Source organism: Eupeodes corollae, chromosome 3 (genome assembly GCF_945859685.1).
Source record: "Eupeodes corollae chromosome 3, idEupCoro1.1, whole genome shotgun sequence".
Classification (NCBI taxonomy): Eukaryota; Metazoa; Arthropoda; class Insecta; order Diptera; family Syrphidae; genus Eupeodes; species Eupeodes corollae.
Window position 1 is genome coordinate 80,165,298 of NC_079149.1, and position 140,102 is coordinate 80,305,399.

Here is a 140,102-nt window from a genome sequence, read left to right on the forward strand (position 1 = left end):
TATTGAATAAAACAGTTCTCCATTACTTGAAAACTAAATGAGATAGAATAAAACCGTTTGCGCCAATCAAAATAGCACGCGGATTATAAAAACTGCATTTCTAACTCAATTTCAAAAATGGTCTATTGAAGAAGATAGAACTCAGTTGAAGATTTTTATTAATATGAAAAGTAAAGTCAATATAAAAAACCTTGTAAAAACCTTTTCAAGTGTATGAATTCCAATGTTATAATTGTAGTCAATCAAATTTTTAAGAAGAGATGATTTAAGCGAAAAAAAACTCTTTGCGAAGATCGTTTACACTCAAAACAAGATGATTCAAATTATTGAGAAATTGAGAAATGTTTATATTAGAACATGAATTGCACTTCCAAAATAATTTTTTACAAGAAATTGTCTCGAATTCGTTATCACTTAATTCAATACAATCTTTGTGGAAAAATCGACCGCTAACATATTCACATTTGATGAATTTAATATCTTTGGATCGTTTTTTTGGTTGATCGTAATTGGTGCAAGCTTTAGACATTTTAGCAAAACACTGACCGGTAGAAAGATTAGTCAAAGACTGACTTAAGTTAAAACTCAAAATACCCCTTAACAGTATATTGCATGATGATTTTGTAAAGTACTAGAATCTTAATAATCTCCAAATTCTCATTAGTTATGAATGAGCCTTTGCTTGACTCTATATGAAGTTTTGAGCAAACCTTCAACTTAATACATTCATAGTTTTGATAAACACGTTTTGGACTTAATTTCTAGTGCTGATTTCGAATTCAAGCTATAATCTTAATTATTTGCTAAAATTTCAAAAATACCCATTTACAACATTTCTTCAATACATTTCAAAAACTTGTTATAATAGAATTGTTTAGACAACAGATTCGTTACAAGAACAAAACTTACTTTTAAATCGGTTTGCCTTTCTCTGTCGAAAAGCGTTTCAGCATAAATGGTTAAGCTTTTCTTTTAGATTTTTTTAAGACAGGTTAAATCTTTCAACTTATGAAAATTTATTACGGCATTTTCGTTATTATCCATGGCAAACGACCATAGTTTTTGTAGTAATAATAATCATATCCTAATTTAAACAATACAAATAAAATTAAGCTTGTTAAGACACAATTTAATATATCCAAAGCGAAAATGCTATTATTTGTAGGAAGCTTGCAAACATCAATGTGCTGTAGAGAAAGAATTGTAGTTTCAACACTTTGATTTTCTTCGTTCGTCAGATTACAAGTCACATTCCAAGAGTCTCTGATTATTGTATTGTACTTCATTAGGATCTCTCGAAAACGCATCACAAATTTACAATCACAAGCCCATGGATTCAGGCTGAGCTGTAACTTAACAGCGTTTAGATTATTTTCTAAAGCATTATCGATGGCATGTACCGGAAGCTAAGGATGAAACAAAAAACATTTATTATTATATTTGGTAGCGACCATTGCGTTTTCTAAAATATATAAATTCTTGAAAAATATAGAAAAAATTACAATATAAAAATCTTAAACGACAAAAATCTCAAATGAACACACATCTAAAAAATTCCGGATTAGTTCTAATAATTGCTGTTATACTCGTAGTAGAGACATTGAACATAAAATATACACGCAATGACGGCTCCAGGGGAACTCAAAACTAATGGTATTGCATTAATCGATATGACCCCCATACATTTGTAATTATTTATTTTTAATATGTATATACCTAAAAGTAATATTTGTATTTTGTTGCTTTACACTTTGTTGCAAAAAGTCCTTCTTTTATTTGAGGACTGGACCAAGACCACAACATGAATCCGGAAATACAGCCCTATTTCAATCGCGCCACACAAATTCATTAACGTTTAAGAAATAGACGATCCAGGGGAGTCATATAAGCCATAATGCTCAAACAAAAAAACCTTGAATAAAAGACCGAAAATTTAATAATAAGTTACCTTCAGGTTCCTGAATCTCGTCTGCAATTACATCTAATTTTAAAGCATTTTTTCTTTTAAAATTGTTCATCTTTTAAATACAAACACTTTTAAGATCTCAATGAATGGAACAAATCCAATTTTTGAGGTGAATTTGCTTGGGGTTTTCTAGAACTGAGATTTAAAAACGAAATTCAAGAAATAACTGTCCCAAGAGCAGTCAAAGTGACACTTTTTCTAAACTAACACAAACGAAAATAAAATCGACGTTTAATGTATATCTATCAGTTGAATATAAAAGCTTTGAACCTTTAGTTTCATGTAATAGTTACAGCTTTAGGGACTTTAAAAATATAAATTACTACCGTTAAGAACACGGCTTAATGTCAATTGATTGGTCTCTAATTTTTAGAATGTTATCTGTTGACGATCAACTAGTATTTATTCAGGAAAATTTAAACTTCCTTTTTAATGTTCAATGCCCAATTAAAACAAAAATCTTGAGATGCTAGGACTCTCATTGGTTTACCAATAATATAAAAACACTAATCAATAAACGCAATACGGCATATAAAACATGAAAACGTTTTCGACTTGAAGTGTTTCGGAGAGCTTATAACGACTTGAGAAACAAAGTTGTGCTTAAAATCAGGGAATCAAAAAAATGTTATTATTCTTCTCCACTAAATCCTTCTCTGGCTGGTCATAAGCTTTGGAAAAATCTTAAGGATAAAGGTGTTGGTAAACGTAAAAATAATACAGGGGTGGAATCGGCTAAGGTGATTGTTGATAAATGACAATCAAAATGATAGAATTTGATCTACATAAGGTGATAGTCAAATTGATACCTAAAAAGCTATCACAAAAAAATGTGATAGTCGTTTTCAAACAAATTTGTTTATTCCGAATAGAGCTACCAGACGCTTACACAAACGACTGGAAAATTTTCTTAGTTCACTTTGTTTCTTTTAAAAAACACATTCCTGTGACCGACAAAGCTTACGACATTCGAAAAAAGTAAGAAAAGTAACAATTTTATTCAAAATCAGCCAATTTGAAACATTTATTTAGATATTTTATAAGAATCAATTTAAAATTTCACCAAGGCAACAACGAATTTTGACAATTTGAATCTGAAATTGTTCAATCGAATTGAATTGAGTTGAATCATCTTACGCAGACGGAATGAAAATGATAGTCAATTTGACTATCAAAAAATTGATAGTCAACAATCACCTTAGCAGATTCCACCCCAGATAATGCTATTAACTGTGATGAATTGAATGCAAAATTTACATCTCTTTCATCTTTTGAACATCATGATAACTCCATTACTTTAAATTTGGAAGCTTACAGCCTAGGCTTTAGCTTTTCCAATGTGAATAAAGATGTTCTTAAATCTATAAAATATCAGCTCTCATAAATGTAGTCGAAGAAATTAGAGAAAGTCTTGATAAGAACTATGTGACTTTCCCCACACTTTTAGACTTCTCAAAAGCATTTGAAAATGTTCATATTTTATGCACCAAACTACGAGATAAATTCCAGTTCGTGTCATCATCAGTGAAACTAGTTTTTTCATATTTATCTTCAAGGTATCAAGCAGTCTTTACTAATAATCAAACGTCTACCTTCCTTCCGCTAAGTTGAGGTGTCCCCGAAGAATCAATTTTGGGACCTCTTCTATTTACCATGTATGTATATAAATGAACTGCCGTCTCTAGGATTTAACTCGTAGTTTCATTATGTATGCTGACGACCTTCAACTTCGATATAGCTGTTCTCTATGTTTAATTGAAAATGGAGCTTATGAGATAAATAAAGACCTACACTGGTCTCAATCTAATGGGCTCTGTTTAAACCCAACCAAATCAAAAAGTCTTATTATTTCCAGAAACCCATTAAAAACGACATATTTTCCTCCAATACTGCTTGACAATATTCCAGTTTGGTTGTGTACTTCGCAACTTATCAATAATTTCGGAAACTGAATAAGTGTGTCCAAAAATGCTGCGGAAATCAGAATAGGTACTTGATTTGTCAATTTGTAAGAATATTTCGGCAGCGGAGTCGGGCTTCATCAATAGGCGAATACTTTTTAATTTGAACACACTATCACCGTGAACGAAATCACATGCTCGCTTAAAAGTGCTGATCCATTTCTTAGCATCGTAAGTATCATCAACAGAAAACAATGTTAAGGAATATTGAATGTCCTTAAACTAAGGTTGATACGAAGGCGACGACGAACTTGTAAAATTTTCTTCTTGTCGAGCTAGTTCACGACGCAATTCAATAAGCTTAAGTTTCTTTTCAATCATCTGAATTTATTTATCCATTTCCAGGAACGGATTCTTGAATCTGTTGTGACAAATCAGAATTTAGAATAATGAGATGTCAAAAAAGGAATCCAAAGGTATCCAAGAATTTCTGGGGTATTTTCGTATTTTACAGAACAGCTGATTCAACACATGGTTGAATTTCAAGAAACTTGAAAATTGATTTCAGCTTTTTGTATTTTTGGTAAACAAAAAGATACAAAATGTTAGTTGAAGTTGTATTGGAGGATGTTCTGTACATAATAGACAGTGAAGAAACTATTTGCCTCCCAATTTTAGAAGGTAATTATGATCTATTTTTTTAAACTCTAAAATTGACTTATTTTGTTCTCGTTTTGTAGATGACCAATTTGCTAGGTCTATATCTAAATATTGTCACTTCATAATAGTCCTCGTTTCTGTTAGGATAGTTTTCTGTTAAACGTAAATCGTTTAAAACCAGAGATTTCACAAGGTAATTATTGATTGTATACATAGGATTCCAATTGAGCTAAGAGGAAATTTAACATAGATTACAAATTAAGGTTATATCTTATTTTTTAAATTGTTACGCACCTATCAATTCTTCATCGTCCGACGAATCAATTGAATTATTCATTAAATGTTTTATCTTTCAACAATTTTGTTGAGCCGAAAGTTGTTTTTATTTTTTGACAGCTATCTCAACACAGCTATTCAACTCGTTCAAGAAGGTATCTAAAAATCCACCTATATAAGATACCCTATCGAACACGAGATTGAACGCAGCCATTATGTAATTGAAATTTTGTCAGCCTCCATGACAGAATATTTAAGAACATTTTAACGGTGTTCAATAACTCCTTATGTTAAGTGTGGGACCCTCCTGATTAAAAGTCTGGATCCACCCTTGCGTGAATTGATTACAAATTTCGTAATGGTACAGTAAAAGTACCTTATCTTAAAAGATTTTGAAAAACTTTTTGCTAAAGTTTTTGGAGATTTTGTTTTTTTCTAGATGTCTGTCGTAGGAACTTTTGACATTTTAGGTTTTGTCTTTTAAGATTTTTGTTTTCATACATATAAATTCATATTTTTTTTAAGATTATAAAATAGTAATAAGTGTATATGTATGTTGTTATAAAAGTTACCTTATGTAATAGATTTTTTTTCAGGCTTAGCACACGAAAATGTCTAAGCCAATAGCCAGCTTCCAGGACATCAATTGACCGTATATTGTTGTTGTCCAAATAAACATCAACCACATCTCTGTAACATGCGTTGTCTAGCAAAGGCCTTATATCTGAAATCTTTAAATAAAATTGTAAATTTAAGTTTTAATAGTAGTTTTATGTGGAGTTTGAAGAACACAAAATCTGACCTTATTATTTGTTGCATACAAAATTGTTGTATTTTTTGGTAGATATGACGGAAGATTGTAAAAATTTAAACTCGAACAGTTTATTGCATAGATTGGAGTTAAAGACTTCCCGTCTTCACTTTTCATTATATAATGAACTGAACAGCTGCAGTTTCTTAATTCCAAATGAGACTGGCATTCTTTCTTAGATACCTGTAAGTTTATTTGGTTAAAACGACGTTTAAAGTGTTTTGTATTAAGTTATTGAACAGGGGTTTATGTAAATATACTCTACATTAAGTACGAAATATTGCAGCGGAGTTAAGATTTAAATGTGAAGGGGAGGACTAATAATGCGTGACATTTGGGCAGGTTCAGACGACATAAGGGACTTGAAAGGAAGGCAAGTTTCTAGTATCTGATTGGCCAGCAGCCAAAAAATTGCCTTCCAATGAAGGCAACTTTATTGGAAGTTCGACTGGAAAGTTAGTCAAGAAAAATCACTAACTATCAAGTCAAGTCTACTTCTGCCAAAGTGAAGTTTTTTTCATTGAACGGAAAGCTGAACTTTATTTCTCTATGATTTATTTATTTTCTGCATAGCTTTATTTAATGTGTTGTGTAAAAGGGGTTCCTTTGCAATTTGTAAAAGAAATATAAATAAAAAGAAATAAAAAATATTTCTTTACAGTACAAAATACAAATCGTGATTGACTTGTACCTTGTCTGAAGAGTGTTTTGTAGGCAGTAATGTTTTTGATTGAGTTTATTTGTTGACCAGTTTGTGTAATAATTGTGATTTGTGAAGAAGGCAGCAACCCCTGCCGAAACGTTGGGAAAGTTAATGTAACTTAATTGTTTCATTGCGAAAATTATAAGAACCAAAAAAGCCGACGGGAAACTATACTTCCACTAATCACAAGTAATGTTTTTGGTAGTTTTTGTACCATGAACTTAAAGTAGAGGTTTGTGAAGTAAAGTTCTGAATTTTAAATTTATGACACTTGGAAAATTAACTTGTTGCCTTGGTTAAAATTTACGTTCAAAGAATGAAGTTGACTGCAAGTTAACTCCCTTATGTTGTCTGAACCTGCCCATTATTAATTTGATTCTTGTTCTTGAAAAATAGGGAAAAAACGCGACAAAGTCAAAAAGGGTTGTTGTTTTTGTTTTAAACTATTCTTGTGTCACAATTCAATTAAATTAATTTACAGGTAAAACTAACATAAATGAACCGAGCAATTTGTCGGTGTTTTGATATTTATTTATTTTTTTTAAATGTGTCATAAGTGGCCGTGAGATCGTTTTAAAAACGAGTACAACAAGGTCATGGCGAAAGAGAGCATCTCTGTGTCAACAGTAATACTTAGCTACATACAAACAGTTTAAAACCCTTCATCTTCAACCTCAGTGTTGGAAAATAACAATACTAAACATTTTAATTGTTAGTATGAATCAAAACAAGAAACAAATTTTCTTTCTCTACCAAAAAATACAGAAATGTATTGTTCTGATTTAGAGTGTTTGTGTTTTGTGCACAATTTATATCACCGTAGCAAATTTATTAAAATTTTTCGTTTAAAAGAGTTTGAGAATTGAGTTGAAAATTAATTTTCTACCATTCCTGTTTTTTTTCTTTTGAACAATAATGGTTATTTGATATTCTTAAAACCAGAAATGTAAAGTCTTAATGTCTTTTAATATTAACAAGAGTCTATTATAAGAAAATACATACTTTTTAAAGTATGTCATTTGCTATTTGAAATTCGCTCACAAAACACCACGAGGAATACATTGACGGATTAGTAGAAGAGGAGGGATTAAATAGAGAAAGTTTTTGTAAATAGCATGTTAAACCGTCCAACCCTACTATTTCCTTTCAGTCTTCTGAACAATTTCCCGAATTTTCTCCGCATATAATTACTATTCTTTTTTCACGAAATGCATTGATCCCTCATTGTTCATTTCGTTTCTAAATACCACTTCCTACTTCCAATTCTAGTATCGTGACGAAAACAGTTCTTATATAGCTTGTATACAAACCCTTTTATAGTATGCCACAATTGCTAGATTTCTCCCCTGATACTTTGGATCGGAGCATATCATATTATTTCTGTCAATTAGATTGGATTCTTTCTCTAGATTTAAAAGCCATCGTAAGCTGCGTGAGCAGTTCCAATTATTTCCTGTAAAGCTATGAGGATAATATATTCCAATCTTGTATAAAGTCAATTAATTCTATATCTTACCACTAAAATAGAGCTGTTCAAAGTGATTTGGAAGATTAATTGGTCCTTCCATGTACTTTAGTTTGTTGAATCTTAAATCAAGTATTTTGAGATTTCGAACATATTTTACAAGGTTAACATTTATGGTTGATAAGGCAGTGAATGAAATATTTATAACCTAAAATTAAAAAGAAGTATATACAAATTAAATAGGGAAATATAAATTAAAATGTGGTATTGATAGAAATAATAAATACATATTCTAAAAGGCTAATTTTTGGCGTGGAAGGAAACTAGTTGATATAAAAGTTGTAGGTAGTCTTAGCAAAGGTGATAACAAAAACGTTCGTCTGTCGGCACGTAGGGTTTCTGGGACAGAGTGCATCAAAAGTACAATTTTTCCGAAAATTGAAATAATGAGGGAAAATACTTCAAATGCATTGCATCGGGGTCGTAGGGGCCATGACACAGTCCCCCCCCCCTGGGAGATAATTTTTTATTTTTGTAGAAACTCCCTTGAATATAAAACTATCGAATTGCGCAAATGGATATGACTCCCGCTATATTTTTAATTATTTATTTTTATATATGAAAACAACATTTTTATTTTACTTCCTTAAAGTTTGTTTCCTTAAAGTACTACTTCTAACTGAGGACTGGACCGAAAACATAATATAAATGGAAAATTCAGCCTTTTTCCAATAACGCATCACAAATTTATCAACTTTTGACCAATGGATTTGTTAGTTTTTTATAGACATTTTCCAAAATGTGTTTTGTTGTCAAAAACAACAAAAAATTTTGGTTCACGCTATTTAGAATTTGGAAAAAATTTAGTAATGCTTTAAATTATTTTCATAATTTTTTTTTTCTTAAAAAAGAGCAAATATTTAGGTTCTTAAAAAGAAACCTTGAATAAGAGATCTTCAAATTGATATTAAGTTTAATTCCTGAAACTCGCCTTCAAATACATCTAAAAAATTCGTAATTCGTAAAAATGTCGAACTCGAACTTTTAATCAAACATGACGAAATTAAAAAAGTGTGACCTTCGATTCCGTCCGTCTTTCTGTCTGTCTCTCCCTTTTTTAAAAATGAACATATAGATATTTTTCAAACTTTCTCTAAATTTTTACGAAACTCAATATCTCAGAAAGGGTTCACCATGTATGTTTAAAACAAAATTTAAAAATTTATTTGTAAAAGTTATTTAAAAAAAAGTCTCTTGGTTTATTTTGAGAAATAAAGTGCATTTAAAATTGTTGAAAAAAACTTTTTTTGCTAATCTTAAAATTTAATAAATATTTTTAAACAGACTTTTTGGAAGACATAAGCAAGTTTTAGCAACCCAGGCCTGCATTTGATTTCTTTCAAAATTGATTTTCTGTTGAATACAAAAACTTTTAAGATATTAAAAATTGATTTATTAAATCTACTAAGATTTATATTAACTTCAATAATATAAATGTCCCAAAAATAGCAAAAGTGACACTTTTGTTAAAACACTTTATTTTCATTTTCTGGGTTTTTGATTTGTTTGTAGCGTTTTTTGCATTAATAGAAATGGAAATAATGGAATATCCAAGTGCTCAGCGGAAATATTTGAAGAACATACAAATTCCAAGACTGACTAGTAACTAGTTAAAGTTACTTACTTTAACTAGTCTTTATTTCTTCACGTGGAAGTAAGGTGGCTTTCTCGCGGAAAAACACTGACGCGGCTTTTCAAAATGAGAGCTGAAGTTAGAACCTTCCCCATTGGCGACAACTTTACTTTGTATTGGGAACATGTTGTGTTAAGATATATTTAAAAAATAAATGATTTGAGTGTATCACTTCAGGGAAAGGTAATTTATTTCGATGCCAGTGACAAAATAGAAGCATTTAAAAATAAAATCCAGTTTTGGGCTGAATCTATACAAAATCGAAACCTAGTCAGCTTCCCAATGCTCAAAGACTTTAAAGAAGAAATCGATTTGGACATTCCCGATGCCATTTTAAATGAGGTTCATAACATTGCTGGATAGCTTCCCCCACTACTTTCCAGAGGAATTTCACTTGAACATTATGGAAAATATAATAAACCCGTACTCTACTGCGTTGGAAAAACCACCTTAACTGACATCGCTGCAGTTTGAGTACTTGATTGACCTGGCATAAGATTGTTCGATAAATAGAACTTTTTGCAACAGAGAAGTCCTTATCAGAATTCTGGTGTATGTTGAAAGACGATTTCAGTTAACTGTGAGAGAAAGCTAAAATAATTCTTCTGCCGTTTGCAACAACATACATATGCGAATCAGGGTTCTCTGCATATGTTGGAACAACAAAATTCCATCTTGATGCAGAGCCTGATATACACTTGTCCCAAATTCAACCAGATTTCAGATTTCAGCTTTATGCAAAAATAAGCAGGAAAATTATTCCCACTAAAAAGAAACTCCATATAATTATAGTACATTTAATATTATTATGTAGTTCCTTATTAAGTTAAGTTAACATTGTTCTTGTTTTTTCGTTGTATAAATTATTTCCTGAAATCAATAAAACAAACGAAATAAACAATAAAAACTTATTTGATTTGCTAAATGTAACTGTGAAAAATGACATATATGCGCAGCGAAGTGCTCCGCGTGAATTTTCTTATGCCAAAAGTTCTCCGCGGCTAAAGAAAGATAGGAAACCGCTGATCTAAACTATTGTGTTCTAGCTCTTGTCACTTTAGCCCTTGAAATGTGTAAATGTAAGGTTAAGATTCACATTATGTTATTTAAATTTGGTCAGCCTCCTTTAAGAGCGTTGCACATGAGAGCGAACAACGAATGAACGAATAGACGAACAAACGTGATTTTACACATTTCAAAAAGTCAATTTCAAACAAAAACACAATTAAATTATAAAAAACCAATTGACACTTATGTTGGGATAATAAAATTTGCATTTTGTTCTCTAAAACAAGACAATTTTGTAAAAACAATTTGTTAGCAACGAATTGCAATTTGGTTGCTACGAACTGTCAAACTCTATTAGCGTTCCACATACAATCCACTGCAACGAATAAATTGTTCGCGCTCAACTTAACCTTAAAATTATATCTCTTATTTTGTTTGTTGAAAAGGGTAATTATAAATTGACAGTTCGTCGCTGTCTGCGAATAGAAACAAAGCTCATGTGAAAAAAGTCGTAGCTCATGTGCAAGGTACATTAGAGAACATTAAATAACATTTTTAAGCGGTGAGTAAAAACTCGTCTACATGTTAAGTGTGTGACCCGCCCTGATTGATAAAATACTATGAAGCACTCGCGAGCATATCGATGAAAATAACTCATCGTAGAAAAAAGTGTACTTAAGTTATTATTTGGCGGTACACCTCATGATAATAATGAACTAGCAGTCCATGTGTAAAATGTCATTTGGTCCTATAATTGTTGTACGCATATTCTGGAGTGCTTTTAAGCAAAACTTACCTGCAAAAATGGGCTATCTGGAAAATTAGTCACGATATTTGTAAGGTTACCGTAAGAAATGTCCAGATGTGTTACTTCTGGAAAATGTTTCATTATATTCACTGGATCAAATGTTTGGTTTGGCCATCCACAAAAGTAAACTTTCCTTGCATTATTTAAAGTTGTGCTAAATATAAAAGAGTTTTTAGAAAAACATGTACCTTTACTTGCCTTTAGTTTAAAATGTATTACTTTTTTAATAAAAAAGCATTAACGTTGCCAGCACATTTAAGGATTGAACTTTCCAAGTTCAGTTCACAGTTTCGCTGTATTATCTTTTTGTCGGTTGTTGTATTCCAATCTTTGCAGGTATTTTCGTCATGAATTCCAGGAAATTCTATAAAATACGCATACTCGTATGTAAATGCAGAACTGCAAGAAATGCCAATGTTAAACATTAAACAAAATAAGAAAAACAATCAAGTTAAGGCCAACATAAATAATATCTAGGTTGTTCAGAATTCAATAATTCTTAAATATAGGTACACATGACCGACAAAATGATATTCTTATAACCAAAATAGCACAAATATAATTTGTTTGTAATATATTTATATAAATTACGTATATTTTAAATTGTAAGTCCTATAATCCTTACTTACTTACTTAAGGTGGCGCTACAACCCGGGGCGGACCTGGGCCTCAACAACATGCGTCTCCAGCCAGCTCGGTCCCTAGCTAGCTGTCTCCAGTTTCACACGCCAAGTTGGTTGAGGTCCTCTCCCACCTGGGTCCGCCACCTGAGTCGCGGTCTTCCTCTACTGCGCCATCCCTCGGGATTGGATTCGAAGACCTTCCGGGCTAGAGCGTTGATGTCCATCCGCTCTACATGACCTAGCCATCTAAGCCGTTGGACTTTAATTCTGCTAACCAGGTCAGGGTCGCTTTACAGACCGTACAGTTCGTCGTTATATCTTCTCCTCCATTCTCCATCTATGCGTACGGGACCAAAAATCACCCGAATAATTTTGCTCTCGAAGCATCCTTAGACGAGTCCAGGCCTCAGCGACATAAACGAGAACCGGGATGATAAGTGTCTCAAGATGGTGATTTTAGATGCTCGAGAGAGGACTTTACTTCTCAATTTCCATTTAAGTCTAAAAAAGCAGCGATTTGCAAGAGTTATTCTTCGTTTGATTTCAGCGCTGGTGTCGTTGTCTGTATTAATAGCGGTGCTTAGGTAGACAAACTCCTTAACTACCTCAAAGTTATAGCTGTCTATGGTGATGTTTTGTCCAAGACGTCGTCGTTCAGTGTCCTTTTTTGATAACAGCATATGCTTGGTCTTGCCTTCATTGGCCACTAAACCCATCTTCTTTGATTCTTTCGCAATGTTCAAAAACGCTCCACTGACGCTTTTATCTTCCAATTATGTCAATATCATCTGCGTTTCCGAGTAATTGGATGGACCTTTGGAAGATTGTGCCTCTAGTGTTGACGGTTGATTTTTGCACAGTTCTTTTCAGAACGATGTTGAAGAAGTCGCATGACAGTGTATCGCCTTGTCTAAAACCTTTTTTGACATCAAATGAATCGGTAAGATCTTTTCCGACTTTGATAGTGCAGCGTGCATTCTCCATCGTCATTCTGCACAAACGGATAAGTTTGACAGGGATGCCAAAACAAGACATTGCTCGGTAGAGCTCTTCCCTAAAGATGCTGTCATACGCGGGTTTAAAATCGATAAAGAGATGGTGGGTATCGATTTGAAGCTCCTGGGTTTTTTCCAAGACCTGCAGTAGTGTGAATATTTGATCGATAGTGGACTTTCCTGGTCTGAAGCCACACTGATAAGGACCAATCAGGTTGTTGACGAATGGCTTCAGACGGCAGAGAGAATCTTATACGCAATGCTAAGGAGACTGATGCCTCTGTAGTTGGCGCAGTTAAGAGGATCTCCTTTCTTATGTATCGGGCACACTAAGCTGAGATTCCACTCATCGGGCATGCTTTCTTCCGACCATATTTGCAGAAGAGTTGGTGCATGCTCCCTACCATGTCATCGCCTGCTGCTTTAAATAGTTCGGCAGCGATGCCGTCAGCTCCAGCTGCTTTGTTTGACTTTAGCTTAGACATAGCTTTCTTCACTTCGTCGAGGTCGGGTAGGAGGAATTGTTGATCTGCGTTGCCTATATTATTTAATATATAATTTGGAGAAGTGGTCTTTCCATATTCTCAATATAGACTGCGGTTGTACGACGATGTTCCCCTGATCGTCCTTACAGGCTTCGGTTGGTGGCTGGTACCCTTGGGAGTTTTTTTGTACCTTTTGCTATCTTTTTTCCATCTAAGAAGCCGGTGTTCCTCTCTTCTCTTTTACTTGTAGAGCTCGCGAGCAGCTCTGGTCCGTCTATGCAGCGCCATTTTGTATGCCTCTTGTTTCGATGCGTACGCATGCGGGCATTCGTCGTCAAACCAGGGGTTTCGCTGTGGTGGCCGTGTGAAACCTAGCACTTCAAAGGCGGCATCTCTGATGGCTGCGAGGCAATGTTGCCACTGATTTTCAATGCTTAATGCAGGCAGCATAGGACTCCTTAAGAGGTTATTAGAGACTCGATCGGAAAAGGACATATCAGTCTCTTGCGATTGTAGCCATCTAACGTCGAATCTTCTCAAAGTACATCCTTGTTTTGACTTGGATCGGGATATCCGTAGCCGTACCTTGGTTACAACGAGGTAGTGGTCCGAGTCAATGTTGGCCTCTCGGAATGTTCGGATATCCTGTATACTGGAGAAGTGTTGTGCGTCGATCGCAATGTGGTCAATCTGGTTGACGGTTGATTGATCAGGAGATTTCCATGTCCCCTTGTGGATATTAATCGACCAGCCTGAATCCGTTGTCGGAGGTGGTGTCGTGCAGGCTGTATCTCCAGATTATGCCACCAAAGATATCTTTTCTTCCTAGCTTGGCATTAAAATCTCCTAAGACAATTTTAATGTCATAGCCAGGGCACAGCTCATATGTCTTGTCCAAGAGCTCGAAGAATATGTCTTTGGTGTCTTCATCTTTCTCCTCTGTTGGGCATGAGCGCATATTAGGCTTATGTTGGCGAATTTAGCCTTGATGCGGATTGTCGTGATGCGCTCGCTCACACTGTTGAAACTCAAGACTTATTGCCTGAGTCTAGTTCCAACAACAAATCCACACCCAAATAGACGCTGCCTTTGTTCTCGGTAGCAGAAGCCGTAGTATACATCGCAGTCTTTTAGTTTGCCTTTGCCCGGTCCATCCCATCACACTTTTTGGATGGCGGTAATATCTGCCTTGCAGCAGTTTAGGGCTTCCGCTAATTGTTCGTCTGCACGTGGTCTGTTAAGGGACCTTACATTGCACGTACAGATCAGAAGTTCATTGTCCTTTTTTCGTTTGCGTGGGTTGTCAAAAGTAAATCCGTCCATATCCGAGGCTTGTTGGTGCTTCGCAACTAAGGTATTTTTTACGTGGCCAGGAAGTCACCCCGACGGCACAACCCCCAACCTGGAGGGCCAGATCCTTAGTATAACTCCAAGGAAGGGGAGCCGGATAAACCGCTCCTTGCAGGCCTGTACTCCGAATATGTCGAAGAAGCCCTATAAGGTGTTCACTAAGTAGTTTAACCTTACTGGAGCTCTCTTGAATGCACATGTCTACCATTTGAACATCCTATAGTCCATTTAACTACAATAATAACTTTCATATACACAACTTTCAACTTTCCAAAAAAAATAACTGTAAGACTAAATATAGAATAAGAATATGTAGACAAGTTCTTAATAATTTAAGATTTGCAGACAAAATAGTTCTTATTTCCACAAAAGCTTCACACATTCAAGACATGTTGATGCAACTAACTACCTTGTGGAAAATAATGGACTTCAAATAAACAAATCAAAAACTAAACAAACCAATCAAATAAAAGACGATACTTTGAACGTAGAAAAAATTCAGTTAAGACAAAAATTGAATTAAAATCATTTAAGGACATATTTAACAATTGGACCAAAGTGCAGAGGCCACACATTTTGGAATATATTTTTTCATTATTACAAATTCACAAAATAAAAGGAAACATTAGAAAATTTACCAATATTACTTAATTTGAAACACACATGGGCTCTGGAACGACTTTGACAACTACAGAGAGAACAAAAAAAGATGCTCTGAAGGATTTACTACTTAACAAAAAATATGGGAACAATCAAAAAGGGTACAAGGCAGCTTCATCATGAGAAAAGCAGTATTAGCCAGAATAACAACGGTTCAAAAGATAACATAAAAAAGTGACACTGTTCTGAAAAAAAAAACTTTAAAATAAACCTGCTTTGAGGCAAGTACACAAAGAGCATCGGATGCATTTTGCAAGAGAGTGTGTTACTTGGAGCAGTGAATGAAATGGAGTTGTCTTTGCGGGTTAAATAAATTTTAACCTTTTGATTGTAATAAATACATATGATTTAAAATCAAACCAGCATAAAACTGTTCATATATGTGTTTCGCCCCGATATAATGGTTGGGCTCATCAGAAGATGACCATTACACCTTGTCTTGACGCATATTTTATCGAATAAATCGACATTCCATATAATCCGAACTACATAGAGCAACTGCGAATTATATACATTCTACAAGTCTTCAAAGAAAATAAATTGTAGTTATTTTTATTGCTATGGGCGTTTGAAGAAGAAATATTTGACTGTTAACATTCCATTACATCGAGGCGAAACGCATATATGAACACTTTTATGCTGGTTTGATTTTAAACCATATTTATTAAATAAACGATGTTCAGGAAAAAAACAATTTGACTGTTAACAGTCAAATATTTCTTAACCTTGATGGCGCGTTGGTTATAACTTATATTTCCATGATTTGAGAAAGAATAAGCTTATTTTAGAAAGACATCATAGCCGTACATCAGGTGTAACGGTGTGAGGGGCTATTTGTTTGTGTCCACAATAATGAAATGAAATAAAAAGTTTGCTTGGATTTTTCAAAATGCATGGCCTTATCCTGGTGGCTATCAGTGCATCTTCGAATCTGCTTTTCTACCGATCCTCACTTACGGACTACAAACAATACAATGAACTTGATGATATTGGCAATAGAACCGGAATTATTGAGCTTTGCAGGTCATGTACCTAGGCTTCATAACCAAAGATGGACAAAAATGACAACGAAATGGAGACCAGAAAACAAGAGAACAGCATTAAGACCCAATAAATGATGGAGTGACGATATATCACAAATAATAGAGACACAAGGATAGCCTTGGGAAAGCCTTTTTACACTTCAGAATTTTCAAAAAGAGGCTCATCATAGTACACGCACGAAATACAAAACATAATTAACATTTAACTATTACAGAACAAAAAAATAATAAAAAAGAGGCTGGAATGCGACACACACTGATAACTTCCCATCCCGTCTGACGATTTGTCTTGCTTAAAAGTTGGTAGGTTTTCGTGTTGGGTTAAAAAAGTTGTTACTTGAATTATTCTTAAAATTTTAAAATTATGAACAATATTTTTCATATAAAGAAATAGTTTAGTTTAAAAATCTAGTTTTGTTAAATAGATTTTTAGTTGAAAACCAATTTAAGTAGCATTTCTTAAATTTTTACAAAATGGATGAATGAAATTAATTTGACAGATATCAAGAACCGAACATCAATTTTTACCAAATTTGCGTACTATTTCTTGTAGATTTTATTTTTTTATGAAAAAACGGACTTTTGGATTTTTATTGGATTTTTATAAAAAAAACTATTGAATATCGAAAGCAATATTTTCTGTGAAATAAAAAAAGTTTACAGACAATTTGTTTAATTTTTGAAAAGCTCGAAAGTAAATTTTTACCAAGTTTTAGTATTAGGCTTTTATTTTTCGTAAAAAAAAACTGTCAATTCGATTTTTTCAAAATTTTACTGAATGTTGAAAATAATATTTTTAAAAAGATGAAAGTAGTTTAAAGCCATTTAATTTAAGTTCTTAGCGTTTTTGGTTCATAAAATATTTAGGGTTAACCAAAATGTTCACCTTTTTCTTAAACTGCTATGGTAAAAAAATGACCCACGCAATTTTCTTGAGAGCCTTTCTGCATCTTCCTGCCTTATTATCTGTTTAAAAAAATGTATTTTAAGTCGATATCTCTTCTGGTTCTTGAGCTTTGGACGACGGAAAAACGTCGCGAACGTACGGATGTACGGACGTACGAAGGTACATACACACGCACGCACACACAACTTTCTAAAAATATTTATTTCTACTCTGGACCTTGAAACGTCGAGAAATGTACAAGTTTTCAATTTGACAAGTCGGACCCATTACAATAACTTCCTCTGGAAGTTAATAAGGACGTTTACGATAGTGGAGCACATGTTCTAAATAGTGATTCCCACCTTATTTAAATTTAAATCTAACGATGAACTGTTTAAGTTATATAAAATGATCATTAGAACTTAAAGCTACATATATTCTTTCCATAGTTAAATGAAATGAACGCAGGTGATGAGTTCCGTCTCGTCATATTGAGCAACAAAAGGTTCTGAATGACAATGTCTTAATTTTACTTCATAGGATCCGTTTTCAAGGTATGATTTGATCCAAGCCTAGAAAAATGGTGGAAAACCAAAAATTTCAAGTTTAAAATAAAATATTTTCGTGGCTAAGTTGGTGAAAAGCTTTCGAAAACTCAGTGTATCCACAGTGAACTTCATAACCTTGTTCTAAGGTGTTTGAACATATGTTTGAGATTGTGAAGAGATTTGTAACGGTTTATTTTTTTTCACAATACCATGTTTCTATTCATAAACGAGATTCTAACTAAAAAAATGCGCTTCACTTTCAGAACCAACTTGTTCCAACAATGTTTGCAATGGGCCAGTAGTTGATAAATCTGCCTTGTTACCTTTCTTGAAAATTGGTGTTTGAAATGACTTCTTCCATACACTGGGAAATTCACCTGTTTTTAGAGAAAGTTTTAATATGAACGTAAGGGGTTGTACAAGGATGTGACTTCAGCTAGTTTGCGAAAAGGCAAATAATAGTTATTGGCTTATGGCAATAACCATTACTGATAACTTTTAAAATTATAACAAGAAAATATGTTGTTTTTTTTAAAGCTTTGAACTGTGAAACAATAAATAGATAGACATTACTTTTTGTTTATATATAACATCACATTTACTTGTTTAATAAAGTGTTAAAATAGTGCATATTTAATGCGATTTTATTGAATTTTTGTTTTTGGAAATAAAATCAAAATATTTTAGTTTGAAAGTACTGCCAAAGTAAACTGATCGACATCTAATTGAAAATGAAATCGATTAAACAATTCCTTAGATTCAATTCAACTTTTTGGGAAATTGAAATTATTTGTATCTTCCGAGCAAAAAGAAAAAAAGTGATACAAAGGTAAAACATCACACTGGAATCGAAAATCTTCTTTCTATGTATGTACATATGTATGTCTTTAAAAACTTTTATTGTCTTTTTTTATAGTTGTTTATAAAAAAGAATTTAACATGTTTCAAATGATTTCACATTGAAAATTATTTCGGTGCCATATAAACAATTTTTTTAAATTTGTGTACCTTTCCGCAATAAATTGTGATTTGGGGATGGCGTGTGTTTTTGTTATTTTGATACAAGATTGAGAAATATGTATAACTAACATAAAGTACCGTATATATGTATATTCGTACACTTAATGATGATCTACTAATGTTGGAATCATTCTCAAAGCACTTGTATATGTATGCACTCTATTTACCAAATTTGGCGACATAAAACAAATATTGAATATAGTCAGTTAATTTTAATTAACACATTTATGACACTGTTTGAACGTTTCTTTTGAATTTCTATAAAGTACAAACATTATACGCCATACGGCTTAAGCAAATAAATAAAAGTGAAACATTTACCTTACGAAAAAAATAAAAAAGATGACAAGTGATAAGAAGAAACTTATCCCAAACATTTTTCCAAAAAAATCTCACAAACTTATCTTTAAAATAAACAAACTAAACTAGTTCGCGAATCCCTTATCTGCTGCAAGATCGGCTGAAAATTGGTAATCAACTGATCTTCGTTATTAGTTAGCTGAGATGTATTTGTAAAATTTTCTATGGATGGTTTTTTTTGTAGATATCTACAAAAAAAGCTCTAACTACCTTAAGAAGCCCAAAAGTATATAACAAACTAATAATTTTCAAGAAATTTTAGGAACTAGCTAAGTTACAATATTTTCGTTTATTTATTTTTTTTTTAAGAACCCCTTGATAGACTTTCGTGTTTTTTGTAGATATCTACAAAAAAGGCTCTAGATACTTTAAGAAGCCCAAAAGTATAAAACAAACTAATTATTTTCAAAAAAGTTCAGGAATTACGTTTATTTTTATATATATATTTTTAAACTCATACAATATTTTCGTTCATCTGTTTCCTTTTTTTAGGAATTTTGTTTCAATGGGATACAAAACCCATTGATAGATCCTCGTTATAATTTAGCTGAGAAGTATTTGGAAAATTTTCTATGGATGTTTTTTTTTTTAGATATCTATCTAGATACTTTAAGAAGCCCAAAAGTGTAAAACAAACTAATAATTTTTAAGAAAGTTCAGGAATTGTTTTTTTTTTTATATGTATTTTTAAACTTATCGATATTTTCGTTTATTTTTCAATGGTTTACCAAACCCATTGATAGTAAAAGTACCAAATATTTTATTAAGGTAAATTGAATTTGAAATGTTTACATTCAGTATTTAATAAAATCAACTGATTTACATTCTATCAATTATTTTTTTAAATAATTATTTTTAAGATTTTGTATAAATAAATGAATCGGGTAGAAAAAGAAAAATATTCTGCAATTTGGAGAAATTGAACTGAAAATACAAAAGAGGGTAGATATTTCTATAGTGAATTTAATGAGGCTATAGACGAATACATTCTGATAAAACCTATCCTTTAACTGAGCAAACAGAATTTCACTGAGTGGAAAAAAAGAAAACATTCAAGGAAGATTTTTATTAAGTCAATGTTTGAAATTTTCTGTTTAAATCTTCAAATTATTACGGATAATATTTTTAGAATCAAACTTTTTAGTAATAAAGCCAGTTGTCTGTAAGTAAGATCGGATCTGTACGCCAGATTATTTCTACTGCGAAAAAGCGTTATTTTTTTTTTATGTGGGTTCACTTACTTAAGTTTTAGTTTTATTGCCTCATTAAAATAATATATAAATCTGACTGACATACTTTGTATTAACACGTTCGTTGCCATGTGACCCGCCGGCGGTCACAATTTTTAACTCCTGAGAAGCCATGTGACCCGCCGTCGGCCACAAGCTGTACATTTTTAAATATTTATTTCTGAAGTGGCCTGTTAAAGAAACACTTACTTTTCAATGTTGGCACCCAGATAAAGGTCTAAATTATATAACAAAGAATCCCAGGTTAATCCGTCCAATAATAGTTCACTATATTGACAAAACATTTGTATGAAAGTTTATGTAAGTATTGTTCACTTTATTGACATAAAAAAATTCAAAAATTAGATAATACGAAAAATAGATATAATTTTTTTACTTTTGATGCTTATTGAAACACTCCAAACATAGAGAAGGTCACCTTTTTTACTGCAGCTTCTCGACCCTCATTTTTACTCATCGCATCATAACAATCTCTGCACCTTTTTCTAATTTTTCTGTTTCTTGAGTCCTTATTTTCAGTTTCTTTCATTTGATGTTTGACATTAGATGTTTGTGCATGATGTTCAGAAGTGAGTTCACATAATGCCTTGCAAACATCCTCTCTAAATTCAAAAATTGTGCACTTTTTGTTGTTTTTTTGTAAAGAACCATTTGGTCTGAAATATCGATTCCTTGCTCAGCATGGTTGTAGTTTACGATCATACGTAACTTTTTTATTTCCTGACCATCTCTATTTCTTTTTCCTGTCCCTACTTCCTCCAAGCCATGTTTAGTGGATAGCATGAGAACGTCCGTTTATCTTTCCACTTAGCAACTACAATGCCCGAGTCTTCCATGCCTTTTACTTCATGTTTTTTTAGCTTAGCATTAGCAACCTCTTTTGGATTTCCTGTCCTATTACTCCGAAGGGTACCAAAAACATGAGTTTGATGATCAAGGGGATGTTTGGCTAGAGACACTGATGTGTAAAAGTTATCGTTTGCAATAGTTCTTCCTTGATCTAAATATTTTTCGGCCAGTTCTAAGACAATTTGCGTCGAGTGTGAGGTTGTTGGGGTTGGTCTACCTCTTTGGATGTTGCTTTCTGTTTTTCCTGCATATATTGAGCTGGTGTAGGTGTAACCGTATGGATCACAAAGCTTGTAAACTTTCACACCATATTTGTGTGATTTTCCGGGGTTATACTGGCGAAATTGGAGTCTACCACGCCATGGAATCATAGATTCGTCAACAGCCAAGATTTCGTTCGGAGTTCGCGCGTTTACAAAGTTACTTTCCAGAAGCTCAAGGAGTGTACTCACCTTTCCTAATCGGTTACCTCTAAAAGCCGAGTTGTCTGCAAAGTGGATGAACTTTAGAATCAGCTGAAATCTGTTGCGTGACATCACTTTGGGCACGAAAGAGTTCTTGAAAAAGTTGCCAGTGTTCCAATAGTGAGCAATCGAGGGATATTTTACAATTGCCATATACATTACAAGTCCCAAAAATTGTTTGATCTCCGGTATGTTCGTACCTTCCCACCGCTTTGACGAGAATTACGTGTTATAGTGTTATTTTGCAAGAATTTGTTGGCATTTTTATTGGTCTCGATAACGAGAAAGTGAAAAATGTCTTCAGTAAAAATAAGATTATATACATCAATTGGCCGCATTGCTGATGTCACTGGCGAAATATCAGTTGTTCTTGCTGTGTTTTGTTCAAAAACAAAAGCTTTTAGAGACTGGCAAGTAACTGTTGTCTTAGATGATCCAGGTATTTGTTCAGGAGGCTCAATTTCCTCGTTTTCTTCTCCAGATGATTCAGTAGAATCTGGGAGATCCGAATCACTACTATTTCCATCAGAAGGTATGTACTCATCGGAATCAGAAGCTCCGATGTCCAATTCATCGTCATCGGAATCTTCACCACGATTACGATTTCCGTAAAATATATTACTACTTATAGGAAAATTATTAGCTGCCATCTGGAAACGTTTATTTGAACTGATTTCTGTAAACGATAAAGCGAGATGTTCAACAGATAATAGATATTTAAATTCTGTAACGGTGAAATTATAAAGCACTGTCCAGTCACGAGGTCCATTTAAGATTTGTCGGTTTTTTTCTAAATCCAATGACTGACGGTGTACCATCATCCATTTTAAAGAAATATGCTGCGTATTTAGCACACCTGTTATGTGTTCTTTTCAACACGTCGCGTCCTCAAGTAACTCGCTGTTTCCTTTTATATATATGTTGTAATAACCAGAATGGTTTTGTTAAAAAGGCGTTCAACGGTTACTAATCTCTTTCACTTTAGGTCATTTTGTTTCGATGTTTTTGAAAAACTTGAACAAGTAGATTTTATATTTACTGATTTCAGCAAGGCTTTTGACAAATTGTGTGTTTAACGACTGTTTCATAAACTGCATATCCTCATATTTGCAAGATAGACGTTATAGTGTTAAATTTAGTAATCAGTGTTTAAGGTCATTTGTTGTGAATTCTGGTGTCCCCCAGGGTAGTCACCTTGTTCCTATTCTATTTTGTTTTATTTATAAATGACTTGGTTTCGATCATACAAAATTCGTCTGTCTGCTATGACATTAAAATAAATAAATTGGGTGGCGCAAAAGTCCCTTTGATAACTAGGACCTAGTGACTGACAACTCTTAACCATTCCTGTGTGCCAATACTGTTGTCAGAGAGGGATAGAAGGGACCAACAGTTTTGAGCCGAATCCGAACGGCAAATTTGAGAAAGCACTTTTCATGACAAGAATTACTCTTGGAGAATTTGTCAATTCCTCGCAAGAGGCAGTACCCGTGAAAAAAACTTTAGGTGGCATAGGCAGGGATTGAACCCAAGACCTCTCGCATGACAGTCCAACGCACTTACCATCATTCCACGGGTACTACGGCTGATGACATTAAAATTAAAACAAAAATTAACTCTACATCGGATTGTCTTCTCTTGCAAGAAGACTAAATATTATTCAGGGAATGGTGCAATAATAATCGTCTTGTTTTAAATGTTGACAAATGTAAACACGCAAAAAAGTTCCAATCGTTTTTAGGGGCCAGTTATAGCTATCAGTAAAATGCATCAGTAAAATTTGAAACAGGAGGAATTTGAAATGTTTTACTGATGAGCGATCATAGCAATCAGTAAATTTACGTCATTAAATTAAATGTCACTTTGAAGTTTCTATTTGAAGAGTTCGTTTTGTTATTCATTTGTTTGTTATCGTTTGTGCTTCTGTGAAATTAAGTTGATCTTATCATGGGTTGTGCAAAAAATAAACAAAATTTATTGATTGCAACAGCTTTGTGTATAATAAATAAAAGATCTTCTCAAAAAATACGAAGCTTTCAAGTACACCCGCTTTTCCATGCTCGGAAGATACATGGCGAATATTTTTCACTTATTGAGAGACTCGAGTTGTCCTTCCCATTTTCAAGATGAATTTTCAGCGCAGTTGGTGGATCAGGATGCAAGAAATGCCGAACCAGCATCGATGGCTGTTAATATCAGAAACGCATTTTCTGACTGGCTTGTGACGGAGGGAAACCTTGATTACCAGTGGGAGAGAATTTAAAGCAAAATTATTTAAGTTTTTTATTCAAAATTTTATTTAATAAATAAATATGAAAATATTCTTCCTTAAAACTTAATCTAATTTCCATTTCCCAGCAACTTAGAGCTACTTTTAACTTAACATAAATCCATACAAAAAAAACAAAACATCACTTCAGTAAAAAAAAAAACAGTAAATAACAAACGTAAATCATACAAAAAAAAAAACAAAACATTACTTCAATATAAAAAATATCACATTCATTCAGAAAAAAAAAAAAGAAATTCAAACTTATGTTTGAGCACCAGCCAAGTGCTCGGCCATTTCTTCGCCCAAAATGGAAAGTATCCTCGATTGGAACCGAACAATTCTTTGCGGACTAAAATCCGATACCTGGAGTGCGACGTTCTCCATGAACAGCTCCATCGGGCTCCTCACCTCCTTGTTTTCTATTGCTTTGAGCACTCTGTCCAGAGGCTCTTCAATATGCCTTTTTTGTGCTTTGTTCTTTCGAATATGCGGCTCAGTACCCACGTCAATGACTTCCAAATTCGATGAATTGTGTTGTTTTTGGCTATAATTACCACAATCACTAAAAGTAAAAAAAATTATTATCTCCCCTATTTTATCAGATTCCGATTATACTTACTCGTCTGGAATCCTCACATAGGGTATTCAAAATTTAAGTGATTCAAAATGAATCCATCGTACCGGAGTTGTAGCTCCAGAGCCACTCGGCACACTATTTTCGGCACGAAAATAAGACCGAAAAGAGTTTCGGAGCGTGGTCCATTTACTTTGGCACTCTTCGACTGAAAATAACAAATTTTATTGTCAACAATTCAGGTTTAATCATTCCATAACTATAAACTTACCAGGCCTTCCCAAGACAAGGGATATATCCCCCCAAGCATTTATTCGTGCCATTTTGTCTGAATACTTTTGGTCGTCTTTGGCATAAAGACACATATGGTTTTTCACTTCAAGTATTAATTTGGTTTCAAACTCTTTTTTTGAAGTCATTTTTGTTATTTTTTTAATTTGTTTTGCTAGGAAAATGTTGTTTACTGTCGATCATAACATCGAGCTTCGCGCCTCAGACAATTTTTTTGCTGTTGCTTTCATCAGTAAAATTTTTAATGATGTGATCGGAACAGCAAAAAATTGAAACACGAACAATAAAACGAAATGGAATTTCTTTTGACTTTTGGCAGTCAGCTGTTCAGTAAAATGAAATTTCATCATTAAAAAAATTAAAATGGATTTATAAATTAAATGAAACTTTAAATGCATTGTTTCTTTTTGAAAAAAATACTTCAATATAGGATTCATCTTATTGCATCAATCTTTTGTTAGAAATAAATCTATAACACGCTCAAAAACTAAAAACAAAAATTTTACTGATGGATTTTACTGATAGCTATAACCGGCCCCTTAGTTACATGTTTGGTTCTTGTCCTTTAAGTAGAGTTTATGTGTTTTTTGACTTGGGTGTTGTCTTAGTTCCTAAACTAACATTTAGTGAACATATTAACTTCATAGTTAAAAAAGCAAATAGAGTTCTGGGTTATTAAGAGATTCGGCTGTGATTTCCGTGATCCATATATTTTTCAATAACTTTTTGTTTCACCTTGCTACGCCGTACACGTCACAAGGCTCGAAGCCATTCAGAAAAGATTTTTGCGTTTTTGTCTACGATCCCTTCCGTGGTTTCATGATATTCAAACATTACCGCCTTATTTTAAAAGACTTTCTCTCACAAATCTTCCTTATTTGACAAATCATAGGATGTATTTGCAGTTTTGATTTATTGTTGGAATAATAAACGGGCAAATTTCATCACCATCAGTTCCTGGTAGTTTATACTTTAGTTTTAGTCGTTCAAGTACAAGACTTCAGAAACCATTGGATACTAATTTTAGCAGATCAAACTATGGTGTACATAGCCAGTTAAATCAATTAATTGCAATCTATAAATTTTACTCTTGTATTTATTCACCAAATGATAATATAAAAATTATAAATTGCAAATTAAAATTTTCCAACAGTCTAGTTTAAGTTTTTAAATTTTAAGTATATATTAAGAATTGTTTACGTTAGTATTTAACGAATTATAAATAAATCTAAATCTAAAATCAAAATAATGAACTAGAAATTCTTTAAAACGGGACGGACAGCTATAAAATAAAACACATCTTCTCTTTCATCAAGGATACATAAATAAAATAGATAACTTAGGACAGTGTTATATAAGATAAAGGTTTATTGGTTCTCATTTTAATCGGTAGATTATGCTTATTAATTCTGTAATGTTCTTCCAAAAAATAAGTTTTTTCGTTTAAGTAGTGATTCAATTTGCTGTATTACAGTCTGTATTCCGAATTCTGAGCTTCCTCCATGAAGTTTTAGTACATTCTGCACGTTTTCTTCAGCAATTCTTCCAGTTTGGGTTTCAGGATTAAACGTGCTTTACAGCTGTAACGAAATAGTTAACTCCAAATTCCGATGTAAGTTTCTTCCATTTTTCAATTCCTAGTTCCATATTCGTACCAAAATGACACTCATCCAGAACGATCACTGAAGCTATTATGATGGGCTGCAAATTCTCCATTACTATATCTTTCCTTTCTTCCTTTAAGGACTCGTCTGGCTTGTCCAAAGGACTGAGGATCTTCTTGATGTTGCCATATCGCTGTCCAAGGGGCGTGACACACTGTTGTGGTTTTATTTACTTGAACAACGATTCCCACTTTGTGGAATGTTTTGGCGCAAATTTTCCTAGCCCGTTACGACATAGCCTCTTCGTTCTTGGGATCGTCACGCCAGTAGCAGGGCTTTTATTCTCGACTTTCTTTGTTGTCACGCAGCTCTCCCAAAGTCCAAAAATTGCGATCACTTAAAAATGAACAATTACCTAACTTCAAGGGACCGAGCGTGACGCAAAAGAACCAGTTTTGATGGCTTCAATCGGCGCTTGAAACATACTTGTTTTATAGTTTAGTTTTAAGTAGAATAGGCATGGTGGCACAAAAAATATAAGAACCAAAAAAATTAAAAACAAACAAAATTAGATAGTTAGATTTGCTGCTGCGGTTGTTCTAGTTTTAAGTAGTTTATAAGTAGAATAGGTAGATTAAGTTAGTTTTATGTTTTATATTAAGGACCTTATTTTTTTGTTTCTTTTTAAATTTGTATTTAAGATAGTTTTAATAATAAAAATTAATTTTAAAAAAAGTGCGCACAACTGTCATGACATAGGTCTTAGGTCTTATACGGCTTCTTGCGAAGAATCGGCAATCAATTCCAAGAGTAATTATTGACATGAAGAGCGCTTTCTTAAGTTGGCCATTCAGGTATGGCATAAACACTGTAGGTCCCCTCTATCACTGAAATGAATCACATACAGGAATGGTCGAGATTTGAAAGTCGCTAGACCCTTAATCTCTACGGAATGTTGAACCACCCAAATAATTTTATTTTATGATGATAGTCACATTGATAGCAAATAGCTGTCACAACAAAAATGGGCAGGTTCAGACGACATAAGGGACTTGAAAGTTAGGCAAGTTTCTAGTATCTGATTGGCCAGCTGCCAAAAAACGACCTTCCAATTAAGGAAACTTTAATTTTGACTGGTCAGTTAGTCAAGAAAAATCTCCCTAACTATCAAGTCAAGTCTACTTCTATCAAAATGACAGTTTATAATGTTTTCTCATTCAACTGAAAACTGAACTTTATTACTCTATGATTTATTTATTTTCTGCACAACTTTATTTGATGCTTTTTGTAAAGAGGTTCCTTGTCAATTTGGAAAAGAAATAACTAATATTGCTTGACAATACAAAATACAAATCGTTGCCTGAAGAGTGTTTTTAAGATAGTAATTTGTTGGTACTTTTTGTACTATGAACTTAAAGTAGAGAACTGCGAAGTAAAGTTCTGAATTTAAAATTCATGACGCTTGAAAAACTAACTAGTGGCCTTGGTCAAAATTAACGTTCAAAGAATGAAGTTGACTGTAAATCAAGTCCCTTATGTTACTCGACATTCGAACTAAAAATAAAAGCAGGAATATTATCAAAAGGTACATAACTAATTTGTTAATTTTATTTAGATATGTTATAAAAACCAATTCTATAATAAAAAATCTTACACAGACAGAAAGCTTGATAGTAGTTAATTTGACTATATTAAAATATGACAAATATGACGAGGTTTAATCAAGTTTTCGATATACATACATATCACCTGACTTCGAAATAAAACGCATGCATAGTACTATTCTTTTATAGTCATAACATTGATACCTGTTATGCCGTTATTTGGAAGACGGTTTTTCACGCCGCCGAACAATTAGCGGATGCCCTAGACTGCTATAAAGCAGATATCAGCCGGGCAAAAAGAGGATGAAAAAGTGTGCTATTTACTAGAGTGACTGCTACTGAGAAAATCAACAACGCTTATTTGGACTCGGATTTGGCATTGGAGCCAGACTTAGACAACAAATCTTGAAAAAAAACTGTCTCACTTTACTTTTAATTTAGGTGGCGCTTCAGTCCTGTGTGAACTAGGGCCTCATCCAACAAACTTCTCCATCTAGCTCGGTCCCCCACCTAGATGTCTCCAGTTTCGCGGTCCAAGTTGGGTGAGGTCACTTTCCACTTGTGCTCGCCACCTTATTCGCATTCTTTCTTTGCTGCGCTGTAATGTGGATTCGAAGACTTTCCGGCCGGAGAATTGGTTACCATACGCTCTACGTGACCCAGCTATCTAAGTCTTTGGACTTTTACCCTCGTCGTTCCATCCTCTATTCCACTCCCCTTCGATGCATACATGGCCGTAGATCACACGAAAAACTTTTCTCTCGAAACGGTGCTTGCATCCGCTTTTGTCATAGTCCATGCTTTTGCACAGTATAGCAGGACGAGGAAGATGGGGCTCTTATATAGTGAAACTATGGTCCCTCGTGCGAGGGCTTTGTTACCCAATTGATTTCTTAGCCCAAAGAAACAGTGGTTAGTAAGAGTTATTCTTCGTTCGATCTCTACGCTGGTGTTGTTTTCTGCGTTTATAGCTAAGCCTATCTAGACGAAGTCCTTGACTACCTTAAAGATACGTCTGTCGATGGTGACGTTTTGACAGACACAGGGAGATGCTGGGAGAAGATCCAATATCGAACGGCTTCACTCGCAAGAGATTGACAAATAATTCTCTGACCGAGTCACTAATAACTGCCAAAAACACAATGTATTGAGAACCAGATGCAAGATTGCCAAGATGCAATGCAACCAAACAACATGCACGCAAAGCGGCGCAGCATCATCTTCTGGACGAGAGTTGCTCACGAGCTCTAATCGTCTGTTTGGGCAGGATGACCATAAAGGCTGGAAACAATTTTACCGAACCTTTCGATGTTGAAAAGTCGTTAACATAACATAGTCCTTAAAAGTAAGTTTAATAAAGTTCTTAAAAACTTTGGTACACTTCCCTTTCACATTTTTAAAAATAGAGGAGACATACTGTTGGTGTCATGTTTATTGCTATCAAGAGATGAAAACTCTTTCAAAATATAACTTTTTGAAATGGACGCGATTTATTTATCTTCTTTTAAATAAGTTCATAATTAGGAAAGAATGATCTAGTATTGTATTTAGTTATTTATTAGGTTATAATTTGCTTTTTTTCTTTTATTTTTATTTTTGAATTATTTCTCTTTATCTACACTATCATGAAGAAAATTTGTAGTAAGGTTTTCAATGTTTTTGCAATAATGAGGTTGTGATCAGTAATGTTCCATAAAAAGCAGCATGGTCCTAAAATGTTTGCCTTGATTCAATGCAGTTAAATTTTAGTAAAACCCAGCCAAAACTAATCTAATGTGCATTTTACTTGTTTTCTCTAAAAATATTGTATTATTTAGCTGGATACAACTTTTATAGCCATTATCTAGCAGTGGAGAAAGTTTAACTCTAGAAATCGGTTATCACTAAATATTTAACAGATGAAGAAATCCATACAGGCGTTGCCCTTTAACCTGAAACAAATTGGGAATGCTTTATTTTATTGTTTTCAATTATTTTTTAAGACTTACATAGGCAGATGAAATTAGATCTCCATTCTTTTCCTAACTCCAAATCCGGATTGGCGCGAGGTATACAAATTCAACCACACATTTGTCTTAACATAGCTCCAGCTCTTTGTTCTATAATTTTAAATGTATGTAGTATCATTTGAAATGTATTGATCTTGAATTAATTTTTAATATTTATTAACTTTTTTCCATCATACTTAATCTTTCCATTTATAATTCTTAATTGAAATGCATTTTCTTCGGCGGTAAGTAAAACGAGCTTAATGCAAAAAAATTGTTCTCTTTCGTTTAAAAAACTGCTAATAGGGCCCATACACTACACATGCCTGCATGCGCATACAGTGCTTGCGCATGCAAACTGCCAGTGTATGGTGTGAACTGTGTGTTTGTGCAAGCGGCATGAGCAATATCAAAAAATTTTGATATTTTCTTGCTTGTGCATGCAAGCATGAGTGGTGTGTGTGCTACATTTGCTCAGTCAAGGGCTAAAGCAATCAAAATTGCCGCAGCAGCGGAGTCGGAGCTTGACATTTTTTAAAGTTTTCTGTTCAGCGGTGAACACAAAACTGAATTTTGTACAGTTTGCATGCGTAGTGTATGGGGAAAGAGTGTTTGCGCATTTTTGTGCTTGCGCATGCAAGCATGTGTAGTGTATGGGGCCTATAAGTATCAATTGTATTAATTTAGCCTTTAGACAACAAGACAGAAATATTTATATTTGTGATATTTTGTCTTAAATGTATTTAGCCTGTTACCAATTTCTGACTTAAGTCTTTTTTGCCTAACATCAAACATTTAACCTCAAGGCAGTCGTAGCTTATATGATAGTATTAGGTCTTTTTTCATTACAAGGTGTTTACGTTGAAATTAAATAAGTTTAAATCATATTTTTTCGTTTGGTTCCACATCCGAAGAAGAGGGATGACTTGCACTTGCAGATAGGAGATCATTTTTAAAACTGAAAAAGTGCGTGGGAATAGAACGAAGCACTGGGGCAAACCAGCATTTCGGACTTCAAAAGAAAATACAGTGGATACGTTTATGTGTAGGCCATTTGGGAGAGCTGCACACAAAACTATTTCAAATATCCTTAAATTTTGAATTTAAGCACTGTCTGAAGATTGAAGGGCCTTTAAATTGTCTTTGACTGAAATTAGTGGTTTTGTTTATAATTATTGATTTTTGTTTGAAGGCATCGTGAAGAAAACAATAAAAATGACTTTAAGTTTTTCAAATTTATGAGGTTTAAATGCCGAGAGAAAAAAGAAATAATTGAGGTAGATTACTTTTCTATCCGAAATATATGTATGGCATAATTGAAACAGAAAACAAGGCAGAAAAGCCTTTAGGAAGTCATTTATTATTTATTTGCACAATGCCAGATAAAAGTTAAGAAATGTACGGGATTAAGCCGTTTAATTGTATATAAAAAAAAAGAAAATAAAGATAATTGTTACTTACTTTGCTTTGACGTAGATACTTTGTTTTTGTTTAATATTTTCCATTTTTTCATAATGAATGTTTCTTCTTTTTTTCGTTGCTGTTGTTTTTGACTGTTTTTTTTTATTAGCTGGGCGGAATCGGCTAAGGTGATAGTTGACTATTATCCTCTTCTATTCTTATAGTCAAATTTGGTCATCACCTTGTTTTCTATATGTGTAAACTCAATTCAATTCGATTGAACGAATTCAGACTACAATCGTCACAATTGCTATGGTGAAATTTAAAAATGGTTCATATAAAATATCTAAATAAAAGTATTTAATTGGCTGTTAATAATATTCTTAACTTTCTTAAGTTTTTCTAGTGTCGTAAGCTTTGCCGGTCACATGAATGTGTTTTTTTTACCTAAAAAAGGTAACCGACAAAATGTTCCATTCATTTTTTGTAAGCCCTATTTAGACCCTAACGACATATTTGTAGGAAAATGACTGTTGAGAATGACTGTTAAGTAGTAGTAGTAAATTGTATATTTAGTGTAAGATCGTTTGTATTTTTTTAATAAGTTAATTATAGGGCGCAAGAGGAAAAATGCAAGCTTTGAAAAAAGAAACCTTGTTATTTTTCACCATAATAATGTTGAAATATACAAACAAAATTGTTGATATTTTAGACATGAAGCCACTGTTGGTAATGTTGTGTGGAGGTATAAAAGGGAAGGATCGAACCAAAGAAGCAGATGGGTCAACCAAAGAAATGCTCGTTTAAGTGCACTCACAATTGTGCAAGAAGTAATACTGGATTGCAAAAAGAAAATGTCTGCATCAACGGTACCTACGCCGAACCATAAAGACAATGGTTGTGTTGCCTGAAAAAAAGCCATTTATCAATATGCACAACATGCAAATTCGGATCAAATTTGCGAGGTAACACAAAAATAAGGATGTAACTTGGTGGGATGATGTAATATTTGCTGACGAGAGTAAGTAAAACATCTTTGGATCGGATGGAAGGTTTATGGTGTGGCGCAAGCCAAATGAAATGGGGTCCATTTCGGCAAGAGGCATGGGAAATTTAGTATTCATCGACGGTATATTGAAAAAGGAATACTATTTGAGGATCCTAAAAGAAAATTTGAGGCAAAGAGCTGAGAAAATGGGCATTTTAATACCAGGACAACGACCCGAAGCACAAGCCATATATTGTAAGGAAATGGCTTCTGTATAACTCTCCAATCGAGAATTTGTGGGATAAATTGGACGGTCGAGTTCGCGAGAACCCTGTCTCTTCAATAAGTGCAATAAAACAACGGCTTCAAGAAGAATGAAGCAAAATAGACATTGAATACATTCAAACAATTATAAAAAATATGCCCAAGCGACTGGACGGAGTTTCCAATCAATGGTATCAAAAAAAATATTAAATAAATGGTAAGAAAGATTAATTAAAAAGTTAATATAAGTATGTAAAAAAAAAAAATATTAATGAAGTGTAATTTTTGAGTTGTCGTATTCTTTAATTATATAATTATAATTTAAAATGTATGTATATATATTGAAATTCTTAAATACAAAATATTTTAAAGAAAAAGTGGTTTTTAACTTTTTAAAGTCTAAAATGAAAAGTAAAGTGTTTTTATGGAAAGAAACAAAAAAAACGAATATTAATGCCACTCACTGTACATCAAATTCGATTGTTTTGAATCTCATTTATTAACAACCACCTTAGCCGATTCCACCCCTGACTCATTATTTTTGTATTAAATTTTATTGATATTCACAATTTTTATATTTGTTTAATATACATATTTGTGTATATTTATACAGAGGTATTTTTTCTGTTTGATACTATTTATAATCATCAGTTAATAATAATAAAAATAAGTTTTTTCTTTTTTGACTGTGACGTACGATATACAAAAAACAAAACATTACACCAAAAACACTCTGTTTGAAGATATCAATCTTCCACATCCATTTTGTTTTGCATTAAAACTATGTCCATAAACAGCTGATTATGGAGTTGATTCTATGGGTGCGTGTCACATCCCGAAAGCTGTTCCTTAATTATTACCCTGTTTAAAGCACTCCATACACAGTTCAACTTGTCTTTCAATTTAATGTCAATTTCATCAAATCAACTCGTGTGTGGGCTTGAATTTGATTTTTTTGAAGGTTGACGATTGAGTTGGAAGAAAATCAAAAGATTTTGAATTTGTTCAAGTTGATATGAATGTTTTCAACTTAGTTGAGGTGTGTGTAGGCAAGTCATTTGATTTACTGTCAAACCAAACGCATTCCATCTCTTTCTTAGCAAGAAATTAAATTAGATAAAAAAAAACAGAGACGTGAATAATCTCAATAGAATTATCTCTGTGGTCATATCTGATGTCTCGTCTCTCTAATTTCGGTGTGGTTTTGGTTTTGTATTTGTTCTTAAATGATGTTTTGACAGTTGAAGCAGAAGTCTTTCAACAACGTTTATGTAGTGTGTGTCGAAGCATCAATTTAGTTGACAACTAAATTGAATCGTGTATGGAGTGCATAAAAAGGTGACTGAGGAATCGAATCGAAATTGAATTGAGATTTCTATTCAGGTATATGTCAAACACGCAAATAGCAAAACGTCACACACCAACAACCCTATTCCAAGATTCAATTTTACAAAACAAATTTCGATTCACTTCGTTTTGTGAGATCGGATCGAGTAATCCTATTTCGATTCGATCGAAATATATGCTGCGCTAAATTCCAATTGCTACTCAATTCTCCTTATAAACCGGGCATATATCTTCTATATTTTAATAGTTGAAATCCATCTTGGAACTTTATTTTCACAAAATATTTTTGTTTTGTTTATTTAACTTATGTCAATTAAGTGCTGTCTTTTTGACAGGGAAAATGGAAGATATTGTAAAAGGAGGCTAATTAGTAAGCAACGTGTTCATTTTTATCAAATTTAATAAAACGATACCCAAACGTGAGTTTATTGATTTATTATTGGTAAAGCCTTTTATATTAACGTAAAAGCACTCCAAAAAATGTATTGCAATTCACATCTTGTCATTCACATTGTAAAGAATAACATTTATGTGGTTTGACGAATGGAACACTAAGTTTGTAAAACCAAAAAATGCTAGTGGAGAGTAGTGCGGTGAAGTGCATGTTCATAAAACTATCAGAACAGGTTCAAGTAAAAATTGCCCCATTATTCTAAATGTTCTACACAAGTGTTTACTACTACAAATAAACGAGTTGTACCGTGATTTATAAATTGTTTGTGCCCTTGTTGTATCGAAACTTTATATGTTAACTGAATGTAAGTCATTGAAAAATGAAAAACATTAAAGTCAGTTTTAACGACAGAAGGAAAACAATTCATTTTAAAATGACTTTAAATGCTGTGAGTTAGAAGTCCTTTCCGTAATATTACTTAAATGTGTAAACTGGTTAAAAATTCGGATTTCGCAATTGAAATGTATTTATTTGAAAATTTGCTTGAAAAATCAACTATATATCTGTCTTTATCCTATTTTGCGTTTAATGCGAATGCAACCCAACCTGATAACTTCCCATTTTGTCTGCCGATTTGTCTTTTTATAGTTTCGTAGATTTTCGTGTTTTGAAAAAAAGCTGTCACTTGAATTATTCTTAAAAATAATCAACAATATTTTGTATATATTGATTTCAGAATCTATTTTTGTTAACGAGATTTTTTAGTCGGTTACCAATTTTTAATAATTTAAGTAGCATTTGTTAAAAGTTTTTATTTCTTATATAAAAAAAACACAAATTGAATGAAATTAATTTGAAGTAAATGTCTTCTATTGTTTACGTGTTATCGTGAACCGAACAACATTTTTACCAAATTTTTAGTGTTTTTTGTACATGTTTGTATTTTTTTGTATGAAAAAAAGCCTGTTGGATTTTTATTAAAAATTAAATTAAGTTTAAAACCAATATTAGTAGAAAATCAATTTTTACCAACTTTTGGAAATGCTTTGTTTAGGTTTCAATTTTTTTTTAAAATATCAATTCGATTTAAAAAAAAAAAGTTATCGAATGAAAGCCATAATCTCAAATTTGTAAAAGATATTTGTGTCAAAAATCATCTTTTACCTATTAAATATGTTTTAGGTTTTTAATTTTTTTTTGTAAAAAAATTATCAATTCGATTGTTCTCAAAATGATACTCAATTTTGACAAATTAAAAAATAAAATTAGTTTAAGCCAATGTCTCAAAGTTTTGAAAAGTTATTTGAGTCGAAAATCAATTTTTATTTAATTTTTGTAAAAAAAACTGTCAAACTTATCAAAATTTTACCAAATGTTACAAAACGATATTTTTCGTTGCACAAAATTGTTGTGGAGATAAAATCATTTATATTCGTAAAATTTTCAAGACAATTTTTTCAGTTTTTTGATTTATAACAAAAACCGTTGATTGGATATTTTTCAAAAATCATACTTGTTTTGTATCGCGTTACAATATATAATATAAAATTTAATTTAAGTCTCTATCGTTATTGGTTCGCGAGATGTTTAGGGTTAGACAAAATATTCACCTATTTTTTAAACTGCTATGATAAAAATCTACCCACGCAATTTTCCTGAGAGCCCTTTCTTCATCTTTCTGCATTATTATCCGTATAACAAAATTTATTTAAAGTCGATATCTCTGCTGGTTCTTGAGCTATGGACGACAAAAAACGACGTGAACGTACGGACGTACGAACGTACACGCACGCACAGACATCTTTCTAAAAATCTTTTTTTCCCCTATAGGGACCATGAAACGTCGAGAAATTTCAAAATTTTCAATTTGACAAATCTGCTATGGTGATCGGAACAGTACAAAATTGGAACAGTAAACAATAAAACGATATGGAATTTTGTTGACATTCTGCAAACAGCTTTTTAGTACAAAATAATTTCATCATTAAAATGTATTAATACAATAAATTTAGCTACAAATGCATCGGTTCTTTGTGAAAAAATTATACTTGACATAAAATTTCGTCTTAATGTATTTATATATTTTTGAAAATAAGGATCTAACATGTTAAAAACTTTAAAACAAAAATGTGATTGATAGCATTCAACTGAATTCAGTTGTTTCTTTCTCCAAAGTAACAACTTGACGTTTCCGAACAAACAAAAGGTATACTGCAATTTGCTTAAATTCCCCTTTCGTAAATAGTTTTATTGGAAATGGAAATTGAACGCCTACCGAACACTGGAATTTCTAAATATCTGTTCTATTCTATATTTCATTCATTGGTTGTTATATTTATTTCAAATGTCATGTCTTTTTTTAATTAAATTACTTAAAGCCGATTTATGCATTATAATTGTTCGTTCACTAGAAAAGCCAATATGTACCTTATAACTTTGTTTGTAATTCTCTGTGCAAGTTTTGCTAATTTAGAATTAATCGAATTAAACGAAAATAATTGGAAATTAATGCTAAAAGGAGAATGGATGGTTGAATTGTAAGTAGAATAGAAAAAAAATATATTTCGGTGCATTGACTTCAGCATTTTATTTCAGTTTTGCACCATGGTGTCCGGCTTGTAAAAGTCTCTCACCTATTTGGAATCGTTTTGCAAATAGTGCAGACCAGATTGGCTTGAAGGTTGCACATGTTGATGTCACCAAATCACCATCTTTAAGTGGACGCTTCTTAGTCACTGCACTACCCACTATTTACCAGTAAGTGCTTAGAGTTCGTTTACCTCAATAGAATAGAATAATTTTTTTTTGTTTTTTTTTTTAAAGTATTAAAGATGGAGAGTTCCGGCAGTATCGTGGCTCCCGCGATGGTGATGCTTTCATGTTTTATGTGAAGCAGAAGGAATGGCAAAAATCTGAACCTATATCTTCATGGAAAAATCCAGACAGTATTCACATGTCCATATTGTCTTATTTCTTCAAGCTATCGCATTTGTTGAAGGTATGTTAAATTATCTGAATTCGTCAAAATAATATTTCGTGTCTAGGTACATATTTTAATACTAACTCGTTGCGCAATATTGAACACAATACCTGCCTTTGAATTTGAGTAGAGGGACAGTCTTTTTGTACTGCTATTAATTATTATATATGCCAAAGAAGGCATAACAGTTAAGGCTAAGTGTCCAGTAGAACCATTACCTACAACAAAGTTCATAATGATAAATTTCACATTTTAAATTAAATTTTTTCTTTCGTGTAATTTTAAATTTGTTTTTACTTTTGCTGCCAAATGCCAAATCAAAGTCAGAAAAACGTCTGAGTTTATCGGGTTTACCATTTACTGACAAAAATTCACATACAAATGTTGACCATTTGATTCTGCAGAGATATTTTGCTCAGGTTTACCATCGTTACATTATAATTATATTGTATAATGTGGTGGACAAGAATCTAGCACACTTGTTAAAGAAAATGAAATTCATTTAATTTTCAATTTGTTTTCTTATTATGAAATTTCTTGATAAAATTTTACTTACCATTATCAATTCTAAGTTTTTCTTAGTATTTGGTAGGGAACCCTTTATTTTGCAGTACTGAAGCAATTCTTCTTGGCAAACTTTCAACCAAAGCCTCACATCGTGGAATTGCATACCAAGCATTTTGAATCTCCTGCCACAATTGTGTTAAATTGGTTGTTTTTTTTTTTGCTCAATGTGATGTTCAACATCATTTCGCAAATTCTCGATCGGGTTAAGATCGGGTGATTGTGTTGGCCACTAAGATCAAGTGATTGTGCTGGCCACTAAGGCACACTTCACTAACTTTGAAGTGTGTTTAGGATCGTTGTCGTGCATGAAGCTCCATAATAACGGCAAATTGTCTTCTGCGTAGGCTATCATATGATCCAACAGGATATCTCTGTACACGTTCTGGTGCATTTTTGTTGCCTCCACCGTGTTTCACCGTCTTAATGGTTTACCTTGATTTATATTCCCTGTTTTTTGGACGCCATACATATTTTTTCCCATCCGATCCGAACCGGTAGAATTTGTATTCATCGCTCCAGAACACGTTTTTCTAAAAACTTATTGGTTTGTCTAGGTGAGCTTTGGCAAACTGTAACCTAGATTTCAGATTTCTGTTTTGATACAAGCGGTTTTCTCTGAGCAACGCTTCCACGTAGTTTGTTTTCATTTAATCGGCGTCTTATGGTCCTTGAGGAAACATTTACTCCATAGTTCGTTGAAAGTTCGCTTCGAATGGCACTTGAGGTCTTAAACGGATCCTTGGCCGATAACCTATAATTAATTCTATCTTTATTTGTAGTTGTCTTTCTGGCCCGGGGGTTTTGTTTAGCGTTTCAATCACCCCAAACCCTTTTTAAAATGACGAAGGGCATTATAAACCAGTTTCCTGGAGCATTCTAACAACTTGAAATGTCTGTTACCGTCCGCCCTTTTGACTTCATTTTCAAGATCAGACTTCTTTTTTCCTTTGAGCAGTATTTTCCTTTTGCCATGACTAATTAATTTTGTTTAATATATGTAGATCGTCAAAGGAATATTTAATTACCAAAAATTATTATTCTCTTAAAAAAAACACAAAGATTAAAAATACACCTTTGATTGCAAAACGGACTACATTAATGTCCAGCTAAAAACAACGCAAATCACAAACAATCTTCATTTTTCGCAAAACGGTATTTTACTTTTCAATCATTGACACATTTTTATTACCATATAAGGTAGTGATAGTAACAACATACAAAAGAACCGTTACTTGCAAGTAATAAAGAATTGAAAGTAGAAAAATACTTGTGCTCTTTTCAATGTGCTAACTTCGTGTCCAACACTGTATATTATATTAATTCTGAGAATGTAACAAACTTTAATTTTGTCATCATTTTAAAACTTGGTTTAAAATGCTCCATTTTGTATGACTTAACTTCTTATTTGTTTTCCGTTTTGAAGGGATTAATTCGATTGACCGTAATATTTGAAAATATACAATTTATTTAAGGTATTTTAATTTTTTAATGGATCGGCTTCCATATGTAGAAAAACTACAAAACATTTGGTACTATGTGTAAAAGACGAGATGCCATATAACTCTAGAAGAAAAGACAACTTATAGATTGGATATAAGAAAATTGATCTTAATGAGTGGAATATTCAATCTTATGACTTGTGGAAAACCTGTTGACATATAAGCATATCCACAGGATCTTTCATTTTCAACAATTGAATTTTTTTTTTATTTTGAGGCACATCTATAAACAAACATTTTGTTAATTGTTTATCATCTAAATAACAAGAAAATACTTGCGTGATTCATTTTGAAATATCGTTAATATCCGTCACGTAATATCCGGTACGTTAGATCAATGAAAAGCATTAAATGAAAAACCCTCATTTCATAATAAATTTTGATTTTGTACTCTCAAACTTTTAAATTTCAAAATTTAGATCAACAGCTTTTTTTTACTTTTGATTATTCGTAAAATTATCATTCACAATCAGTTATTTAGCTGTAAGATCTTATCGATAGGTGTGCCGCTAAAAAAATCACATATTTTATATCAATCACGTTTTCAATTTTAAACTTTAAAATGGCATTATATATTTTTAAATAAAGGCACATGATCCAATTAAATTTTAATTGATTTATTGATTGATAGAGAATAGTTTAAGCCTATAAAATAATACCAGAATCGATCGTTGAGAAAGTTATATAGAGAAAAAGATCAGATTTTAATATTTGTAAAAACGGAGGTACTCTAATTTAATTGCTTTGTACCTCTTTCGAGGTTTTTCTATTAGTGTATATTATAAATAATTATAAATTAATGATGTTTAGTTGTTTCAAAGGTCGTTGAAAAGTTTTTTGTTTATAAAACTTAAAAATTTGAATCTGGTACGCTTGAAATTTGCAATATTTAAGCCTATTTTTTATTAATTTTAATTAAAAATTTTAATCCAATCAAGTCACAAGTAGGTTACATAATTGAAATAAGTCATGATACGAAAATCTATCCACTTAGAAAGTGTCAATTTCATTTCTAAGGCTTAATATACTGCGGTAACATGAAAGTTAAAAATACTGTGGAAATGCCCATATGTGAAACAGAAGATTTTTCAATTGATTATTAGATGCTGTTTGACAAAAACTCAAGACACAATTTTAATTTTTAAAATTGTTACATGTGACTTGTTCAGATCGCGAACGGTCGGACGGCAATTGAATTGAATTGATAAATTTACTTACTTAAGGTGGCGCTACAGTCTGGGGCGGACCTGGGCCTCAACCAACATGAGTCTCCAGCCAGCTCGGTTCCTAGCTAGCTGTCTCCAGTTTCGCACGCCAAGTTGATTGAGATCCTCTCCCACCACACTTGCACAATTCTTTCCAGAACGATATTGAAGAAGTCGCATGACAGTGCATCGCCTTGTCTAAGACCTTTTTTGACATCAAATACATCGGTAAGATCTTTTCGGACCTTCATAGAGCAGCGTACATTCTCCATCGTCATTCTGCACAAGCGGATAAGTTTGACAGGGATGCCAAAACTAGATATTGGTTGGTAAAGCTCTTCCCTATAGATGCCATGCTGTCATACGCGGCTTTAAAATCGATAAAGAGATGGTGGGTAATTTGAAGCTCCTGGGTTTTTCCAAGATCTGCCGTAGTGTGAATATTTGGTCGATAGTGGACTTTCCTGGTCTGAAGCCACACTGATAAGGACCAATCAGGTTGTTGACGAATGGCTTCAGACGTTCACATAATACGGCATAGAGGATCTTATACGCAATGTTAAGGAGACTGATGCCTCTGTAGTAGACGCAGTTTAGAGGGTCTCCATTCTTATGTATCGGGCATACTATGCTAAGATTCCACTCATCGGTTCATCTTTACATATTCTCAGCATCGACTGCGGTTCTACTACTATGTTCCCCTGATCGTTTTTACAGGCTTCGGTTCGTGGCTGGTACCCTTGGGAGGTTTTTTTACCTTTTGGTAAAATTTACGAAGTTTCCATCTAAGAAGTCGGTGTTCCTCTCTCCTCTTCTGCTCGTAGAGCTCTAGTCCTTTTGTGCAGCGCAGTTTTGTATGCCTCTTGTTTCGCTGCGTGCGCTTGCCGGCATTCGTCGTCAAACCAGGGGTTTCGCTGTGGTGGCCGTGTGAAACCTAGCACTTCAGAGGCGGCATCTTCTGATGGCTGCAAGGCAATGTTGCCACTGGTTTTCAATGCTTAATGCAGGTACCATAGGACTCCTTAAGAGGTTATTAGAGACTCGATCGGAAAAAGACATGGTAGTCTCTTGCGATTGTAGCTGTCTAACGTCGAAACTTCTCACAGTACTTCCTTGTTTTGGCTTGGATCGGGGTATCCGTAGACGTACCTTGGCAACAACGAGGTAGTGGTCCGAGTCAATGTTGGCCTTTCAGAGTGTTCGGATATCCTGTATACTGGAGAAGTGTCGTGCGTCGATCGCAATGTGGTCAATCTGGTTGACAGTTGATTGATCAGGAGATGTGTGAACTGCGTACCAGAACGTCTCGCCCTGCAGCGAAATCGACCAGCCTGAATCCATTGTCGGAGGTGGTGTCGTGCAGGCTGTATCTGCCGATTATGCCACCAAAGATGTCTTCTTTTCCTAGCTTGGCATTAAAATCTCCTAAGACAATTTTAATGCCATAGCCAGGGCACTGCTCATATGTCTTGTCCAAGAGCTCGAAGAATATGTCTTTGGTGTCTTCATCTTTCTCCTCTGTTGGGGCATGCACGCATATTAGGCTTATGTTAGCGAATTTAGCCTTGATGCGGATTGTCGTGATGCGCTCGCTCACACTGTTGAAACTCAAGACTTTTTGCCTGAGCCTAGTTCCAACTACAAATCCACACCCAAATAGACGCTGTCTTTGTTCTCGGTAGCAGTCGCCGTAGTAGATATCGCAGTCTTTTATTTTGCGTTTGCCCGGTCCATCCCATCGCACTTCTTGGATGGCTGTAATATCTGCCTTGCAGCAGTTTAGGGCTTCCGCTAATTGTTCGGCTGCACGTGGTCTGTTAAGGGACCTAACATTCCACGTACATATCCGAAGTTCGTTGTCCTTATTTCGTTTGCGTGGGTTGTCAACAGTGAATCCGTCCGTATCCGAGGCTTGTTGATGCTTCGAAACTAAAGGTATTTTTACGTGGCCAGGAAGTCACTCCGACGGCACAACCCCCAACCTGAAGAGCCAGATCCTTAGTATAACTCCAAGGAAGGGGAGCCGGATAAACCGCTCCTTACAGGCCTGGGCTCTGAATATGTCGAAGAAGCCCTATAAGGTGTCCACTAAGTAGTTCAACCTTACTGGAACTGTAGACGCCACCGTTGATTCCATCTCGAGAATTCGTTCGCTGCCGCCTGTAGAAGGAAAGGCGCCTTAGTGAAAACACCTCCCCCCCCCTCTCGTTTGCTGACCCAACAACTTTCCACTGGGGTTGGATTCATTTCTTAGAATTAAAAGATTCATTTTTTAGAATTGAAGATAATGCTTCCTGCAAATACTTTATATTCTTGTAAAAAATAGAGAAAATATGAAATACGATGCATACTTTATATGCATAATGATATGACACTGTGGAAGGCCAATTTATCTTAAGTATAAATGATACTGAATAAAAAAAAAAACTAAATGTGCTGAAATAAAAAATATGAAAAAGGCTAAATAGTTAAACTGATGCTTAACCAAAAATATCAACGAGCTTTGAGCTGATGTTGAAAATCATGAAAGCTAATTCTTAACATAATTAAAACAGTTTATTTTAAATTTAATATAAAGTGAAAACAAATGTTTTTTAATTCACTTTCTTTTGTTTTGAATCCTTTGAAGATAGAAAGCTTTTAATTTGGATTTATGTATTAAAAAATCAAAATTATAGTTCAAAATTGAGAAATATGCTCAATTTTGCAAAAACTGTGTCAGGAAAGTCGGTTCTAATATTTGTCGATTATAGTATTAATATCTTCGAAAATATAAGTTCAATAAATAAATGTTTACTGCTTCAAAAAGCCACATAAGGTTTATGAAATGGTGCAATAATGACTGTGGGTGAATATTTACAAATGTTATTTATTATTCTCTGCTCAGGGTATTATTTACACCTATTTAAAAAGACAATTAAACTCTCATGTTTCATAGATAGATATTCTAGTGGTTTACTTGACTATTACGCCCTTAAATTTCTTTATGTATCTTTTATAAGGCAAATACTTAAATACTACTGCATATTATGTGTACCATACTATACAATTCATATAAATTGATTTGAAAGTATTTAGGGAAGGTTCCCGTTGTTGTCTTCGTTTTCTTCTGTGGTCCTAAAGATTTTTGCACTTAGTGCTATACTTGTAGATTCATGCTAATATATCGTCCCTCAATGTTAAAATACAGAATTTATAAAGCGCTTGATAGGATTCGAATGCTGGAGAGAGATCTTTACTTCTTAATTGCTTTCTTAGCACAAAAAAACAGCGCCTGTCGTTAACAAGAATAATTCTTCTTTTGGTCTCAGCGCTGGTGTTGTTTTTTGCATTCATAGTTGAACATAGGTAGACAAAGTCCTTAACTAACTCAAAGTAAGTTTTTGCAGCCTCTTTCTCAATATTCACCAAAGCCTTGACATAATGCTGAGTTCTTCTGTTTATGCCAATGTAATAGCTTAGTTATTTTATGTATTTACACTTAAAGTAATGTTTAATTAACTAAAATCGTATTTAAATAGTTAAAAAGTCCCGTGGCATGATGGTAAGTGCGTTGGACTGAATCATCAATAGGGCTCTGACTAAGTGGGCTGCGGACAACAAAATAATTCCGGATAAACAGTTTGGGTTCAAGGCGGGTCTTGACACAATTCATGCTTCGTCTAAACTCGTTTCTGATATCCAATGGAATAAATCAAAACAAAAATGCACAGGTGCTGTTCTGGATGATTTGGAAAAGGCCTTTGACACCGTATGGTTAGAGGGTCTTTACCTAAAACTGAGTAGGCTTGGTAAAAGCAAACCATTGTTGTATGTACTATATGATATGCTTAACGGTAGAAAGTTTGTTGTCAAAAGTGGCAATGTAACTTCTACCACAACATTCTTAATTAAAAATGGTCTTCAACAGGGAGCGGTGAATTTGTCGATTCTCTTCAGCATTTACACCAGCGATCTGATAGGTAGTCTTACAAAGGCAATTGCGTACGCCGACGATCTAATTGCGTACAGAACTGCCCAAAAAGTTGAGGTTATAAGAATTCTCTTACAGCGTGATTTCGACAAGATTCAGCGATATTGCGACGACCTAAAACTGAAAATAAATGTCCAGAAGTCGGAAACAATTCCGTTCCGGACTCCGTTGGCTGGGGCCACGAGGGATACGTGCAAGAATTGGCGCAAGATGGTCATCGTTGAACTTCAAGGGCAGCCATTAGCGAGCAAAAGTGTAGTGAAGTACCTCGGTATCTGGTTAAATCAATATTTGTATTTCGACAGACATAAATGCTGCTCTGACCAGGGCCAGAGGAGCCTTCGCTCTGACGAAACGGCTGTTTTACAACAGTCGGCTTGAACCCAGAGTGAAGGTAATTTGCGGCCCTCATATGGCCGATGATCGTTTATGGTTGTCCTGTGTGGTTCAACGTTGCCCCTTCCCAGATGGAGAAGTTTCGGGTGTTCGAGCGGCAGTGTTTAAGACGCTGTACCGGCTTATATCAAACAGCTAAATCTTCTTTCGTGCATTAAAATTTCAACTAGGTCCTATACAACGGGGCTCGAATCAACAGAATTGACAATTTCGTAATAAAACTCATTCGAGATCACATTGCAAGAGCTATATCTTCGACCAAAAATTTAATTTCCGGGGCGTTCTATCCGAACCACGAGTATTTAGAGAGTGCACGCTTGAGCGGTTTCATTCCACCAGAGGCATTCCTCTTTTTAGATAGATGCGGTCTGATACAGAATAGATTGGCAGTTCCGCTAATCTACCACGCCAGACGAGGAACCAGACGAACCATGGATAGGCGACTCTTGTACAATCGGGACGTCATGGCACAAGGCGGAGCAGAGTACCGAACTGATAGGGTGAAGCAGGAGATCCAGTTTTGGTAGTCCGGGTGGGGTTTTAAGCCTTGGCCGGCTTACATACTTGTTTTTTGGTTTTAGGGTTTACTTTTCGGTAGAAAAGGCAGCTTTAAGATAGTTTAAGAATATATTATTAAAAATAAATTTAAAAAAAAAATGGGTTGGGCTGTCATGCCAAAGGTCTTGTGTTCGGTCCCTGCCCAAGACATCTAAAGTTATTTTACGGCTACCGTCGCTTGCGAAGAATTGAAAAATTCTCCAAGAGTAATTATTGTCATGAAAAGTGCTTTCTCAAATTAGACATTCCGATTGGGCTTTAAAACTCTAGGTCCCCTCCATCCCTGGCAACAGTACTCGCACACAGGAATGGTTGAGAGTCACTAGGACCTAGTTGCGCCTCCCAATTTGTTTATTTATAGGTCCAAAGGCTTCCGAAACTTTAGTAAAAGCCCTTGTGTAACTGTTTGCAGTCATTTTGGTCTAAGCAAACTCAAATTAAAAGGTTCCGTAATAAGAAATAAACCCCGATACAATAACACCGCCGATTCGACTATGGCTTCGTTTTAAATACGCTCACTTTTTATCAAATCATAAAAATATAGGCTTTGGATTAGATGGATATACCAGCAGGACAACGCTTATATGCATACTGTCCCGGTTTAAATTTGAATTGAACAGCAAAATGTGGGAATTTTAGAGTTGCCACCTTACTCTCCTGATTTAAATATTATTGAAAACGATGAAGAGAAAAGTTTATGAATCCGGGAGTTTTTGGACAGAAAATCTTTGATTAATGCGACTCAGACAGCTTGGAACGAATTTCCCAAAACTTCGTCAAGGAATTATATGATTCAATGTCGCGCAGAATTTATGAAGTAAATTTAAAAAAAGTTGCAAATATACCATCAATCGATTTAAACCTGTAATTAAACTAATTTAAGTTGAACGGAATGTAACGGCATAATTGAGTTTGTGTTTCTATTATTTTCTTTTAGTTTTAATGTCTCTAATTTATGAGTAATTTCTATAAAACACTCACAAATTCTTTACCTATTTAATTGAACGGGAGTGTTTTTCGGTGACTTTCAATTAGGAAGTTTTTTTCATTGACAGACATTTTTAATGAAAGCTATAAACGACCTGCCAAAAAAATTCCAATGTTTGTTTTCGATGATGATAACCAATGATAGCTATAACTGGCGCCTAACATTATATTTTTGTCTACGTTTAATAACAACAGATGCATACAATTATAACTTATGAGCAGTTTGTCTTTTACATGCTTCGTACACTCCATATTTGCATATTTTCGTATTTTGGGCATAAGGTAGACGAAGGTTTTACCCATACTCCCTCGAACCGTTAACAAAATCTTTTTTGTGCTTAATGGAAAGAAAGGACCAGAAGATAAATTAATTTGGACATTAAGAATATTGAATTTTCAAAACAATTCTTTTCTTTGCTCTAATTTTTATACACAGAATTTTTAAACCAATTTGCATCGGTATCTGCTCTTAAATTCTTCCTTATTTTCCTAACGCTCGCTTTGTGTTTAAGTTCAATATCTCTTAAAGTTGTGCACATCTATGTACCTTGCTGATAAAAATTATCTGCTCAAACTTGCTCTACTAGAAGCTTTAATAAAAATGTTCGTTTTTTTTCCAGGATTTCAACACTAGTTTGCAGGAAGAGTACGGCCTTCCAACATGGGGTTCATATGCCATGCTTGCAGCTGCTACAATAATCGTTGGTGCTGCTTTGGGCCTGCTTTTAGTGTGTATAGTTGACTTCTTATACCCGGCAAAGAAATCTCAAAGACAAAGTTTCTTGCTCTCCGAAGAAAAATCTGGAAGTGCTGTTGATGATGAGATCGTCGATGATATAGAATATAATGATGATGATGATGAGGCAGAAGACGATGAAGAGGCAGATAGTTCTCCGGAAGTTTCTGAAGCTGAAGATGAAGAAGTCAAACCCAATTCATGCAGCGAATCAGATGATGATAAAAATGACGACGCTGAAATGGATTCTGACTCCAAAAACAAACACCCTAACAAATCTAGTTCTTCTGAAGTTCGAAGAAGAAACAATCCCAAAGAAACTAAGTAAAATCTAATTTTACTTATGCACTTTAGACAACATAATCTATATAATCTCGGATTGTTAGTAAAGTTTCATCACAATCATGATCTTAATAAGTCGCACAAACACATTCGTAAATTTGAAGCAACAACCATGTGGGCAAGATCAAGTATTTGCTTATAATACAAATATATATAAACTCGTAAATTTTTGTAATACTTAAATCAAAATACTTTACAAGTAAAAAATAAAATAAAAAATACATTTATTCTATTTAAAAATTCTTTATTAATTCAAGCATTTTTCTTTAAATTATATAACTATATAAAGAATATTTTGCCATACTATTTAAATAAAGGTGCTTATAATCTAATATGTTTTTCTTACAATATGTAGTTATTTTGTTGTCTCATTAATTGATTTCTTATAGTAATAACAATGCTACCTATAAATATATATTCTTACTTTTCAGAATAGGAAAGTGTTTTAAGTTCTATTTTATTAAATAAGTAATTTCTAATTTTTGTAAAACTGTATATAAACAATTATGCAAAATTAAATATTACTTTTAGTATTGAACATTCTGTGTCGGCCAAAACTAAAGCAACATCTTAATTTATTGTTTTTGGTGTATAATTACTTAGCTTAAAATATTTTATAATATCTTTATATATATATTGCTAATATCCCTACAAAATTAAAAATAAAAACAGTAAAAAAACAACAATATTTTATAGTTAAAGTTCTACAATATCTCTTTGGATCAAGAATATCTTTAACAGATTTTGCACTTGGTTCAAATCGAAATACTATGCTGGCAATTTTATAATGTCAATATTTTTCAGCTTATACCGTATTTTGACCATTACCAGTAAATTAGCGATAACCGAATCAATCATTTGACTTTGCATCACCATTACTGGTGTGACTTCTGTAAGGAAAAGACGAACAAATGCTTTCGCTGGTGCGAACGATTAGCTTCATGTAACTAAAAACGAATTCGATCACACACAATACAGTTTATTTCTTTTTTTGAATTGAACTAGGCCCCCGATCTTGATCATTTAACGTTTTAGGTTACAAAGTTGAATTAAAAAAACATATTTAATTTTTTAAACGTTAAGTTAATTTTCATAGAAAATAAAGGAGACAATTGACTGTCTCCTTGCGTTGCATTTCCAACCAACCTGCATTTTAAACATCTTATGCAGGGTTGACATTTTTTAAGAAAAGACGAACGAAAATTTCTACTTTGCGAATAATTTTCGTCTCATAACTCAAAAACTAACATTCCAACATAGCACGCGTTAGAATCTTTGGCCACTTTATAAAGTTTTTAAAAAAAGTATTTAAATTAAAAAAGCACTATTGAAAAGTCTTCTTCCAAACGGGATTTGGCACGTTTAGCGATAGTACCCATGGGATCCGATGGCGGTGGGATGCCAGTAAAATAATGAGCACTTTCTTTAAAAAAGAATTCTGTTCTGCCAGATTTGTACCCGTATAAAATGCAGTCACCAGTTCTAAAACAAGAATTTAAATCACAGATCAAAAATGATAATTAGCTAATTTGATGTTTCGAGTTTTATAAAACAATTTCCTAAAGGAAGATAATAGTTTCTTTGTGGTTATTTTAATTAATATTATAATATTTATTTATATTTCTAAGCAGCTTTGAGTTTTCAAATATTTTTTGTTTATTACTTTATACTTCTTCCTTTAGATGTTTGTCGCGTGAAACTGAATTCATTTTATATACATATAAAGAAAATTAAAACTTACCTTAAAAATATATCAGTGATAAGTTGGCCAGTACTAAGATCAATACGCATATGTTCAAGAAAAGATTGATCGAGAGGTGTCCAAGGGCCATGGTTTAAAACAGTATCCCATTTGGAATCAAGACAAATCAAGCTATATATACCTTCGCTCACGCCTTCCATCATGTTTACGTTTAATGTTTGATACAGATGCGATTCCATTTTTCCTAATTTTGCAACGCATTTATCAAACTGAATACAAAAAAAGAGAAATGTTTAATGGGTAGTTCTTTAAGAGAATAAACTAATTAACATTTATATGATAAAATAAAATAACATTATAATTAATAAAAATAACATTCATAGGATATTGTCGATAAATTAAATTACTTAAAGCCAATTTATTGACAAAGTTCTAAAATCAATTTAAAGGTCGATCTAATAACTCTCGTATAACTTTTAAAATTAGTTTTAAAAATATTAAGAACTCAAGCATTTCTTCACTTTCTATTATTTATTTAGAACTTAGTGTACATTTATTAATGAGACTTAGATCTTGGTTTAATAATACAAAGTTTTAACGAATAATAAACCTTTTTCATTCTTATGAAATTTGAAGTTATTTCTTGACAAATTGGAAATGGTTTATATGTTCCCTAGCGTAGCCTTATAGTTAAAAAGCTTAATATTAAAACCTACAATATGCATTATCTATACATGCACATATTATATATAAACGTCATCGTGAGCGAGGTGCCAGCATATAACTTGATAAAATCGAGGGTTGTCGATCTTCGATCAACTCTAAACAAATTATTTTTGACAGCACGTAATTTGAGACGAGTTCCATTGTGACTTTTACTTAAAAATGTTATTGGGCGCACTCACAAAACTAGTGGCTACGTAGTCAAAATTCAACTAGCTTTGTGAATGCAAAACTACGCTACAAAGCTGGTCAATCTGGAATTGTCATATTATTGAAAGAAATTGTCCGAAAACGATATTTGGAATTCTGTATCGCTTTTCGATTTTGTTTATTTGTTCAACAACATGTGATTGCATACTTCTAGGATGTCGACAGCTATCAAATATCTAGAAAGATGGCATGTACAATTTTATCGATATGTAAAACTTGAGCAAATCGATAAAAATAAGTAAAACATTAAGTTATTTAAGTTATAAAATGAAGAAAAACTAAGAAAAAAGCACGCAGGTTATCTTTTAAGTATTTAAACTTTAATTTCGGTGACTGTTAAGTAAAACTACACAAATATTTAGAAAACATAAATTATCGATTGATGAATGATTGAATAGTGTAAGAAGACTCATCACTATTAATTTGACAGATTGTTTTTGAATATTCGTTTTGAAAGAAATATTTGTTTACTTGGCTTGTAATGTAAGTGTTTCTATAAAATTAAAATAATTTTCATTTATTTTCTGTTTTGGACTTCAAGGAAAACAGGAACTTAAAGATGCTATACAAAACAACGAGTTTAAGTCTTAGTTCGTTTTTGTGATCCAATACCATTGTGAACTTTAATAAAATATTACATATTATTTTGCTTATGTTATAAAGTGATTTTTTTATTGTTTTCTGATAAATCTACATATATACCTGTACCTTGTACATATATGCAATGTAAATGAATCCCAAAAATCTCTAAGATTTCTTCTTACCCCTCGAAAGTTCAAAGGCTCCTCATTTTACTCTTATGTATCACTCAAACAAATATTTACCTACGGATCATATCTCTTTTTATAAAAAAAAAACGTTATTTTTAGTAAAATGGTACAAGTTAATCAATTTAAGAAGAAAAACGTCAAAGAAAATGCTGTTGTCTATTTTTGTTCGCATGTACGAAAGAAAACTTTTGTTTTTTAAGTTACATGAAGCAAATCTTTCGCACACGCGAAAACGTTCAATCGTGTGTACAAAATTTCACTCTCCTACTTTTATAGTTAGATTTAGCCAATCAGAATCCCTTGACTACGTAGCTAATAGCTTTGTGAATGCGACCATTGTGAACTATGAAATGAAATGTCAAATAAGTTTTCTTTGAAATTATTTCATTCTAGTTTTAATTTTCAGTTTTTCTTTGATTCGGAGAGTGAAAGTGAAGGCGAAGAAGTGTCTTGTGCTAAACTCAAAAGAAGATATTTGAGAGATAATAGCAACCTATTCGAATTGAGTGAAAATGAGTAAATATTCAAAACATTTGTAAAACAATTTTTTTAGCTTTGTGCAGCAGTTTAGAGTAAACAAGGAATGTTTTCACACGTTACTGAGCTCGTTTGATTTTCCAGAAGACAAAAAAAGAACATCAGTTCCATCAGTTCTACAGCTTTGTGCAACATTAAATCTCCTAGCCAGTGGGAGTTACCAAACCAATGTTGGAACAAATGTGTTGCTTAATATGGCACAGACAACAGTTTGTACATATATATATACATTATATGTATTTAACGTCAACCTACTTTTTCCAATCTTTAAGATTTTTTTTGTGGAGGACCTACTGTGTTAAGTGATTCAATTAGTTTTCCCCATAGCATATTAATATTTTTCCTCCCTACGGCAGTTTTAAGAATTCCCCTCGCTAAATCATCGTGCGAACTCATAAAATTGGTCGAAATCTCAGTCCGTTTCTTATTTATTGACATATTATTTTGTTTTTCCATTTTTCTCATACAAAAATCACTGCCGACGATAACTAATTTCTATCTAGTGAAAACTTTTGTTTTAAACGTCATTTTAAAGTTTGTGTGCTGCCAAATCTGGCGAAACAATCGAGGACACTCGATTGAACCAAAATGTGTGCTGCCAATAATCGATTCTATCGACTAACTCGGCTGTATCAAGTTACGTGCTGGCACCCTGGGACTGGTCCGCGTCCATAACTGTATTTTCTAATAATTTAATAATATTGTACATTAAACAAAACCTGATGACTTCAAATTTAATAAAACAATATTAGCTGATCATTAAATCGATCAAAGACCCTTAAATTTGAGGATCTAATAAATAAATGGGTAAATTCACAAACGTCAATTTGTTTTGTAATGGTTAGGCATGACTTCTTTTTTGCGATGCTGATAGTTGCTCAGCTGATTACGATGCGATGTTGACTGACAAAAAGTTTTACGTTTAAAAACAACTTTTGCTTTATGATGGATGTGATACTAATTAAAACTCTCATTGTACTTAAAATCTATAGCCCCACATTTTATCTCCTTTGAAACTTTTATCCACAATTCTGTCTTTGATTTTCTGCCGGCAATAAATTCACATAAATATTTAAATCTGGTTTCTATTAATTGTTTAATTTTGCGCTGTTAAAAAATTTCCTGAAATTCATCAAATTAAATAATTTATAAACAATTTAGAATTTGATTTAATATTTTTCATTGTCATTTTCTGCCATTTTTGCTCCAAATCGCGTCGGCATCAACAACTTATCAAGAAAATTCCTGATGCTTTGTTTTTTATATTTGCTAAACAGTTAATTGAACTTTGCAATAATGAACAGTTGACATTTTAAGTGATGCCAAATGTTTGCGTTTATGAACGTGTTAAAGGGGTGATCGCAAATCAATGCCATGCGATTGGTTTGTGAATTTACACTTTATCTCAGACTGAGATCTGTATCATAATTTAACCGAGTTCCATAAATCAATAAACCGATTTTTAGAACTTTGTCAAGGAATAAATTTGGTGTGAAAAGCAAGTTACAGTTAGCTAGGACCCATGCAACCAATAACCAAGATTTCAGCAATATCTCTTAAAGAGCCAGGCATCCTTATTATCAACCAAAATGACGGTTGATAAAATCTATCAATTAAAAAACGGTATTGCGAAAGTGATTTTATAAAATATTATGTCTGATGAAATCGCCGATATGATGGAGACTGTTGGGCCACGATGTTTATTTATTTATTTAATATCAATTAAAATTTACAATCTCAAATAGACAAATGAAGTTTTTAAAATATTCGTTGAATCATTATAAAATTAAAGCTATATACAAAAAAAATTACAATTATTTAATTGCATTATTCAATTTGTTAAAAAGTACAAGTTTAACATATTTTTGAATGAGTTTCGACTCAAATGAAAATTAAAATCTATATTAAGTGATACATTATTAATCTCCCTAACACTGCGAGTTATGGGTTCATTAAACGCATAATTTACTCTATGGACGTTTTCCCGGAATAATGTTCGAATTCTTAGTTCTCTAGAAGGAGCGTAGAGATCAATAAGCGATAATAAATAAGGACAATCAATATGATATGATAAGATATCTCTGACAAAATTTATGGCAAACATCTTACGGCGACTTTCAATTGTCTGCATACCAATAAGCTGACATCTAACGATATACGAAGGCATTTCAATGTTCCAGCCTAGTTTGTGTACTACAAATCTTGTAAATTTTTTTTGGACATTTTCTATTCTTGTAATATGAACATTGTAATGAGGATTCCACACTACGCAGCAATATTCAAGGATTGATCTAACATAAGCCACATAAAGGGCTTTAAGTGTGTAGGGGTCCTTAAGACCGAATGAATTACGAAAAATAAAACCCAACATAGAGTTGGCTTTGTTCACCATGAATTCTGTATGTTGTACAAAGTTTAGCTTGTAATCAAAAATGACTCCAAGGTCTTTTTTAATAGAAACTCTATCAAGGACATGGCTTTGCATATTGTAGTCGTAAACGATAGGTAACAAACGACGTGTAAACGAAAAACATTGACATTTGGATATGTTTAGAGCTAATTGGTTTATATTGCACCATTTGATAAGATTGTTTACATCATTTTGGAGAAGTGTACAGTCTGTTAAGTTTTTTACACGTCTAAAAATTTTTAAATCATCCGCAAACATAAGACGCATTGAGTTTGTAAGGACATCAGGTAGGTCATTAATAAAAATAAGGAACAGCATTGGACCTAAATGACTCCCTTGCGGAACGCCAGAAGTTACAGAAAAGGTATGAGAGGTAATCGAATCAATTGAAACGAGTTGACTGCGCCCTGTAAGATAAGCTGTCAGCCATTTTAGCATGTTGGAATGAAAACCTATGTTCTCTAATTTTTTTAATAAAATTGTATGATGCACCCTATCAAACGCTTTTGCAAAATCGGTGTAGATAACGTCCACTTGGTAACCCTTTTCCAATGAATTGAGAATACAATTCGTGAAAATGGTTAGGTTAGTGGAAGTTGATCTACCGGGTACAAAACCGTGTTGGTACGGGGATATGATTTCTTTTAATAAAAAATTCAATTTATCGCAAACAATTTTTTCAAATCGAGGACAGTTTACTAATAGGTCGGTAGTTTGTTATTTCCTGTTTTGGACCACATTTGTGAATAGGAGTAACAAAGGACGTTTTCCATTCTGGCAAAAATACACTATATGTTAACGAACTATTGAACACAAAACTCTAGACAGAACGACGGAACATTTTTTTAAAACAATAGGTGGAATTTCATCCGGACCAGAATTTTTATCTTCAGTTAGACCAGATAGAGCCAATTCAACTTCTGATAAGGTAACACTTAAATTTCCTATGCTTAGACTATTTAGAGACTGACAAAAAGAGGCGCTAGTGGCATTATTAGAACCAATATAATTTGACTTAAAAAACTTAGCAAAGGCATCGCAAATAGATGGTAGACTTGTTAAAGTCGAACCTAAATATTGCATACTTTTAGGGAATCCATTAGATTTTTTTTACTTTTAATGAAACTCCAAAAACATTTACTATTAACTCTTAGCTTGGATTCTAAAGAGTAAATATAGTTTTTATATAAAAAATTATTTAGAACATTGAAATTCATTTCACACTCATTATAAATGCTGCACAAATTGGCATCAGAATAACCATTTCTTAAACAGTTATAAGCTTTATTCTTTTTATTATTTAAATTAATTAATCGACTGTTATACCAAGGAGGCTTAGAAGCATTTTTCAATTTTGTTTTAGGAACAAATAGATCGATGGCTGTCTTAAGAGAACTAAGAAAATTGTTGTAAAAACTTGATAATTCCCAAGATTGAATAAAAGTTGAAGGCAGTACTACATTATTATCAATATAACTCGCAATGTTGTTAAAATTAGCTTTGCAGAAATTATATTTATGTATATTTAAAAAGCATTTTTGGTTTGAAAAAGTTCAGTATTTTAAATTCAAAAATCAAAGCAATGTGATGTAAAGTGTTTGGAAATATTGGAAAAATAGAATTATTTACGAACAAATTTAAGTCTTTGTTTGTTTTCTGTTTTTTTTTTTTTTAAGTTTTGATTTTTAAATGGGTTCATCGATTCAACTTACACCAGCGTTAGACATTTTCATAAAGTCAGATTTGCGATCGAACAAATGCAATAAATAAAACAAATAAAATAAATATCCAAGAAGAAAAAAAAAAAAAAAAAAAAAAAAACTAAAATATAAAGTAGGGACAATATAAGTTTTATTTGAATAAAAAAAGGTGCAGCTTTGAATCTAGGTTTTGATCGAAAAAAGAATTCAGGTCTGGAAAATGTTCGTTATGAATTACTGTAACTTTTAAAATTAAGAAAGTTAAAACATTTTTCCTTCGACATCTTGGTTATCAAAACAAATCTCTCTGTGAAAACTTACGTTTTTTGTGTGACGTTTATGAACATTCTGCGGATATTTAAAATCGTACTCAAGCAGTCATGCACACGTTCTGCAGAATAAGTGTATTCATTAATGCAATAAAGTAGAAAGACATTCGTACTAACGCAGACATTTATGAAAAGTACTATATTAGAAAGTCAATAAATATTCCTTTTCACAAGTTAGTTGAACAAATTTTCCGGAGGTTTAACCGATTCATGAGAAATTCGTATCATTAAAATAAAAACAAATTTTACGAGTCGGAAAAATTTATTTATTTTCAAATTTTGTATTAGCTCCAGCTATGAAATACATTTTTTTTTTCGAGTTTAACGATCTCTTCCATTATGTAGACCAATCCCAATCTAATTCAAATGCTCATTTTGTAATTATTTCTTACCTATTACCAACAAATAGACCGCAAATGTAAGATTAAAAAAGAAAGGCAGTTAACCAGAAAATGATGGTAAAATTGTATTCGCAATACAGATTTTTTCATTCAAACCCAAAATGTTAATATTAAGTAAAATCTAGTACGGAATTTACATATATTTATGGCAGTTCCTCAAAAACAACTCTAAGAATAATAGAACCAAGCACTTTAAAGGAGCATCAACGCCTTTCCAACAACACTACTCAAAAACATTCTTGTGGAAGCAGGTCAATGTGTTTCGAACAAATCATCTAGAGTCTAGTTGTAATATGGTCCTCTCTAAGACTTTAGTTATAGATAAAGACATTTATTATCTTATAACCCTTTAGTGCAAGAAACGTTTTCTATCTGCTCTAAAAACAATTCTCACAAATCTATAACGAACTCTTAAAAGAAAATCGAATGGAGTCTTTACCACAAACATTAAATAAAAGTTAACGAACATTAATCCTACCCTCAATACCCAACAAAGGTATCAAAATAAAAAATTACCAACTACATTCGCTTAAGACTTGTTCACACCTCAGCAACTCATGAACGCTTTCGAAACAAAAACAATCCACCGATATGCACCACCTGCAATACAACAATGATTTTAACTCACCACCTCGAAAACGGTTAGTACAGTTTTGCATGAGTACCAAGCGGGATTCAGGAAAGTGTGTTCGACTTTGGATCATTGTTAGGCTGAGCAGATATATAGAAAAACAAGAATAAAAAGCTTTATGCTATCTTTGTCGATTTTCAAGCAGCCTTTGACACTATAAGGCAAGAAAATCTCTTCTACAAATTATATACAGTTATAATATATTCAAAATGTTAAATTGCATTGAAGGGTTCATACCATAATTATACAGCTTGTATTTGGGACGCAAAAATGTCTCTCCGAAGATTTCGAAAAAATACTGGGAATATAAATAACAATTGCAATCAATAAAATTGACGGCAAAAAAAGTTGAATTTTAAATAAAATTAGTCAATACCTGGCAGCCTTGGTTGTTTTAAATATCGAGAATTTTTAAGCAAATAATTAATAGATGGTATTTTATCTATCAGAAAAGTAAGGGCTACGCTCGTAATGGTTTTAAAAATATGGAAAAATAACTACTAGCTCAAACATAAAGCTTCGACTTTTCCGCTCCAATATTCAATCCGTGCTGCTTTCCAGCCACAGACAATGTCACAAGAAACCTGAAAACGTTCGTTAATATATATCTTCGGAAAACCTGGACGATTTTCATGCACAACCACATCTCCAATGCTGAGCTCAGCATGCGAGAACGGGTAAAGAACCAAGAACCAATGGTCGCATTCACAAAGCTAGTGGCTACGTAGTCAAGGGCTAAATCTTACTACAAAAGTAATTGAAATTTCCCCTCCGACGTAGTCTACAAATTTTGGCTACAAAGTTAGCACACTGGTTTTGACGTTTCACAATTAGCTGCCGGTAAGGACACAAGAATTCAATATGAAATTAATCTTTCGGTATTTGCATACAAATATAAATCAATCATATTATATCTTCTAATTGGTTTTATTGAATTTAAAAAGAAAAAAACCTATTTAAAGTTCTAAAAACAAAAATGTTTCTTATTATATATATTTGAATTTGTCATTAATATGATAGTTCTGGGTTGACTAGCTTTGTAGTGCAATTTTGCATTCACAAAGCTAGTTGAATTTTGACTACTTAGCCACTAGCTTTGTAAATGCGCACAATAGAGTCTTTTTATTATAACTAAATAAAAGTTTTTGTTGCACGATTCATACAATTAAATAAATTAAATTTAAAATTCACTTCTACGTACCATAGTTTGGACTATTTCCTGCTTCTGTGTGGAACCCTTTTCTAGCAGCAGAAACATAGTCATATTTTGCTGACCACAAATATATAATTCAACCTTTTGAAATTCATTTGAATGTTGCATTGTGTCAGTTGATGTGAGATCTTTCTGAACATTTGTTTTACCTCCGCATTTTTCCACTGAAGGAATTGTATAATCAAGTCCTTGTAAACTATCACGACGATTATATCCTGTATGCGTTTCATCTGTGAAAGCCAATACTGACAGCTTAGCCATTAAAGGCGTCAGTTGTATACCTGACATTCTTCTGCGTTCAAATGTCGTACTACGTGTATTAACATTTTCCGCTTGAAAGTCACTGTGTGTTTTCAGGGGAAGACTTAAGGCCTTTTTATCAAGTGGTGTTTTAAATTCATGCTTTTTTGGAAGCTGATTTTTATCAATATCAGAAGCGCACTCGATTTGGATGTTATTAAGATCCAGTTGAACTGCAGTTGGGTTCTTGCTGCATTGTATCGTGTCTTCAACTAGTTCAACAGCTTCTTCTTGTTCAGTTTTCTTTTTAGAATCCTTGCGATATTCACGAAGAAATTGATCAAAAATAGAACCTAAAGTATCATTATCACTAAGATTCGATTGCATGGGATCACTTGTTGCTCGCAGCATTGTTTCACTTCTTTCGCTAGAGGGACTACTCAAATCCATTTTGTAAGAACTTAAAGTTTTTTTCAGAGAGAATTTTCTAGAAATTTTTTTGACTGAATCCTGGAGATCAGTAAAAGAATTTCGGCGTTCCATGTTTTCGGAATTATTAACAAATTTACTAAACATTTTATCAAAATCTATTTTGAATGAAGAACGTATTGTTTTTGATGCGTTTGAATCTTCATTTGGATTTGCACAGATTGACATAATACCATTGCCATGTAAAATTTTGTTTTCAGTCATAGGAGTCGAACAAACACTTGTTCGACCTATATACTCTGGATAGTGGTTCTTATCTTTTGGTGGTTTTTCGTTTTCTTTGAGATCTTTTGGAATCACTTCTTGCAATGGTAAATGGGTTGGCCTCAAAGCGATTTTTTTAGTCTTAACAACGGTTGGTTCAACATGTTCAATTTGATCGGAGCTATGTTCTTCAGGTATGTTTGAGAAAATGATACTTCGGTCTCTTTTCATTTTTCTCTTTTGAAAGTGGTTTTGCATAGCGTTGTTTGAGAGATGTTGCGTTTGTAGAGTTTGTGAACGATAGGCGTCGGCAGATAGCTTATTGAAGTGATCAACAGGAATGTAAACGAAAATCATTTGGACTCCAACAGGAACATGGAAGTTAACAGTTATCATTTCAGCTGTGGACCTTATGCGATGGGGGTCAGTAAAAACGATATTTTTTGTCACACTATCCGACAGCTGGGAAACAACAATTCTGAAAAACAGGTTTATGACTTATACACTTATCGTTATAAAGAGAAATTTAAAAAGTTTATTGCTAGCAAATTTTGCTAAATTAATTTTTTGTATAATAATTTAAATTAATTCCATTTAAACCATTTAAATGTTTTGCATGCAAGACATACATTTTTTAACTATCGCACATTTTTTAACTATCAAAAAATTCACATCATATATAACCCAAACACCTCATAAATCTAATGTACAATGCCGGCAAGGCACGCAGCGAAACAAGAGGCATACAAAATGGCGCTGCACAGTCGGACCAGAGCAGCTCGCGAGCTCTACGAGCAAAAGAGCCACCAACCGAAGCCTGTAAGGACGATCAGGGGAACATCGTCGTAGAACCGCAGTCTATATTGAGAATATGGAGAAACCACTTCTCCAAATTATATATTAAATAATATAGGCAACGCAGATCAACAATTCCACCTACCCGACCTCGACGAAGTGAAGAAAGCTATGTCTAAGCTGAAGTCAAACAAAGCAGCTGGAGCTGACGGCATCGCTGCCGAACTATTTAAAGCAGCAGGCGATGACATGGTAGGGAGCATGCACCAACTCATCTGCAAAATATGGTCGGACGAAAGCATGCCCGATGAGTGGAATCTCAGCTTAGAGTGTCCGATACATAAGAAAGGAGACCCTCTAAACTGCGCCAACTACAGAGGCATCCGTCTCCTTAACATTGCGTATAAGATCCTCTCTGCCGTATTATGTGAACGTCTGAAGCCATTCGTCAACAACCTGATTGGTCCTTATCAGTGTGGCTTCAGACCAGGAAAGTCCACTATCGACCAAATATTCACACTACGGCAGATCTTGGAAAAAAACCCAGGAACTTCAAATCGATACCCACCATCTCTTTATCGACTTTAAAGCCGCGTATGACAGCATCTATAGGGAAGAGCTCTACAGAGCAATGTCTAGTTTTGGCATCTCTGTCAAACCTATCCGTTTGTGCAAAATGATGATGGAGAATGCACACTGCTCTATCAAGGTCGGAAAAGATCTTACCGATGCATTTGATGTCAAAATAGGTTTTAGACAAGGCGATGCACTGTCATGCGACTTCTTCAATATAGTTGGAAAGAATTGTGCAAAACTCAACCGTCAACACTAGAGGCACGATCTTCCAAAGGTCCATCCAATAACTCGGATACGCAGATGATATTGACATAACTGGAAGATCAAAACGTGATGTCAGTGGAGCGTTTTTGAGCATTGCGAAGGAAGCGAAGAAGATGGGTTTAGTGGTCAATGAGGCAAGACCAAGTATATGCTGTCATCAATGAGGCAAGACCAAGTATATGCTGTCATCAAAAAAGGACACTGAACGACGACGTCTTGGACAAAACGTCACCATGGACAGCTATAACTTCGAGACAGTTAAGGACTTTGTCTTCTTAGGCACCGCTATAAACACAGATAACGACACCAGCGCTGAAATCACACGAAGAATAACTCTTGCAAATCGCTGCTTTTTTGGACTTAAAAGGAAATTGAGAAGTAAAGTCCTCTCTAGAGCATCTACGAGTAAAATCACCATCTTTAAGACACTCATTTATGGCGCTGAGGACTGGACCCTGTCAAAGAAAGATGAGAGCGTCTTAGGATGCTTCGAGAGAAAAATTCTTTGGGTAATTTTTGGTCCCGTACACGAAGATGGAGAATGGAGGAGAAGATATAACGACGAACTGTACGGGCTGTACAGCGACACTGACCTAGTTAGCAGAATTAAAGTCCAACGGCTTAGATGGCTAGGTCATGTAGAGCCAATGGACATCAACGGTCCAGCCCGGAAGGTCTTCAAATCCAATCCCGAGGGACGGCGCAGTAGAGGAAGACCGCGACTCGGGTGGCGCACGCAGGTGGATGAAAACCTCAACCAACTTGGCGTGCGAAACTGGACACAGCTAGCTAGGGACCGAGCTGGCTGGAGACGCATGTTGGTTGAGGCCCAGACCCGCCCGGACTATAGCGCCAGTTTAAGTAAGTAAGTAAGTTCATGTATTGAGAAATAAAAAATATTTAATTTTTTTTAAGAAATTCCAGTACCTGGAATTATTTATTATTTGCTTAATTTAGCATTAAATAGGCTATGTCAAATTTAAAAAGAAGTACTTATAACTTCCAATAGCAATTCATTCACTCTGATTTGTAAAAGAGCCATCTATATTCATTATACACTGCCAATCACTAGGATGAGGCCACATATTTTTCAACCGATTTTCGGTCCGATACCTGTTGGAATTTGTTTAACCCGGAAAATTTTACTACATGAGAGTAGGTACATATTTTCTTAAAACAAAGTGATACAATTATAGGGTTAATTAGAAAAGACCGTTGGAATTTCCTTACATTAATGAATGAGCTACCTAAAAAGGATATAAAAAAGTGAGTCACTAGGATGAGGCCATTGCGAATATTTCGTTGTAGAAGTTCAGATCAGCAATTTTTTTCAAAATTTGGGTTACAATATTTAAGAACGTTTTACAAATAACTATTTTTATTAAATTTCAACTACAAATGGGTTCCGGAAAGACGTTGACAGTAGCAAAAAGAGGACAAATCGATGCTTTCAAGGAAATGGGACTCTCAAGCCGAGAAATAGCAAGGAAGCTGAACAGAAGTAAGTCAGTTGTAAACAACTATCTTGCTGATCCTCAAAACTATGGAAAAAACCAAAAAGGACGCACAGCCCAAGCAACAACATCCCGAGAAAAGCGGGTTATTGCTTCAAATTTCATTCAATCAGCTACTAAAATAAGGTCGAAAAGCGGAGCATCAGCCAGTATTTCGACAGTCCGAAGGATAATAAGAAAAGATGGTACTATCCAGAGAAGAAAACTAGAAAAGAAACCTGTTCTAAAGCAAGTACACAAGGAGCTGCGAATGAACTTTGCAATAGAACATGTCTCTTGGAGCAGTCAATGGAAACGCGTCGTCTTTTCGGATGAAAAAAAGTTTAGCATTGACGGCCCCGATGGTTACAACTTTTATTTCCATGATTTAAGAAAAGAGGAACTAATTTTGGGAAGACATCACAGCCGTACATCAGGTGTTATGGTGTGGGGAGCTATCACCTACTATGGCAAAATCGAATTGGAGTTTCTTTCTCCAACAATGGACGGAAACAGCTACAAATACTTGTTGGAACGCTCATTTGCGAAGATGAAAAATATTTTTGGACCTCTGCCTTGGATTTTCCAACAAGACGATGCCCCCATCCACACTTCCAGGGTTGTCAAAAGCTGGATTTTATCAGAAAACGTAGAGCTTTTGCCATGGCCACCCTATTCACCGGACTTGAACATAATCGAAAACGTATGGGCATGGCTATCTCGAAAAGTTTATGAAGGCGGTAGACAATTTGAAGACAAGGACTCCTTAATTGAAGCTATCCGTGATGCCTGGGACGAGATTTCACTTGACTATTTAAAAAAAACTTTATGATTCCATTCCAAACCGTCTAATAGAGGTCATATCGAAAAATGGGGGCATACTCATTATTAATTGAGAAAAACTTAATAAATAAATGTTTGAAAACCAAAAACTGTAAACATTTCTTTATTTTTTTTGATATTTTATAAGATTTTTCATGTGGCCTCATCCAAGTGACACACTTTTTCATACTGTTTTTAAGTAGCTCTTTAATTAATGTAGGGAAATTCCAACTGTTTTTTCTATTTAACACCTTAATTTTATTACTTTTTTTTAAAGAAAATATCTACCTACTCAAATGTAGTAAATTTTTATTGGTACGAAATTTCCAGCAGGTATAAAGAACGAAAATCGGTTGAAAAATATGTGGCCTCATCCTAGTGATTGGCAGTGTATCACTAGTGCCTTTACAACTACGCGATAGCCAAAATATTTATATCGACTTGAATTTAGTGCTAACAATGGTTGACGGCAAAGTTTGCCACACATTAACCAACACGAAGTCTACACAAAGCCTTTCCATATGCTTAGCTTAGCCATCAAAAAATGAACGAACTACAAAATGTCACCAGAAAAAACCTTAAGGTTGAAAATCAAGACTTTGGATCGTCATTCTTACATTCATCGATAACGTCCTTTGAATGTTGCTTGCATATATCATATAGATTACACATCAAATCTTGGGAAGTCAGTAGAGGTGAGAATACAAATTTAGTAAAAATTTAGAGTCAAGGAAAATGGAAATGGTGGATAAATTGAGGCAAGCATTGGGCATTAAGTTGACCAGCCAAAACCTGGCAAAGACTTTATTTTGGAAGTTATAAAAAGTCGGCTGAAGTGACAGGATTAGATGAAAATGTATATTATTTTAGAATCGATTTCATCTGGATACGAAATAGATGTGAACAAATTTAATGATTATTCACTGGAAGCTACAAACAAGTACATCCCTTTTTATCCATGGTATAATATGCCAACAAGTGTCTACAAAGTGCTTATTCATGGATCCGAAGTTATAAAGTAAGGAATTTTGTCTATTGGAAAATTAGGAGAGAAAGCACAAGAGGGAAACAAAAAGAGGCTAAGTTCATAAGAGAACGTAGGAGTAGAAAAGAGAACACCGACATTGATATTTTTAATAAGTTTTTGTTGTCATCAGATCCTATCATATCTGAATTGATTTTACAGTGAAAATGTTGTAGAAAGAAAAATATGGGACCGAAAGCAATGAATCTGTTAAAGGGTTTACATGTGGAATTAAATATAATATTCAAAGAGCCGCAATCAATTTTAGGAGTGGAGTTTTATAGGTTTGATTCTGATTTCAAATTCGAAATTCGTTTACACCTCCACCCCCAAAATTTGATGTCGGCTCTTAGACTATAAGCGCCTAGTATTAGCATTCCTTACCTATTATTAGATAAAGTATTTTACAACAAAATTTTGACTTTTAATAAGAAAAATACAAAAACTACTATAGCTAATGCGTTTGTGTCATTTTGTGAAGTTTTTGCAAAGCAAGGAATTCATTCGCTTTAAATGTGCACTCTGGACTCTGGACTCTGTGTGTCGGTTGGAAAAATGTCTGGTGTCGAAGCATAGTTTTTGAATGTGTCTTAAGTTTTTAAAAGGACATTGATTACTCAAAAGCTAACTTCCTCAAGTTGATTTCAATTCACACCATCTTAATCATATTAAAATCACTCAGAAATAGCAAAAATCAAAATTTAGATCAGGGAAATTCACTTCGTTTAAGTTTAAACATAAATGAAATCTATATCGAAGAAAAAGAATTTCAAAACTCCAATTTATAATTATATTGTGTACATACTTGTTGTGATATAATATGGCCCCGCCAAGAACACCTTTCGTCTGTTGGCAATTTTGCAAGGTATGCATGGCGTCTAGAAATATATTACTGGCAATCTAAAAATAAAATAAGTTCTTAAAATTAATACAAATAAAAAGATGTAGTTTTCTACCTTTGGAATTCTAAGTTTTGGTACATTTTGGAAAATATTTCCATTATATTGCAAAATTGGAAGGTACGTTCCGAATATGTGATACAATTTTTCTGAGACATTTCTATGATGTTTGTTCGAAGGAAATTGATCATATATAGTTTGTAAATCACGATGAAAAAATCCCACTAGAGAAGCAAGAAGATTAGCACGATGTTCTAAAAGATAATCCGATATATTTCGATCAGTTCCAATTGCCTGCAGTTGAAAACATTTATATTATATTTGAAAGACAATACAAAAAAAAAGTAAATTAGACTTACCACAACAAATCTTCCAAATTCTCTAAAAACAAATTTTCCATTTTGTAAAGATATTATTTTGGGTCTAAAGAAACAGTGTTTTAAAAATTGTGAAGTTCCCATAAGCTGTCCACAAAGGGCAACCTTTTGTATATCTGACACCCAGCTTGGATGAAAATATAAGACAGCATTTATTGGATCGTGTGTCTCATCCTTGCAGTATTCTGTGTCGTAAACGAACACAATCATGGTTTCCCTAAAATTCGATAAAATATCACTATTAGAAAATGAACGAACCTTGTATATTTTATAATCAAAAATGTATTGTTCCATTGTAGTTGCTACTGTGTTTTTAATTTTCAAACATTTCCATTATGATATTTTTTTAATTTATTTATACTTAACACAAGATATTAACAAAAAGCTAGACTTGTGTATTTATTTTTTAGTTTTATTATTATGGTTAGACTTGGACCCGAAGGCCCATAAATTAGTTTTTAATAAAAAATAAACTTAGAACGAGTTGTAGCTGGTAGAGATTGTTTCTAAAATAGAAAGGACTGATATATAAGATTAAGGATGAGATCGTTGCCGCAATTAAAGTACTTAAGAACAACAAAGCGGTAGGGCTTGATGGAATTCCCGTAGAACATTTTCAAGCAGCGCCAACGTCATCAAGCGAACTGCTTCATCCGCTCATAAAAGAAGCCTGGACCACCGAAAGCTGCCCCCATGAGTGGAAGAATGGAATTATCGGAAAGCTCCCAAAACAAGGAGATCTTACAAAGTACGAAAACTGGAGAGGAATTGTTCTACCTGCCGTTGCCAAAATAGTAGCAAAAGTCATACTGGAACTCAGCAGAGAACACTTTGAGGCCGCACTCGATGCCGAACAAGCAGGATTCCGTGCTGGATCCTCCTGTATTGATCATATCAACACTTGGCGGATCATTATTGAACAGTGCGTTGAATATCGATCAGCACTACACCTGCTGTTCATCGACTTCGAGAAGGCCTTTGATAGGGTTAACAGGGAGTATACTACTTTTTATTATTAAAGCAACATTTGATGGATCCAAGTGTCATGTTCTAAACGTTTATAGGTTGTCAGATGATTTTGAAATCCGAAGCGGAGTCAGACAGGGCTGTATTCTGTGGCCAATATTATTTTTGTTGGTGATAAGCGATGTACTGCGCTCAGCTCTGTCAGATAGCGGAGAGATCCAATTGACTTTGACATCCTTTTTAAAGCATTTGGATTACGCAGACGATGTTTGCTTAACATCAACATCAAATGACAACAAGTGTGGAGAGAGAACCAGAAGTTGTGGGGCTGGAAATTAATTCCGACAAAACAAAAATGATCAGTCTCGGAACCCGACCATACTCTCAAATTAATATTTTCTCGCAAACGGTGGAAAAAGTGGAGAGCTTTGAATACCTTGGAAGTATCGTTTCCATCGAAGGCGGAACCAAACAAGTCATCTGTCGCATCGGCAAAGCAAAAGCGGCGTTCGGTATGTTTTCAAAAATTTGGAGGAATAACTCTATCAGCTTAAGAACAAAGCTACGACTGTTTCGCACAAATGTCGAATCTGTGCTTCTTTATGGGTGCAGCATTTGGAAGGTTACTTCAGCCATAACAAGAAAGCTGCAAACATTCGTGAATAGATGTCTTCGTAACATCTTAAGGATTTTCTGGCCAAACCGCATATCAAATGAGGTCCTTCATAAAAGGACAGGTCAGGAACCTATAGAATCTATAATACGAAGGTATAAGTGGCAATGGATTGGGTATACGCTTCGAAAAGGCAACGACTGCATTGCAGGCCAAGCAATGTTGTGGAATCCGCTCATACAAAAAGGAAGAAGAGCTGGACGACCGAGAAGCACATATCGCAGGACAGTAGAGGAGGAATCAGAGACACTAGGAGAGAGCTGAAACACATCTCCGGAAACCGTACACGATGGCGCGTAGGCGAAGATCTGAAAACCTAAGTAAGTAAAGGTGGTGTGTAGGGATTAAGTGGCATAGGGGTTCTAGAATTCTGCAGACCAACATGTTGATAGGGTGAGTTAACCTTGTTAATAATATATAATCTAATATAAAGACCGAATTAATGGTAAATTCGACGAGACTGTTAGTTAGGGAGCCAATATGATATCGCTTACGGGTAAATGTTATGAATTAGTATTTAGTTCTAAGAATTTTTTGCTAGTATTAAATTATTGAGCTTCTAGCTGCAAAGGCCTACCGCTCAATAATACTGTGTTATTTTCATGTTACCAGTGTAAATAGAGACTTTTCAATTATTAATTATTAATAACGTCGTTGATAGCTAACACAAATGACACCAAAGTGGATCCCTTGAGAGACTCCTGAGTTTGCATAAATTGGATTAAAGATTAAGAACCTGAAAACAACTCTATATCAGAGGTTCTAAAGGTACGATCTGTGCCATGAAATAAAAAAGAGTGGCAAATCACGGGTTTTAAGTTCACGATAAATAATAAGGTGAATAAGTTTATCAAAGGCTTCACTAAAATCTGTAGTGATAACTTCCACTTCATTCCCTTTATCTAATTCGTTAAGTTTTTTACACAAATTCAGTAATACGAGCCTGTAGTTCATAACATCATTTGTTGCTCCTTTTAATGCTTTGGAGAGTTAACTTGAGTATTGAAAAGTAGAAACAGTCTTGAATGAGGTTTACTTAGCACAATTTTGCAATGAAATTATAGGCAAACAATATGAACCAGCAGAGAAATCATCTTTATTTCGATTTGGTAGGAGAGGTGGGTAGCTACTTTTTAAATAATCAAAATAACTGTAGTCATGTTCTTCAAGATGATTACTGTACAATTTGCTAAAGAATGGTGCAAAAAGGTTTGTAATAGTTTAAAGGTCGTGAGATGTCTTATCGTGAAGTTTTTATGTTGAAGGGCGGCCATCGGATTTACGTTTAATGTCAATAAATTGTTAGAAGACTGGGACCCGTAATCAGGACACCGTTCATGATTAAAAATACCAACTCAAAATTCGCTTTATTTCTTCTGATAGAGGTATGAACGCATTTAAAGATTTTTTAATTAGTGCTTTTTAGTGGAATAACTGTTAGGTTTTTTGATTGTATGACGGCTGTTGGTGATGACATTTGTTGAACGTGTGGCGAAGATCATTGACGAAAGTGGGGTACTGTTTTGAAAAAGGTATGATTTCATATATTACTTATCTGACGAAGGTGGGGTTTGTTTGCTTGACTTAACAAACCCTTAGTGGAGCACTGGAGCGTAAGCCGATGTGAGTTGAGGTTTAATTTCTGATAACCCTTATTCTCAAAAGTTTGTTTATGTTGCCGGCTTTGAGTTCAGTAACACGTAAATCAAATTTATTTTTGTTTGTAAACATTTTTTGTAAATTGCAAACCGAACTTGTTAATATGTTTATTTGACTTCGTTATTTCTTATTCTTAAAAAGTTTTACCACGAAGTCCAATTAAACTATTTATAAATATTTATTTAGTTTTTTTGGGAAATAGCAATACAAATTGACAAAAAATCAAGGTATTAGGTTTTTCAACATATTACCTTAAAATTAACAAAACGAATAATAATATTAAATATATTTCCGAAAGATTCAAGTAACCACACCTTCTCCTAATTACTGCAATATTTAAGGCATTTCTTTAGTAGTTTTACTTATGTGTATTTGAAAAATTAGGTTTTCCTTAGGCTTTTTTGTTGTTTTTGTTTAGTTAACACTAATAGGTACTGTTAAGCGAAACAAATGTTTTTATCAATGAAAAAAATACCTTTGAACTTTTATGTACATATTTGTTTAACTGCTAATAATTTGTTTGAACATAATAAAATAATATCACAGTTGTTGATTTAAAACACAAAAATAATATTTCATACATTTTTGTTAAACATTTTTCTTACGGAAAACCGTTGATTTCATTAACATATTTGGGAAAATGCAAATTGATATACTGTTAAGTACACATCCCCAAACTAATTTTCCACGGAAAACCTGGGTATCCTTACAAACAAATTTGATTTATTTTGTACTTACTTTGCCATTTTAATTAGTTTTTATTGATTTTGTAAACTTCAAATTGAAACAAATTGCTTAAAAGTTCTTTGGTATGGTCTATAATCACAATACTGCAAAATAAGTTAAGTGTTTTGCGATTTGTAATCAACAAATCAAATCAGCAGAAAAGTATTGTTGTTTCTTATCTTTTATATTTACCCTGGTTACAAGAGGAGATCGAGGAATCGAATCGAATCGAATTGAGATTTCGATCCAGGTATATGGTGGCACTGAATCGAGGAATCGAATTCAAATGGAATCGAAATGACATTTGGGTTGTATTTGTGTGCGTACTGCTACATGAATAATTTTCAAATTTTAAAACAATGCTCTCAACACAAAGACGAGCGCTAAATAAAATTCAGCTTATAACCAAAAATACTCCATTTAAATGGAGTATTTGTGCTTAGAACAAACAAGATAGAAAAAACTTATCGCACGCACACAAGCAAGACCTTACACACCAATAATTGGATTCCCCGATTCAGGTTTACAAACAAATTTTCGATTCGATTCACCTCTTTCAGTGGGATCGGATCGAGTAATCCTATTTCGATCCGATCCAGGTCTATACGGCGCTAAATCCTGATTCAATTCGGATTCAATTCTCCTTGTAAACGCGGTAATTATATATTTTGATGACATTTGTCAAAAGACCCAGGAGCTAAGGACTAGCAAATACATAATTTTCCAGTTTCGGCTCTGGAATAATGGACATCCAGCGTTTAATGGCTGGAATTACAATGGAAATTGAAGTCACCACCAACCCCTTTGTTAGAAGTAAAGTTTACCACACAAAAGTTATAAAAGTGGATAGAAGAACCGAATCTGAATTGAGATTTAATTGTTTTTGGGAATTTGGGATCAAAGATGGAATTCAAATGGAATCGAAGCGAGAGTCAAGCTAGCCATACACAACATAAAGAAATACCCAAAAAACCGAACCAAAATCGACCAAGTTAAGAAAAATTACGGTGGCTTGGTCTGGTTCTGTCGATCATATTAGAGCAAGTCAAAAAAAGAACGACTGCGAGCAAGCGAGCCAATTATTGACTTTTTCATGTGTGTAGAATAAACGGGCTAAGTAGTTCTGACTTAGATTTATTTTAACAAAGAAAAACTATATCGCAAATATAAATACAAATACATATCATATCATTGTATCGCGGATGACAGTACCCTCAGCTTTTCATATTCGTTTTTAGATTCTCATCTTGTTCTAGACTACCAACGGCGGCGTATAATAAGCTCATTAAATTCTGATATTGACAGCATAGGAGAATCGAAAACAGTGTAGAATTTAATGCTTCGAAAACTCAATGCTCTCTACTGTTGCAAAAGCGTAACACTGCCCCAATGCCATTTTGCATGAGCGGTACTTGCATCGAGGAGGCTGAACAGCTATCAGTCCTAGGTATATGCATCACAAACCACTTGTTGTAGAGTAATAACATATTTGACATCGCCAAAAATGCTGCTAAGTGTTTAGGTTTTCTCCCACGATGAAAGACGTTTTATACCATTTCTAAACTCGCTTTTATTCGTCCAAAACTTGAGTATAACTCTCATATTTGGGCTGGTGCTCCAATAACTTAGAACTGAAAAAAGAGCTCTAGAAATCGTTCTCTTACCGAGACATTTGCTGATATTGAACACCGTTTTGTTCAGCCAGTAAGCGTAATTTTAAGCTAGCTACACACGTAAAAGCCAAACAGCTAAATGGACCTCATCCGACAGAAATTAAAAACAAACTTTAAATAGTGTTTATTCAAACAAATATAAACCCCCCTTTAAATTTTCTATACACGTGATTTGGAGAATAATAAAAGGGTTCTTTCAAGAATTACACATATCTTGTGTGTTTATTTATGTCCGTGCTTAAGCCTAGTACATACTTGTGAACCATCTCGTGAACCCATACAAATTTCAGTTTTTGGTTCACTCGTGAACTTGCTTGTGAAGCTGAGTGGAGAACAAAGTGGAGAGTTTTCGTTCACGGGCAATTCACGTGCAAAATGTACGGGAACTGTTGGTGAAGCTTTGACATTTGGTTTGTTCATGTTCACAACGTGTACTCACAAGTGTGTACCAGTGAGCAATGTCAAAGGTTCACTTTCTCCACTGGCGAACGTTCACTTCACGAGGAAGTATGTACTAGGCTTTAAATGAAATATCGAAAAGTTTTTGAAAAAAGCTGTTCGGAACCAAATTAATACGATAAAATAAATTTAATTTCTGGCGGGATAAGGATTTTAGCGGCGCTAGTGAAGTAACATCTATCAGTTCAGAGGATAGTTTCTACAAGACAAATTGCATTTTTTACACAACGTTCTTTTGTCAAAATTAAGCTTAGATTTTAGCTGAATTTGGAAAAAATGTGAACCAACATTTAGCTTGACCTGATTACTGCAACTTAAGCCTAGTACATACTTGTGAACCATCTCGTGAACCCATAAGCCTAGTACATACTTGTGAACCATCTCGTGAGCCCATACAAATTTCAGTTTTTGGTTCACCCGTGAACTTGCTCGTGAAGCTGAGTGGAGAACAAAGTGGAGAGTTTTCGTTCACGGGCAATTCACGTGCTAAATGTACGGGAACTGTTGGTGAAGCTTTGACAATGTTCACAACGTGTACTCACAAGTGTGTACCAGTGAGCAATGTCAAAAGTTCACTTTCTCCACTGGCGAACGTTCACTTCACGAGGAAGTATGTACTAGGCTATACAAATTTCAGTTTTTGGTTCACCCGTGAACTTGCTCGTGAAGCTGAGTGGAGAACAAAGTGGAGAGTTTTCGTTCACGGGCAATTCACGTGCAAAATGTACGGGAACTGTTGGTGAAGCTTTGACATTTGGTTTGTTCATGTTCACAACGTGTACTCACAAGTGTGTACCAGTGAGCAATGTCAAAAGTTCACTTTCTCCACTGGCGAACGTTCACTTCACGAGTAAGTATGTACTAGGCTTTAAAAGCAACTCATGGTTTAAAGTTTCTTTTTTGGAAGTTAACTTCATCCAATAATTCCATTTGGTTTGTGTTGATTTGAAAAGAGCAATTCATAGGGCTGTGAAAACAAATTCGTCCTGTAAAATAATAATCAGAAAATTTATTTTGATTTAAAAAAAAATTACAAACTTATTAAACTGTCAGTTATTTGTGCTTTTGATTACTTTATCCATCCAATAAGTTAGGTAGTATACAGCGCATGTATTGGCTGCGTTCAATCTCGTTGGATAGGGTATCTTCAATAGGTACATTTTTAGATACCTTGTTGAACGAGTTGGATATCTATATTGAGATAGCTGTCAAAAAATAAAAACAACTTTCAGCTGTTCACAAAAAGCAGAGAAACATTTAAGCTTCGTAGCAAAATTGTGGTAAGATAAAATGTTTAATGTATAATTCAACTAATTTGTCAGACGATGATGAATTGATAGGTGCGAAACAATTTAATAAATAAGAGACAACCTTAATCTGTAATCTATGTTAAATTTCCTGTTGCCTCAATTGAAATTCTTTACGATTAATAATTTACTTGTGAAATCTCCGGTCTTAAACGATTTACGTTCAACAGAAAACCATCCTTACATATCTTCATCGTCTATTATGTATAGAACATCCTCAAATACAACTTCAAATTTTCAAGTTTCTTGAAAATCAACCATGTGTTGAATCAGCTGTTCTGTCAGATACCTACATACCCCAGAGATTTTTGGATAATTTTGGATTCCTTTTTGACATCTCAGGTGTTTTTGATCGCTGTTATTTTACACGTAAAACACTAACAAAAAGGTATCCGGTTACCTTATCTGTCTGAGATGGAACGCAGCCATTAAATGCGCACCAATCAGCTATTTTTTTTCAAGTGTCATTCGGTGATGCGCGTATTATTACACGAATACTTTTCGGATGTTTGAGTCCGTGCATTACTTTGACAGATATCTTTTATTTCGGTATATCCAACCCACGTTTGATACATTGGTCATACTTTTTACTTGATCAAATGGTCATTTTTATTCGATTTGAGTAACGAAAACGTTCTTTTAACATACTCACATGAGTAAACAGACACAACGGTTAAACCCATTTAAGTATTTTTGTGTAAATAATAACAATATTAAATATATAAACTCAGAGCGAATTATCTACGCACCTTAATTACTTACTTTTAATAAAATTATTGTAAAACAAACGATTTAAATTTTTATTTGGAATTTTTAAATCGACTGTAGTTTTTTGTTGGATTTCGAAATTTCAATATCATCTTTAATTGATTTTGTTTTTATCACTTGGTTCAGGGTGACCCCAAAGATGAAGTAATGAAGTAGACGATGCCTAGATTTTCGAAAAACGATGAAATTGACATTTCGCAAATTATAGCGAGATGTCAGTTTTTTTTTTAATTTTTTGGGATTTAGTTTAATTTAAAAAATTAAGGATTAGACATAACTTGTATAACGTGCTGGTCAAAGAGCTTCAAAATAACAAAATAGTCTTAGTGTCCGGTGAGCAATAGATTTTCTTGAATAATATGTTTGCATTAACATTTGTTAAGCTTATAAAATTTGGTCATTTTATGCTCATTCTTATTTTCAAATTCGAACACAAACTTTTTTTCAAGTTGGCAACAGTGGGTATACCCAACGTTCACTTGACTTGATTTCGTGTCCCACATTGAAGTATTAGCTCTACTTAACACACATCCGTTTTTGATTGTGAACCATTTAAGATTTAATTTAAAAACGTTTTTATTTTCACGATTCTGAGAATTTTCTGAGTCGAATTTACAGAGCATGAGAATTGAGAAATATAATCAGAATCCACTATCAATTCACCTTCGGATTTTTTGTCTTCCTTTTGAATTGTACGATAAAAAATAAATGAGAAATTGAATTTTGACAGAAAAACGAATTTCTGAGAATATAGAAATCTCTCAGATCCATAATGTAAACTGGTCAGTTCTCCATATCAACGTATAGTTTTGATTTGGACTTTAATAAAGCTTTTTTGAGCTATGAAGCTTTTAAAACGGTAAATTATTTTGGATGTATATTATTTGCCTCACTTTTTCTATAATTTTCTTTGGAACTATATTTTTACTATAATTAAGCAAATTAAATGGATATTTTAACTTATGAATACATTTCGGAGAACTTAATGAAGCTCGTTAACAATAATATTTGTTGCGTTTGCTTTTTCGGACCTTTCTACCACATTGGAGACCGAGCTTATAAACAAATTTATAACTTTAGTTTAAAAATACAAAATCATATAGTGAATGGGCATACATTTAGGAGAATATACAATTCTCGATGCTGTCACTGCATAGATACTCAACGTCCATTTCTTTTGAATGAAACCTCGAAGAAAGATGTTTTATATTATCTCAAGCATTGCAACAGTCTTGGATTCTATCAGGATGGGCTGCCGTTTTCATTATTTAAATCTTCTCGATTAAATCCCGCTCTACCTGCTAATAGATTTTCAATAGAGCCATTGCGACCAAATACTTATTATTCTCCCACTTTATCCGGCGATATGGTTCCAGAGTCTTGGCGATTGTATCCATTTAAACAAGAACTTCTTAAAAAGTTGAGACAGAACAGAGTTCTTGTGGTCAATGGTGACACTAGCTTGGAGAAGTCTACTGCAGTTCCATTAATAATCGTCGAGGATTCCGTTGCAAAGAATTTTTATTGCAAGATCTTGTGCGTGGAAACGGATAATTTAACAGCCATAACTAATAGCACTTTCTTAGCTGATCATTTGAACGAACGTATTGGAAGTAGAGTAGGATTTCAGGTGAGATGAAATAAAAATATATGAAGCTTGCAGGTAAACAGGTACTCTAGGAAAATGTAACATGTATTTTTAATTTGTAAGTAAACAAGAAAAAAAATATTGATGTTTTCAATTTTAATTTTATGAATAATTTATTGGTCATTTTGTTGATTTCAGATTAGATTTTATAAATTAAAATGTTTCTTTTTAGACTGCAATAATTTGGTGTAAATACTTTTTTTCACATGCCCATTTCACTTTCTCAATGTAAAATATTTGTAGTGCCTATTTGGACTTAATCCCATTATAAGTATATACCTACTTATGTATGAATTATAAAAATGGAAATGCAAGCCCCAGAGTTTTATGATGTGCTAGGAATCCTAGGTCCAATAATTATCGTATAACGTTCATAAAATTTATTATGAGCAGGTTGAGCTCTAAAGAATTTGTTCAGTTGTGTTTCAAAAAATAGTAGTCCATTACAAGGAAAGATAACAAAATTTGCTCTCATCAATCTACAATGTTACGCTATTGTTTCGCTGGCCATTTTCTAAACACTTGCAAAGAGTTTGACATGTTTCCTTGAATAATGGAACTTTGCATGGACTTCGAGCGCAAAGATTTGCTTCCAACAGTTGTCTCCGAATGGTTTCTGCACTGCAATCCAGGTTTAAAGCCTTCTGGATTTCAAACGACAGCGCAAAAGGCTCAACTTTGCTCATCTGGAGAATACGCCTATCGTCTACGGTGGTCGTGTTTCTTTTTCAACGACTTCGGTGTATTTTTAGACATTGGCCACCATTGAAGAAAGCATCCTATTAAATCATGGGTACGTAAGTAAGTTTTTCCTTCTTTTCGCAGCCTTGGTATGAGTTCCCGTATTTCCGCACTGCAATGTTTCGTTGTTCCCGCCTTAAAGAAAATTAAAAAGAAACAACTGTCTTTTTTTGAAACATTGTTAAATTATGTGATTCACTTTCATTGCTATTATTTTGAACAATGACAACTTTTGTGGCACATTTTTCTTTTATAAATAACTGAATCAGGTGGCACAAGAGTCCATGAAGAACTAGGGCCTAGTGACTTACAACTCTCAACATAAAAAACATGAGGAATTCTTCCTCTTCCTCGGTTCCTACGCTTGTTGTCAATGACACTCCTTTAGTTAGCTCTATTGATAAAGCTAACTTATTTGCAAGGCAGTTCGCCGAAAATTCCACCTTACCAGATAGTGTCATGACTCCTCCAGTTCTTGAACGCGTAAATGATTCTATGGGACCAATCTTTTTTCGTACTCGAACTGTGGCGAGAGTTCTTAAAGATCTCAACATTCATAAATCCGCTGGCGCAGATGGTATCCCCGCTATTATTCTGAAGAGGTGTTCTTCCACGCTAGCAAAACCACTGCGTAAGCTTTTCCATCTATCCTATTCTTCTGGGCTCGTTCCGAGTAGTTGGAAAACTGCATTTGTTCAGCCAATTCCAAAAAAAGGCGAATCTTCTTCTCCCACAAATTACCGACCGATAGCACTAACGTCCCTTCTTTCTAAGGTCATGGAAACGCTGATTAATTATCAGCTTAAGAAATATCTTGAGGAACGGAAGCTTCTTAATGACCGGCAATACGGCTTTCGTAGCAATAGGTCCACTGGTGATCTCATGGTTCATCTCACCGAACAGTGGAACAGATCTTTACATCGTTTTGGAGAAAGTAAGATTATTGCACTTGATATTTCAAAGGCATTTGATAAAGTTTGGCATCTTGCTCTCTTATCGAAAATGCGTGCTTTCGGTATCGACGAATCTCTTCTTCGTTGGATTAGAAATTTTCTCTCGAACCGTTCAATACAAGTTGTTTTGGACGGATTCAAGTCTGAAACTCATAAAATAAACGCTGGTGTGCCCCAGGGCTCCGTTTTGTCTCCGACCCTCTTCCTCATTTTTATAAATGATCTCCTGTCCGCTACTTCTAATCCAATACATTGTTTCGCTGACGATAGCACTCTAAGCTTTTCATATTCGTTTCCAGACTCACAACCCTCCTCTTCGGATGTGGAACTGCAACGGCAAAATATGATTAGCTCATTAAATTCCGACCTACACAGCATTGTACAATGGGGAATAAAAAATCGTGTGGAATTTAATGCTTCGAAAACGCAATGCTGTCTTGCTTCGTTAAAGCGAGATAAACCGTCTTTGCCACTATCTATGAGTGGCACTTGCATCAACGAAACAGAAAATCTTGACATCCTCGGAATGTGCATCAGCAACCACCTTTTGTGGAACGATCACATACGCGATGTTGCCAAAAATGCCGCAAGATGTCTAGGTTTTTTGAGACGTTGCAAGAAATTTTTTTCTCCATCTGATCTGGCTACAATCTATAAAACCTATATACGTCCGAAACTTGAATATAACTCTCATCTCTGGGCTGGTGCTCCAGTAACTTATTTAAGCCTCTTGGACAGTTTTCAAAAAGGAGCTTTTAAAATGATTGGTGACATAAACATCATCAACTCGTTTACATCACTCGAACATCGACGCAAGGTTTCTTGCCTCACCCTTTTTTACCGTTATTTTAACGGACTATGCTCTAGTGAAATAGCCAGTTGCATTCCTCCCCTTAAACAATTTAACCGTAATACCCGCGCTTCTAGGAATGCCCATCAGTTTACCCTTGAGCCCAACTTCGGACGTACTATGAAGTACAGAGATTCTTTTTTTAGCCGTACTACGCGAATGTGGAACGCCTTGCCACGCTCTATCTTTCCCTTTCATTGCAATGTTCAGAAATTTAAAACCAATGTACACCGACACCTCCTATCCAACCCTTCCCTCTTTTCCTAATGCTCACACTGTGTCTTTGGCATATTAAAGGTAAAAAAAACCCTTTTAGTGTTTGCTAATTATAAAAAAAAAAAAACCATTCCTGCGTGCGAGTAATGTTGGATGGGCTACAGTTTATATGTCCAATCCGAACGGCTAATTTAAGAAAGCACTTTTCATGACAAGAATTACTCTTGGAGGATTTGACAATTATTCGCAAGAGGCAGTTCCCGTGAAAAAAGTTAGGTGGCACAGGCAGGGATTGAAGCCAAGACCCCTTGCATGACAATCCAACGCAGTAATCATCACGGTTACTACAATTTTCTTTTACCGTACAATTTTCTACCATACAATTGTTTATTATTGACCTTTACAAACTTTGACATGAAATAAATTATTTTTTTAACTGTAGAAGTACCGTTAATATACCAAATGTTATGTTGTAGGCACTACTATTCTTTTGAACACAAATGTACATTATAAGATACATTCCACTTTCACTTACGAACAAATCTTCCCAAACTTGTTTATAGTAATTCTTAGCAATTTTCACTGTTAAAGACAACATTAATTTGAACGAAAATACAAAATTGAACTGTAACAACTTTAATCCTTTGATATACAGTTACTCCCAAAATTGAGGGAAACGTTTTTGAATAAATACATATATTCTTCGAATTTAAGGAAATAAATTAACTACAATTGGAGCCTACACACAATATTCTGTTATTTTAGTATTTACCGCTTTTTTTTAATAAATTGTTGTCTATGGCGCAGGAGGTCGGAAACTTGGTTTATTAATAAAGACAAACATCCTAAACAACTCACTTAAAAATCATAACGTAATGTTTTTTTATATTAAAATGAAAAAGTTACTGGACTAAGCATTTGTTTGTATTTTCTAGTAATTAAAAATTCGAAAATTATAATTTTTTTTTTCAATTAAAAAAACAATTTTAGGGTCTTTTGCCTTCGAAATCTCTGCGTAGGCACATAAAGAAGCTTTCAGTTTTCAAACATTTTAGTGCGAAATCCACACTTGAAGACAATGGGTCATATGCATAAAACTGAAGTACTTACTACTTAAAGAAATTAAAAGTAAATACTGGTACTAGTAGTAAAAGACAAGATTGACAGTATTTACTTAATTTAGTGTGTTTGAAAAAAACTATATTCTAGTAGTACTGGATTCATCCGAGTAAATACTACAAATTCATTCAAAATCGCCAGTGTATAAAAATATGTTTACGTGCTTTCAAATCGTTATATTAACCGTTTAACTGTGAGTTTTGCATAGTGCACATAGTTCTACACACTGTACTCTAATGGAATCCTGTGTCTTCCCGAACGCAAATCCTGGGTCTCCAACATATCTCAACAATATTCGCATCTTTTCTACAGGGGAGATTGTTCCTCCTCTTTTTTCGGCTTGAGTACCTTTTTAATGTTATTACAGACCCTGGCCATATTATTAGACGCACTTAAGATTTTATGCCAAATCTTAATTTCTAGCTATTTTAATCAGGTTATCGAATATTATAATACATTTAAATCATTTTGTATGCAGGATATAAACAACTTCCTAGAAATAAAGCAGTTTTTCAGTTTTTTTTGTTGTTATTTGTGTAATTTTTTTTAATATTTTGTTGAACCTCCTTTTGCTTTAATAAGAGCCTCAATTCTGCGCGGCATACTGTCAATGCATGATTTGATTGTTTGTGGGTGGTGATTCCACACGTGAATTACTCTTTCAATAAGTGATCGCATCTTTAGCTACTTCCCTCTTCATCAGCTCCCACACGTTTTCAATTGGATTCATATCAGGGCTGTTTTCCGGCCAGTCCAACAGAGTGATGTTTTTTTCCCTCAAATACATTTTTATAGACCGGGCTGTATGGCATGGAGCTCCATCTTGCATACAAATGTAACCATACATCCATTCTTGAACGTTAAAACTATTGCGAATAATCTAATAATTATAAAAATTCTGCAGTCCGTCTAATAATATGGCCAACAAGAATGCCCACTTAGCCTTCTTTTGTTCTCGTATAAATGATGTTGTGGATGAACTTCCTGGGGGAATAAGAATAGCTAGCTGCACCGTGATTGTGTTACTATACGCCGATGACCTCGTTATACTTTCAGAATCCCCCGAAGGACATACAATAGTACGCAATTGGAGGTAGCAAAAGAGATCAAATATCTAGACTTGAAATTGAACCCAACATTAAATTTCAAAATTCATTTATCGGAGAAAGCCCACAGCTCACAATGTTTAATAAATTTAACATGGAAAAATATCTTCTTTAACAAACAAATTAATTTATCTACAAAATACAAAATATTTAATTCAGTAGTGAAATCTACTCTCTTGTATGCTGCTCAGGTTTGTTGATCAGAAGAATATGAAGAAATCGAAAAAATTGTATAGGAATTTTATAAAAAAAAAATTCAATCTTCCTCTGAATACGCCTAGTTATGCGATACATTTAGAAACAGGACTGCCAAAACTTCTTACAAGCACCCTGAACTCTCAAGCTGACTACATCGTTAAAGTCTGCAGCAACCATCAGAGCACAAGACTTTTGAAAAAAAACTTCTTTAATATGAGCTAAAAAACAAGGACTGGTGGTTTGTAAGATGGCAATCTGTTGGCAATGAGTGTGGAGTGAGATTGGATGATGATTTCAGCAATGAAAACCACGTGAAAGAACAAATGTACAGAATCATAGAGAAAAATGAGGACATAATGAGGCATTCACTGATAAAAGAAGCTCAAGACTCATTCAGTAGAATAATCTACAGTCAGCTCAGCTGTAATCTTGGTGCCAGACATTATTTCAAGGTTTCACGAGTTATGACGAGATATCCCTAATCTTTACAGCAAGATGTGAAATTCTCAACTTAAATGGAATTCCTTATAATGGTAGTTTTAAAAAATTCTGTACGCTGTGCAACTTAAAATCAAAAGAAGATTGTCTACATTTCATTGGTATCTGTCCAATATTCAAAACTCAAAGACGCTACTTTTTCGGGAAAAATACTCTTACCCAACAAGCAACTATAAACATCCTCAACGAGCATGATTGGAAAACATAAAGTACATTTTTGAAATATATTTACAAGTATAGATTGTTATTAATAACAGAATTCTATTAAAAAAAAAAACAAAACATACACCTGGCTGACGGCATAGCCATAGCATCTAAATTCAAAAAATTGTATAAAATTTTGTAAATTAATGTAAATAAATTAATTACTTACTACTACTACTACTAATATGACCAGGGACTGTATATTTAAATTTAATTAAAAAAAAAAATACTTGCTTAACCACTCAACATTTTCATCATCACGAATGCGAATGTGTTGCTTTTCAACACACAAGAATATTTACTGTTCAACATCAAGGATTGTTTTTATTTACTTGAAAAATTTGTAGAAAAAATGTAATTGCATACCATTTAAAGTATTAACTATAAAAATTCATCCAAAGCTAATAAGTATTGTTTCTTATAGTAAGGACTAGAATTTACTTTATTTTTATGCATATGCCATCTAGTAACTGCTATGGTAATTTACCAGTAAAATCATTTACTACTACTGTAATACTGCCTTTTCTATTCTCTCTCTTTTGTATTGTTTCAGAAGCACATACAAGACATTTTTAAGAGGGAAAAGTCATAGAAAGTCTGATGGTTCATGATATTGAAAATTGCCAAGTCCTTTTATATAAAATAATAAAAATCCGAAACATATTTGACCCAAAAAAAAAATTAAAATAACCAGCACAAACAAACTTTTCCTGATTACTACTTTTTCAGCCAATAATTGTAAAAATACTTTAAATAGCATAAGTTTCTGCTAAGCCTTTAAATAATAAATTGTCAATATTCTTTATAATGGTCCTATTGGTTTTAACCCTACAGTTTAATTTTTTCATGATATCTGTATAAATATGATTTGTAGAGACAATTTCAATATTTATACAATTTTAATTAAATACAGATTAAGTTTTTAGTCTTTAAGTTTACTTATAAAATTGAACATACAGTATGAGGTCCTATTGTTACGTAAGTCGCCGACTGTTGTCTTAAAGCCATGCTATGGGTGTTTGAATTTGTATGGAGCATTAATTTGTATACAATTTTAAAGAAGTCTAAAGCTATACAAATGTTTGGTTAAATCACATTTTATTTATTTTTATATTCATTAAAATCTTTCTACATAAAATAACTTCAATCAATTTAATTCATTTAAAAATATAAATGTTTCAGGTTTATCTTCAGAGTCGTGTATGCGACAACACTAACATAATCTACACAACCGCAGTTTTTTTCCTGCGAGTTTTAATGGGACAGGATACGAATGAGAGCTTCCGCTATATAACTCATGTTGTTCTCTCCGATATTCACTTGCACCATGCTTACAAAGATATTTGTATGAAAGAACTTAAAATCATATTACCACATTATCCGCATCTTAAAGTCATCCTTCTTTCGGATAGTACTGACAACAAAAGCTTTCTTTCTTATTTTGGAGAAGGAGAAGAGTTTAGTATTATAGCACAATTAAACAAAGTTAATATATACAATTTGGAAGAAATAATTGATTTGATAAAATTAGCCCCATCAACTTCACAAGTAGACGATATCATTACAACAAAAAGAACTAAAGACAGTGACATTGCTGATAAAGCTCTTGAATATTACGATGCATTGGGAAATGAAAGCGCATGGAATAATTTAATATATTTGATTAACAGTGAACAAATAAGTGTTAACTACCATCATTCAAAGAATGGTTATACCGCCATCATGGCTGCAGTTAAACACGATAACCCTTTTCATGTAAGATGGCTTTTGAATAATGAAAATGAAAACCAATTGTATCAAGAGAATTTAAAATTTAATACACTGCAGTACGCTATTTTGATTAATAGTTACAACTGTATTGCAGCCTTAACAAATGATGTTGACATAACCAAGTATGAACTCAAACCACCGTCTATCGAGTTTGACTTGATAATCAAACTAATTCACTTTATAACAAATAACTTGGAGTTTGGAAATATTTTGATCTTCCTCCCCTCATATTATCATTTGCTTAAACTTAACTACGCTATTTTAAAAAATCAATTTTTGGGAAAAATACATCAGGAAATAAGAATATACTTACTATATGCCAGTATGAAAGCTGAACAATTACAGCAGATTCTATTTGACAAAGCTAAAATAATTTTAGCTACTGAAGTGGCCGAATGCATTTTTTATTTAAACGACATAACATATGTCATAGATACTGGTCGGGTTTCTAGAGAAAAATATAATTTGGAATTCAAGCACAATGAATCTAAAACTGAATGGGTTTCCCAAGAAAGTTTAAGAAGACGATCTTTGATTGCAAGTCGATACAAAGATGGTTATTGTTTCCAAATGATTTCCCGTAAAATATTCAACAAACTACAGGCAATGTGTCCACCTGAACTTCATTATATACCAATTAATCGAATATCTTTAACAGTGAAGCTTCTAAGGCCTAGTAATATGGTAACGCAATATTTCCAAGATACAATAATACAGCCTCCTAAGGCACACATTGAACATAGCATTGAATTCTTGAAAACCATTGAAACTTTTGATTCGACTCTAGAAGTAACATGGTTGGGATGTCGTTTAATTGACGTGCCAATTAATCTAGAACTAGGAAAATGTCTTGTGATGTCAATTTTATTTAAGTGCCTCGACCCAGTGCTAACCATTATGAGTTTTTTAACATACAGCAAAAGTTTAAAATTAATCAAGCAAAACATCACTGAAAAAAATGTGAACTCCTTTTGTTGTGCTGACGAGTCTTTTTCGGATCACTTAGAGTTTTTGGAACTATACCAAATTTGGCAGAATGAAAAACGAACAAAAATAGGAACAGACATCCTCATCAGTGATGAAGAAACATTTATATTGAATGGAATACTAGAAAATGTGTGCGAAATACGAACTAATTTGGTTGGTGCCCTGCGATCATCACAACTTATACATAACCAAGGAATTTTAAGTATGCATTCCATCAATTTGAAGGCCAACAACTGGGCTATTATAAAAGCAGCCATTGCAGCTGGACTTTATCCTAAATTCTGTATGATAAATCCAACTTATAATAATATTAAATCAAAGTCATCGAAATTATACATAGATGCTACGTCAAATCTGCATCCGATGAAGCTTCAAAAAGTTAAATCATCACCATTGTCAGATTGGATTGTTTACTATAATGAATCGAATCATTTGACCTTCAGTAGCATTTCAAACTGTACTCTTATAAGTTCTGCTTGTGTAGCCTTGTTTGCTGGAAAAGCAGAAATGAATTCTAAAAATTTAGTTTTTGTTAAGGACCGAGCTGGTTATTTTATAGATGAAAACATTTGGCTTATAACTGACATTCAAAGCGCATTACTCTCTTTTAAATTGCGTCAACTATTTTATAGAGCTTACATGGATTATCTGCAAACTTGTGCAGATATTGAAAAATGGAAAAAACCAAATGAAAGTAATAGTTTTTTTAATGTTTTAAGTAAAATACTTTTGGAAGAAGATAAAAGCGCAGGTTTTTCACAGCCAAATCGTGTTGGCAACCGACCAAAAGCAATAGCCAATAAATTCACAACTGAATTTGAATTTTTCAGCAATTCCAATAGGATGGATTTAAAAAAGCAATCAAGCGAACTTAAAACATCTCATCATACTTTTAATATGTTGGGAAGGGAATTTTTCTTGATAAATATCTTTTCTTTCCATCAATCGCTTAAATCTTTTTGGAAGTTACCTACGAAGGATATAGTAAACGATCCGCATTTGAAGGTTATCAGTGAAATGGCTTCGAAAGAAAAGCTAATTTATATTTTAGTTTGCAGTGCAACTAAAAAACGAATTACAAATATTGCACTTTTGAAATATGAAAACGGAGAATTTGTGTTAAAGAATTGCTTCAAAATAAATATACCGCTACATGAGATCATGTAAGTAGATTTAATTGCTTTTAAATGCCTATTTTTTTGCTTCTTCCTAACCTTTAAATTCCTGGTAATTTAATTTTTCAATACTATTCAAACCCATATCATAAATGAATCCCAAATGCCGAAAAATTTCCATTTCCAAATGTATTTAATATCTTGTAATTTATCTCTTTAACGATTCTTGTAACAAATACAATAAATTTATTATTATTATTATTATTTATTAATCCAGAAACATAAATGTACAGATTAATCTTAAAAGCTAACAGCACTAGCTCTATGGCTTTAGGCTGGGATCTTACAATTTTCCTTGAAAATAAATGATTATAATAATATAGGCTTAAAATCTTAAGGCAGGGGGAGCGATCGGGGGTACCAAGGGGAGCGCCACTAAGCGCTCGCTCCTGCAACTCCCGATCGCTCCCCCATTAGTAAGGCATAACATAGTTTATATTATATACATGTATCGAGTTTGAGATCTTGCAATACTTTAAATACATTTTTTATATTATCCTCTGATGGGATTGAAAGTAGGTTAGTAAATGTCTTATTGTATAATTTTTCAAAAATTTGTTTAATTTTAGTACATTCGGAAGTTAAATGATTTATTGAAATAATGTTGTTTGATTGACAAATGTGGCAAGTGGGAGGAGGTTCGTTTTTCAGTAAGTAGCTGTTCGTTAACCAGGTGTGTCCAAGTCTCAAGCGCAGGAAGCACTTGTTCATTTTTGCCGTTGTATTAGAAGGATAAAACGCAGGAACACCTTCTGGGTTAATTGTGGCATAGTGGTGGATGTAAGCGTTCCAGTCCTGTTTTTTCTTATGGCGCCAATGTGTGTCTATAATTTTCATTAGGTCTTTTTTGAGAGGACGTTGTTGGCTTATATTTGTATTGGGACATATGGAGATGGATTTCGCTAAACGGTCTGCTGCTTCGTTACCTTTAATCCCGGCATGTCCCGGGATCCAGATAAGTTGTAATTTTGCTCCTTGGGATATAATGTTATCACGAATTTTGTTAATATATGGTGAACGGTGTTTAATATTTTTTATAGCGGTTAGCGTAGAAAGACTATCTGTAAAGATAACGGTTTTCTTTTTCGATGAAATTGCAAGTTTAGTAGCTTTGAGTATAGCTAAGGCTTCTGTAGAGAATATTGAAAAGTATGATGGAAGCTTCTCACCAGAAACAATCTGGCTATCTTTGTCAACAACTGCAAATCCGGTTCCCTCACTGTTTTTGGAGCCGTCGGTGTAAAGTATATTCCGAAGGTGATTGGAATATCTGTCCAGGAGATCAAGGAATAGTTGTGTATATATTATATTGGGTGTGGTATTCTTCGGGTAATTTGACAAACTGGTGTTAATAGAATCCATAGGAAGCGCCCAAGGAGGGTGTTTTTCGATACTTATGCTTTTAACAACGGGGTTGATTTCAATGACGTCTTTCCCGAAAGTTAGAGCTTTGTAAAGAGTTGAGGGTTGTTTGGGTGTCTTCTTACGTCTCAAGATCTTATCTGCGTCTTTGTGAATTGGAGAGGCGTAAGATTCGTAAATTTTCGGGAAAAGCCTGGATGTCAAAATCTCATTACGGTCTTCGATGGAGTGAAATCCGCCTTCTGTCATCATATTCTTGATTGGAGTGGTACGAAAGCATTTAAGGCTTGCTCTTATAGCTGCGTGGTAGAATGGATTTAGTGTTTTCAAATTAGATTTGGCACATTTTCCGTAAATGGTTAGTCCGTAGTCAACTTTAGAGCAAAAAATCATTTTCGTTATGTTAGTTAAGCTGTTAGTATGAACAAAACTATTCTGTGATGATAAGTATTTTATTACGTTAAGTCTAGAAGCTAATTTCTTTTTCAATTCCATACAATGATTCTTAAAGTTAAATTTGCTATCAAATAAAATTCCTAAAATACTTAAATTATTTACAGTGGGTATATGAATATTATCAATATTTATGTCAAAATTAGCACAATTTAATTTCCTGCAAATATGGAGGTGTTTGTTTTTGTTTAGGGATAGCATTGCCCCCGATTGGGTACACCAATTATTTATACAGGTAATAACTTCTTTGAATAAATTTGCTGTACGTATCATATTGTTGCATTTTGATATAAGGTACAAATCGTCTGCGTATAATGAATGATCGATGTTTTTGTATTCTGAAATTATTTCACTTATGTCATCATATGCAACCACAAAAAGGACTACCGAAAGGGGAGATCCTTGTGGTATACCATTTTGAAGATTATGTAGCTTAGAAAAGGAGTTATTAACCTTAGATTTAAAAAATCGATTTGTAAGAAACGACTTTACAAAATTATACATTTTTTGGCCAATCTTCCATTTTATTAATTTATTTAGAACGACATGGATTCCAATTCGTTCAAACGCTTTCTCAAAGTCAATTGACACAATTGAAATATGGTTCTTACATGAGAGTGCTGAAGATACAAGCTCGTCTATGTGGAGGAGCGAATCTATCGTACTACGGCCGTGTTTGAAGGCAACCTGGTTTAGGTTAATGAGGTTGTGCTTTTCAATAAACCAAAGTAGTCTTTTAGATACCATTTTTTCTAAAAGTTTGCTAGTGCAAGATAACAGTGAAATTGGCCTGTAACCATTGATATCTGTTGCCTGTTTGTTGGGTTTTGGAATTGGGATATTGATTGCAGTTTTCCATGCCTGGGGCACTATGCCTTGTTCGAAAATATTGTTAAAAAGTCGCAAAATGCGCTTTTTTAATTGGGGAGGAGCATTTTTGATCATGGGGTATGATATTCGGTCGGAGCCGGGGGTTTTACCCTTTACTGAGTCTAGACTGCTTTCAAGTTCAAGAAAGTTAAATGGTAAATCAAGGTATTTTGCGGATGGAGATAGACTATGAGTTGGGACGACGTGATTTAACGCTACAAGTTTTGCCGCACAGAATTGGGAAGAAAAGTTTAAGTCATTGGAGTATATGGACCAGTGTTTGGCGAAATGTTCGGCAATTTGCTTTGAATCCGTTAGCGATTGGGAATCAGTATGTATCATTTGTATAGATTGAGGCATGTAGTTACCTGTCAGGCACTTGACATCTGCCCAGATCTTTTTACTAGTCATGTTGGGATTGAGATTTGCAGTGAACTTTTGAAAGCTCTCGATTTTAGAGACTTTGACATTTCTTCGAAAAATAGCATTTGCTTTTCGGTAATTAATAAGATTTGTATCGTTCGGGTATTTTTTAAAAATTTTCCATAGGTGCTGTTTCTTTTCGCGAAGGATGGCAATCTCAGAATTCCACCAAGGAACTATGTTTTTTATTGGTTTGTATTTTGTTTGTGGAATAGATAAATTGGCTGCATATCGAAAGCTGTTGCTTATATTTGCTGCTTCTTGGTTGATATTTGTGGATAGTGGTTTGTTGCTGAGGAATTCTATTGTTTTAGTTTGGAAGAGATTCCAGTCGGCGTGGTCAGTTAGGAATTTTGGGGTTGGGTTAGAGTAGTTGCTATGACGTTTAAGTTTAATGACGGATATTATAGGAAAATGGTCGCTTCCGTGGAGAAAGTCAAGTCTGTGCCAGGCAATGCTAGGTAATATTTGTGGAGATGTAAATGTGAGATCTACGTGTGCAAGCGTGTTATGAGTGGATAGGTGTGTTGGGCTACCATCGTTTAGTAGAGATAAATTTGAATTTGTTAAAAAGTTTTCAACAATCTTGCCTCTTGCATTTGCAACAGGTGAGCCCCAGAGAGGATTCCAGGAATTGAAATCACCAGTGAGCAGTATAGGAGATTTTACAAATTTTAGAATATCTTCTAAGTTTGAAGATGAGAAAGGTTGGGTGGGATGGATATAGAGGGATAATACTGTTAATTTTATATCGAGATCAATTTCAACGGCTATTGAAGAGATATTTGATGGTATAATTTGAGTTTTGTGTGGCACAGATTTATGGATCATAAGTCCTACACCTTGTTTGGCTGTTGTGTTTGTTCTAAAATTGTGAAAATATGTTGCGTATTGCTTTGGATATTTAATATTTGTGCTGTCTAAGACATGGGTTTCCTGAAGGGAAATTATATGAGGTTTATGTTCTTTTATTAAGAGCTCTAGCTCATGATAGTTATTAAGATATCCATTAAGATTCCACTGGAGAATCTTAAGGATGGAATTTTTAGTGGCAGAGGACTTTTGTACAGTATAAGAGGAGTTATACTGTGAAAAGTCATAAGCGTATATATTATTCTGTTTACTTTGTTGACTCCGTCGCTCCGAAGTCGAACCACTCAGACTCCTGGTGGAGTCTGAGTGTTTCGACCTCCGAACGACAGAGTCGTGTTTTTTGGTAACAATATTATGTTTAGATGTCTCCATCATCATCGTCGTCATTTTCTGAAATTTTGTCGTAATGCTGACTGATGTGATCGATGGACATCGGTGAAGATGTTTCAGTTGAGTACATTGTTTTGTTTGTGATTAATTGTTGGTTTGAAGTGTTGTTTGGAAGTTTAATTGAGTTTGGTAAGTTGAGTTGTGAGGATAGGTTTGAGTGTGAATTAAAGTTTGAAGAGAGTGTGTTTGTTTCTACATTATTTATTGAGAAGATGTTTGAAGCATTATTTACATTTGAGTGAGAGTTTAGATTTGAAATGAGTGAGTCGGTATTTTTGGAAGTGCTTTGTGTGTCTGATAACCGAGAGTTATCATTTGATAATGTTTTCGATCTTGATGGTAATGACGGAGTAGGGAGAGTAGAAGGTATGCTTGGGGTTGGTTTTGTGGTATGCTTAGAATTATATTCCGAAGATGTGGGAGGGATTACACTTGGTTTTTCTGTTTTATTTATTGATTTATTGAGAAGAGAGGAATTATCTCTTTTTTCTTGTTTGGTATTTATTGATTTTGTTTGAGTAGGGGGAAGGGAGGATGTTGAGGGAGATAGACTTGATGAGCTTGACGGGATCGGTTGTGTTCCGTTAGCTGTTATGGAGGAGTAGGATAAGGCAGGCGAGGGAGTTGGATTCTGTTTATCGTAGATTTGTTTCGCTTCAGCCAAGCTGCATTTTTTTAATGTTTTTATTTTGAGAATTTCTTTTGCTTGGATGAATCGTTGGCAATTTTTTGATGATGCTGGGTGGTTATCTGCACAGTTAGCACAAAAAGTGCGTGTGCAATTTTCTGAAGGGTGAGGTGGGAGGTTACAAGTGACGCATGTCGCAGTACGAGTACACCTTTTCATCGTGTGACCTAGGAGCTGGCATTTTTTGCATCGCATAGGATTTGGGAAGTATTCTTCCACTTTGAGTTTGTACCAACCTACATCAAGAGATGTAGGGGGACGGAAGAGATCGAAAGTGAAGAGCACTAGCCCAGAGGGAATTTCTACATTTTTTTCTTTGCCTTCAATTATTCTTTTTTCAGTTTTTTTAAATTTATAGACTTCTGTGACGCCTTGGTCACTCATCTCTTCAACGATTTCTTTTTCGGGCAAATTATTTAGGCAGGGTGCGAAAACAGTGCCTTTCGAAGAATTTAAATGACTATGCAGGGAAATAGAAACTGGGCATAGGTTTGACAGGTTTTTTTTTTGAAAGGAAAAGGTTAGCAACTTGTTGGGATTTTACAAGTATAAGCAGGTTGCCATCACGAAGCTGAGTGATATACTCGTAAGATGTGCTTATGGCGTCAATAGCTTTTTTTAAAAGGAAGACACTAACAGATGTTAGCGGTTGTTTGGGATCTGTTGGGGTTATTATTATAAATTTGGGGTTTTTGGAGTTAGAATGGGATGGGATATCAAAACTGAGAACTGAACTTGGGTTTATTGATTTTTTGTTGTCTTTTTTTAAGAGGGCTGGTAAGCTGATTAAGCTCAGCGAACCGGTTACCCTCCAGCACACTTGGCCCTGAGGCCATATTATATAGGTTACGCACAATATACTCTAGTTTGTCACTCACTTGTTTAATAGGAGAAGGGAATAAAGCGAATAGGAAAAGTAAAGAGAAAAGCGCGGGAGAGGATAAATTACAAACTTCGGGAGAGCAGAGGAAACACAATCGAAACGATGTTGACGGCTCGCAGTATAGTCGGTGACAATAAATTTAAAATAATGTGTAATTCCCAGTTTTTGCCGCAAAACTGCACTGTCGTCCAGTCCCAGTGTAAATTAAAATCCCATTTTGTTTTGCTTTACAGTTTGTAAGATGTTTGCTGTCTTTGACATGAACATTTAAAAATCTTCGACGGATATTGGAATTATAAAGTCTAAACAAGTAAATTTTTTTAGAATGTTATTAGAATTGTGTTTCTGTAATAATTTCTGGTTGGATCTTGCAAACATCAACATTTTTTGTTTTAAATGATAAGTTTTGTTGAAGAAGATTGTTCATTTGGCTGATTGTTATCAATTTCTTCTTTGATAGTCCTATACATAATTTGTCTTAATGTTACGTTCCTTCCTTTTTATGCATTTATGTTACAGTTGTTTATTTCTATTGTTTAGGGATTTGTTTTATTTTTACAATTTCGTTTAATATAATTGTTAAAATGTTGGAAAGGGAGTTTTTCCCACATGTTACCAATTCTGATGATATTCCGTCATTCCGCCTTTCGATAATTTCCTTAGTTTTTTTTTTAATTTATTGAACCATACAAATTTGTATATACGTTTGGCTTAATTCTAACAGAAATAATATTTAACAATAACTTAAATTAAAACATTTGTTGGCACAAAGGGGGCATAACTTTATACCCTGGTGAATTATGAAAAATTAACATGTGTTTAACATGAAGTCGATGGTTAAAAAAAGAGTGTTGTTGGAGAGGTTCATCTCGGGTTGTTCAGTCCCGGTTGTCCTGATGGAGGTTGGTTGGGTGTGGCGGTGTTCAGCCGCGGTGGTATGCTGACTCCAGGCCAGCATAGAAGCAGACGTAATCGTCGTCAGAGAGATTTTGTCCAAGATATTCATACCACAAAGGTATCTCAGGTCCTGGTGTCGTTCCTGATCGGTCATCCTTCTCATTAATTGGTTAGGGTGTCTGGCGACTTTAGTGATCATCTTCCTTGCTGCCTGAGCAAGGAACTGGTCAAGGGGCTTGATTTCAGCTTCTTCGTAGACTCTCCGATTGTTATGGTGCTTCTGTCGTTGACGGTCGAATTGTAGATCAGTGCATATCCTTAGTATCTTCCTCTCGAAGACTTTAAGTTCTTCCATTGCAGTTTTTGATATGGTGAAAATCGGAAAACTGTAGGTGATAACCGGTTTTAGCAGCTGTTGGTATATCAACAGTTTCGTTGCTTTACCCAATGGTTTACCCAATCCTGTTTTCTTCTTCAAGAGAGGATGAACTCCATGGAGTGCGACGTTGGCATTCGTTATCACAGCCATAGATTGTGGGTTGAAGCGTAGCAGCTCATGGAAGTGTATTCCCAGGCGTTCTTCTTTGCTTTAATCTTTGATCCATTCGGAAACGTCAGAACAAGGTTTCTGGCACTGCCGCCGATCTACAGCGGCTGTTGTTGGTGACGGGTCTCCGGAAGCACTCCAGTTCCGATTTGAAGGTGTTTATCCTTATTCCCCACTTCTGGTAATACTCGTAGAGTCTGCTTATGTGTACTTCTAATCTTCGGGCTGCGATTGAAGGAAACATGGAAGATCAAATAGGTGAGTGAGTCATCCGCAAACAGCAGGTTTTCACAATTCGTTGGCACTGGCTGGTCATATGTCATCAGGCTTTAGATAAACGGTCCAAGTTTCGATCCTTGGGCGACTCCAGTCTTACGTCTCTTATCGTTGACTTGCAACTATCTATTTCTACGAAGAAGTTTCTGAAAGAAAGAAAACATTTTTTTTATTATTGGCAGTGGGATATTAAAAATTCGGAGCTTATGGATGAGGGCTTCAATCCATACGCTGTCGAAAGCTTTCTCGACATCCAGAAAGCATCCAACTGTGGCTCGGTGGCTATTGAGAACAGCGGTTACGTCACACAACTTTAGAAGTGGAAGGATCATTTATCTCTTTAACAATTCTTGTAACAAATACAATAAATTTAAAATAACGTCTGGATGGATCATTGAGTGAGCTTGTCGGAATCCAAACTGCATGTGGGGGATGATGCTATGCTCGTTGCAGAATTGCTTCTTCTGCCAGACTTTTGTTGAGGAGTGAGACTGGCCTGTAGTTGGAGATCATATTGGTGGATAATTTCCTTACTAAATAGAGGGTTATGTATCGTTATTGAATATATGATAATTTGGGTCGTGGTGAACAGTTTATAAACAAATTTAAAAAACAAAAATGTTCGTTGAGTAGTTGTGCATTTGGAATAATGTGTTTTCCACTGGCGAAAAAAAATCATTTTGTTACTGTTGATATTATTTAGTTTTGTTAATGAAAATGAAAAACAATAAAAAAGATTATTAAGTTTTGCTATGTTATCTCAGTTTAGATTAAATAAATCTTTTTGGTTCCACCGCACAAAAGGAAATTAAAAAATTATTAAGTTTGACATCACTTTCTAAAATGCAAATGGTGTTTCGATCTTTCTTATGAAGTGCAAGTGACATAGTTTGATTCGTGAACTGATTAGTTCAGCACCATATAAGAATATGCTACCTACTTATGCTATACTTATCTGTAAAACCAAGTTCTCCACACAGGTTTTTCTTTACAAATGTTGACTCGACTCCAAACCACGACCGAAATCGAGTCGAATCAAGCTCATTTCAACTCGATTCAGGTACATACATAAAGAATTGAGGTGAGCTTCAAGCTCGCTTCAACACCACATGTTAATGTAGTAGTCTACGAACAACCCCCATCCTTGAAGCAATTGTTAAATGAACTTTTTTTTATAGAATCTTAATTTCTAGATGTTTTCTTACCATTTCTTCTTGAAAACTGTCAATTTTATTAGTTTTTTTTGCTGAAGTTAATTTTAACTTTTGATTTTCACAAAACTTTCTTCTATTTGTGTTTTTTTTTTATTATTATTCCGACAGGTCTTCTTTCAGTTGTATCAATTTTTAAATACAAAAATCTGGCTACTGCCGATATGTTTTCTTGGGAAGTTTCTACTATACTATTTATAGAATGCCAAAAAAAAACGCGGTTAATGTTTGTAATAATTTTTTTTTATTGCGATTGTCCACTAAAGTTACATCTAGGGTAGATAGTGAAGTAACTCATTGTGGGCCACTTTTCAGAACCACCGGCTGTTTGATGGTTTGACGAGTGTAAAGTCTACCTTCTTATTGCCAATTTAAGCGTGTCAACAATGATTTTTTAATCGATTTTACTATGGATAATTTTCAATATAATACTGATGTTTTGGCTATTATTATTCGTTTTCATTTGTATTAAATATTTTAGGATTCTTAAAAGAAAATTTAATCAGGTCGCATCAGTTTTGTGTGAAGTTGTTTTGAAAAGTTGGCGTGTTCTATAGTTGCATAAAGGTAGATTGAAAACCTCATATTATTCGTTATTGAAACACGGTTTTTACTTTTGTACTAAAGCTTATGTATAAACTGAAAACACTGTAGTTTTAGTTCACTATTTATTTTTTTTTGTTAGTAGTTTCATGGCATTGTGAATTTAAGCAAGGAAATTTGTTAAGAGTTGTGAAATATTCTCTACTCACATACACAATTAATTTATTAACAATAAATTTGCTTTTCTATTAAATTTATTTGGTGTATAAAGCGTAGGTACTTACTTTTTAAACTTACATTTTTTAGTAACTAAGTTTTCGTTATAAATGTTGTATTTTTGAATAAGCAAACACTTATATATGTATGTTGAAGCTACGCCAATAATTTGAATATATCTCGGGTTTTTTAGCTGGTTCCGTTCTTAAATGTATATACAAAAAAAAAAAATAAGTAACGTCAATGCAAAAAAAAATCAAGTTTGTTGCTCTAAAAAAATAATGCATAAATAACCCCAACCTTATACAAAACAAAATAGATAAAGATACAAAAAAAAAAGTCTAATAATCTGTCAAATTTAACCACTGCACAAGAAAAGTCAACCTAAGTGACCGTTGTGAAAGCTAGAAATTCAGTTAGGTTCTACATTTCACTTTCAATCGAAATGAAATTGTAATCGATTCAAAATATAAATTCTAGTCCTGAAAATCATTTTTATTGATATCGATTTAATTTTTTTCGAACTCAAACAAAGTAAATGTCTGATTTGAATTCGACCATATTAAGTTGGTGTGATTTGAATTCGACAAGAGGACATTTTTTTCAAAACGAGAAGATTTCGATTTCATTTCATCCGATTTTGGGAAACTTGGTTGATTGACTGGCCCTTGAAGTTGTTTTCGTAAAACATTGTAGTGTATCTTAATTTTGTATGAATAGATAAGAAGATTGGCAAATACTAATTTGCAATATATGAAAGAGAAGAAATTTTCTTAAAGTCCCAAAAGATTGACTTCGACAAGAGGAAATAATTTCAAAACAAGAAGATTTCGATTTCATTTCATCCGAGTTTGGGAACCTGACTGGCCCTTAGAGTTTTCTTCGTACAACATTGTAGTGTATCTTAATTTTGAATTTTGTATGAATAGATAAGAAGATTGGCAAATACTAATATGCAATATATGAAAGAGAAGAAATTTTCTTAAAGTTGCAAAAGATTGGAAGCATTGACAAGTTACCTTCCTGGCTATCCTGTTCCTATCAAGCAAAAAAACCCAAAACATTTACCAATAATGGTAAATAAAAACCATTACCTACATGTTTACAAGATATCTCTATTTTTTCCATGGTCGACTCAATTCACAAAGGGGTGTACTTTGACGGGATGTTAGTCGTGTACATAATAAAACTTTGAGAAATATAAAATGCATAGATTTTTGAACATTCTATATTGACATTAGCAATTAGCTTTGTCGTCTATTAAGATGTATCGCATCGAACATCACCCGCAACATTGGGCTATATCTATCTGCATGCTTATAATTTACTTAAAATAATTGGTAATTTTCAATTTTTAGCAGGTGTTTGATGTTTTTTTTTCAGTATAACATGTACAGCTTTAAATGTCAGCTTGCCTCCTCTTACGCCGGACGGGATACCTCATAAGATCGATAAGAGAGTTGGTGAAATCATTTTGGATCTTTGGTAGTTTTAATACAAGTAAGCAAACAAACATATTAGCTTTTATTTATGCGCCCGTTAAATTATGTTTCCATTAAAATCCCAAGTTTTGTAGCTTCAACATAAAGAAATAAAGGCTGATTTAAGGTCTTGTGTTAAAACATATACTCTTTTTTTATTATATACATTTAATCAATACAGACTTATTTTAACATGTACTTTGAAGCAGCATTGTAAAGTTCTGAAAAATCCTTAAGACTTGAATTAATTATGCACCAGGACATTTTTTTTACTGACACTTGAAATTTTAAGTACCAATACCGGAGCTTGTACCTGGACCTGTAAATTAATTTCAATTCATCAATTATTTGAATTAATGAACATACATATCTTCGATTTCTTTCCAAATCCTCTTTCTTAGATGTTACTTACTTACGTGCAAAATATAGTTTTTATAGATATTTTAAATTTTCTAACGGCTCTAGATCTGCGGCTGAATGAGAAAACAACACAAAAGACTAAAAAATTAAAGTTAAATCAATTAATGATTCTCGAAATCAAATGTGGGTATTAAAAATAAACGCTTTCGTTCGATTAAAATCTTTTTTTTTTGTCTTCTAAATAAACCACTATTTTCTAATAAATCTTTGGATTATATTGTAATTTTTTCTCAAACACATAAGAGTATGTTTTCTAATCGAAATTTGCAAATTAGCAAGAGTCAGTTAAAGTTCATAATTGGCTCTGGGCCAATTATATATTATATGCAGAACAAGGTCTCACACTAATAAGACTCATAATTTAAATTTATGTTTTAAATTTCAATTTCATCGAATTATGTTGACCGAATAAATCTAAACTAAAAAAGAAGCTGTTGTATATATTTTATTTCTAGGGTCTTAATAGTAAATGACTGGATTTATTTTGCAGGTATCCTCGCCAAATTTTGAAAGTTCAGAAGTATGCTGCATTTATTATTTATATTCATATTATCCATCTATTCTAAGATTTTTTCATAAATCCCAAAGGAGTATATGTAACAGGATAAATGATTATGTACATTTAACACTGCCAGCTTACAAAGCGGAATAAAATTTTAAACAAGTCATGCAAAAGTATTGTATAATGTATTTTAAAATGGTAATATTTGATACAATATTTATAAGTTTTTTAAAAGATTTTTTTTTAGCTTCATTTAGTGTTTTTTTTATTATTTTGTTTTTGATCAATTTTTATAATTTATTATGTTTATTTACACAAAATTATTGATTTATTTACTTTGTAACTATTAACCTTTTATTTAAAGTTAAGTTTTTATTTATTAAGTGAATCCAGAATAAATAATATGTATCATGTTTGAATTTTTGTTTTTGATCATGGAAAACGTGTGTGATATACTATCTAAAACGAAAGAATTGCATTTACTTTCACTTGGCAAACCGGAAAACAGAAATTGTAGGTACAAAGTCAAGTCAAGTTTGATAAGTTTTAAAGAACAAACATATAACGTACATATGCGTTGTAAGGAAGACAGGGATTCCATGGGGAACCCGTTGGAGTGAAAAGTAAGTATCACATTTTCGATTATCAAATGTGATATCAACTGAGGTGTCAGTCTGTGTAAGTTGATTTAACTGGGTAGTCATTTCGTAATTTCCGAAACGATAATTATAATATTCTAAGAAACGACTCAGGTAGAGGGACTGCAATTCTTTTGAAACAAAGTCTTTCATTTAGCGCAGCTCCTTTTCGTTGTGAAACTTTTTCGGTGTGTTTAGCATCGATTTCATTAAATAATTCGGGGAACACAAACTATAAAATATTGATGGGGAGCATATACATACCCAGTAATGCTGGCCAAAGTCTACAGAGAGAACTTGATAGACTTCTTTCCTTAGCAAATACTTTTGATGCGGTTATCATTGGTGGAGACTTGAATGCTCGCCACCCTCACTGGGGGGATAGTATTATTAACCGAAACGGAAGTTTAGTCTATGACTGGTTTTTCAATGGTGCTTACTTAAACCTTGACCTTATTCCTTCGGATGGACCGACTTTTACACGGTCTTCAACCTACATTGACTTCTTTTTGCTTTTTCAAACCTTAACAGTAATGAAAAATCAAAATACTGCACAACGTTTGCAACTCCATCCGACCATTTTGGTATCTCCATAAATGTACAATTCGGTAATTATTCTCCTCTCTTGGCACCCCTGAAGGAACCTTCTCGTAGATTCAAAAACACTGATCGGAAAGCATTTAGGTTAAGTCTTCACAATAAACTTTCCGCGTTAAACATACCGTCGGATAGGAATATATCGAACAACAAAATTGATAGTGTTATTTCCAATTTAAATTCATCTATATCATCGGCAGTTGCAGCTAACTCAGAAATAATTGTACCTAGGAATAATAAATATAAGGATGTGTCTGAACTCACGATGAAACTTATAAAAACCCGGAACGCTTGGCTTAAAATGTTAAAACGACTGTTTCATAAACACCTTAACAGAATTAATATTGAATATCAACAACTATCCGCCAGAATTAAATGCCTTAATAAGCTTATCAAACAAAGACAAGATTACAAAATATTCGTCCGTCGCCACAAGCTTTCAAAGAAATCGATAAAATTACTGGAACAAATTTTTTTGGTACAGATATCTCACAAGATGTTCTTACCCATAATGGGTTAGAGTTATCTGATACTCGATCAAAAATCAATGCTTTTCGAGATTTTTTTTTCTGCAGTCTATACCGGAAAACAGCCTACTTACGATTTAGACCTAACCAACGACGTCCTTCTTAAAGTTTCCGAATTTTCTTCACCTGAAAATAATTCAGAAATCATAACCTTTTCACCATCTAGACCATCATATAACCCAGCCACTCCACCGTTCACAACACCCCAACATGTTCATAAATGCAGACTAGGTCTGAAAAATAAAAAATCCTCTGGAATTGATAGAATATCAAACTTTATCCTGCGAAAAAGCTCCCATTTACTCGATGAAATACTGGCATCTCTGTTTAATCATTGCATTAACAATGGCTTCTTTCCTTAAGCTTGGAAAAGAGCAAAATTGTTACCAATACCTAAAACTAGATCTACAACAGAATTAAAAGACTTTCGGCCTATTTCCTTGCTTTCCAACATTAGAAAGCTCTTCGAAAAAATAATAGTTAAACCAGTCAATATTCTCTGTGAGAATAAAAACATTATTCCTCAAACTCAATTTGGATTTAGAAAAGAACATTCAACTGAACATGCCACTCTCCTACTTTGCAATACAATTATTCAAAACCTGAGATCTAAAAGATGTACGATTTCATTAAACACAGACATTGAAAAGGCATTTGATAATCTTTGGCACAAAGGGATGATCTATAAATTGTTAACACTTGATTTTCCCAAATGGCTAGTCCGTATTATTCAAAGTTTTCTTGAAAACCGATTCTCATCAATATTTGTTAAAACTGAGCAGTCAGATCCTTTCCGAATATTATCAGGTATTCCGGAGGGATCAATATTGGGTCCCATTTTATTTGATATATATTTATATGATTTTCCATTCGGTTATTCGAATGAAGAACCTAATAGAATCCTATTTGCAGACGATACGATCATAGTAGCCAGTGACGTACGACCACAGAAAGCTCTTTTTAAAATAGGGCAACAATTACCTTTACTTTTAGGCTTTTACAAAAAGTGGGGTTTAAATATAAATTCGGGAAAATGTAGCTTAACATGCTTTCGAAACGCAAGTGGAAAAGGCCATCGTATGGCAGTTAAAGAAAGTAAAACTCTCTCCCTAAACATAAATAACGTCCCTATTCCACTACGAACCGAAATGAATTACTTAGGTATTCACTTTCATAACAGATTCCTTTTCAATGAACACGCCCGAAAGACATTATGTAAGGCCAAATTTGTTACTGAGAGATTAAAACCAGTACTGCACTCAAAAGGAGTGCCCAAAAATACAAAACTTTTGGTATATAAAACATTGATTCGACCAATATTGACATACGGATTTTGCTCCTGGTTTACTATTTCGCCTACGATAGCTAAAGAGTTTGAACGATTTGAGAGGTTTTGCTGTGGAAAATTTAGAAGAGCGAATAAAAAATAGGCTTATAGCCTAGTACATACTTCCTCGTGAAGTGAACGTTCGCCAGTGGAGAAAGTAAACTTTTTACATTGCTCACTGGTACACACTTGTGATTACACGATGTGAACATGCGGAAACCAAATGTCAAAGCTTCACCAACAGTTCCCGTACATTTTGCACGTGAATAGCCCGTGAACGAAAACTCTCCACTTTGTTCTCCACTCAGCTTCACGAGCAAGTTCACGGGTGAACCAAAAACTGAAATTTGTATGGGTTCACGAGATGGTTCACAAGTATGTACTAGGCTTAAGAGGATAAACAACTAAAATTATTGTTTTTATTTGATTGAAATGTAAACACTCGAATTATATCTATTTAATCTTATTCAGTATTTATTGTATTTCATGAAGCGTAAATATTAAGTTGAGTGGCATGTTAGCCATCTTTTGTTTTGTCTATATTTTCGTGTTAGATATCTAGTCATATAGTATAGTTTAGGATATAAAATTTAAATACAAATGTAACGTACGCCAAGAGCAAGCGTACTCTACAACTTGCTTTACACTTAAGTAACATTTAGTTAATTGTTTAAAAAATATATACAAAATATTTCTTTATTTGCTTTGTCTGGCATATTTACAAGCCGACTTCATATGTAATTATTAATTCATTTATATATATATTTACATAAGAGAAAATTGTGTTTCAAAAGCCTCAATAAAAGAATTGAAATGAATTGAATTGAAACGATAATCGTCAAAACGATTATCATTAACGATATCGTCAATAATTTGCTTCACTATCACTATTGCTATCATTATCGTATCGTTCAATCGTTTTCAGTATAAAGCACTATTCACATGAGCACGACCAACGACCAACGAATGAACGAATATTCGTCGATTTTGACGTTTCTTTCACATGAGAGTTTTTAATTCGTCGCGAATGAAGCCACATCCGAACACCATTCACCACCGAAACCAAAACAAGATCGATTTTTTAGGTTAAGTACGCGCGATTATTTTATTCGTTGTGAGTGTGGATAATGTGGAACGCGAATAAAGTTTGACAGATCGTATCAACTATAATTTTTTTCGCGACGAATAAATTTGTTTTCCTAAATTAATTAATATATTATATTGAAAAGTAAAAGTATGTACCATAAATCAAATAGAAACTATATTGCCATGGTTTTGTTAAGAATTTGTGTGGAAATATGTCTTCAAACGTACATAAACTCACATTTTGTAATTCATTCGTCGTTCGTTGGTCGCGCTCATGTGAATACTACTTAAGTTCGATGAGTATTCAGAATACTCTTAAGGCCCAACTATAATAGGCATAAGCTTAGCGTATGCGCGCATACAAAGAATCTCAATACGAGTGAACATAATGGAGTCTAGCTCCGTTTCGTTCAATTTTTCTTAGTTTCGTTAACTTAAGCAAGAGCGATCCCAGTCGCTTGCCGCATAAGTAAAATCTGACATGTAGATACGTGAGCAAAATTGCATTATGGATATCCGCAGTAATTTCACAAACTTAAGTGAATTTTCGTTGGGTTTTTGATATAAGCTTATGTTTGCTTATGCCTATTATAGTTGGGCCTTTATACTATGACTGAAATGTCAAAATGAACTCAACGAAAGATAATGCTTGTTCAATAACTTGAAAATGTTATTAAACTTGGTTTTTCTCTAAGGGAAATTTTGAAAATTTGCAAAAAATTAATTGTTAATAAACATGCCAACTATTTTGTGATGTTTATTGTTAGTCTTCTTTATTGTGCTTTCATTTGTTGCCGCCGAAGATAAAGCTATAATATCAAAATTTTTGTTCAATATATGATATTTTTGTAAATCAGCTGCAGAAATAAACCCAATTTTGTCCAAGGGTAGGAAGTGAAGTCTCCATTTTATCCACAGGGAACGGATATACCAATTTTTCTCCGACCCAAAGATTCAATAGTTACAGCAAATTTCAGTATTGAAGGTATATACATTGGCTGCGTTCAATCTCGTGTTGGATAGGGTATCTTGGATAGGTGGATTTTTAGATACTTTGTTGAACGAGATGGATAGCTGTATTGAGATAGCTGTCAAAAAATAAAAGAACTATCAGCTGTTCACAAAAAGCAAATAAACATTTAAGCTTCGAAGTCAAAATTGTTGTAAGATACAACATTTAATGGATAAATAAACTGATTCGTCGGACGATGGTGAATTGATAGGTGCGTAACAATTTAATAAGTAAGAGATAACCTTAATCTGAAATCTATGTTAAATTTCCTCTTAGCTCAATTGAAGTTCTATACTGTAACACATCATATATTTTGATTACTTAACTTTGTACTTTATTATCATTACTTTTGTTATGTTCATATCATTATTTTTTATATTTTGTAACACAACAAATATAATATAACGTAAGGTGGCAACGCCAACACAAAAGCTATATTATATAAAAAAGCTTTATTTTATACATTCCACAAAAATAATAATATATGGAATGGATTCCACAAGTGATAAAGCTTACTCAGAATCATATAAAAAGAGAGATCAGTTCAAGATATTTTCATTCACGACACGGGTCCTTTAAACCGTACATATATCGGACGTGAAGTTTGAGTTATACTCGAGTAGTCGAGTGTGAGTGTTCTTTTCGACGGTCGGGTACCCCTTCCACAGCCTACTGAACACCGACACTTTCATAATCTTTAGCTTCCTCATACTCAAGTTTGAGCACTTCTTTCGACGGTCGGGTACCCCTTCTACCGCCTTCAAAGCGTCCACACCTGAACGATCTACTATTTTCACTACTCAGGTTTGAGTGTGTTGTACGACGGTCGGCTTACATTTCCAGCGCCGGCATCACACACACACCTGAATGATTTCTATTTCTTTCCTTGTGGTTTTCATTTCGAAACTTTACTCGGGTTTGAGTGTTCTGTTCGACGGTCGGGTACCCCTTCCACCGCCTTCAGAGCACACATACCTAGGCAACGTTTGAATCTTTTCTTTATTTTTACTTCATTAAATGTTAAGTTAACTATAGTTTTCATTGAATAAAACTTCAATATTTGTTAAATCTTTTATAAGAAAACCTTTGTCTTTTATTTCAATCTATGAGAAAGCTAAACCGCCTCTAACAACTCCATTTGGATCATAGCCTGCTCAGCGTCTGCTTTAGTCCTTGGACAGCACAGAGAGAATATTAAGTTCATTTGCTTCATTGCCTGTTCAGCGCCTGCTGTAGTCTTCGGACAGCACAGAAAACTGCAGAGATTAAAGCAAAGCGGCGTGTAGGTTAATAACACTTCTTTTCAGAGTTCCCGAACAGACTACCCCTAGCGCTCACTATAAGACCTCATACTCAACCCCATTACAATACGATTAATAATTTAGCAAATTAGTGATCTACAAAACGAGAACAAAATAAGTCAATTTTAAAGTTTAAAAAAATAGATGGTATCTAAAATTCGGAGGCAAATAACTTCTTCATCGTCTATTATGTACAGAAAATCCTATCAAATACAACTTCAATTTACATTTTTTATCTTTTTGTTTACCAACAAATACAAAAAGCTGAACTCAATTTTTAAGTTTCTTAAAATTCAACCATTTTATAGCCCAGAAATTTTTGGATACCTTTGGATTACTTTTTTGACATCTCAGGTGTTTTTGATCAGCTGTTATTTTACACGTAAAACACTAACAAAAAGGTATCCGGATACCCTTTCGGTCTGATATTAAAAGCAGCCAATGTGTATGTAGAACGGCAACCGTCTGGCAAATTTATTGTTTATAAAACAAAAGTCATAGTCCTCTTTTGCAATTCCAAAACTACAATTGTTTTATATATTTAACAACAATTAAGATTATTGATGCTTTGTATATAAAAAATGCTTACATATGGGTTAGATTAGAATAGATAGAAGGTCTCATTCATCTCTTAATTTTCTTCGTAGCCGAATTCATTGTATTTTTTTGAGTTTTTATTATCATTTTGTAACAAAACTAAACCACACCGAAACTTTTTTACTTCAATTTGCTTAGTTATCAATGGAAATTAATAGCAGACGATACCTACTTAGCTATCGTGCAAACGCCATCACTTTGACGATTATCGCTATCGTCCAACAATTATCGTTTTACGGAAAGACCCTCCAGGTTAAACTTGATAAACATCAGATATACTCTTATTATTTTTTCAATTTCATTTTTATTTATTACAATCATATTTTTGTTTTATTTCTTATCTTCAGAAAAGGAGGCAATCTAATTAAAAATTAATTTGCATAAAATAACTGACACAATGTTACATCCACATTTAACAATATCTATATTTTCAAAACAGCCTATCGTTGTTTTGAATTTAATATTTCTATCATACCATGTAGTTCATTTACAAAGATGTTTGCATTTAATAGCGGGTGATTCTGGAATGTACATATATTTCAACAACCCTTAAGGCTTTAGTCTCCTTCTCTAAAGTTGAAGTTTTTATCACGGTAAGCTGTCGATGGATGTCCTATTGAAGCGGCAGCTTCATTTGAGAACGATCGCTGTTGCTTTTGTGAACCATTATTATTTGATTGAGAAGCGGGATAACAAAGAGCTTTATACTTTGGGAATGAATTAACTTGTCTACTTTTATTGGTACTAGTTTGATGAATACTTTCTGCTCTCAGACCTTGAAAGAAATTCGTTTTCAATAAACTAAATCATTTAAAAATTAGGCAAATATTATTTATGCTTACCACATTTCCTTGAATTTTCAATCTCATTCAACATCGCCTGGCAGTCACATCGTAGTCTACCTATTTCCTTGTCAAAGCTTTCTGCTATACTATCGCTGATTTCCGTTTGCATTACAAAATCTATTTCTTTGTGGACAAGGTTGAGTTTATTTTTATTTTTCCAAAGAACTTCCAAAATACGCTCCTTTTGTTTATGTTGTCTCATTATTATTTTACGAGCTTAAGTAAGAGAAAGAAAGAAAGGAATGTGATATATACATATGTACATACATACTATTAAAATTTGGATAATTTAACTATTTCAAAATGAAATAAAACAATTAATGATTATTCATTAAATCTTTTGTTCCTCTTAAGAAATATCACATACGAATGAGAAACGAAATTTTATTTATAAGAACTACTTTTTTTTTTGTCCAAAAGCAAAGTTCCTTCTTTAAAACGAAATGTCAATTTTCAAATTTGAAATTGTAAATTATTTAAACAGATTTGTTTTAACAATTTGTTTAAGGCATTTTAGATAGGCGGTCCAATGGGTACTTAGGTCCATTGTCAACGATAAGGCCATTCATTGAAAGCAACAGGAACTTAAACAGAGTTTTCCAAAGAGATGATTATCGTATTGCATATGGCGATTACGTTGCAGTGGCAAATGTTGCTACCATAGACTTTCTTTAGGCGAACAAATCTTGAATCTTATTACATCTGAGGAATCGGAATTATCAGATGACAAAAATACCCATTGATAGTGATTTAAGAACTGCATTTGATAATGTTTTAACTTTTATTAAAACGAGAAATGAAACCTCAGATGATACATAATGTTACCTTTCTTAATCGGAAAATTTGTATAATTAAACAAAAACCAAAACTTCGCAATCAAAATTTGATATGTTTTTAATAAACCAAAAAAAAGTTATTAATATAAATAATATAGAACTTCTTTATAACGAATCAATGGGCAGGTTCAGATGACATAAGGGACTTGAAAGTTAGGCAAGTTTCTAGTATCTGATTGGCCAGCTGTCAAAAAATTATCTTCCAATTAAGGCAGCTTTAATGGAAAGTTAGTCAAGAAAAATCTCCCTTACTATCATGTCAAGTCTACTACTGTTATAATTACACTTGATCATGTTTTTTCATTCAATTGAAAGTTGAACTTTATTATTTTATGATGTATTTATTTTCTGCACAACTCCATTTAATATTAATTGAAAAGGGTTCCTGCCAATTTGACAAAGAAATAAGTAATATTTCATTACAATACAAAATACAAACCGTGATGAACTTGTTGCTTGCCTGAGGAATGTTTTGTAGACATTTAGACAATAATGTTTGTAGTTTTTGTTCTATGAACTTGAAGAAGTGATTTCTGAAGTAAAGTTTTGAATTTAAAATTAATGACACTTGGAAAACAAACTAGTTGCCTTCGTCAAAATTTACGTTCAAAGAATGAAGTTGACTGCAAATAAAGTCCCTTATGTTCGCTGAACCTGCCCAATTGTTTGTTGCCTTGAAGGTTTGTTGTAAAGAAATTTTACTATAATTTGTTTTATAAAATATTATCAAACTGAAATTAAAAAAAAAAAAAAATAAACCGTCATCCGCATGAAAAATTCATATTTTTAAATTTAAATAGTAAAACTAATCAAGAATCAATCCAAATTCGACTTGAGAAAAACGAAAGCGAAAATGTTTTGTTACTCGTCTTAAATTGACATTACCAATGGCGATAAGTTTTATGAAATTATTTCCACAAAGCGGACTTTTTAATGATAGCTTTAAAATTACAAGCTTTGCCTGGCAAAAATGTGTCAAAAATTATCCAATTTGGCGTTTTTATTTTTTAGTTCAGAGCTGAGCCCTGAGTAGAGTAGAGGCAGAGCTCTCTGATTAATTTATGAAACAACTTGAGCACTAAACTGTCATGATTTAAAATGTCGTCTGTTTGAAGGCGTTCAAAATTGTCTTTAATCAAATTAATTAAAAAAACAGTCATAGCGTTGGTCCATTTGACGCCTAAAATAAATTTGATTCATAAAAATGCTATATGCAATTAGATTTTTCTAAATTATCTTTCTTTCAGCACTAAAGCGACCAGCCTCTTCCGCCATTTTTATTCTTTTGACAATGATTTTTTTAATTTACCGGCTTTCAAATATAAAATTGTTTGTGCTCAGCATTTTACTCCGATTACTCTGTTATTTTATTCTAAGCTCACAGAGCGCGCTCTGAACATGCTCATAATTAAAAAAGGCGAATTTGAAGCTCTGAACGATCAGAGCTAAAAAAAAAACAAAATTACTTTTTTTGCCAGTTCGAGCTCTGCTCTGAACTAAAAAGAAAAACGCCAAATATATTACAGAAATCAGCATAATTGTCATATTTTTGTAAAGCTGAAAACTTGGTTAAGTACAGTTTATAACGCAAGACATCCCACGTATGTAAATAATCACTTTTTGATTATCGTTAATTTTTTCAATAATTACAGTTAAACTTTATACATTTACTTAAAATATTGTAATTCGCAAAAATCGAATTAAATCTTAAAATTCTATTAAATGCTTATTTTGTTTGGGATTTTAATTTGAATTTATTTTTACATGAATAAATGTCTTGAGTTCTTTTTCGTTTGATTTTTTAATATTGTATCATTTGATTTTTAATTTTCCCACTGGATGATGGTTGACAATGAAACAAGCAACATTTTTAAATGTAATACAGGGTAAGTCCAATAATGTAAAAATGCAGCAGTAATGCAAGATTTGCGTTCATAAATGTAAATACACTGCATTACTGCAGTCGGTTACTCTGTTCAAAAAACAGTCTGACAACTGAAATGCGAACCTGCAGTAATTTTATTTCTGTTGCCGCTCTGCAGGAAAATGTCAAAACAAGATGAGTAGGTAAAATAATTGAAACCAATGGAACTCAAAGAAAAAAGTTAATTATTTCTTTCATACTTTTTTTATAGGCGCCTTCTTTGATGACATTTAAGAACTGGTTTTTGATATGGTATATCTGCCGCATTCTTGCAGAAGTTTTTCTGTTCATAAATGTTTTGTGCAATTAGTTGCATTTTTGAACTCAACCACAACTTCAACTTTGTCTTGACAAGTTTTTAGGTGAATTTATAGTTTTTCACTCATAATAGTTTTTTAGCGGACTCTATTGTACAAAATAATGACTATTTTCTTTTCCTGAATTTAAAATGTATATGGAAGTTCTGTTTTCTCTGGAATATTTCCTTACATCGAATATGTTTAGCCAAAATCATCTAGAAATGTTTGTCCCTCTATCAATCAATTACATAGAAAACTTCTAAGGAGTACAAGGAAACTTTAAGGGTGGAAAAACATCTGTGGGTCCTATCTACTAAGAAAAAATGAATTCTGAAATCGACTTACCATCACTCTGTCCACTTGAATTTGTTGCTTTTACAATCAAATTTTGTAAACTCGAACAATTTCCAGCTTGAACATTTAACTCGTTTGGAGTTCCATCACAGTTATCTTTTTCTAAAGTATCAAGTCTTGAACTATTATAATTTAATGGGGATATACGAAAAGCACTGAAGACTCCACATTCATCTGTCACTGTTATCTGATAATTGTTCTGATACCCATGTGGTGCATGGTATGATGAACTGGAATACGTAAGGTTTGGTCCAACTGTTATGTCTATCGGAGACTGAGGATTTGCACTTGGTTGACGCAAGACTAAATTTACCGATGTGTAACTCTTATGATTATTCGCGGTTGCCGATTCTAAGTTACGGGTAAATGGTAATTCGGGACGGACATTAATTGTAGACTGATAACGTTGCGTTCCACTGACTCGGTTGCGACGTGAACTTGGCGAAAGAGATACGTTGACTAGAATTTCAGACTTTCCACGGTCTGTGAAGGCTGTGGGGCTTTGAATAGTTGTGACTGTGTTTATACCCTTAAAAATATTTTGGGCCTGAGGGTTAGATGATAAAAAGATCGAAGAAGAATCAACTGATGTATTTTGTATTGGCTGATAATTTGAGATATCGTTATCTTGATGATCTTTTTTTAAATTTAAGGTTGTCGGCCGCTGAATAGCCTGTGGTAGTTTTAACTTATCTTTTTCTTTTTCCAATGCGGCATGTTTCCTTGGCTGTTCTGTTGAATAAGTTGTTATTTGAATACTACACACTCCGGAACGCATATCTTTGATGTCCGGCGTTGAAATTTGTTTGCACTTTGTTCGATTAAAAGAATTTTGATGCACAAAACTGATATCTTCATTTAATAATAAGGATTCGCCGTTTTCATCCAGGTGTTTTTCAGTGCAGTTGTTAGTAAGTTTTGATTGAGGATTTCTCAATGGTTTTGAGCTTTTAGTGTCTGCTTGTTGTTTCAACAAATTTTGGTTCAAAACTTTAAGCAGTTGTTGTGGATAGGATTGGACTGGTACAAAACAAGAATCTATTTCATTCTTTAGTTTGGCCTTACAGTTTTCAGGATCGTGGATATTGTCTATAACGTGATGATTAACAACATCATCTGGTATATTGGGAAATTCTTGTTTCATTTCATAAAAAAGTTGCATTGCTCGTATATTTGAGCATTTGTTAGTGGTTTGTTTTTTTGAGACTGTAGTACCTTTTAAGTTCTCTTGACTTTGTTGCTTTAAATCATTTATTCGCTCCAAGCTGCCTCTCTTTTTTCTTCCTGTCGACGTTGAACTTATATGTGAAGTATCTTCAGACATTGAAAACCTAATCGCCATGTTTGGCCATCTTTAGAATGATTGCCAGTCCTGAAAACGAAATAGAAACAAAATTAGTAAATAATCTTATTTTTAGCAGTGGCATAGTTTGCTAGATAAAGTGCATCGAAAATATAACTTGATGTGTCACATCCATCGTTATTGTATTGGAAAATACGAACGAAATTCAGTAACGTTTGAATTTGCCTCATGACTTTAAATACTGAAGCAAGTGTGTTTCCTTTTTCCTTTTATCCGAAGTTAAATTTCAAATCTTAGCTATTCGATTATTAGTCCTAAATAGATACTATTTACATAAATATTATGCCCCCAATCATTCTATTACAATGATTGAGGTATCGTTTAAAAGGCCATCACACGTGGAAGCTCATCACAGCGGGCAATTCGTCATAAAAACAATCATTTTTTCTCAAAACAGTGTGATAAGCTGTGTTGCTATAAAATATCATCGTGTGTCCAGTTAAGGCCTCATGAGCTGTGTTGGCCTCCAATCGAATTAACAATACGAGATGATACGCAAAACACGCGAAGCATACTTCATTAGTTTTTAATTACAATACAATTGTACAAAAATTTAGATGATAACCTATATGATTAAAGGGGGAGATCATAGCCCCTCCAGAGACTTATCAACCCAATGCATTTTGCACAATTATAACAAATACAAAAAAAGTGGGCGGTCATAACGCCCCCGGAAAATTACGAACCCATTTCATTTTGCTAAATGATAAATAAAAGATTAGTGGGTGAAAATCAAGCCACAAGATTTTGCTTAGATTTTGTGATTATTAACATCGATTCTCCACTCTAATAAACTTCAATACTCGACACATTTTGAAGTAGTACTGGGCGCACTCATTAATGTAGTTAGTGAGCAGTCAAAATTAAGCTTTGTGAATGCAAAAATGCAATACAAAACCAGTCAATGGGGATAAATGTAAATATTTAAATAGGAAACACTTTTGTTTTGGGAACTCTAAATAATCTTCATTGTTTTTAAATTAAATGTTATTGAATTTTATTTATATTTAATACTGAACGATTTTTTTTTAGTTTTGGTGTCTTTACTGAGAAGTTAACTGTGAAACATCAAAATAAATGCCCACTTTTCCATGGATAAAATAAATCAATTTAGTTTTGATCTAGATCTGTCAAAGCACAAATTATTTTTGTTTTTGCATTTTATTGGGGCAACATAAATTGTTTTATTTTTGATTTAAGAACAAATCTGAAAATTTGGGGTTTCCGGCATGTTTTTAGTTATACCGCACTTGTAAGTATGCATACAAAAGGTTAACTATGTAATTCAATAAAACTCAATTCTTGACGAAAATCTGATTTACACATGGAAAACCTCGTAACTTTATAGCTGAAATTTCTACATTATGTCGGAGGGGACAATTTCAACAAATTATGTAGTTGAATATAGCCAATCAGAATTGCTTGACTACGTAGTCACTGTTGAACTTTAGTTATATACAATGCCCATTAAACCGAAAACCCATGTAATGGGTTCAAAAAATCGATTTTTTTTCATAAATTGCTATTTTAATATGTCTTGAATACGGTAGTAAAGGGATTTTTCAAAATTCGAATTCGTTTTAAAGATACAGCAGGTCCATGGAAAAATATGGGCTAAAGTATCTTACATACATCGGCGATGGTGAAAATAAAACTTACAAAGGGATCCCAGTTATCATTTTTATGAAGGTTTTGAAGGTAATTTGAAAGTAATGTCGGTTACGGGATGCCCTGTAGACCGCGAAGCCCATATTTATGTTGAGAAACGTGTTAAAAAGCTGATCTCACATTCTGAGCGGCGCGTAAATGATGCCGTTAAACAAGCCAGAATTGATTCAAGAGCTGAACAATCTGGTTTGAAAGAGTTTCAAGAAGAAGAGGACCAGGCATCGCCGTTTGAAAGGTAAGTTAAAATGTTCATAGTTAAGATGAGTTGATACTTTAAACGAGTTTTTCTCAAAACTGTGTTTTTCAAACTTTCCTTCATCGTATCTTAAAACCGGCTTGATCGAATGACTTGAAATTTGTTTTGTTGGATTCAGCACATGTAAACGCATGGAATGAACTATCGACAAGCAAAAATTCCAAAAATATCAATTTTTTTATGGCAAAAAACCAACAATAAACGCAAAATTCGCGATTCCAATTTTTGGTATATTCATTTGATGATAGTTCATTCCATGCATTTAGACTCACAGATTAAAACGCAGTTTAATTTTTTGGTTTTAGATAAGCCAATCAGCCGGAACCGTGGAGGAAGTGCGAGCCCATTTTTTCGAGGTGGAGTTGTCCACACCGGTGCGGTATAACTCGTGTTCTTTACAATATTTTAATTCAAAATTTATATTTATTCAGTCGAACTATGTTAATATATTATAATAAAGTTGTATCTATTTACCGGTCGTAAAAAAAGCATACAAATTCCTTAAAATACAGGCCGTCACATGGGATGACCCCCTTATGTTTTAAGATTTTATGATAGCTTGAGTGTTTCGTTATTTTGATGATCATTAAGCAAATCATCTCACCTTTATCAATCTCAGAATCTACTTGTGATAAAAAGGTAAAGTTGCATATCCTGGACTAGCTTAAGAAAGTACTACACATTTGAAGATTATAGTTCAGCGGTGATACAAAAGTCTTAAACCTGCTTCCTGTTAAAAGGGTCTAATATCTAAGAACTTGGCTGCACACTACCACACTGTGTACTCTAATATAAACAAAAAACAACAGAAAATATAATTTACCAATATTAAAATTTGTTTAGTTTTATTAAATTATTAAGTTCAGCATTTTTGTTCTTGAAAAGTTTGTACCGTGAAGTAATACCTTTTGCAGTAACATTAATTGTTGGTTTCGAAAGTTAAGCAATATAAAACACACAGATCGATACATTTTTGATGAAAATTGCTTTGCAATAAAGTGTGGAACGCGTTAGCATTCTCAGTATGAGATTATTTTGAACTAAACAAATTTTGGGCATGGTTTGATAACCAATTTTGAGGTAGAAATGATAACCACATGAGTGATAAATAAAAAAATCAGAAAAATATCCTAACTACAAAAATGTGTGTCCAAGACCTTTTAGTTTCAGCCTCCTGTTTGCCAGACGCATTTTTAACTTTTTGAAATGCATTTTTTAACTTAAAACCCTGATAACTTTTTTCGTATAATATACATACAACCATACAATGATATTCCAACATATCAGAAAACTTCCCTGATTACAAAAATGTATGTTCAAGATGTTTTGGTTGCATCCTTTTTACTTTCAACCTTCAGCTTACCAGACGCATTTTAAGCTTTTCAAACGCATTTTCCATATTTCTTATAAGGTATAACCAAAAGGCTGTTTAACCAACACATCAAGAATTTGTTTGCACATACTATAAAACAACCGCCTTTAAAGTGAATGAAGAACGATACGAGTTATTTTACAAAACTTGCAAACCGGAAACAAATTTTGAAAACATTAAAACTTAGCTTGAAGGAAGTTAGTTGCCTCCAAATAGAAGCGTTCTATTGTAACAAATAAATCTTTTCAGCTATGTATACGAGTATATATATGCCAAATGTGAAAAAATGCAAAATAAATACAGGCATAAAGCTATCGCCATTTTAATGTGGCTGGACAATGGAGGATGACTGGAATGGTTTACCGGAATTGTGGTCCCAGAAACCATTTAAAACTTTGTAAACATAAATGAAAGTGTAGACATTCATAGTTAAGACATTAATTTAATCCGATGATAAATGATCTTTTCTATAAAATCAATATTTTAATTCAATTTGAATATGTTACTTGATTTTTGTGTTCATTCATAAACGTCAGCCTAACAAAGAACTGCCTTATCTGCATTCATAAAGTCAGATTTTCGATCGAACTAAAGCCTAGTACATACTTGTGAACCATCTCGTTAACCCATACAAATTTCAGTTTTTGGTTCACCCGTGAACTTGCTCGTGAAGCTGAGTGGAGAACAAAGTGGAGAGTTTTCGTTCACGGGCAATTCACTTCAAAATGTACGGGAACTGTTGGTGAAGCTTTGACATTTGTTCACAACGTGTACTCACAAGTGTGTACCAGTGAGCAATGTCAAAAGTTCACTTTCTTCACTGGCGAACGTTCACTTCACGAGGAAGTATGTACTAGGCTTAACCTAGTCGAACTGCAGTACCTACAGTTCATAAACGTTAGACTGTCGTCAGCGGTTGGCAGATTGTACAACTGAATTTGTTTGGCTGCAAAAAGAACGTTAATTATTACTATAAATGATTATTTTTAAAGGGATGTTGAAAGTATTGTAGCCCTGTAGGTACTGTGTGGGCAACTAACCACATTAGAATTTTAATTACAAAGCGAATAAGCATAATTTTTTAAGCTTAAAAATTGTTTCGCTATAATTTAAATTTATTTTCGGTAAGAAAATCAAAAATCAAGTTCAACAGAATTTGGTTGGCAGCCATTTTTCTCTGACGTTTATGAACTTTGCTTACATACAAATCGGACTTAGTCAGACCTTATTGCAGACTTTCTGCATTGGGAGTGCGTTCACAAATGCCTCAGAAAAGAAATGCGATTCTACTAGCGCAGATTTTCTGCGTTTATGAATGCACCTATAGTCTTTAATGCACATTCTAATCAGGAAAAGTATTCTGATATAGCAAAAAAGTTATAAGGGTTTTAATTTGAACATGCATTTGAAAAAGCATAAGATCTCTTCGACACACATTTTTGTAATCAGGGGATATCATTTCGACCTCAAAATCGGAAAAATTATAATTTTCGAACGCTTACAGAACGCCATATGGTTGAATTTGATTTAATGGTGCGTATATCTAAACGCTCACATCAAGAAATTTTGGTTATCACTCCACTCACAAAGCTAAGCTCTTAACCTATGAGTATTATTAAGTTGAATTATTATTGGCGTAAACACTAGAGCCTTAATTGGTCGCATTGTGTGGAGAGTTACCACGATTTTGTAAAAACCACATATCATTTAAGTCATGATCTTCAATCGCCGGTCATCAAAAAAATCGTTTATCACTCGAGAATGCCGGGAAATCAGGTGAATTATGGTATTTCGATGCTGCACAAGTCTTACGACATAAATACGCTTTAACATTTTTTTTAATTTTTTTTTCAAACAATTTACTTGTTGCTTGCTATTATGACGACCATAATCATTTCAAAATGCGTGAAAAGTGGCTACGTTTTAATCACCACTTTTGTTGTACGTCTTGCGAATTTGTATAGCGTGTTTCGATTCAAAGCGATCCTTTATCGTAAATGGCAAATATTTGGCGCATTCACAAAGCTAGTGGCTACGTAATCAAAATTCAACTAGCTTTGCGAATGCGCAAAACTACACTGCAAAGCTAGTCAATCTAGAACTGTCATATTAATGACAAATGCAGATATATAAAATAAGAAACATTTTTGATCTGATAACTTTAACTTATCTTTTGTGTTTTTAAATTCAATAAAATTAAATTTAAGACCCAATTTGAATGATTTATATTTGTATTTATGTAAATACTGAACGTTTTGAATTGAATTGAACTTTTATTCTCAAAATATTGAATGGAGTTTGAAACATAAAAACGTTATTGAAACTTTAATAAGAAAGGCTTGGGAAAAAAACGATGAATATTGTCGTCTTGAATATACAAAAAACGAGTTCTATTTTAATGACGTGTTGTGTCATACCATTGATTTTTAAGGCAAGAGGCGGGCTTCTTAATATTAATGCTTCGGCATTTAAAGATAACACAAATGGAATATGCTCAATTTGTAACTTGGATCTAGCTGAAAATACTTTCCACCTTGTGGCTATTTGTCCAATTTATAAAAGAATTAGATTTTTCTACTTCGGGAAAGAAAGTTTAACGAAAGATGAATTTTACATAAAAAAGAATAGCCAAACAACTCTTTATTTATATCTTTTAGAGATTTTGAAATATAGAATAAACTAAAAAATCAAAAATTAAATCGCATTTGACAATCTGACAGACAACAATATTGCTAACGTCATATTATTTTGCTAATTATATATCCTATTACTTTTAGTTTATAAAATCAATATCAACTTTTAAAAATTTTGAGATTTATTATACCATTAAGATATAATTATATTGCTTTGTATCTATTGCACCAATCCTTGAATCAACTTTTACCAGCTGTCTTTACCTGGTCCATGTTCCCCCGGCATGGAGAGAAGTTAAAGTTGTTTTTATACCTAAAGCAGGTAAATGCTCCCAAGTCAATCCTAAAGATCTACGACCTATAAGTCTATCATCATTCCTTCTTATGACCCTGGACAGATCGATTGATATCCATTTAAGGGCACGTATCGATACAAGAATTCTGTCTTCGTCTCAACATGCCTACTGTAAAGGTAAATCGGTGGAAACACCGTTACACACTTTAGTACGCAACATCGAATATTCCCTCCATTATAAAGAGTTCACTTTGGTTGCTTTCCTTGACATCGAAGGTGCCTTTAACAACTTGGACACATCTGCACTGATATCTCTAAATGTAGAAATTTCGCTCGGGAGTTAATTCATTTAATGCTTACTAGCAGAATAATTAACTCAAAACTGGGTAGCTCTTCTAGCAGACGATTCGTTAGTAGAGGGACACCGCAAGGTGGTGTTCTATCCCCTCTCATCTGGAACATAGTGGTGAATGAAATCCTAACTAGTCTGGATGCGGAGGGTTTCAGAGTGATCGCCTATGCGGACGACTTTGCTATAGCAGTTTCAGGGAAGCATCTTAATATCCTAAAAGAACTCTTAAAAAATGCCTTGGACAGACTAATACTTTGGGCTGATCGGTGTGGACTGGGTATTAACCCACACAAAACCGATCTGGTCTTATTTTCGAGGAGATACAAAATTCCATTTGTCGACCATCCTTATATTAAAGGAATCCAATTAAAATTCTCAGACGAGGCTAAATACCTGGGTCTTGTCTTAGACAAAAAACTAAATTGGAAACGCAACGTACAGGAAAGAGTCAAAAAAGCTACTGTAGCTCTCTTTTCTTGCAAAAAAGCTATTGGTAATAAATGGGGTTTACAGCCCAGAATCACGCATTGGCTATACACATCGGAAATCAGACCGATTTTAACGTATGGTGTGGCAGTATGGTAAGGTATAAACAGGGATAAGTTAAATAACGTTCAGCCTGCCTATGTATAAGCGGATAGCTTCGCACGACCCCGTCTGCGGCACTGGACACCTTGCTCTACCTTACACCTCCTGACATATTTAGCAAACAAATAGGTGCAAGCTCTGCTATTCGCCTCAATGCTTCGTCGCTGTGGACTAACAACAACATTGGCAACTCTTTAATTCTTAGGTACTTAGAATCAATTCCAAAGCACACAGCCTACACCATCCCCCAACTACAATTCGACAGAAACTTCCAGATTTCTGTACCTACCAGATCTTTTTGGGAGGATATAACATTCCTGGAGGATGAGTCAATCCATTTTTACACAGATGGGTCAAAAACAAAAGAAGGGGTTTGTGGTCTCTTATTCCGCCTTCCCAATCATTGTAGCGTGTTCCAGGCGGAACTTTTGGCGATAAAAGAAGTCTTGTCCTAGCTCAAAGAAAACGTGATATCAACATCTGATATTCGAATTTTCTCAGATAGTCAGGCTGCTATCAAATCTCTGGACTCTGTCTCTACAAACTCTATAACAGTCCATATAACTGTCGATCATCTCTAATGGAGATGGCGCAACAGTTTAATATTCACCTTTGCTGGGTGCCGGGCCATAGAGACGTTCCAGGTAACTGTAAGGCAGATGAACTCGCCAGGAACGGTACAGTACAGCCCATCCTACCACGTTTGGCAAGTACTGGCATACCAATCGCTACTTGTAAACTGCTGCTAATGCAAGACGCTGTGAGGAGGGCAGGCACCAAGTGGAACAACATCACCACGTGTCACGTCACAAAAAACATCTGGCCAACACTGTATTTAAAACGTTCAAGGTGCTTGCTCTCTATAAGCAGATCGCATATAAGCTCGATAATAGGTGTCATAACCGGACACTGTCTAATAGGAAAGAACCCCACGAGACTAGGCGTATTCTCAAATGACTTTTGCAGAAGCTGTATGGACGAGGAAGAGGAAGAAACGGTTCTTCATCTTCTCTCCATATGCCCTGCTCTAGCTCGAAAACGCAAGAATTACCTAGGAGTAATCTAAATCATATCAACATAATCAGCTTCTCACGTTTCGTAAGGGACTCAAGCTAGTTGAGTTTAGGAGGAAACCTCAAGATTCATGTGATATCACAATGGGCCATTAAACTGGCCTAGGTGTGTCCGTTTCCATCTTGGACAGCCACCATAATCTTACCTAACCTAGCCTTTGTATCTATTTTTTAAAAAATAAAACACATTATTATTATTATTACTGAACGATTCATTTTATTTTGAATTCTTGTGTTTTAACCGAGCAGCTTATTGTGAAACGTCAAAATCATTCCCCACTAACTTTGTAGCCGAATTTTGCAGTTTGATTTAGCCAATCAGAATCCCTTGACTGCGTAGCCACTAGTTTTGTGAATGCGACCATTGAACTACAACTCTGACACTTCAAATGACATCTGAGTTCGACTCAAGATACATAAACATTCATTATATATTAGGTTTTGTTTTTTAATTAACTTAACTAATCTTTTTCAAAAGAATATCTAAATTAACAAAATTGTATTCATTCGAAGGACTCGAAAATATATCGACCTGCGACAATACTTCTACTTATGTATGTACTCTCCTATCAAAATATATTTGCATTTGCGGTCAAACAAGTGGACCGCAGTATATCTAATCTACAAATAATATTGTTCATATTTATGTACATATAATGCAAAAATAAAAATAAATAAATAATGGTGTAGGTGGATATTACGTCCTGAATTTCTTTATTTATTATCTTTTTACACATTCATTCATAATACTGTTTCGGATTCTAAATAAAACTTGTATTAAAATAACGGTATAACTACGTAGATATATGTATGTATATGTACATATGTATGTATTTGAATGATCACTCAATTATGTACATAAAAGTAAATACAAACATTAGATGCAAGTACTTAATGGTTTTAAGTTTAAAAAAGAAATTGTCTGCATTTATGAAAACTTTTATAACGCGTCATAAAATATTAAAAGTAACCATCAGTTGAAAACATCAAGTTATTAATTGAAACACACCTTTTTAAAAAATGTGTACAGAAAAAATATTACTTGGTCAGCAAAGGCATCAACAAATAGGAATTTAAAAATAAGAAACGAAATTTTCACTTGGAAACATCTTAAAATAAAATTTTAAATTATTTAAATGGGCCTTGGATCAAAAGGATTTGAAAATCAAAATAAGTACATTTTCTAAGGTGTTCCTTTTGTATTATAACAAATAAAATATAGAGCTGCTTGGAGCAGGAGTATTGTGCGTTTATTTGTGATGCCCTTAATGTTTATTTGTTCCGTACCGAATATCTTTTTTACTTATCAAAGCATCTCCATTAGTCTGCGATTTTTCACGAGCGACAGCTATAATTATCCTAATTACGTCATCTATATTACCCTGATACTTTATGAATCTTGCAACTGATGTGTGTTGAAAAAATGTATTAATTCAAAATAATATAATATATGTACATATGTGTGTGTTTTGGCAGCAGATATAAAGTCACTTACATTTTTTCCCTTCCCTTTTTATAGTGTAAAACAATATTGTTGACTTTTTCCTTGATTACATTATGATCGTGAAATTTTTCACTTTTGATACAATTGAAATATATTTTTTTAGATTACACTGTCTTTTTTACTTATAGAAAAAACCTCAGTAGAGATCGCTCAACATTATCATTAGCGAGATATTTAGCAAAATTTATTATAAACAATTTTTTCTTTTGTCACAACATATCAAACTCAAAGCATATATTATTTTCTTGAATGCGTAAATCACAAAATATACAAACTTTTGAAAATAGTTTTTTAACGCACAAATTCTCCGACTCCGAGCGGTGCTGTTGCAGCTACATAACTCTCAAAAACTCTTCGAAAAAATGTTTTCAAGTGATAGATATGTATGTATAAACATATACACTTTAGTTTTATAGTTTAAGATGAGAAAAATTTAAAACACCTAGTGCTATATATACATATATATGTAATAGTTGCTTGATTCACGTATTTTTGTCGATTGGATTTAGCGTGAGGCGCAAGCGGCTGAGAGCACAAGACTGAGTGCCGTGGGAAAAATAAATGTTTTTAGACACTTTGAAACGCAAAAATAAGTAACAAAATCATTTTATGCTCAGAGAATATAAAAATTGTTGTAGCCATTTTGATTATTATTAAAACGTTACTAATGTGAAAATATAAAGAAATAAATCCTGTAATAGGCATATAAAATATGCCTATGCAATTGTAAAATTATTAAAACCTTTTAAAATACATAAGTTCAAGACAGTACAGTAAATTTGTCATTTTTAATGGAAGGAGGTATTGCATTAAAATGGGTAATCCTGATTTTATGTTATACTAGCGGCTCGGTACGTGCTTCGCTACGTATAAGGCATAGTAATAAAAGAAACAATAAATATTAAAATTATTATAAACAAATAAATATTTCAAATTTCTAGCTATTTAAAAGTCCAAATAACCCAAATGATATATACATAGTTTATATTGTATTATCAGCAAAGAGTAAAAACTAAAAAATAAAAAGAGGCTGGGATGCGACCCACACTGATAACTTCCCATCCCGTCTGTTGATTTGTCTTGCTTAAAAGTTTGTCTATATGTATTTTTACCAAATTTGCGCACTATTTTTTGTAGATTTTATTTTTTATGAAAAAAACGGACTGTTGGATTTTTATATAAAAATTACTGAATATTGAAAACAATATTTTCTCTGAAATAAAATAAGTTTGAAGCCAATATTTTTAATTTTTGTAAAGCTATTTAAGCCGAAAAGTCTTTCCACGGGTACTGCCTCTTGCGAGGAATTGACAAATTCTCCAAGAGTAACTATTGTCATGAAAAAGTGCTTTCTCAAAAATTAGCCGTTCGGAGTCGGCATATAAACTGTAGGTCCCTTAAATTCCTCATAACTTTACTCGCACACAGGAATGGTTGAGAGTTGTAAGTCACTAGGCCTTGGTTCTCAACGGACTGTGGCGCCACCCAATTTATTTATTTTTATTTGAGCCGAAAGTAAATTTTTACTAAGTTTTAGTAGGTATTGTTTTTTTTAGAGTTTTATTTTTTGTAAAAAAAACTGTCAATTCGAAGTTTTTAAAAATTTTACCAAATGTTGAAAACAATATTTCTTATAAGATAAAATTAGATTGAAGCCAATGTTTAAAATTTTTGAAGAGATATTTGAGTCGAAAATCAATTTTTACCAACTTTAAAAAAAAAATTTTCAGGTTTTTATTTTTTGTTAAAAAACTGTCCATTCGATTTTTCTCAAAATTTGTCGTTATATTGAAAACAATATTTCTTATAAAAAAAAATTAGTTAGAACCTATTATCTCAAAGTTTTTAAAAGATATTTGAGTCGAAAATCAATTTTTACCAATTTTTACACATTTTTTTTAGGTTTTTATTTTTTGTAAAAAAAACTGTCAATTAGATTTTTCTAAAAAAATTATAACAGATGTCAAAAACAATTTTCTTCGTTGCACAAAATTGTTTTAGAGATGAAATCATATTTCAGTCGTAAAATTTTGGAGGTGACAAATTTTTTTTTCAGTTTTATTGGTTTATAAAAAAAACCGTTATATTGATTTTTTTTAAAAAATATATCTGTTTGGTATCACGTTACAATATATTATATAAAATTTAATTCAAGTCTCTAGCGTTTTTGGTTCGTAAGATATTTAAGGTTAACCAAAATTTTAACTTTTTTTTCAAACTGCTATGGTAAAAAAACTACCCACGCAATTTTCTTGAGAGCCCTTTCTGCATCTTTCTGCCTTATTATCTGTATAACAAAATTTATTTGAAGTCGATATCTCTTCTGGTTCTTGAGCTATGGACGACGAAAAAAACGTTGCGAACGTACGGACGTACGGACGCACAAACGTACGTACACACGCACGCGCAGACATCTTTCTAAAAATCTTTTATTTCGGCTCTAGGGACCTTGAAACGTCGAGAAATGTCAAAATTTTCAATTTGACAAATCGGACCCATTACAATAACTTCCTATGGGAAGTTAAAAAGAATTGGGTACTCTTACTTTCGTGGGCCTATTTGGGTTAGTCTAAAACAGTTAGATAAACAAAATTTTTAGTTTTTCCATTCTGAGCATGAAAAAATAAACAGTTAGGGGTACCGAGTCTAGAACAGACTAGAACAGGTCATGTGAAAAATATGATTCCTCCAAAATGATACCACAAACGTTAAGTGTTTGCCCTTGGGCCTTACTTATGAACATTGCAAATGATAAACGCACAAGATATTGTAATTTTGTGAATTCCAATGGCAAATCAGTTGGAATCATAGATATACTCGGTATCAAACACACTTCTCCTTTTGATTTAATAGTTGAGATTGTAGCTTTAATGAAATTTGGCAATAACTTTTTCACTGCCAATCTGGTGCACTTACACAGTTTTGGTGGATTTATGTTTAGCAATAATATAATCAAAGAACCAATTTTTAGATTTAAGCAATGCGGTGGTATACCAGCCGGTTCCAATGAATTTAAAAATTCAATTGGATAATTCATTGCCCCATCTTGATTCATAACACTGTCAATTGATTTTATGTTGTGACTACACCTGGCAGTTTCGATTAAATTTGAAAATTAATGGCATTGATATAAATGTTTTTCGGTGCTAAAATGGTGCGTTCTCTCAACCAATCATGATTTCTGTAATTCTGAAGAATATTCGGGAAAACACATTCCATCAACTCATCTATAGATTGCGCAATTGCAAAATTCGGTAAAGTGATCAATCCGTTGGTATTGTCGATTGGTATTTTGCCATCACCAATTCCTAACAATTGTTTTGATAACTCATGGCCAGTTGCATCATTATGTAGGTAAATACGCATATTTATGCTCAGTGTCAATTTTCGTACATATCTCCAAAAAATTGATAGCTTCAAACAGGCGTTTATTTCTTTAGTAAGAGTTGGTCGCAATTTTTGACGAAAGTCCCCTGACAGCAATCTTGCATTGTTCTATTAAATACTTCTATTGATTTTTGTTCGCCATGAACTCATCCCATATAATAATTGACGTTAATCGCAGAACTTTTGCCACAGCAGAATTTCTCGAAATATTGCAAGTTGGAGTTTCAATCACCCGTACATTCAATGGCAATTTTAATACAGATTTTGCGGTCCGAACATCTTCTTATAATATAGCAGCAATTCCCGAAGAATCGAAGAAATTGCAAGTGCCAATGCAATTTTTTGTTTCGATCGAATAGCCGCTAAAATTAATGATACAACGAAAGTCTTCCTGTACCACCAGTTGCATCCAAGAAATATTTGTATTATTGGAAACGACAGTCATGATACACATGTTTTTGTTGGTTTTATTCGATTGAACGAATAAACGTTAATCATTAGAATTGAACTCTTGCTCACGTTGCAATTCACGATCAAAATAATCATGTACCTCACGATTTAGTGCGGTCATACCCAATTGTACTAATACTTTATTTACAATCGTTAGACACATATCTTCAATTATTATTAATACTGCTTCGTTCTACATTTCTAAGGTACCTAATCAAAAAATCTGGATTTGTTTAAGTATTAGAACAAATTGTTTGTGTATATAGGAGTATAAAAAGATGTCGATTTTATATCTTTCCAAGATTTTTTTTTAATTTTCTCTACGTACAGACCTTCTGTGGACTTTCACAAATAATTCAAGACCAAAATTAGCCAAATCGGTAAAGGCATTGTTGAGTTATAACATTACAACGAAAAGTGGCATTGATTTTTATATATATAGATTGTTTATTAAATTGGCATTATTAATAACCGAAGTTTTCGACCTCGAGTGCCCTACGCAATAAATGACAAGAGTCAGAAAAACCGCTAAATTTCTGCGATTTTTTTTACCTATTGTTGATAATGCTGAATAAAAACTTTTTCAATTGAATACAATGATGTTTAGGTCAAGGATGTTCATTTACAGCTTTGTTTTCTATTTTTATAAAAACTGGACGAATTATTAGTATACGAAAAGGAAACACTAAATTATACTGATATATCGCATGCTTAGTGGAATACTGACCCATTAAGACATTAGGTCAAAATTAAATTAAGAACAGATACAGCCTTTTGTTAACGACATCTAACGTATACGGGTTCAATTGTGACCAAACCATGCATTTTTGGCGCCATTCTAGTTTGTGTCCAATACTTGTGAAGTGAGGTTATCATTATTTTATTGAACGAAGACCCAATTGTTGTTAAGCCTGCTTACAACTAAATTCAAAGGTAAGTTTCATTAAATTGTGTGTCTTATATTGACAAATTATATTTTAGGTCAGTTGACTACATATTTTAATTTTATATTCCGTGGAACATACATGTTTTAAGTCAATTTATCGTCAAATATTATTTAATTTTTCGAGGCTTATTACGAGTTAGGTCAGTTTACTATTAAAAGTTACCTACTATTAAAGATAAGACTTTGTAACATTCAAGTATAAGCCTGTTTATTATAAAGGCAATTGTGGCTTTGAAGCCGAAATATGAGTTGAGTCCATGTTTGAACAAGATTAATGCTATAATACTGCGATATTTTTTCATCGCCCGTAAATATCTCATTTTAAGTCAATGTTAGTCCAAATACGGCGCACAGTTATTTATTTGTACTATGGGCTTAATAATATTAATTTTAAACCGACCTTAAGTCCAACAAAGTCGTTACAACATCCACCCGTTCGAATAATATTTCTCATTACTATGTTTGGTATTCTAGTGTCTTCCATCTCTAAAACTTTGATAACATAATTATAATGCAAGTCTTGGGTGTACAAAAACAAAGGGGGAGTACCAGTTTCAATATACAACATATAATTTGGAGTGTTTTTCGGTAAACGGAACATCCTCTTTAAAAAATGGGGAAGAACATTTTCGACAGATTCATACATATGTATGTTCTGTATCCCCAAACCTGTGCTCCGTAAAGAAGGACTGAAGCTGCGGTTTAACAAAATACTGTTTGTTTTGCACTGTGCGACACGTAATTGTTACTAATGCAGCGTCCCCAAATCGATGAAATTGCTCGTTTAGCATCCGATAGTTTTTCATCGAGATTAATATTTAAATTTAAGTTCGCCGATATCATCATACCAAGATATTTGTATTTGCGTAATATCTCCACATCTTCTCCATTGAACATCCAGTTTTATAAGCAATCATATCGACCGCCACCGCCTCTGAACACCATAATTTTTTTTTATTTTATATACATACATACATACATTGGTCGCATTCACAAAGCTAGTGGCTATGTAGTCAAGGGATTCTGATTGGCTAAATCTAACTATAAAAGTAGTTGAAATTTCCCTTACATATTTAGTGGAGAATGATTTTGACGTTTTACAATCAGCTGCTCGGTAAAAACACACGAATTCAAAATAAAATAAATCGTTGAGTATTTAAATACAAATATATGTAAATCATTCAAATTCCGTCTTAAATTTGATTATATTGAATTTAAAAATACAAAAGATAAGTTCAAGTTATCAAATCAAAAATTGATTTGTCAATAACATGATAGTTCCAGATTGACTAGCTTTGTAGTGTAGTTTTGCATAAACAAGGCTAGTTGAATTTTGACTACGTGTACACTAGCTTTGTGAATGCGCCCTTTTATATATGCGTTTGTCAGTAACAGGACAGTTCCGGGTTGTAATTTTTCACATGGCGTAAAAACCTAGGTCTCCTCCATACATATAGTGTGTACAAAAAATTAAGGTTTGCATAGACAGGTTTTTACTTAGCACGACTGTCCTAAGGACTAACCATCACAACACGGATTTTCAAACAACGGGCTACATAAAAAATCAACTATTAGAAAACAACATCAACACCCATTCCTTTATTATCGTGCCGTAGCTTTTCTTAAAACTAGAAAAATATCCTTGATTTATATTAAACAATGAAGTTTTTTTGGAAATTGAAGTTTCAAACTCGCGTCGTGGGTATGTAGAGTTTTATTCTGTATTCTAGGTTATGAAAAACGGGCTTGTCTTCGCAGATAACCCCGAGACGATGGAGGCCTTGGAGTAGAATATTCGGCGTGTTATTGCTTACAGGCTTAATTACTTCAAAAATTAGTAGTAAATTGGACTTTTCAACTGAAATTTATGCCACTTACCCTAAATCACTTTTTAAACATAATGACATACCCTTATTTCTATAAAAAAGATTAACTACTGACCATAAAATTTTTTACATTGAAAACCACACGTTCGGAAAAACACCCTTAACATTAAATAAAAGCCGTAAGGCCTGGTGGCTTATACGTATATTTCACCATTAAATTCACAGGAAATCTGGACCCAAGAATCACGACAAGCTTCCTTTTTAAACAATTTCACCGAATTACTTTCGCTATCAGTATGCTTACTCGTAGATTGGAGCTTGAAAATATTTTGAATTTAAAGGGGTCAACAAACTTTAAAATTGTAGAAAGAAAAATGTCTGGTTCTTGAATTTAAGGAAATAAGTGCATTTAAGTACATAGTTTCTCTGAATATGAAATAAAAACAAACTAAGGTAAACAAATAAGCTAGGAAGAAATTTATGTGTGGCAGTAGCTTAACAAAAGTGTCACTTTTGCTATTTTTGAAACACATTTATACTCTTGAAGTTCGTGTTTAAATCTCAGTTCTAGAACATCGAAAGCATATTTACTTCAAATTGTAAATTTCTTTATTTTGCTACGATCAACAGAAAATCAATTTTCTTACAAAATTAAATGCCATAAAAAAATGACATTTTCGATCATCAAAAATCATAAACAATTTGAAAGTTTGACCATCGACAAGAGCTTGCATCTGTTGATTAAGTTCTTGGAAAAATTTGAAAACGAAATAATGGCATAATGAGGGAAACCCTACTGGAGCAATACCAAAATATGTTTTTCTTGTAGAAAGAAGCCGAAATAAGAAAAAAATTAGAGAAAGTTCTGAACTATCTATGGGTTCATTTCTGAAAAAAATCGAATTTTCAAATTTAAACAAACAAATTTCTATGGGGACTGCTGTTATTTTTAGTATTAAAAATGAAGAAAAAAATGTCTTAAGCTTATCGGCTTAGTTTTAATGGGCACAGTGGTTTAGGCTTTAGGGGCCAGGACAGACAGACAGACAAATGAAATGGGGAGACCCACTTTTTTTGACTTTGACTTGATTCGAAAATTTTAACGAATGCAATAGGTGCCATATACATAATAGAATTTTTACAACGTTTATTTTAAATTCAACTGAATAGAATTTTTACAACGTTTATTTTAAATTCAACTGCTACAAGTCTGTGGCGCACACGCGACGGCTCCGACAAGAATGATTCTCTCTTCTTCGTTGAGCTACACACAGATATGTCTGACAGTTTTCTGTTTTCAGCGTTCCTCTTCTCATTCGCTTTCGTTCAGTTAAATGAAGTGCTACCAAAGGGTTAGTTGCATTTCATTCCAAATCGTTTTAAAATGGAATCACTTCAAATATGAGGCCAACGTTACACTTTGTCTTTTTCTACATAATTAGAACCGCTCTAACACGGCCATCCTACAGTATTCATCGCTCTCGATGAAATAAAACATTCTCTTTAACAAGAAGTAATCAATGCAACCTTTATTTATTCATTTTTTTTTTTTTTTTTTTTTTTTTTTTTTTTTTTGTAATAAGCTGCATTCTGGAGATTTTCAGTGTGCAATATATCAGCATTCTTCACGGGTCACTTTGCGAATAACAACCCTTAAGCCAGTTCTGAAATGTTAGAAAACATTTTGGGTTTTATTCCTCCATTAAAACAAAGAAATTGCAATTGATAAATAAGTACTCTTAACAATAAACTGGCATAGCTCAAGGCATAACAAAGCTCGCTATAGCCAACAATCAAACATACAGAACACAATACATTTTTTTTCAAAAGACCTAGCTTGTTTAGTTTTTCATAGACCTCAATACCAGCAATAGCTCAGAGGCACTTTAAGCTTAGCTAATTCCTGTATTGCAAGTTTCAGAAAACCAACTCAGAGGCTCAGGTCCCCAAATCTTTGTATTCATACCAATATGGTTAACCATTTTTTTTTTTCAATTTGCATTTTCTCAGGCTCAGAGGCAATTTTCAGCTTGTCCTTTATAATATCATTTACGGTTTAACCAATTCAAGGCTCAGAGGCAATATTAAGCTTGTCCATTAACAACAAATATATAATTAATTTTTTTTTTTTTTTTTTTAACAAGAACAATATTCAATACATAAAAAGAAATATATCTACCTTTTACAAAACGTCATTTTGGACATTTTCATCTTCATTGAAGCATATTGGGCGAATAACCTCTCTAGCTGCTATCACAATCGCCTTTGAACTCTCCTTTTTTATCTTATACCGGTCATTAGGAAGAACACCAACAACTTCGTATGGTCCTTGATAATGAACGTCCAATTTGGATTTGCGAATTTGATTACTACGATAAACAACTTTATCACCGATCTTCAATTTTGTTGGTTTGCATTTATCCTTATCAAATCTCGCTTTCATACGATGCCTATTTTCTTGAAGTCTTTCATCAGCTAGAGCTCGAATAGCTTCTAAATCTTCATACTCAGGTTCAATACTAAGATGTGACAAAAGAGCGCCAATCTCTGGAGTACGTCCATTTATCCCTATAAGTACCTTCATAGGCGATAACCCTGTTGTTTTATTAGTGGTTGTATTAAGTGCTAGCTGCACACGGCTTATATAAGTGGTCCATTCAAGGTTTGTATCTAAATTCGTTCGTAATAAATTAGCAACTGTATCGACAAATCTTTCCACTTGTCCATTTGCTCTACAAGCTCCTGGTGCAATAAGATGTTGTTCCGTACCAAGAGAGGCACAGAGTTTTCGAAATTCGTCGCTTGTGAAATTAGAACCTCTGTCACTTATGATTTTAGACGGAGCCCCAAACAACATTACATAATTATGGAAGTGCTTAACTGTTTCTGCAGCCTGTAAAGTCTTACATGGGAAAAGTAAGACAAATTTTGTGAATGCATCCACTATGATAAAGATATGTCGATTATCCTCCAAATTTTTCCCATGGAATGGTCCCATATAATCCATATGGATAGTATGAAATGGTATCGGCTTCTTTTCAATTGGATGTAATTCCATTTGTTTCTTTCCGCTAGGTCGCTTTGCAACTAGACAAATAAGACAGGAGTTAACAAACTTCCTAACATTTTGTGTCATAGACGGCATCCAAAAATGCTCTCTCATCTTAGATAATGTCTTTTCCCACCCAATGTGGCAATTATCTTCGTGAAATCTTCGCATCAGTGAAAGTCGACAATTCTGAGGTATGAAGAGTTTTTCACCATTCTGTAATTTCCTGTACAACAATCCTTTCTGAATTAAATATTTTGATCTTGTATCAGTATCACCTTCCCTGATTTTATCTTTTATTTCCTTGGTAAAAGCATCTTGCTTTTGTTCAATATGAAGCCAAGTATCAGATAGACTATTCAAATTATAGCAATAACTTTGAGGTATGTTGCGACTAAGATAATCCGCATGCACCATAGTTTGCCCTTTTCTATACGTAATATCAAAATCAAAATCTTGCAGATATATCCACCATCTAGCGACGCGGGGTAGCAAATCCTTTTTCTGCTTAGTTGCCTTAAGTGCGTTGCAATCGGTGACCAGGAGAAAATGGATACCCAAAAGATATGACCGAAAATGTTTAATTGCATTTACCACGGCAAGAGTCTCCAGCTCATAGCTGTGGTATTTAGATTCATACGACTTCGTTGCCTGACTAAAGTACGCTACCACGTGCAGCTGTCCATCAATACGCTGGAAAAGGACCGCACCGTATCCAATAGAGCTAGCATCGGTATGTAGTTCAGTTGGGAGTTCGTGGTCAAATATAATTAATAGAGGTCGTGATGTAAGCTGTTGGAGTATATATTGTCTGGCGGTTTCACATTCATTTGTCCATTCAAACTTGGCATTAACTTTCGTTAGAGAGGTTATGCAGCTAGTTTTTGCTGCAAACTCGGGAACAAATTTCCGGAAATAATTTGCCAATCCCATAAATTGGCGTATTTGTTTGACATTAGTTGGAGTTGGTGACCTTACTAAAGCATCAATCTTATTGCTACTTGGTCTTATACCATCGAACGTAATTTCCCGTCCCAAATAGTCGATCTTTGTTTCTAAAAATTTACATTTTTCTATGTTGAGGGAAAATCCACTCACTGTCAGGGCATGTAATACAAGATCCAGTTTTCTAAGTCCATCTTCGACAGTTACAGATGGAATAAGAACATCATCGATATAGACTAGTGCAACTGTATTTTTAAGATCACCCAGTGCTGTGTTAATTGCTCTTTGAAAAACGGCTGGAGCATTAGTGAGCCCGAAAGGCATACGCAAGTACTCGAAGTGGCCATCTGGTGTGATAAAAGCTGTCTTTTCTATTGATTCATCAGCAATAGGTATTTGATGAAAACCCGATGCCATATCCAAAGAAGTAAAATATTTATTGCCTTTAAGCCTGTCCAACTGGTCTTGAATTCGAGGCAAAGGGTAACGATCCCTAATAGTAATCTTGTTGAGAGCTCTAAAGTCAACACATAGTCTACTTTCCCCATTTTTCTTTTTAACGAGTACGACCGGGCTTGCAAAAGGAGACTCACTATCTCTTACTATATCGCATTTCTTTAGATCCTTGATTATTTTAGCAGTTATTTCACGTTCGCTATTAGACATTTGATATGCGTGATAATGAACGGTAGTATCTTTCAATAAGCGAATAGAGAGGGATCCAGTATTAACTTTTACTGTTGGAAACCCAGTGATGATATTTTCTGAATATTTGTCTAAAATGGCTTGCAAGTTTTGTTGATTTAAAAGAGATATTTCTGGAATAGAAGTAACATGGGTGTTCAAACAAACGGCAGGCTCAATTTGTCGCAAAGTCGATCCATAGCTACTAACAATTATCATCAGAGATGGATCTTTTAATACGTCCCTTCCAATAATTATTTCGTTTTTTAAATATTCCCGGTCAATAACATGAAAGGTAATTTCTACGTTCGCTTCTTCAAACTCAACTAGCAAATCCATTTGTTCCGATAATGTAATGGGATCTTTACCAATGCCTTGTATGGAAAGAAATGATGTGGTTTTCTTTGAAGATATCTTACTAGCAATATCAGACCTTATTAAGGAGCAATCTGACCCTGTGTCAAGCAGACAGTGATATAATTGATGATTAATTATGACTGGAGTGGTAACTTCGGTTGTAACTTTTTCGTGGCAAAGATTAACTGTTTTTCGCTCAGCTCGCTGCTTAGCCCAACAAGCGCTTTCTTCATGACCTAATTTTCCACAGAATGAACATTTTTGGTTTTTGTCAGTATTAGTAGGTGGTTTAAGCTTCAGCGGTTGAAATTCGATTTTATTGTCTCGAGATGTCTTTTGAGGACATTTGGCTCTTAAGTGCCCTAACTTTCCACAATCAAAGCAACGACGTTCTTCATCCAATCTAGGGCGTTTGGGCACACAATCTGTTTCATTATTTCTACGTACGAGAGGTCTAACACCTCGGAAGTCTTTGATGTTATGACGTCGATGAGGACTCTCTCGTATGGACGATAAGTGATCAATTAAACTTTGAACAGAAGATGGCATGACAAATGTCAGGGAGTTTCTTAAACTTATTTGAGAAATACACCCAACGATTATTCTTACAATTTTATCTTCGGGTATATTGAAAGGCAACCGGTTAATTTGGGAAACCTTTTCTATGACAAAATCGCTGTAGGATGCAAACTCACTACTCTCAACATTTGCAACTGTTCGAAGTTGCTCAACGATATCTGCACCGCTTGAAAACGTATGGATCAAGGTAGCGCGTAAGTCTGACCATCCATAATGCTGGTATCCGTATTTATCGTACCACGACTTTGCCCTACCTAACAATGAGGCTTGAACTCTTGGAATGATGTCGAAATTTTTCAGTTGGTCTCGTTCTACCCTTAAATCAACATCAGCACACCATCGGCGAACATCAACTCGTGAATGGTCAGGGTCAAAACATGGAAACCCGACAGATCCGCTAGCTTCACGTTGTTGAGTCGAGCGTAGAATTTCGCTTATAGATTCTAAAGTTATTACAAGATTGTTACCTGGATTATTTTTTGTAGAAACATTGTTGTCCGAAAGCAACGGTAATCCACCAACCGCACCATCTTTCTGTTGGCCACCAATCACTCTTTCATTAGAATCTGATAATTCATCATTAACATCTATCTCACCACCACTGTTCGCCATTTTGGGTAAGGGGACAGAACAAACCACACGCAAACCGATTTAAATTTCAAAATGCAATTATTTTTTGTTTGTAAAATTTTGTTTTCTTTATTATTGCACTCGTTCACAGGCAAATTAGAGACTATTAGGATACAGATTTTAAATCACTTCCGTCACTGTGCAATGACAAATACACAAATAAATTTGAATAAAAGGGGATGTTTTTTTTTTTTTTTTTTTCCGAAATAAAAGAATTGCGTGCGTACAAATAAATAACTGACCCGAACAAAACAAGCATTTATTGTTTTTTTTTTTTTTTTTTTAATTAAACAACTTTATCGGTAAAATGGACACAGTAAAACGCATTGGCTGAAACTCCTTGACTATAGGTATTATAGGTACCGGCACGAAAACACTCCGTCTGTCCCGTCGTCACACACAGTATAAAAAGTAAGAGACTATGTAAGGTACCGAAATTGAATTTAACTTCAGCCACAAAGGCTTAAAAGACGATACACACACACAAATATATCGCCCGAGACTATTTGGGTTGCACACAGTATAAAAAGTAAGAGACTATGTAGGGTACCGAAACTGAATTTAACTTCAGCCACAAAGGCTTAAAAGACGACACACACACAAATATATTGCCCGAGACTATTTGGGTACCCAATTTAATCCTTCGCATCGGCGCGGCGGCCGGCGTCCAGAAACATACACAAATAAAGTAGAAAAACAATTATTGGTTCACGAACCGAAATAACTTTTATTATTATTATTTTTTTTTTTTCTTTTTCAACAATAAACAAAGGTATGTAGGTTTGAAATCTCTTATCCCACTTCTGATAATAGAATTTTTACAACGTTTATTTTAAATTCAACTGAATAGAATTTTTACAACGTTTATTTTAAATTCAACTGCTACAAGTCTGTGGCGCACACGCGACGGCTCCGACAAGAATGATTCTCTCTTCTTCGTTGAGCTACACACAGATATGTCTGACAGTTTTCTGTTTTCAGCGTTCCTCTTCTCATTCGCTTTCGTTCAGTTAAATGAAGTGCTACCAAAGGGTTAGTTGCATTTCATTCCAAATCGTTTTAAAATGGAATCACTTCAAATATGAGGCCAACGTTACACTTTGTCTTTTTCTACATAATTAGAACCGCTCTAACATACATACATAGTTCCTATGTGTCGGAAGTAAAAATCACTTCAATGTTCACTATTTATGTGCATACAAAACTAAGATGGAATTGAAGGCTAGTTTCAGGAAGTTAAAGGCAACTTAATATAAAATTAAAGATCTCTTATCTTATCTTCTTCTTAAAAACCTGAATATTAGCTCTCTTTCTTGAAAACAAATTTTATGAAAATAATTTAAAGCATTACTTATGTTACAAAAATTTTAAATGTCTTTAACAGCAAACCACTTTTTGGTGAATGCCGTTAAACTACCAAAAATTTCTTTACTTATACAACTTAACTGTATACGCTTTATGGCTCATATGACCCCCGTATCGTCCATTAGTCAAAATTTGATGAATTTGTGCTAAGTTTTTGGAATAGGGATAAATGTCAGATTCATATTATGTTCTTGATCCAGCCCTCAGTTAAAAGCGCTATTTTTTGCAATAAAGTTTAGAAAGTAAAATATAAACTTAGTTTTCATACCAAAAAATAAATATTTCAAAAATTTTGGAAAAGCCAAAGCAGAGGGCCAAAAATGCTTTTCATTTTTAAAAGGAATGTTCACAAAACATTTAAAGCTCTTCCCGTTTTTTATTGTGGACAACAACTAAAAATCGATTTTACCATATAGTAGGTTATAGCTCCCCACACTATGACACCAGATGATCTGCTATGATATCTTTCCAAAAAACGGTTTAGAAACTTAGTCTCACAGAAATTAAATTCCAGACCTATACTTTTGAAACCGCAAAATGGATAACCCGTTATATTTTTGTATATATACTTACTTACTTTATATTTTGTCTGTTACATGAAAAACAACATACAATTTATACCACAAATATTTATAGGTCTCGATATAGAGCAAATAGTTAGTATGGTGCACTAAGTCGTATATTTTTTTTACTATTAAATTTTGGATTATGAATTGATTTTAGACTTTTAAACATTTGAATTTTGTCTCATATTATTCATATTTAAAACAGCTCCAAAATAAAAATTATATGTTATTTACTTACCTAAACAATTTTTTCATCACAGAAAAAAGATCGGGTAGGTGGAATTGTTGATCTGCGTCGCCAAGGTTGAGTGGTTCTATCTCCCTTACAGCGGAATTCGGTTCGTCATGGCTGTTATATAATTTGGAGAAGTGATATTTCCATATTCTCAGCATCGACTGCGGTTCTACTACGATGTTCCCCTGATCGTCTTTACAGGCTTCGGTTCGTGGCTGGTACCCTTGGGAGGTTTTTTACCTTTTGGTAAAATTTACGAACCTCATTTCTGTTGTGACATCCCTCTATCTCCTCGATCGCGCGCTTCTCATGCTCTCTTTTTTTCCATCTAAGAAGCCGGTGTTCCTCTCTCCTCTTCTGCTCGTAGAGCTCGCGAACAGCTCTAGTCCTTTTGTGCAGCGCCCTTTTGTATGCCTCTTGTTTCGTTGCGTGCGCTTGCCGGCATTCGTTGTCAAACCAGGGGTTTCGCTGTGGTGGCCGTGTGAAACCTAGCACTTCAGAGGCGGCATCTCTGATGGCTGCAAGGCAATGTTGCCACTGGTTTTCAATGCTTAATGCAGGAAGCATAGGACTCCTTAAGAGGTTATTAGAGACTCGGTCGGAAAAGGACATGGCAGTCTCTTACGATTGTAGCCGTCTAACGTCGAATCTTCTCACAGTACTTCCTTGTTTTGGCTTGGATCGGGATATCCGTAGCCGTACCTTGGCTACAACGAGGTAGTGGTCCGAGTCAATGTTGGCCTCTCAGAATGTTCGGATATCCTGTATACTGGAGAAGTGTCGTGCGTCGATCGCAATGTGGTCAATCTGGTTGACGGTTGATTGATCAGGAGATTTCCATGTCCCCTTGTGGATATTAAGTTGCGTGAACTGCGTACTAGCTAGCAGAACGTCTCGCCCCGCAGCGAAATCGACCAGCCTGAATCCGTTGTCGGAGGTAGTGTCGTGCAGGCTGTATCTCCCGATTATCCCACCAAAGATGTCTTCTCTTCCTAGCTTGGCATTTAAATCTCCTAATACAATTTTAATGTCATAGCCAGGGCACTGCTCATATGTCTTGTCCAAGAGCTCGAAGAACATGTCTTTGGTGTCTTCATCTTTCTCCTCTGTTGGGGCATGCGCGCATATTAGTTGCTGAATTTAGCCTTGATGCGGATTGTCGTGATGAGCTCGCTCACACTGTTGAAAGTGAAAACTTTTTGCCTGAGCCTAGTTCCAACAACAAATCCACACCCAAATAGTCTTGTAGTTGCGTTTGCCCGGTCCATCCCATCGCACATCTTGGATGGCTGTAATATCTGCCTCGCAGCAGTTAAGGGCTTCCGCTAATTGTTCGGCTGCACGTGGTCTGTTAAGGGACCTAACATTCCACGTACATATCCGAAGTTCGTTGTCCTTATTTCGTTTGCTTGGGTTGTCAACAGTGAATCCATCCGTATCCGAGGCTTGTTGGTGCTTCGAAACTTAAGGTATTTTTACGTGGCCAGGAAGTCACCCCGAAGGCACAAGCCCCAACCTGGAGGGTCAGATCCTTAGTATAACTCCAAGGAAGGGGAGCCGGATAAACCGCTCCTTACAGGCCTGGGCTCCGAATATGTCGAAGAAGCCCTATAAGGTGTTCACTAAGTAGTTCAACCTTACTGGAACTGTAGACGCCACCGTTGATTCTATCTCGAGAATTCGTCCGCTGCCGCCTAGCCTGCTGGATAAGTAGAGGTGCCTTAGTGGAAAAACCTCTCCCCCCCTCTCTCGTTTGCTGCCCCCAACAACTTTCCACTGGAGTTGGAACCCAATCTCCAGTTGAGGTACTAGGCACCCGATGTTCACCGCGGGGAGGTGAGAGTAGGAGTTGATAGACAGAGGTGGGTTTTGAGAAAAACCTGTGGACGCTTGTGTCCTCTTGAATGCACATGTCTACCATTTGAACACGATTTAAAAAAAAAAAAACAAATATGAAAAGAAACAATTGTGTTTCTGTTAGAATTTGGTATTACGTAACTGAGATATCTTGTTTCAATTTCATTGAATTAGGCTCATCATGTGAAGTGTTTAGTTTAGTGCAAGCAACAATGGCGATCTTTTTCCTTATCAAGCAGCGCTTCTTACATAGAGAAATATTATCTAAGAGAAATATAGTAAGTATATACCTTTAGTTAGTCACCCAATTTCAGTTCTTAATTTTGAATTAAGTATTAAAAAACACAATTAGTTCTTGCAACGTCAGTCTTTTGGCATGTCACAACCCTGAAAACCAACAATTAAGTGACTGACTATTAAACATTATAATTGATTTGAGAAAACTCATCAATTTACTACAACTGTGGTGTATATAGTTAAATATATACTATAACTTTCATAATGCAGTGTTCTCCACTTTATTTAAAAAATAAGAAATTTTGTGTTCAGTTTCGTTCGTCAGTCCGATGTGTATTATTAACTTCCCATAGGGAGTTATTGCAATAGGTCCGATTTGTCAAATTGAAAATTATGACATTTCTCGACGTTTCAAGGTCCTTAGAGTAGGAATAAAAGATTTTTAGAAAGATGTCTGTGCGTGCGTGCGTGTGTACGTACGTTCGTACGTCCGTAAGTTCGCTACGTTTTTTTCGTCGTCCATAGCTCAAGAACCAGATGAGATATCGATTTCAAATAAATTTTGTTATACAGATGATAAGGCAGAAAGATGCAGAAAAGGCTCTCAAGAAAAATGCTTGGGTGGTTTTTTAACCATAGCAGTTTGAAAAAAAGGTGAACATTTTAGTTAACATTTAGTTATCTTACGGACCAAAAACGCTAGAGACTTGAATTAAATTTTATATAATATATTGTAACGTGATACCAAACAGGTATATTTTTGAAAAAAATCAATATAACGGTTTTTTTTTATAAATCAATAAAACTGAAAAAAAAATTTGTCACTTTCAAAATTTTACGACTGAAATATGATATTATCTCCAAAACAATTTTTTGCAACGAAGAATAATGTTTTTGACATCTCATACAATTTTGAGAAAAATCGAATTGACAGTTTTTTTTATAAAAAATAAATATCTAAAAAAAACATTACTCAAAGTTAGTAAAAATTGAATATCGACTCAAATATCTTTTCAAAAACTTGAAATTTAGGCTTCAAGCTAATTTTATCTTATAAGAAATATTGTTTTTAACATTTTGAAAAATCTTGAGAAAAATCGAATTGACAGTTTTTTTTTACAAAAAATAAAAACCTAAAAAAAAATGAATAACAGTTGGTATAAATTCATTTTCGACTCAAATATCTTTTTAAAACTTTGAGATATTGGCTTTAATTTACTTTTATCTTTCAAAAAAAATATTTGTCAACATTTAGTAACATTTTGAAAAAAATCGAAAATCGAAAAAAATTGAAAACCGAACAAAAATTAACGAAAGTTGGTAAAAAAATGATTTTCGCTTTAATATCTTTTCAAAAATTTTATATAATAGCTTTTGACTAATTTTTACTTATAAGAAATATTGTTTTCAATATTATAACAAATTTTGAGAAAAATCGAATTGACAGTTTTTTTACAAAAAATAAAAACCTAAAAAAAAAATGTATAAAAGTTGGTAAAAATTGATTTTCGACTCAAATATCTTTTCAAAAATTTGAAATATTGGCTTCAAACTAATTTTATCTTTCAAAACATATTGTTTTTAACATTCAGTAAAATTTTGAAAAAAAATCGCATTGACAGTTTTTGTACAAAAAATTAAAAACTTAAAAAAAATTAACGTAAGTTGTAAAAAATTGGTTTTCGACTAAAATGTCTTTACAAAAATTAGAAATATTGGCTTCAAACTAATTTTATCTTATAAGAAATAATGTTTTTAATATCTGATCCAATTTTGAGAAAAATCGAATTGACAGTTTTTTTTTACAAAAAATAAAATTCAAAAAAAAACAACAGATTTTCAAAAATTAAATTAAATTATTTTCGACTCAAACAAATTTTCAAAAATTAAAAATATTGGCTTCAAACTTATTTTATTTCACAGAAAATATTGTTTTCGATATTCAGTAATTTTTATATAAAAATCCAACAGTCCGTTTTTTCATAAAAATAAATCTACAAAAAATATTACGCAAATTTGGTAAAAATTGATACGAGTACATATAGACAAACTTTTAAGCAAGACAAATCGACAGACGGGATGGGAAGTTATCAGTGTGGGTCGCATCCCAGCCTCTTTTTTTAATTTGAAATTCGTGCGAAATATCACGGACTCAACGTCTAATCCCACTTTGAATTTTAATGCCACTTTGAATTTTAATTCATGAACATTAGTACTTTTAAGATGAATGTTGTTAAATTTTGTTTATATTGTTTGTTGATTACTTAGAATTATTTAGTAAAACTATGTGAAAGTAGTAACATATAAGTGAATAACTTAACGTTAAATGTCAAGTCTGTTTTGAAAACTTATATTCAAAACATTTTATAACATGTATCAGTTCTATGCTACACAGTCCCCTGGCAGTCAAATTCTTAAATTTTTAAGTATCTTACAATGTGCTCAAAAAAATGACTCGCCCCATTGGTAACAATATATTAATTAGATAAGCTATCATATACACCCGAATTTGTAGAAGTTTGATTTAATAACTATCGTAAACAAAATATCCTCAAAAGTTGCCCAACTTTTGTACAATCAACCTAAATTTTTTTCTCAAAATGAGGGCAGAACCGTATTATTTTTTATTAAATTCTTGTGATCCTTTACAAACAATTGTCTTAAAATGGGAGTTTAGAAAAAGAATAGCCTTAAAGTTAGTTTTTTTTATATTAAAATTTTTGAAAAATATTTCTATATGATACATATTTGATATATTAATATTTAAATACATTTTTAAATTTAAATGTTAATTTTTAGTGTCCTACATCATATATTTTCACTTATAACGGTCCAACACAGTTTTGCTACTACTGCGCAACTAAAATAAAAATATTGCTCAGTAAAAATTTTAATATTGATGAAAATTGGTACAGACGTCGATCATATCATTTTACAGAAACTGTCAAAAGTCTCCAAAAGTTCCAAGCGAGGTCATACAATTTTTCAAGTTGTTGGAATTTGTTTTAATATTAATTTTTTTTTAAATTTTGAAGCTCTAAGAATATATTTCTTATAAGTGGATACATTTATGTTTATTGATCATATGTATCAATATACATATATTGCATTAAATACAAAATTGATGCGGAATTTTTAGTCTGGAGTTTAAAGTCAACATATTTCCGAATTCTTATCCTTCCTTTTTCATTCAACATCGCATAATTTG

The 140,102-nt window shown here is 33.6% G+C and overlaps 6 protein-coding genes and 1 long non-coding RNA gene across 12 annotated transcripts; 2 read left to right on the forward strand and 5 right to left on the reverse strand.

Moving 5' to 3' along the window:
- Positions 1-997: 997 nt before the first annotated feature.
- LOC129950958 (protein singed wings 2) lies at positions 998-11,445 on the reverse strand. Of its 2 annotated transcripts, none has more exons than XM_056062931.1 (6): positions 11,330-11,445; positions 7,834-7,990; positions 7,628-7,770; positions 5,606-5,797; positions 5,376-5,534; positions 998-1,406 (listed from the first exon to the last, which is right to left on the reverse strand). In XM_056062931.1, exons 2-6 carry the CDS (start codon positions 7,883-7,885, stop codon positions 1,020-1,022), a joined length of 933 nt encoding a protein of 310 aa, XP_055918906.1. In that variant the 5' UTR covers positions 7,886-7,990; positions 11,330-11,445; the 3' UTR covers positions 998-1,019. The 2 variants fall into 2 exon arrangements, with proteins under 2 accessions (XP_055918906.1, XP_055918905.1); XM_056062930.1 differs by having other exon boundaries at positions 11,280-11,439.
- Positions 11,446-21,260: 9,815 nt separating this feature from the next.
- LOC129950637 (piggyBac transposable element-derived protein 4-like) lies at positions 21,261-22,649 on the reverse strand. Its single transcript, XM_056062565.1, has 3 exons — positions 22,640-22,649; positions 22,148-22,500; positions 21,261-22,034 (listed from the first exon to the last, which is right to left on the reverse strand). The coding sequence occupies exons 1-3, from the start codon at positions 22,647-22,649 to the stop codon at positions 21,261-21,263; spliced, it is 1,137 nt and encodes a 378-aa protein (XP_055918540.1).
- A 7,059-nt stretch (positions 22,650-29,708) lies between these two features.
- Positions 29,709-33,532, reverse strand: LOC129952517 (uncharacterized). Of its 3 annotated transcripts, none has more exons than XR_008782324.1 (4): positions 33,275-33,532; positions 31,619-31,868; positions 30,158-30,268; positions 29,709-30,100 (listed from the first exon to the last, which is right to left on the reverse strand). It is a non-coding gene; the product is annotated as an uncharacterized LOC129952517 (long non-coding RNA). The 3 variants fall into 3 exon arrangements; XR_008782326.1 differs by having other exon boundaries at positions 31,619-31,904; XR_008782325.1 differs by lacking the exon at positions 31,619-31,868.
- Positions 33,533-36,875: 3,343 nt separating this feature from the next.
- On the forward strand, positions 36,876-48,045 carry LOC129949472 (thioredoxin-related transmembrane protein 1). The gene is made up of 4 exons (XM_056060960.1): positions 36,876-37,088; positions 37,147-37,308; positions 37,375-37,549; positions 47,337-48,045. Exons 1-4 carry the CDS (start codon positions 36,937-36,939, stop codon positions 47,778-47,780), a joined length of 933 nt encoding a protein of 310 aa, XP_055916935.1. The 5' UTR covers positions 36,876-36,936; the 3' UTR covers positions 47,781-48,045.
- Positions 48,046-49,060: 1,015 nt separating this feature from the next.
- Positions 49,061-69,810, reverse strand: LOC129949471 (uncharacterized). The gene is made up of 7 exons (XM_056060959.1): positions 69,640-69,810; positions 65,586-65,820; positions 65,284-65,520; positions 65,133-65,227; positions 58,409-59,831; positions 49,536-49,765; positions 49,061-49,276 (listed from the first exon to the last, which is right to left on the reverse strand). The coding sequence occupies exons 1-7, from the start codon at positions 69,645-69,647 to the stop codon at positions 49,108-49,110; spliced, it is 2,397 nt and encodes a 798-aa protein (XP_055916934.1). The 5' UTR covers positions 69,648-69,810; the 3' UTR covers positions 49,061-49,107.
- A 4,907-nt stretch (positions 69,811-74,717) lies between these two features.
- On the forward strand, positions 74,718-97,741 carry LOC129952522 (benign gonial cell neoplasm protein). Its single transcript, XM_056065135.1, has 4 exons — positions 74,718-75,464; positions 82,550-85,287; positions 96,315-96,431; positions 97,323-97,741. The coding sequence occupies exons 1-3, from the start codon at positions 74,781-74,783 to the stop codon at positions 96,418-96,420; spliced, it is 3,528 nt and encodes a 1,175-aa protein (XP_055921110.1). The 5' UTR covers positions 74,718-74,780; the 3' UTR covers positions 96,421-96,431; positions 97,323-97,741.
- A 6,926-nt stretch (positions 97,742-104,667) lies between these two features.
- Positions 104,668-120,326, reverse strand: LOC129952459 (uncharacterized). Of its 3 annotated transcripts, none has more exons than XM_056065045.1 (4): positions 120,082-120,326; positions 108,669-110,049; positions 105,262-105,480; positions 104,668-105,194 (listed from the first exon to the last, which is right to left on the reverse strand). In XM_056065045.1, exons 2-4 carry the CDS (start codon positions 110,017-110,019, stop codon positions 104,977-104,979), a joined length of 1,788 nt encoding a protein of 595 aa, XP_055921020.1. In that variant the 5' UTR covers positions 110,020-110,049; positions 120,082-120,326; the 3' UTR covers positions 104,668-104,976. The 3 variants fall into 3 exon arrangements, with proteins under 3 accessions (XP_055921020.1, XP_055921019.1, XP_055921018.1); XM_056065044.1 differs by having other exon boundaries at positions 120,057-120,326; XM_056065043.1 differs by having other exon boundaries at positions 104,670-105,194; positions 119,773-120,326.
- Positions 120,327-140,102: the final 19,776 nt, after the last annotated feature.

Bases quoted from the DNA above. Each gene is read 5' to 3' on its own strand.
- LOC129949472 (XM_056060960.1), top strand. From the start codon at position 36,937: ATGCATTATAATTGTTCGTTCACTAGAAAAGCCAATATGTACCTTATA. The intron at 37,309-37,374 runs GTAAGTGCTTAG...TTTTTTTTAAAG, and splicing joins GCACTACCCACTATTTACCA to TATTAAAGATGGAGAGTTCC. The intron at 37,550-47,336 runs GTATGTTAAATT...TTTTTTTTCCAG, and splicing joins AGCTATCGCATTTGTTGAAG to GATTTCAACACTAGTTTGCA.
- LOC129952459 (XM_056065045.1), bottom strand. From the start codon at position 110,019: ATGGCGATTAGGTTTTCAATGTCTGAAGATACTTCACATATAAGTTCA. The intron at 105,481-108,668 runs GTAAGTCGATTT...CTCTTACTTAAG, and splicing joins TTCAAGTGGACAGAGTGATG to CTCGTAAAATAATAATGAGA. The intron at 105,195-105,261 runs GTAAGCATAAAT...ATTTCTTTCAAG, and splicing joins TGAAAATTCAAGGAAATGTG to GTCTGAGAGCAGAAAGTATT.
- LOC129952522 (XM_056065135.1), top strand. From the start codon at position 74,781: ATGGATATTTTAACTTATGAATACATTTCGGAGAACTTAATGAAGCTC. The intron at 75,465-82,549 runs GTGAGATGAAAT...TAAATGTTTCAG, and splicing joins GAAGTAGAGTAGGATTTCAG to GTTTATCTTCAGAGTCGTGT. The intron at 85,288-96,314 runs GTAAGTAGATTT...TTTTTTTTTCAG, and splicing joins ATACCGCTACATGAGATCAT to TATAACATGTACAGCTTTAA.
- LOC129950958 (XM_056062930.1), bottom strand. From the start codon at position 11,372: ATGAAACATTTTCCAGAAGTAACACATCTGGACATTTCTTACGGTAAC. The intron at 7,991-11,279 runs GTAAGTTTTGCT...TTTTAATTTTAG, and splicing joins CAGATAGCCCATTTTTGCAG to GTTATAAATATTTCATTCAC. The intron at 1,407-5,375 runs GTAACTTTTATA...TTTCATCCTTAG, and splicing joins AAAAAAATCTATTACATAAG to CTTCCGGTACATGCCATCGA.
- LOC129949471 (XM_056060959.1), bottom strand. The intron at 65,228-65,283 runs GTAGAAAACTAC...TTTTATTTTTAG, and splicing joins CAAAACTTAGAATTCCAAAG to ATTGCCAGTAATATATTTCT. The intron at 49,766-58,408 runs GTACGTAGAAGT...TTTTGTATTCAG, and splicing joins AGGAAATAGTCCAAACTATG to TTTGATAAATGCGTTGCAAA.
- LOC129950637 (XM_056062565.1), bottom strand. The intron at 22,035-22,147 runs GTATATAATCTT...TTCTCGTCAAAG, and splicing joins CAGCAATGCGGCCAATTGAT to CGGTGGGAAGGTACGAACAT.